The 144,179-nt window shown below is 41.6% G+C and overlaps 2 protein-coding genes across 5 annotated transcripts; both read right to left on the bottom strand.

The window, feature by feature from the left end:
• Positions 1-41,911: 41,911 nt before the first annotated feature.
• BLOC1S5 (biogenesis of lysosomal organelles complex 1 subunit 5) lies at positions 41,912-102,294 on the bottom strand. 3 transcript variants are annotated; one of them, XM_008146128.3, is made up of 5 exons: positions 102,163-102,294; positions 94,218-94,300; positions 78,383-78,512; positions 59,307-59,365; positions 41,912-45,828 (listed from the first exon to the last, which is right to left on the bottom strand). In XM_008146128.3, exons 1-5 carry the CDS (start codon positions 102,275-102,277, stop codon positions 45,649-45,651), a joined length of 567 nt encoding a protein of 188 aa, XP_008144350.1. In that variant the 5' UTR covers positions 102,278-102,294; the 3' UTR covers positions 41,912-45,648. The 3 variants fall into 3 exon arrangements, with proteins under 3 accessions (XP_008144350.1, XP_028008255.1, XP_054577470.1); XM_028152454.2 differs by lacking the exon at positions 78,383-78,512 and having other exon boundaries at positions 45,725-45,828; XM_054721495.1 differs by lacking the exons at positions 41,912-45,828; positions 78,383-78,512 and adding an exon at positions 51,854-52,581.
• A 9,547-nt stretch (positions 102,295-111,841) lies between these two features.
• Positions 111,842-143,620, bottom strand: EEF1E1 (eukaryotic translation elongation factor 1 epsilon 1). Of its 2 annotated transcripts, XM_028152453.2 has the most exons (5): positions 143,493-143,620; positions 136,050-136,250; positions 126,098-126,193; positions 113,548-113,679; positions 111,842-111,970 (listed from the first exon to the last, which is right to left on the bottom strand). In XM_028152453.2, exons 1-5 carry the CDS (start codon positions 143,577-143,579, stop codon positions 111,917-111,919), a joined length of 570 nt encoding a protein of 189 aa, XP_028008254.2. In that variant the 5' UTR covers positions 143,580-143,620; the 3' UTR covers positions 111,842-111,916. The 2 variants fall into 2 exon arrangements, with proteins under 2 accessions (XP_028008254.2, XP_008144349.1); XM_008146127.3 differs by lacking the exons at positions 111,842-111,970; positions 113,548-113,679 and adding an exon at positions 115,720-116,366.
• Between the last annotated feature and the right edge of the window lie 559 nt (positions 143,621-144,179).

Genomic DNA, 144,179 nt, shown 5'->3' with positions numbered 1-144,179 from the left:
TCTACCCTGGTGCCAGACAATCAATCAGTGGAGACCTAGACCCTGAAAGGACACACCTAGAAAGCTGATGAATATTCTATTGAGATCCTCCCCCGGGACCTCCCCTAAGATCTCCACCCTAACCACCCTTAGGAGGGAGGAGGATCCAGCACACTCTCCCCCAAGGAGTACGCTGGGCCTTTCCCCTCCCTTGCTCCCTCCCCCCCAGGTGCATCACCTTGACCTTTCTCACTTCTAAGCTCCAAGTGTCCTTTCTTTGCCTCTGTAACTTGTTTCCTAAGCCCATTTCTTCTACAAATTACTTCTACCTCTGTGACTTTCTAAATAGTCTGAGTCTTGGCTCTGAATTCTTTCCTAGCCAGAACTCAGGTACTGAGGCTATGGTCTGAACCCACAAGTCGAACACACCTGGTGATGTTCTTGCTGCTGCCAACAGAAACACCTGAGGTCTTTAGGTACCGTCCAGTTTGTGAATTACTCAATTTGTACCAATCATTGTTTGTGTATGTGCTTTCTTGGGGTTCGAGATAGTGAGAGGAATCCATAGTCATTAGATTCTCAAAATGGCTGTGACTTCTTTTTTTTTTAATGTAATAAATCTTTATTGTTCAGATTATTACAATTGTTTCTCCTCCCCCCCCCCAATAGCTTCCCTCCACCCGGTTCCCACCCCACCCTCTGCCCTTACCTCCACCCCTCTGTCCTCATCCATAGGTGTACGATTTTTGTCCAGTCTCTTCCTGCACCCCCACACCCCTTTCCCCCTGAGAATTATCAGTCCACTCCCTTTCTATGCCCCTGATTCTGTTATAGTCACCAGTTTATTCTGTTCCTCGGATTTTTAATTCACTTGATTTTTAGATTCACTTGTTGATAGATATGTATTTGTTGGTCATAATTTTTATCTTTACTTTTTTCTTCTTCCTCTTCTTAAAGAATACCTTTCAGCATTTCATAAAATACTGGTTTGGTGGTGATGAACTCCTTTAGCTTTTCTTATCTGTGAAGCTCTTTATCTGACCTTCCATTCTGAATGATAACTTTGCTGGGTAGAGTAATCTTGGTTGTAGGTTCTTGCTATTCATCACTTCGAATATTTCTTGCCACTCCCGTCTGGCCTGCATAGTTTCTGTTGAGAAATCAGCTGACAATCATATGGGTGCTCCCTTGTAGGTAATTAACTGTTTTTCTCTTGCTGCTTTTAAGATCTCTCTTTGTCTTTTGCTCTTGGCATTTTAATTATGATGTGTCTTGGTGTGGTCCTCTTTGGATTCCTCTTGTTTGGGGTTCTGTGCACTTCCTGGACTTGTAAGTCTATTTCTTTCACCAGGTGGGGGAAGTTTTCAGTCATTATTTCTTCAAATATGTTTTCAGTATCTTGCTCTCTCTCTTCTTCTGGAACCCCCATAATTCGAATATTGGTATGCTTGAAGTTGTCCCAGAGGCTCCTTACACTATCTTCAACTTTTTGGATTCTTTTTCTTTTTGCTTTTCTGGTTGAGTGTTTTTTGCTTCTTTGTATTTCAAATCTTTGACTTGATTCTTGCAATCCTCTAGTCTGCTCTTGGGTCTCTGTATAATATTTTTTATTTCAGTCAGTGTATGTTTAATTTCTAGTTGGTCCTTTTTCATATCCTCAAGGGTCTCGCTAAATTTATCGGCCTTTTCTAGGAAATTCTTGAAAAACCTTATAACCGTGGTTTTGAATTTTATATCCAGTCGTTTGTTTTCCTCCATTTCTTTAGTTTGTGATCTATTTCTTTGTCTCCGCATTTATGCTGCTTCCCTGAGTTGGTAGGATAGCTTTGTGTGCTAGGTTTCCTATATGGCCCAGTGGGTCGGCCTCCCCAGTTACCTGAGGTGGACACTCTTAGTGCACCCCTTTGTGGACTGTGTGTACAGCCTTGTTGTAGTTAAGTTTTGATTGTTGTTGGTATCACTGGGAGGAATTGACCTCCAGGCCAATTGGCGGTGAGGATCAGCTATGTCTACGCCGGGAGAACTTCTGTGCTGGAGACAGCCTTATAGGACTAGACTTGCAAAATTGCAAAAGCCTCTGTGCTCAGCTTGGATGGGGCGGAGTCTCAGGGCTGAGCAGACAGTCTTGGCTTCCCGTCAGCCCTGCCCTTGCGCATGTGCCTCCAGACCTCTGCCTTCCGTGGCTCCCATGAGTTTCCGCCTGACAGTCCAGATTCCCCCCGTAAGAGCGTGGGTCCCCAGGGGCTCGCCCAGAACTGGGGTTCAGTGCAGTCGGAACTGGGGTTCAGTGCAGTCAGGAGCTTCCGACTTCCTTCCGCTAGGGAAAGCCTGCGGCAACCTCCGCAGTCAGTCTTCTCTGCGTGCACTTGTGCGCATGCACACCTCCAGACCCCTGCCCACCGCGGCTCCCCTGAGTCTCCGTGTGCCTTTCTCTCTACCTGACAGTCCAGACTCCCCCCGTATGAGCCTGGGTCCACAGGGTTTCGGCCGGAACTGGGGTTCAGTGCAGTCAGGGGCTTCCTTCCCCCTCCCACCAGAGAAAGCCAGCCAGGCACTAAATGGCTGTGACTTCTGCCAAGAGCTAAAAATCAGTGACCTGGATAATAAAAATTAGAGAGAGATAAAACCAAAATTGTGTAAAAATCCAAGTGCCTGGTTTTATGGCTTTAAAGAGATAAACTAAATAACACTGTAAACTTAAACTATTAATACATAAAATAATGAAATCACACTAGAGTTGTGATTTGTCAAAGTTCTATTACATCAACTAGAGGTGTTAACAAAAAAATAACTGTTTTGTCGTCATTTCATAAGAATATGTTAACACCAAAGAGTAAGAAAACTATAACCTTAGAGTAAAAGGCAGTCCTTTAAGTTGAATAAATTTAACTCTATTAAAACTCACTAAACGAGCCCTCATTTCTCATTTCCCCATCTAGCCTGACAATCTGAATGACACAGACCGGAAAACTGTGCTATCATGAAACACTGCATCAGGGACCTGTTCTCAAATTCACGAAAGCCAGAGCTCCTTACCAGCGTCTTGGTTTTGATATGTGCAGCCGAAAAATCTCAGGGAAAGAGCACCAGATTTTGAGTCCTTGATTTGCCATTCATTAACTTTGGTTAAGTTACTTACCACCTCTTTCAACTTCAGTCCTTAATGTCAGATGAGAACACCTTTCCTGCCTACCTCACAGGACTGACAGGTTCAAATGAAATAAATATGTGAGCAAGTTTATTTTTTATAAACTATAATGTATGATACAACTTTAAGTACTAATATTTACTGAGTATTTTTTAAAAATATTTTTTATTTTTATTTTACAGAGCAGAAGGGAAAGGGAGAGAGAAATAGAAATACCAATGATGAGAGAGAATCATTGATCAGTTGCCTCCTGAACTGCCCCCGACCCCCCCCCAACACACACACACACACGCTGGAGACTGAGCCCACAACCCAGGCATATGCCCTGATCAGGAATTGAACTGTGACCTCCTGGTTCATAGGGCAACAATTACTAAGCCACACCAGCCAGGCCTGAGCATTTTATTTTATTTTAATTTTTTAAAATATATTTTATTGATTTTTTACAGAGAGGAAGGGAGAGGGATAGAGAGCTAGAAACATCGATGAGAGAGAAACATCGATCAGCTGCCTCCTGAACACCCCGTATTGGGGATGTGCCCACAACCAAGGTACATGCCCTTGACTGGAATCGAACCTGGGACCCTTCAGTCCGCAGGCCGACGCTCTATCCACTGAGCCAAACCGGTTAGGGCTTGAGCATTTTAAATGTACCAATACTGTATGATACAAATATTATCCAGTCTAGCCCTTGTGGCAACCAAATGAGAAAGCTGAGAGTTAGAGAGGGTAAAGTAACATACTAAGTTTATTTAGCTAGTGAGGAGTAAGGTCAGGACTCAACCCCTAACACCTAACAGAGCAAAACAAACCAGATGAAAAAAACAATATGGGTTACATGAACAAATGAACTGGAACCACTAGAGGTTTCTGGGTACTACCAAATTTGGTTCCATTTCCATATTCTTAATTATGATATACTCTTTCCTAACTTGATATAACTATTACTATTGTTATTACAATTCCTTTATTCCAGTGACTGGTTGAATATAACAATAGTCTGTATATATAAAAGCCTAAGCGACCAAACAACTGAACGACCAAATGACAGGTTGCTATGACACGCACTGACCACCAGGGGGCAGACACTCAATGCAGGAGCTTCCCTCTGGTGATCAGTGCACTCCCATAGCAGGAGCACCGCTCAGCTGACTGACGGGCGCCAGACGCTGGGCTCAGGGCGGGCGAGCACAGCTGTGGTGGCACGAACCTCTCCAGCCTCTGCGGCAGCGCGCCACCACATGGCGGCGATGGCAGGCACAGCAGGGCCAGGATGAGCAGGAGTGGCGCAGCGCCCGGCCCCACTACTACATCCCTTGGGGGATGTTGGCCAGCTGGCAGTCCGACATCCCCTGAGGGGTCCCGGATTGCGAGAGGGATCAGGCCAGGCTGAGGGACCCCACCGGTGCCTGAATTCGTGCACCGGGCCTCTTGTTGTTAATAATTTGCCAGGCTCAGGCTCCTTTGATTAGTTAGCAATACCAATAGATCATAACTGTTAGTTTAATAACCAAAGGCTAGCTCGGGAACCGTTCAGCTAATACATGCCACTTTCTTTTCATCTTCAGATATTAACCTTTGTGGGTAACTATTGGACCTATTAGGTATAACCAGCAGCCTACATTGCAAAGAAGGTCGGGTATTACTGTATTGGAAAATGGGATATACAATCAGAAAAGTCAAGTCTTTGAGTAGTCAGTTTCCTAAATCTTTAGTAAATTACAGGTAGGCATTTAAAAAGTATGTGAGGCTTGCTTAAGCCAAATATTACGCTGTAAGAGACTCTCTGGTACACTACATTTTCTCACTCATTTTATTTTGTGATTTATCTAGAATAAAACATTATTACGTTCTTCTTTTCATGAAGACATAATCATTTTTAGTTAAAGTTTACTGTAAAAAGAGAAAAACTCGTGGACATGGACAGCGGTGTGGTGATAGCCAAGGGGAGGGGTGGCAGGAGGTGGAGGAGGTTTGGGGGTATAAGTGGTGATGGACAGAGACTTGACTTGTGGTGGTGAACACACAATACAGTGTACAGATGATGTGTTGTAGAACTGTGCACCTGAAACCTATATAATTTTGCTAACCAGTGTCACCCCAATTGTAGTTTAAGCTCTACAGTGGAGACACCAGGGCACTGGGCATCAGTCACGGACAGGGTCTGCTAGCAGCTAAGGCAGCTCTGACCACCGGAGGTGGGGCGCCAGTACCAGCCTCCCCCCATGTGTCCTTTCTTTGACTCTTCGTTATTCCCCCCAGCGCGGGACCACATTACCTCACTCTTCACTGGCAGCTTCCCAAGCTGGCTTCCCGCACCCCACCCTTACCCCATACATGCTTAGGGCAGCACTTTCATCTTTCCATCCCCCGTCCACGAACCAGCTGGCTCTCCGGGTCCCTATGGCATCTAGTCTCAAGTCCTCTGCCTGGCTGCTAAGGCCCCACATAATTGACTTCCCTCTGATTTTATCCAATCACTTTTTCATTGCTTCACCCACCCACCCCTACTGCAGCACGAAGAAGGCTTCACCTTTCTTTAGCAGACAAAATGTTTGTTCTTAATTCTGTCTGGAATTTTCCTCCTGCACTCTCTGCAGGGTAATACCATACAAAAAAAGTATAAATTTTGGAGTCAGACAGAATGTAGGTGTGAATCTCAGTCAAATTCTCTCTCAATTTCTGTGTACACACACACACACACACACACATATTATAGATACATTTATTGAATAGCTACAGTATATCAGAAAGAATGGTAGGTTGTTTGTCTCAGGAAGTAGCTTCTTCTTCACACTACACCTATGAGGTAGCTGTTATGATTTCCCCCAGTTTACATGGGAAAAAACTGAGTCACAAAGAAAGTAATCACACCAGTTAGGATAGAAGATGGGATTCAAACCCAAAACTGCCTGGAATTCAGAGTCAGTAGTCTTAACTACGTAATAGCAACTGGCTAGTTGGACAAACTTGAGCAAGCTACTTAATGTCCCCAATCCTTCCTCTTCTCATATAGAAACCGGGACGCACTGGTAGCCGTCTGTTCTGCAGGATTAAAGAGATTATGCACGTGGAGCTACTATCAAAGAATATGGCATTCAAAAGAGGCTCCATAAATGCTTCTGTCTCTTTCCTGTCCAATTACATTCCACTCCTCTCTCCCACCTGCCTCTTCCACGCAGCCTCCTGGGAGAGGGAATAACCTGTTTCAGCCCCCGTGATTTCCTCCTCCTGTGCAGTCCTAGGGTTCTGAACTTTAGTGTTAGATTGTTTGCTAACTATGTCATTTAAATTAGCCTTTGCTTCTTCACCCACAGGTTCTCACAGGCAGTATCCACACATTACACCTCATTTACATCCCCTGTATTTTGCAAAGTACATCATAAGAATCAGGTAAATGCTGACTGGATGTAGCCCCCTGGGTGCAGTCTAAGATAGATCTTGCTTTAGAAAAAAATTCATACTATATTTTAAAAATGCTTACAAATAGGTATTAAGGTAAATACAGATTCATGATGTATCATGTATCCAGCACGGATAACAATGAATTGAAACTGAGGAACAAACTTTAACTTTCCTACTTTATGCGCTTAGCATGTTTGGGTCCCTGGTGCCTGTGACGCACCTCGTTGTTGAAGGCTAACAAACTCTTGGTGTTTGAAAAGGTAGAAGTCTTACTGAACCGCCACATTACCAAGGAAATAATGTTGATACTAGAGAACGTTAATAGTACCCATCCTTAAATATCAATGGCAGCCATTAGGATCTAAGTGCTTCACACATGTGTCGATTACTCAGAGCAGATGATTTCCCCCTGAGGGAGTCATAAAGCCTATTAAGGTAACTGGAATTTATAGAACTGGCTAACTATTGCGTTAAGCCGATCCTGGGAGCAAGCCAAGATAAGAAGCCAAAAATGATTCCACTGATACAAACTAGAGCCAACACGTAATGACAGCTGATGTAAGGTTCCAGTTCATTCTCTCTGAGTTTTAAAGTAGCCCTAAGACCACTGAGCCCTGGCCAGCAGACTCCCCAGGAGGAATAAAGCGCCAGGGCCTTAGGTGTGGCCCTCTCCCATCCCCAAAGACCTCACCCCAGAACCGGCTGGCCTACTTCCTGTCCATTACTTGCAGGGGCACAAGCCCTACTTTCACTTTTAGCTTTTGGCAGGCAGGGACTTTTCTTTAAATGTTCTTAATTTTACCTGTTATCTTTTCACACATGATCTTAGCCAAAAGTCTGAGAAGCGATCTCTTTTTAATGAAACAAATTGATCATTCCCATCTATACATTCTCAATGTATAGACTTAAAATGTCAGTGGGAGTCAAAAGGAGACAGTGCCTCATGGTGAGAAATTCTTTGATGTGGACATGTGGGCATTAGGAGCCAGATGAAGGGTGCCAACCACACTGCTCAGCTAAGTAAGGGCCAGGCTAAATGGAAAGAGGACTTGAGGGGAGAAAAGTTCAATATAGCTATTCCCACTATTCCCCACTGGTCAATTTCTAACAATCAGAAATAGACAATTTTAAATGCAAATTTCAACTACACTTCTAAAAGTCATATATTGCATTAGAGAAAATGCCAAGCAATTTGATTGCGATGTTGCAGAATGAAAAGACACTAAAGCTTTCCGACAGGGGAAAGATTTATGAATACCCAACCAAGCCGGACGGAAAAGTGTATTTCTGTGAAAAAATTCTGCAGACAGCTTAATCAACCTCCCTGAGTAATGGTACAGTGCCTCAAGTTTCTCCTCATTCTGCTAAATGTCACTCCTGTGACAGACACTTAAACACCATGTATTATACCTTCTACTTCATAGAGATGATATGTCAACACAAAGTCAAGTAATAAGATGAAATTCGAGACAGGCAGTCTTCTGGAAGTTTCTATATAGCTTTATAATTGGCATTGTATAGACTCAACATCCAGATGACTGTCCCCAGTTTTTTCTCAGCGCATGAAAAAGAAAACCTGTGTATGCATCCCTGATACTAGAATCTTTTGTGCCAGTTTTCCTCCGGATGAGACTTCCAGAAGGCAATGTCTAGTCTATTAGAAATCTTCCTAATTGCTATTTCTTGCCATGAACATCAGTAAGCCACCTTGGCAATGTCCAGATTGTTCAGGATCACAGAGCAGACAGCTCTTATTAGGAATCCCTCCCAGCCCACAAAACAGCTTGCTCTCTCTTTCCTACTTGAAAACATGTTTTGATGAAATAGGTATTCGGTTTTTTTTTCTAGAAAGGACGTACATTTCTTATCTGCAAAGTCTGAAGCGAAGTCCCAAGTTCCCTTTAGGAGTAAATGGAAAACAAGGCCACCAATAAGCACAGTTCCAGAGCGGCAGGTCGTCTCTGGAATGGTTCCCAGAAGCGCACACAAAGGAACTGCAGGCCTCATGTCACCAGAGGCTAGAAGGCAGGACGGTGCTCCCGAAGCAGACAAACAACTCCCCCGCCAGAGCCTCTCAGGAACGCGAGTGGGCAGTAATTACTTCAGGACTGCTGGTTCCTGGATTCCAGCGAAGGAAACTGGAATGTCATACCTTCATTCACAACACTGTCTCCTGGAATTATTTTTTCCGGATTCCTTGGGAAGTTCAAGTATTTGAGAAGAATATCAGGAACTGTTGTTTCAGTCTGTTTTGTGAGTAGATAATGGCCTTCCAACTCCATTATTTCAGGAAATGACATGCGCGGCATTGTTCCTGGATGGGGGTAGCACTGGTTTAACGAGACCCGTGCATGCCTATTAAACAAAACCAAACAGAAGCACGCAGTCTAAGCCACTTCGCTGAACTCAGACTTTTTGCATCTGGTCTCTAGATAAGAGGCTGGCTCCAGACAACCAACCCACATACCAATAACATTCTTTCAAAAGGGTGAAAGGAAAACATGTTTTGAGAAATGAGAAATTTCACCCAAATTACTAAATGTGGTAATAAATAACTTTGGTAAATTATCAAGTTGGGTTCAGCAGAGACCTATTTGAGAGGCTAGATTTTCCTCCAATTTGGGTCTGACTCAAAGGCCAGCCTGGGAACTAGGAGTAAGACACATTCTATCCTGAGAAGTGCCTTTGGTTCCATGGAATATATTAGCTGGTCTTCCTGAAACATGACGTCATTTGTGGTACCAGCTGGATGGGTGTGCCAGCTAAGGATTTACAAAACTAGTGTTTCCTTGGCTTTACTGTGTATTTTAAGATCATAGAAAGCAGTCTAATCCAGCTACGTGCTCCGAGGGGAACCACTTTGGACTTCATTTCAAGAAGTTTAAACTACTTATGGTCATGACCTGTCAACCTTTTTACGGATGGCTTATAAAGAGTGAATTCCCAAATGCGCACCTAGAATCAATGACGATGGTGATAAAATTCTCATAAAAGCAAACATTAAACATAGCACATATATCAGGCTGTGTTTTAAAATATTACATAAGTTAACTCATTTAATCCTCCAAACAAACTTATAAGGTATGTTTTGTTACTTTGACCACCTTTGTTTTACAGATGAGGAAGCTGAGGCACAGAGAGGTTAAGTAACTTGCCCACCGTCACCCAGTTTACTGGCAGAAGAGGTGGAATTTGAACTCCTCGTGGACACTCTTACTCCCTTAGCTACCCCATTTTTCATGGTCCTCAGATACTTCTGACTCAGTGAGGATACAGTGGTCACATCTCCTCTTATTAGAGACTAGAGGCCTGGTGCACAAGATTTGTGCACTGGAGGAGGGGGTGTCCCTCAGCCCGGCCTGAGCCCTCTCGCAATCTGGGACCGCTCACTTCTAACCACCTGCCTGCTCCCTCCTTAACCACCCGCCTGCTTGCTCCTTACCACTTGGCTCACCGCTCCTTAGCGCTGCTGCAGAGGTGGGAGAGGCTCCTGCCACCACCGCTGCACTCGCCAGCCATGAGCCCAGCTTCTGGCTGAGTGACGCTCCCACTGTGGGAGCACACTGACCACCAGAGGGCAGTTCCTGCATTGAATGTCTACCCCCCGGTGGTCAGTGCACATCATAGCAACCAGTCGTTCCAGTTGCTCCGTCATAACAGTTGCTGGGCTTTTATATATATAGATTATTATTTGGATAGTCTGTCTATAAAATGAAATGTTCCAAAAAATTTTTAAAAAATCATGGTAGAGTCTCTATCATGATTTAAAATTAATTTCCTACAGTTGCTTTAGGGAGGTTTTATTTTTCCCTGAAGAGTACTAGTATGCTGTTACTATATGATCCTATATAATAAAAGGGTAATATGCAAATCGACCGAATGGCAGAACGACCGGTCACTATGACACACACTGACCACTAGGGGGCAGACACTCAATGCAGGAGCTGCCCGCTGGTGGTCAGTGTGCTTCCACAGGGGGAGCGCTGCTCAGCAAAAAGCCCTGAGCCAGGCTTACGGCTGGCGAGCGCAGCGGTGGTGGCGGGAGCCTCTTCCGCCTCCACGATGGTACTAAGGATGTCCAACTGATGGCTTCCAGATTATGAGAGGGCGCAGGCCAGACTGTGGGACCCCCCCCCCCCGCAAGTCATGCACTGGGCCTCTAGTACTTTAATAAAGAGGAAACCGTTTCCATAGAATATCTATGCCTAGTATTGTTATTCAAAAATTTAAGGATGTATTATCTTTAAATGCTTTTTATTTTATTTTTTTGTTAATCCTCATGAGAGGATATTTTTTCCATTGATTTTTAGAGAGAGTGGAAAGAAGGGGGAAAGAGAGGGGGAGGAAGAGGGAGAGAGAGAGAGAGTGAGAGAGAGAGAGAGAGAGAGATACAGTGATGTGAGAGTGTGATCAAACCTATAACCCAGGTACGTGCCCTTGCCTGGGAATTGAACTGCAACCCTTTTGTATGTGGGCCACCACTCTAACCACTGAGTAATACTGGCCAGGGTTTAAATGCTTTAAATAATCCACTACAAAATGTAGATTATAGCTATTTAGAAATACCTCAATTTTTCATATTACAATTTTAGTAAATTAGATGTGACAAAATTCAGATGAAAAGAGTGCTAGACTATAGCACATCCACCCGTCTATCCATCCCTCCATTTGTCCCTCCCTCCATCCAGTCAATCAATGACTCTCACATACTAGGCATTAGGAATACAGAATGGATAAGATAGACAAGGTTCCTTCCCTCATGGAGTTTACATTCTAGTTGGGGGGCATTAGATACAAATGCGAGGGTGCTATTTAGATTGAGAGGTCAGGGAAGGACTCTCTGAGGGGACATTTGAACTGAGAGCTAAAGAAAGTGATGGAGGAGTCCTTGTAAGAGCTGGGGGAGGAACATGTCAGGCAGAGGCTCTGGGTAGAAATGGGCCTGGATATGTTTGAAGATCAGCTAAATGAAACTAAGCAAGGTCCACAGTGGTGGGAGGTAAAATGTGACATAGACAGGACCTCACAGGCCTTGCCAAGGAGTACAGATTTTACCGAGTGGGAGAGGTTGTCATTAGAGGGCTCTAAGCAGGTGAATGACATGCTCTGATTCATGTTTTCTGAAAGAGACATGGCTGCTGCATGGAAAGTGGATCAGGGGCATGTCAAGAATGAAAGCAAGGAGACTGGTTAAGAAGCAGTAATTAGACAAGTTGAAGCAGTGATTAGATTCAGGATATATTACGAAGGCAGCGCCCACTTGGCTAATAGCTGGGCTGGATGTGGGTGTGATGCAAGATCGAGCAGGATGCCTAGAATGTGACCCAAGCAGCTGGAGAAGTAGTAGTGCTGTATACTGAGGTGGGGAAGCCTGAGGCAGGGGCAGGTTTGGGTGGGGCATCAAGAGTTCTGTTTCAACACTGAAGTTACCTTTTTAGACCTATCTAAGTGAGATGCTAATCAAGCAGTTGAAAGTATGGGAAAAAGTCAGGGCTGAAGGTACAGACTGGGGAGCTGACAGTTAAGGTCAGGGACTGGCTGCAGGGAAGAGACTAGGCTGGAGGCCTGACCCTGAAGCACATCAAAATGAGAGGCTGGAAAGAAGAGGAAGACCCAGAGAGGTAGAAGGCAAACCAGGAATATCATATCCAATCAGAAAGTCATATGAAGAAACTACTTCTAGAAGGAGGGAGTAATCAACCGTGTAACTGCTGAGACAGATTAACGTGAACTCAGCATCAATCATGGATTCGGCTCCATGGAGGCTGCTGGTGACTTTGACCAGAGGGGTGTGAGTGGAGGAAAGGGCTCAAGGGAGATACAAGGGAAGGTGAGTGGAGACAGCAGCAGATATCTGTAGCTCTTCCAGGCATTGGGCTATACACGTGAGCAGGTAAACGGAGCAGTAGCTAACGGGTAAATGTGGAGCCTGGGTGGGCATCTTGGGTTTCAGTGGCAGTTCTAACACATTTGTAGAATAAGTTAATGGTCTTGCATAATCTCTACATGTTTATCTTTTCATCCTTGTGCAAAAATGGAAATACATGAACAGCTCCTTCCTTAATTCCTGCCACACAGCTGAGATCGGGTTGGAGCATTTGAACAAGGTTTCACTGAAGATTTGGGGGTTACATCATAGAAATAGCCACAAAATAAAATATAACTAGATGGTCTGGTTTAGAACACATAACTCACTCATCTCTGGTGCAGGCACTCCTCCCTGACTCCCTCCATGTGGCTGAGGTTTTCTGTGACCCTGCCCACTGGGAATGCAATCAAGTGCTCGTAGACTTCAGAAAGTCCCAATGAGAAAGAGGAGGGGAGAGGAGGAGAGAGGCTCTCACATCACACCCACCTGGTCCTCTCTCAGAATCCCCACTTTCTAGGTGATTAATATAGAGTAATGCCCACACATTCCAGGACTCACGTATGGTATGCTCTGTGTCTTTAATGAAATATCTACATGAGATTATGACAATAAACTCAAGATCAGTACAAGAGACACACAGAGGAGAAACCAAGATGGCGGCATAGGTAAACACCTGAACTGCTGCCTTGCACAACAATTTCAAAACTACAACTAAAAGACAAAATGGACATCATCCAGAACCACAGGAAGGCTGGCTGAGTGGAAATTCTACAACTAGAAGGAAAGAGAAAAGCACACTGAGACTCAGAGGAGCTGCAGAAGGCAGAGGTACAGAGGTGCGTGCACGCGGAGAGGGCTGGCAACTGAGTACGCGGCTGGCTTTCTCAATTGGGAGGGAGACAAAAGCTCCTGACTGCTCTGAACTCCAGTTCCGGGCAAGACTCTGAGGACCCAGATTCATTCGGGGAGAAACTGGACTGTCTGGCAGCAGGAGAAACTCAAGGGCGGCTTTCTCTCAGAGGTGCTTGCAGCGATTACCGCGGGACACTGAGAGCCAGGGGCCTCTTAGGGCAGGACTGATGGGAAGCCATTGCTGTCTGTTCCACCCTGAGACTCCGCCCCATCCAAGCTGAGCACAGAGGCTTTTGCAAGTATTGTCTCATAAGGGTGTCTCCAGCACAGAAGTTCTCCCGGCGTAGACACAGCTGATTCTCACAGCCAATTGGCCTGCAGGTCAATTCCTCCCAGTGATACCAACAACAATCAAAGCTTAACTACAACAAGACTGTGAACACAGCCCACAAAGGGGTGCACCAAGAGTGTCCACCTCAGGTAACTGGAAAGGCTGAGCCACTGCACCCTATAGTACACCTAGCACACAAAGCCACTCTATCAACTCAGGGAAGCAGCCAAAATGCAGAGGCAAAGAAACAGGTCACAAACGAAAGAAATGGAGGAAAGCAAATGACTGGATATAAAGTTCAAAACCACGGTTATAAGGTTTTTCAAGAATTTTCTAGAAAAGGCCGATAAATTTAGTGAGACCCTCGAGGATATGAAAAAGGACCAACTAGAAATTAAGCATACACTGACTGAAATAAAAAATAATATACAGAGATCCAACAGCAGACTAGAGGATCGCAAGAATCAAGTCAAAGATTTGAAATACAAAGAAGCAAAAAACACCCAACCAGGAAAGCAAAAAGAAAAAAGAATCCAAAAAGTTGAAGATAGTGTAAGGAGCCTCTGGGACAACTTCAAGTGTACCAACATCTGAATTATGGAGGTGCCAGAAGAAGAGAGAGAGCAAGATACTGAAAACCTATTTGAAGAAATAATGACAGAAAACTTCCCCCACCTCGTGAAAGAAATAGACTTACAAGTCCAGGAAGTGCAGAGAACCCCAAACAAAAGGAATCCAAAGAGGACCACACCAAGACACATCATAATTAAAATGCCAAGAGCAAAAGACAAAGAATATTAAAAGCAGCAAGAGAAAAACAGTTAGTTACCTACAAGGGAGCACCCATATGATTGTCAGCTTATTTCTCAACAGAAACTATGCAGGCCAGAAGGGAGTGGCAAGAAATATTCTAAGTGATGAATAGCAAGAACCTAAAACCAAGATTACTCTACCCAGCAAAGCTATCATCCAGAATTGAAGGTCAGATAAAGAGCTTCACAGATAAGAAAAAGCTAAAGGAGTTCATCACCGCCAAACCAGTATTATATGAAATGCTAAAAGGTATTCTTTAAGAAGAGGAAGAAGAAGAAAAGGTAAAGATAAAAATTATGAACAACAAATACATATCTATCAACAAGTGAATCTAAAAATCAAGTGAATAAAAATCTGATGAACAGAATAAACTGGTGAATATAATAGAATCAGGGGCATAGAAAGGGAGTGGACTGACAATTCTCGGGGGGCAAGGGGTGTGGGGGGTGCAGGAAGAGACTGGACAAAAAGCGTACACCTATGGATGAGGACAGTGGGGCGGGGGTAAAGGCAGAGGGTGGGGTGGGAACCAGGTGGAGGGGAGCTATTGGGGGAAATAGAGGAACAATTGTAATAATCTGAACAATAAAGATTTATTTAACAACAAAAAAAGAGAGACACACATAGAGCAGATTCACGAGAGGAAGGTGAGTTGTTATACTCTTACCCTTGCAGACACCACTGGAACCTGGGAGCTCCACACCACCCTGCCTCACTTCATGGTAACCCAGGGCTGTGATGCAGGATGAGCCTAAGCAAGAAAGAAGGGGGAAAGAAATGGAAAATAAACCCTTGGAGGCTGCTTTCCACCCTCACTTGTCATTTCTCCAGCTCCCGTGTAAGCTTGTGGGCAGCAAGCTCACAGCACCTTAGTCACCTCACAGAATATCCCACACTTAGAGAACCAAGGACAAATGCATGGAAGCTCACCGATTCTGCGAATTGGGGCACCTCTATCCAGTGATGGGTTTAAAGAACTATCACTGTCACCTAAGTACATTTAAAAACAGGTCTGTGTGGGGTAGGGAGGGCTGCTTCTCTCACCTACTTCTTATTCTCAACAAATCCTATTAAAAACTTGAAAATCCGGGTGAGGCCACGCGCCCCTGGGTTCGGGTGAGGCCATGCGCCCCTGGGTCCGGGTGAGGCTGGATCCCGGGTCTGGGTGAGGCCGCGCCCCTGGGTCCGGGCGAGACCAAACCAGAGGGAGTCGGACCTGCATTACCACCATTTGTCCACCATCCAGAACTGAAAAATCAGTGCCGACATGTACACATAAGGAACTGGTGGACATTGAAATTGGGTCTCAAAAGAACTGTTGGTCCAGAAAGAAACTCACTACAGACTGATTCATTTACCTGTCAGCATAACTATTATTGCTTGTCTCACATTCGGTTCTTATAAGTATATTTCTAGTGACACATGATCTCACTCATCTAGGGGAAATGATGAACAACATAGACTGATGAACAAGAACAGACCCAGAAACAAGGATACATGGATCAGACTGTCGGGCCTCAGAGGGAGGGTAGGGGAGGATGGGGGTAGGGGGGAGAGATCAACCAAAGGACTTGTGTGCACGCATACGAGCCTAACCAATGGTTAAGGACAACAGGGGGGTGGGGGCATCCGTGGGGAGGGGTGTGGGATGGGAATGGGGGGATGAGGACAAATATGTGACACCTTAATCAATAAAGAAATTAAAAAAAAAAAAACCTTGAAAATCTCTTCAGCACCAGAGAAGAGAAAAGCTGAGACTTCATTTGGAAGTGAGACGGAGAACTTCGCTTTGAGACAGTAGATGTAACAACAGGAAGGAAGTAGCCTGGGGACAGAGGAGTCAGCCTAAACTGTAGAAGCCTCCTCCCTTCAGAACTAAGTGACTCTGTGACCCCTGTTCCTACCCAGCCACAGGACTGCTGGAGCTTCATCAAGAAGGGTACAGTCCAGGTTTCACAAGTTGAAACTCTGGGCACACACCTCAGAAAAAAATCATTAAATATAGTGGCTGATTACTAGCTTAGAGCATTACACACTGCTGTTCCTACACTGGTGCCACACCATCATGAGACACAACCATCTTTGCAGGCTAAGAGCCTGATCACTGCATACAACACTGCTTTTATCCGGAGATTCACTGCAAGTTCTAACCAGATAACCTAAATTTGTAAGAACAACAAAAAAAGTGTGTTAATTGGGAATAACTGTGTTTTTTTTTTTCCCCAAAGAGATAAGATTTCAAGTTTCTACTTTCACCATATATAGTTTACCTTAAAAGCTTTCCCAAGACAACAAGCAAATATCATAAATTAGCTGGTGATAGATGAACCTAATGCTTTTAGACCAAAAATAATTAAACACCTTCATCTAGTATTTACCTTCATACTCAGTCACTATAAAACAACTGTAAACAGCAAGGACAATTCAAATCTTCCTCAGTCAAACTCGGGACCAGCCTTACAACAGGGAGAGAACTTTCCTTTTTAGATACACAGCACACGTTCGAAGCATGGGATATAAGACACATTCTTTGTTCTTGAACAATTTAGTCTTCTGGGAAAGGAAATGGGAAATCCTTATATAGTTGTAGCTGCTTAATAAAACCCCACAGTATTTTCAAATTATATAAAAACAAAACATTTATCTAGACAAAGATACATTTTTGATATCTTAACATCTTTTTTATTTTCCTAATTTATAGTGCTTAGTGTTCTCAAAAGAAAAAAATTCAGGCACTTGGGATAACAGTTATGAATATTTATGTATATCATATATATAAAGAAAGGCAATAGAGCCGATTACGTAAATCTGCAGCTGTGCTAGTATTTGTCATAATGTAAACAGTACATAGACATATCTATATATGGATGTTAAAAATTCCCACTATCTTAAATTCCAAAACAAGAGCTTCACCTCTAGCCCTACTCTGTCTAGACTAGGAATTGCTATTTTCAGCCACATTCTAACAAATCCATGTGTAGGGTAGTGATTTCCTCTATCAATCACACATCTGAATCTATAGAGTAACTTTCCTGTAACATTTCCATCATGCCACTTACTCTAATAGTCTATTACCTACAGAAAAATGACAACTTATTAAAGCTGGAAATGCTGAGAAAATTGTCTAAGTGATGTGTTTAAATTCCTGTATACATTTAGTGACAGGAACAGCAGTCTGTTACAGCACACAGTGGTAACTGCACCTGTAGCTGCTGGGCACTCAGACACACTGGCCCCAGGGTTCTCAAAGAAGAGCCAAAACTCCTTCCTCTACCTCCATGGAAACATCAATGATGAGAGAGAATCATCAATTGGCTACCTCATACAAGGCCCTACTGGGGATTGAGCCCACAACTCGGACATATGCCCTGACTGGGAATCAAACCGTGACTTCCTGGTTCATAGGTCTATGCTCAACCATGGAGGCACACCAGCCAAGCCCTTGCTCTACCTCTCCAGACCTGTTTTCATACCAGGTGGAAACTAGACCAGTACATGGGGCTGGTTAGAAGTTTGGCTTTAGTGTCAAGTTCTGTTGGACTCTTCTGCTCTACTACATTCTGTGTGATTTTGGTTCAGCCTCTGTGTGTCACAGGTTTCTCACTGCAAAATGGAGATGATAATGATATCAGCTTCATAGAACTGTAATGAAGATGTAATGAGACAATATGTGTAAAGTCTTTGAAACAGTGAATAACTGTCGACCAGGTCAAAGGATATGTATGATAAATATAATTACTTGCATTTGAAATGAGAATCTTAAATCAAGCAAGAAGAGTTAGTACTGTCAACATGTATGACAGAGACTTTAACCAAGACAAGAATCAGAAGGGCCATGGGAGGAGCTCTCATATGGTATGTCATGAGAAAGTCCTATAGCAATAACTCTGTTTAAAACAGCTCTATGGTTATAACAGCCCCTCCCATACACTTCCTTTTCCCATCTGAAAAGGAACTTGCTTCTTTTTTTTCCTTTCATACAATTATTTATTTACTAGTGGCCCTGTGCACGAAATTCATGCACAGGGGGATGGTGGTGAGGGGGACAGGAAGGGACGTTCCCTCAGCCCAGCCTGCACCCTCTCCAATCGGGGACCACTTGGGGGACATCCCTCTCACAATCTGGAACTGCTGGCTCCTAACCACTCATCTGCCTGCCTGCCTGCCTGATGACCCCTAACTACCTCTTCCTGCCTACCTGAATGCCCCTAACCCCTCTGCCTGCCTGCCTGATTGCCCTTAAACTCGGCCCACCTGCCTGATCGCCCTTAACTGCCTCTGCCTGCCAGCCTGCCTGCCTGATCACCCCTAACTGCCCTCCCCTGCCAGCCTGATCTCGCCCCCAACTGCTCTCCCCTGTCGGCCTGATCTTGCCCCCAACTGCCCTCCCCTGCCAGCCTGATCTTGCCCCCAACTGCCCTCCCCTGCTGGCCTGATATCCCCAAACTGCCTCTGCCTCGGCCCCCACCACCATGGTTTTGTCCAGAAGGAAGTCGGACGTCCAGAAGATGGCTGGTAGATCCAGTCTAATTAGCATATTACCCTTTTGTTAGTATAGATAGATTATATAGGATAGGATTGCTTAAATGGGAGGGGAGCCTTTTTCAGCAGGAGGAGATGCTCTTGACAGACAAAAATACCTAATCCCTATATCTGGACTGATAGCCAGCCATATGCACTATACTGCCAAACTGGTCATTAAAAAATTGAACCGCTTTCTTACACCTTAAACCAAACAGCTGTTGCCCTTAAAACCTCTCCTCAGCCCCCACCTTAGGTTCTGCCTTCGCAGTTCACCCAAATTAAGTTCTAATTGGTTGGTTTCTATGCCAGTCAGCGTCAGAAGCTCCGCCTCCTAGGCAGCCATTGGCTCCTCGCAGTTCACCCTGATTTGGTTCTGATTGGTCAGTTTCTATGCCAGTCAGTGTCTCTGGGCCTATCAATGGGGCCTGATCAGAGAGGCGGGGCTGATCAGCAGCCTCCATGGAGGCCCGGAGAGAAAGAGAGGCGCAGCTGCTGGCGAAGCCCGGAGAGAAAGACCTCTTGGCAGTCAGTGCTGGGTCGCAGCTCCTGCAGCGGCAGCAGTCAGTGCTGGGTCACCACGGCAACCCAGCACTGACTGCAGGACTGACTTCCAGTGTTCAGTCGAGCCTTTGGTCATTACGGACCCTGGGTTTTTATATATATATTAGGATTAATTTTAGAGAGAGACAGAAAGGGAAAGAGAGGGAGAGAGATTTGATGACTAGGGATCAAACTTGCAACCTTGACATATCGGGACGATGCTCCAACTAACTGAGCTACCCGGCCAGGGCTGGAACTTCCTTCTTTTTGCTCTCAGGACTCCTGTATGACCCACCATAACTGCAATTAGGAGACTGCAATGCCCTCCATCCCCAAGAAAAAAAACCTTCTTTGCTAATGAAATATCTGCACAACGTCTTGTATACAGGCAATAGTAGGTGTGTTTCAGAACAGCTCTGGTTTAACCTGAGGAAGGAAGAGGGTCTGCTCTGGCAGCGGCAGATCTCAGCATACCTTGGACCTTTTGCTGACCTGCTTCAGACTCAGTACTGGTGGCAGCTGGACACAGTTCAGAACTTGGCCCCTCCCATGGACATTGATGCCCAGCAGAGGCAGCTACTAACTGTGGATCCCTTTGTGGCTTTTAAAAGGTAGCCTGAGGCCAGTCATAGACAGCATCTGACATTGACCCGCACCAGATTCCCTCCTCAAAGTCATAGAGCCAACACATCCAGAGGCTGTCTTCAGACCACCAGAGTACCACCCAATTAGCTCCACAGGTGACACAACACAAAGGGAGATATCAGCAGGTACCTGAGATCAGCTCTTAAACCGTGGTGGGGAGATCTTCATAGTCAACCAGGCTGAGGGTCAACCCCACCCATGAACATGCCAAGAGAAATCAAGGCTGAACTACAACAGGAGGGCACACATAATCCACACAAGGAAAAAAACAACAACTTAGTGACAGAAGCATGATTAAAACCCAGGACTTCTGACTCTCAAACCAATGCACGATACAATATCCAGTCTTATCTACCTCTATTTTCAACATCAAAGAAGTCTATTATTTGATTTTACCAGTATTTCCATCTGTGTTTGTTAGGATCCCTACTATCTGTCCAGGCATATAAAGTGGGAACACAGTTGCCCCATAAATGCTTATTGAACTAAACTGAACCCCTGGCTGGGTAGCTCAGTTGGTTAGAATATCACACCAATACACCGATGTTGTAGGTTCAGTCCCATCAGGGCACATAAAATTATCAACCAATGAGTGCATGGATGGGTGGAATAATAAATATTGATGTTTCTCTCTCTCTAAAATCAATCAATAAAAATTTTTAAATGTGGATCAGACCCTGATTTAACTAAACTAAATCAGGCATTTTGCCATCCTTTTTCATTCTCTAAATCCTACTCAATTAAAGTTTTATTTTTATTTATTTTTATTTATTTATTTATTTATTTATTTATTTATTTATTTATTTTTAAAAATATATTTTATTGATTTTTTTAATGAATCTTTATTGTTCAGATTACAATTGTTTCTCCTTTTCCCCCCATATCTCCCCACCACCCAGTTCCCACCCCCCCTCTGCCCCTACCTCCCCCCCGCTGTCCTTATCCATAGGTGTATGATTTTTGTCCAGTCTCTTCCCATACTCTCCACACAGACACCCCTTTCCCCCTGAGAATTATCAATCCACTCCCATTCTATGCCTCTGATTCTATTAAGTTCACCAGTTTATTCTGTTCCTCAGATTTTTAATTCATTTGACTTTTAGATTCACTTGTTGATAGATATGTATTTGTTGTTCATAATTTTTATCTTTCTTCTTTTTTTTCCTCTTTTTAAAGAATACCTTTCAGCATTTCATATAATACTGGTTTGGTGGTGATGAACTCCTTTAGCTTTTTCTTATCTGTGAAGCTCTTTATCTGCCCTTCAATTCTGAATGATAACTTTGCTGGGTAGAGTAGTCTTGGTTGTAGGTTCCTGCTATTCATCACTTTGAATATTTCTTGCCACTCCTGTCTGGCCTGCATGGTTTCTGTTGAGAAATTAGCTGATAATCGTATGGGAGCTCCCTTGTAGGTAACGAACTGTTTTTCTCTTGCTGCTTGTAAGATTCTCTCTTTGTCTTTTGCTCTTGGCATTTTAATTATGATGTGTCTTGGTGTGGTCCTCTTTGGATTCCTTTTGTTTGGGGTTCTGTGTGCTTCCTGGACTTGTAAGTCTATTTCTTTCATCAGGTGGGGGAAGTTTTCGGTCATTATTTCTTCAAATAGGTTTTCAGCATCTTGCTCTCTCTCTTCTTCTGGTACCCCCATAATTCTGATGTTGGTTCGCTTGAAATTGTCCCAGAGGCTTCTTACACTATCTTCAACTTTCTGGATTCTCTTCTCTTCATGCTTCTCTGGAGGAGTGTCCTTGGCCTCTTTGTATTCCAAATCTTTGAGTTGATTCTTGCAATCCTCTAGTCTGCTTTTGGGTCTCTGTATAATATTTTTTATCTCAGTCAGTGTATGTTTAATTTCTAGTTGGTCCTTTTTCATATCCTCGAGGGTCTCATTGAATTTATCGGCCTTTTCCATGAAATTCTTGAAAAACCTTATAATTGTGGTTTTGAACTCTATGTCCAGTCACTTGTTCTCCTCCATTTCTTTGGTTTGTGATCTGTTTCCTTGCCTTCTCATATTCTCTGCTTCCCTGAGTTGGTAGGGTAGCTTTGTGTACTAGGTGTCCTATTGGTTCAACGGGTCAGCCTCCCAGTTACTTGAGGTGGACACTCTTGGTGTACCCTTGTGTACTGTGTGTCCCCCAGCAGGAGCTACAGCAAGAACTAGTTTTCTCCTCCTTTGCTTGGGTGGTTTTGGAGCAGTCTGACTGGAGCTGCAGTTAATTTGGGTGAGCTGCCACAGAACAGGCCATTTATATGCAAAAGCCGCTGTGTGGAGCCTGGGCGGGGCCTCAGGGCGGGGCGGGGTCTCAGGGCGTCACTAGGCTGGGGCGTGGCCAACGGCAATGGCTGCCGTCAGCCGTCTCTGCCTTTCCCGTTTCCAAGTCCCTGCGCCCCACGCTCCAGCGCAGTAAACAATGATTGCTGGGCGCACCACCGCAAAAAAGTCACTCTCACTTTCCGACCCGATGGCCGAGAGTCCAGCCTCTCCCCGTAGGTGTCCGGGTCCCCCGAGTGTCCCCAGAAACTGGATTTCACAGTGATCGGGAGCTTGTCTCCCTACGGGTTGAAGAAAAACCGTGCACCCAGTCGCCCGCTGCCAGCCCAATTTGCGTGCCTCCGTACCTCAGCTCCCCAGCGTTTGTGCTCCTTTCTCTTCCTAGTTGTAAATCTTCCACTCAGCCAGCTTTCCCGTGGTTCTGGGTGGTAGACGCTCTGTCCCTTAGTTGTACCCTCGAAATTGTTGTGTGAGGCAGCAGATTAGCTGCTTAGCTCTGCCGCCATCTTGGTTCCTCTCCCTATTTTATTGATTTTTTACAGAGAGGAAGAGAGAGGGATAGAGAGTTAGAAACATTGATGAGAGATAAACATCGATCAGCTGCCTCTTGCACACCCCCTACTGGGGATGTGCCCGCAACCAAGGTACATGCCCTTGATCGGAATCGAACCTGGGACCCTTGAGTCCGCAGGCCGACGCTCTATCCACTGAGCCAAACCGGTTTCGGCAAAGTTTTATTTTTATTACTAGAGGCCTGGTGCACAAAATTTGTGCACAGGGGGTGGGGGTCCCCCAGCCCAGCCTGCGCCCTCTTGTAGTCCAGGACCCCTCTCTCCTTACTGCCCGCCTGCTTGCTGATCCTTACTGCTTGGCTCACTGCTCCTTAGCGCTGCTGTGGAGGTGGGAGAGGGTCCTGCCACCACCACTGTGCTCACCAGCTGTGAGCCCAGCTTCTGGTTGAGCGGCACTCCCCGTGTTGAGCGTCTGCCCCCTGGTGGTCAGTGTGCATCATAGCGACTGGTCATTCTGGTAGTTCCACTGTTATGGTAGCTTAGGCTTTTATTATATAGATAATTCTTTGATTATAATTCAAAGATAGTTCCTACTGGAATTCACTTAATCATAATCTGCTTGCTTTGTATATCATGGCTTTTAATATCTTAATATCATAATCTTGGTTTTTCTATTTTATTATTATATGTGCATAACTCAATTATAAATTTCTTTAAGGTGGAGTGCTATTGTTTCTCTCAGAATAGAATCTAAAGATAGCACAATGTTCCAATGAATGAACGTTTTATTAAGTTTTACTTTGGTTTCCATATCTGACAACTAGCTCTTTAATTCCTATTATTATTTTTTTACCAGTTACCGTATTTTTGTCTCTAAAGAGTAATTTAGAAATTATAACTCTACCTTAATTTGGAGGAAAGGATCAAAAGTTTTTAAAAATCCATTTTAAAATTTACTGAAAATGCTGTTTTTTAATTTAATTTTGGCTATACAGTTGTAACCCAGTGAATTGTACACTATTCTCTACTTCAGTATAAAGTCCAAAACATCAGCAGGGGGATTTTACTGTACTTTTACTGTTAATAAAACTTTGAGATGTGAAGAACTTTAAGAAAAAAATACAATTCTCTTAAGTACGTCTAACCCTCTAGGCATACTATATGTGCTTTCCTTCATTTTGGTATTTTTGTTCAGTGATACAACTTAAGTTCATTGTCTCTTAATACATCTTCGTTCATAGATGTTATGTAGCCATCTATACAGAACTGCTTAGAGGGAAAAAAAAAAATCTGTTATCACAGTGACACCTGCTGGTTTTTAACTATACATTTTAGATTCCAAGTGAAAAACAGATTTAGTGTCAAAGTTTTTCTTAGTAAAATTAAATATTTATAAAATATTTTAATAAATTATGTATTTGATGTATAATTAATTTTAAAACAAATTTAATACACAACTGACCACATAAAACATTTTTGGTGACAATGATCTCAATGTAATTTTGTGATTTTTTTCTTAAAAAAAAAAATTCCAAAAAAGCTGCTTAAGCATTTCAGAGTACATGAATATTTTTTATTTTAAATGTTTTATCTTGTGGTTTTCTTTTAAAATTCTTTACAAATTCTATTTTAAGGGAATGCACTGTATTAAATTTTAAAAACATTTTCCAAAAGAAGAATTGTAATTTTAGCAATATGGGTAATTCCATATAAGTCAAGAATGAGATATGTAGTAATAGGGAAACTTTTAAACATAATCTAGCTGACCTCATACACTTTTATCTCCCCATTTTATTGAGATATATTTGACATAAACATTATATCAGTTTCAGGTATACAGCATGATGGTTTGATATATGTATATAGTGAAATGATCACACAATAAGTTAGCATCAATCACCTCACAGTTATAATATTTTTCTTGTAATGAGGACTTTTAAGATCTACTGTCTTAACAACATTCATATATACAATACAGTATTATTAACTACTAGAGGGCCTTGGCCCCGGCCCCTGCCTGCCGCTGCCATGGCCGGGGGCCTCTGTCACCTCTGCCTTGGCCCCTGCCTGCTGCGGCTTAGTCCAGAAGGACGTCCAGAAGAACGTCTGGTCTAATTAGTATATTACCCTTTTATTATTATAGATAATCTCCATGATGGTCACTACAACTCCAGAATTTATTAATCTTTAAGTGTGGAAGTTTGTATCTTTTGACTCCCTTCACTCATTTCGCCCACCCCCTATCTCTGGCAATCATCAATCTGTTTTCTGTTTCTATGAGTTGGTTATTTTTGTTGCTGTTTTAAGATTCTACATATGAGATTGTGCAGTATTTCTTTCTCTATTTTATCCTTTCTTATGGTTAAGTAGTATTCCACTGTATACATCTATTACATGTTCTTTATCCAATCATCCATCAAAGGACACCAAGGTTGTTTTGGCAGCATGTATAATGCTGCAATGAAAACAGGAGTCTATATCCTATATAATAAAAGGGTAATATGCAAATTGACCCTAACAGCAGAACGACTGGTAGCTATGATGCGTACTGACCACCAGGGGGCAGACACTCAATGCAGGAGCTGCCCCCTGATGGTCAGTGTGCTTCCACAGGGGGAGCGCCACTCAGCCAGAAGCCGGCTCATGGCTGGCCAGTGCAGCGGCAGTGGCGGGAGCTTCTTCTGCCTCCACGGCAGCGCTAAGGATGCCCAACTGCTGGCTTAGGCCCGCTCCCCTAAGCTGTCAGTTGGACATCCCCCGAGGGCTCCTGGACTGCAAGAGGGTGCAGGCCGGCTTGAGGGGAGGGAATGAGAGGTGGTCAATGCACCTCCTAGTGACTGGTCGAGTGGTCGTTCTGCCGTTATGGTCACTGGGCTTTTATTATATAGGATGGCCATTCCAACAGGTATGAGGTAGTATCTAATTGTGGTTTTGATTTTCTTTTCCCTTATGGCTAGTTAAGTTGAACATCTTTTCATACATCTATTGGGCATTTGTATATATTCTTGGAAAGGTCCTGTGCTCATTTTTTAATTTGATGGTTTTATTGGGTTTTTTTATGAGTTCTTTATAGTTTTTGGATATTAGCCCCTTATCACATGTATTGTTTGCAAATATCTTCTTCCGTTTGGTTGGTTGCCTTTTTGTTTGTTGATGGTTTATTTTGCTATGCAGCTTTTTTGTTTGGTGTAGTCCCATTCATTTATTTTTGCTTTGACTTCCCCAAGGTTCAAGTTCAGAAAATCCTCTGAAACCAAGGTCCATAAGTTTAGTGTTTTCTTCTTGTATTTTATTATTTCAGGTCTTATATTTAAACTAGGGTCCCGGTGCACGAAATTCATGCACTGAGGAGGGGGTCCCTCAGCCCAGCCTGCCCCCTCTCACATACTGGGAGCCCTCAGGGGATGTCCTACTGATGGCTTAGGCCCGCTCCCCAGTGGGAGCGGACCTAAGCCACAGGCTGGCCTCCCTTTGCAGGAGGCGACCGGGCTGATCAGGGGAAGGCACCAGCCCCATCACCCTGCTGCTGCAGCCACTGCCAGTCACCGCAGCTACCAAGGTATTTTCATCAACACGGACTCCAGTCCCTTCACCATGAAAAAATGCCAACTTTCTTTAGGTATTTTCAAGATGTGTCTTTCATAGGATATGACATTTCTTTATTTATTTTTCTTTTTATCCTCACCTGAGGATATGTTTCCATTGATTTTTTTCCCCTTCCCTCCGATCGCAGGCTCGGCCCCTTCCCAAGCCTAAAGCCTCTGCCTGAAGCTTTAGGCTTGGAAAGGGGGACCCCTGCCCCTCCGATGGCCGGCTGGGTGCCAAGGAGGTTCCCAGGACTCAGGTATGTATGCAAATTAACCTCCATCTTTGTTGAGTTAATTTGCATACTCACTCTGATTAGCTGTGGGTGTAGCGGAGGTACGGTCAATTTACATGTTTCTCTATTATTAGGTAAGATATTTAATCCATTTTGAGTTAATTTTTGTATATGGTGTCAAATAGCAGTCTAGTTTCATTCTTCTGCATGTGGGTTTCCAATTTTCCTAGCACCATTTATTGAAGAGGCTTTCTTTTCTCCATTGTATGTTTTTGGCTTCTTTGTAAAAAATTAGTTGCCCATATACATGGGGTTTATTTCTGGGCTCTCACTCTCCTGTTCCTTTAGTCTGTGTGTCTGTTTTTCTGCCCAAATCATACTGTTTTGATTATTGTAACTTTGTAGTATAATTTGAAGTCAGAGAATGTAATACCTCTGGTTTTGTTTTTTTCTCAGGATTGCTTTGGCTATTCAATGTCTTTTGTGATTCCATAAAAATTTGATGATCTTTTTTTTTATTTCTTTGAACAATGCCATTGGGATTTTGATGAGAATTGTATTTAATCTTTATATGGCTTTAGCTAATATGGCCATTTTAAGTAGATTATTCTTCTAATTGATGAACACAGTATCTTTCCATTTATTTGTGTTTTCTTCAATTTCTTTTAAGTATGCCTTGCAGTTTTCAGTGTATAGGTCCTTTATATCTTTTGTTAAGTTTATTCCTACATACCACATTCCATATTTTCTTTATCTATTCATCTATCCATGGTTACTTAGTTATTTCCATGTCTTGGCTATTGTAAATAATGCTGCAATGAACGTGGTACAGATAACTCCTCTAGATAGTGATTTTTTCCTTTTGGATATATACCCAGAAATAAAATTGCTGGATTATATGGTAGTTATATTTCAATTTTTTGAGAAATCTCCATATTTTCCATAGTGGTTATACAAATTTGCATTCCCACCAACAGTGCACAAGGGTTTCCTTTTCTTCACATCCTTGCCAACATGTATCTCTTTTTTGATAATAGCCATTCTTACAGGTATAAAGAGATATCTCACTGTGGTGTTGATTTGCATTTCCCTGATTATTAGTAACTAGAGGCCTGGTGCACGAAATTCATGCAAGGGGCTCAGCCCTCATAGCCCCAGCTGCCTCGGCCCTCACGGCCCTGGCTACCTCGCAGCCTCGCCCCCTGGTCGTTCCAGAAGGTCATTCCAGAAAGTCATTCTGCTGTCCAGTCTAATTAGCATATTAGCTCTTTATTATATTATATTTATTTATTAGTACCTGTTGCCCATTTTGTATGCCTTCTTTGGAAAAACGTCTATTCAGTTCCTTTGCCCATTTTTTAATCACATTGGTTTTTTTTTATTGAGTTATATGATTCTTTACATATTTTTTATTCTAACACCTTCTTAGATATATGATTTGCAAATATTTTCTCTCATTCCATAAATTGCCTTTTCAATTTTGTTGGTTTCCTTTGCTGCACAGCTTTTTAGTTTGATGTAGTGCCACTTGTTTTTTGCTCTTGTCGCCTTGGCAACAACAACAAAAAATCATTGTCAAGAACAATGACAAAGAGCTTTCCCCCTAAGTTTTCCTCTGGGTGGTTTATGGTTTCAATTCTCACACTCAAGTCTTTAATCTATTTTGAGGTGCTTTTGTGTATGGTGTAAGATGGTCCAGTTTTGCCAACACAATTTATTGAAGAAACTGTCCTTTCTCCATTGTATATTCTTGGTTCCTTTGTTGTAAATTAATTAATCATATATGGGTGGATTTATTTCTGGACTCTGTTCAATTGGTCTATATGTGTTTCTATGCCAATACCACAGTATTTTGATTACTATAGCTTTGTAATATTGTTTGAAATCAGGAAGTGTGATGCTTCTAGCTTTGTTCTTCTTTCTCACAGGAATGTTTTAGCTATTCTGGGTCTTTTGTGGTTCTGTACAAATTTTAGGACTGTTCTAAGAAAACACTGAAATCCTGATAGGGATTGCATTGAATCTTAGATTGCTTCAGATAGTATGGACATTTTATTTTTATTAAAAAATTTTTTAAATATATTTTATTGATTTTTTACAGAGAGGAAGAGAGAGGGATAGAGAGTTAGAAACATCGATGAGAGAGAAACATCGATCAGCTGCCTCTTGCACACCCCCTACTGGGGATGTGCCCGCAACCAAGGTACATGCCCTTGACCAGAATCGAACCTGGGACCCTTGAGTCCGCAGGCCAACGCTCTATCCACTGAGCCAAACAGGTTTCGGCTATTTTTATTTTTTAAATAAATCTTTATTGTTCAGATTATTACAGGTGTTCCTCTCTTTTTTCCCCCCATAGCTCCCCTCCACCCAATTCCCCACCCCACCCCATGCCCTTACCCCCCACTACTGTCTTCATCCATAGGTTAAGACTTTTGTCCAATCTCTTCCCACACCCCTCAGACCTCCTTCCCCCTGAGAATTGTCAGTCTACTCCCTTTCTATGTCCCTGATTCCATTATATTCACCAGTCCATTCTGTTCTTCAGACTTTTTATTCACTTGATTTTTAGATTCACTTGTTGGTAGGTATTTATTTGATGTCTTTTTGTTGTTTATAATTTTTATCTTTACCTTTTTCTTCTTCTTCCTCTTCTTAAAGAATACCCTTTAGCATTTCATGTAATCCTGGTTTGGTGGTGATGAACTCCTTTAGCCTTTTCTTGTCTGTGAAGCTCTTTATCTGACCTTCAATTCTGAATGATAGCTTTGCTGGGTAGAGCAATCTTGGTTGTAGGTTCTTGCTATTCATCACTTCGAATATTTCTTGCCACTCCCTTCTGGCCTGCATAGTTTCTGTTGAGAAATCAGCTGACATTCGTATGGGTACTCCCTTGTAGGTAACTGTTTTTCTCTTGCTGCTTTCAAGATTCTCTTTTTGTCTTTTGCCCTTGGCATTTTAATTATGATGTGTCTTGGTGTGGTCCTCTTTGGATTCCTCTTGTTTGGGGTTCTGTGTGCTTCCTGAACTTGTAAATCTATTTCTTTCACCAGGTGGGGAAAGTTTTCTGTCATTATTTCTTCTAATGGGTTTTCAATATTTTGCTCTCTCTCTTCTTCTGGCACCCCAAAAATTCGGATGTTGGTACGCTTAAAGTTGTCCCAGAGGCTCCTTACATTATCTTCATATTTTTGGATCCTTTTTTTCTTTTTGTTTTTCTGGTTGGGTGTTTTTTGTTTCCTCGTATTTCAGATCTTTGGTTTGATTCTTGGGGTACGTTGATCTACAGTTGAGTTTTTGTATATCTTTATTTCAGACAGTGTATGCTTAATTTCTGACTGGTCCTTTTCCTTTTTTTTTTTTTTTGGCATCTCATTAAGGTCCTTGTAGGTCTCATCAAGTTTCTCAGCAGTTTTTAGAAGATTCTTGAGTAACCTTATAAATGTGGTCCTGAACTCCATGTCGTCCCGTAGTTTGCTTTCCTCCATTGCCCCCTTTCGTGACATGCCTCTGTGTCTCCGCATTTTGGCTGCTTCCCTGTGTTGATGGAGCAGCTTTGTGTGGTAGGTGACCCACAGGGGCCAGTAGCTCAGCCTCCCCAATCACCCAAGGTGGACAGTCTTGGTACACCCCTTTGTGGGCTGAGTGCAAAGTCTTGGTGTAGTTAACCTTTTGCACTTGGATGCCGAGTGTGACTCGACATGGTTAGCATTGGTAGCAGCTCGAGAAAAAAAGCGAGTGCAAAGGGTTAAGCCTTGATTGCTGTTGGTACCCTGGGAGGAATTGTCCTCCAGGCCAATTGGCTGTGGGTACCCGCTGTGTTTATAATGGAAGAACTGCTGCACTGGAGACACGCTTATGGTGCAGGACTTGTTTCAGTGGGGCTTTGGTGCTCACTGAGTCTGCCTCTTCAATGTGTCACTTATGGATGTGAGGAGTTGAAATCTGTGTCTCACACTGACCAATAGGTACACTGGCTTCTGGATCTCCAATGGGGTGCAGGTCAGCTACTGTCTGAGGCCACCCTGCAGGAGCTACAGCAAGAACCACAGTCCTCTCCTCCCTGCTTGGGATTTGTAGATTATGGAGCTGTCTGAACCAGTTTGCAAGTTAGCAGCGATAGTGAAGGCCATTCATATGCAAAAGCCGCTGCTTGGAGCTTGGGTGAGTTTGTAGTTTGTGTGGGGTGGGGTCTCAGGGTGTCACCAGGCTAGGGCATGGCAAACAGCAATGGCTGGCAGCCAGCCATCCTGTGCCTCCGACCGCATCCCCGCGTCTCGCGCCCCAGCGCAGCAAACAATTATTCCTCCGCGCAGCTCTGCAAGCAAGTCACCCTCACTTTCCGACCCGATGGCAGACAGTCCAGCTTCTCCCCGTAGGAGTTTGGGTCTCGCGCGTCTCCCCTTCTGGTTGAAGAAAGCAACGCCCACCGCCAGCCAGGATCCGCCGCTAGCCCATATCGCGCGCGCCCCCGTACCTCAGCTTTTCAGCATTTGTGCACTGAATGCTCCCCTCTCTTTCCGTCTGGTTGTAGAACTTCCACTCAGTCAGCCCTCCCGTGGCTCTGGGTGATAGACGTTTTGTCTTTTAGTTGTAGTTTTGAAATTGTTGTGCACGGCCACAGTTTAGGTGTGTTTACCTATGCCGCCATCTTGGGTTCTTCAGTATGGACATTTTAACAAAATTATTTCTTCTAATCCATGAGCATGAATTATCTTCTATTTATTTGTTTTTTCTTCAGTTTCTTCCACCAATGTCTTGTATTTCTCAGTGTACAAGTCTTTCATCTCTTTGGTTAAATTTATTCCTAGTATTTTATTCTTTGTGATGCAATTGTAAGTTGAGTTGTTCTCTTATTGTTATAGTGTATTGACACACCACTGATTTTTGTATATTAATTTTGCATTTGCAACTTTACTAAGTTTATTAGTTCTAACAGCCCTTTGGGTAAAGTCTTTAGGGTTTTCTATACATAATATAATAGAAGTAAAACTGTCTTTATTTGCAGATGACATTAACTTCTCTTACAATCAAATTTTTCACTCATAAATAGTGATAATATTTCTATAGAGGCTAAGTTTTCTATGCCCACCTGGTCTCAACCAAACTTTATTTTCTTTTTTAAGTTTAACGGGGAAAAACAATTACCCCAAAGAATGATGGAATTCTGCATCCAATTCAATTTTTAAAAAGTCTAGTACTGCCTGGGTTGTCTATGGAGTGGATTCATATATAATAGAGGCCCAATGCATTGGAAGGGGCTGGATCTTCTTCACGCTCTCCACCTTGCTTTAAAAATTCAAAAACGCTGGACAACTTGAACCTGGTGCGTGTTGATTGTTCTCAGTGACCTTGAATTGCACTGGTCTCTATCCTGTGGCACAGCCTGACCACCTAGTAAATTGTGAAACAGTAAGAGATACCTTTAATAATTCAGAATATTTAATAAGACTGAAATTTCACATATTGACTTACTAATGTTTATAGTACATGAAGCATTCTTTATATAAAAAAAAACATATAATTGTAAAGAAAAATATGGGGATACATCTATACTATAGATTTTCATGATATCATTGATGGAATTTTTTTAAAACATGGAAGTATCATTTATTCTATTTATCTAATGTGTTGTTGCTGACCCAACATTAAGTAAGCAGAACACTAAAGTCCATGTATTTCTACCATTGTACTCTTTCTCTAAAAGAATAAAGTGAGCACATCTTGGTTTTAAGGATAAAGTAAGATTAAATCTATATTAATAAAAGCCTATGTGGTAGCCACGCCCTCCCACCGTGACGCCCTCATGCCTTAACAATCCATCACCAGGAGGCTGTGTGCACAACAGGCACGCGTGGGTGGGCGGGGACTTGATGCTATGTGCGCAGCACGAAGGGGGTTCCTGCGGCTTTGCACGGCGATGCCGGGAGCAGGACCCCAGCCCTGGCCTACCTCTTTGGGATAATCCATCAAGGAGCCTCAGATGGGTGGGCGGGGCCTACCTCTTTGGGGAGATCAATCGCGGGGCTCCTGCACTGTGAGAGGGTATAGGCCAGGCTGGGGACCACCACCCCCCCAAGTGGACAAATTTCATGCACCAGGCCTCTAGTTATATATAAAGCTCTTACAAGTATACTGTAAACTGCAAGCTGCAAGCTGTGTTATGCAAATAGAAGTATTGTGTTTACTTACCTTAAATTGATTTTGACTATTTCTTCAGAGATTATTTGAATCTTGAATTTTTGTGAGGATCAAATGTTAGTGTATTTATTTACTAGAAGTCCGGTGCACAAATTTGTGCATGGGTGGGGTACCTCGGGGTGGCCTGTGGAGATCGGGCTCCAGCTTGTGCCCCCAGCCTCACAGCCCCATCTGGCACCTTGCCTTGGCCTGGTGCCAACCCCTCACCTGCTCCACCATCCCGCCTGCGGAGTGATGGATGGAGCGAGATGGCAGCCCCACCACCCGCTGCCACCGCTGGTCGCCGTCTGTGGGGTAATCAGGCCCCCAATCGCACCCGCCTTGGCCTGGCGCTGCCCGCTCACCTGCTCCACCATCCCGCCATGGTCCCACTCTCGTCAGGGCCCATTGGGGCCAGCAGCGCCTCCACTGCCAGCACCATGTCACCGATGCCCTCCATGTTCCACACCGCCCCCTGGTGGTCAGCACATGTCATAGCAAGCGGTCAAACTCCTGGTCAAACTCCCAGTCTCCTGGTAGAAATCCTGGCCGAACAACTGCCCCAGGGGACAATTTGCATATTAGGCTTTTATTATATAGGATTGCTCTGTGGAGTTTATCACATTTGAAAATCTACATTACTTTTTTCTTGTTTATAGAACAAAATATAAATATATCAGAGAAAATATTGTTTTGCTAATGTTCACAATCAAGGCACATAAAGGTACTATTTTCTGCAATTAAAATTAAAAAATGAAAATAACAAGATCAGGGTGCAAGTGAGATAACTAATTTTGACCCTCTTTTCATTTTATGACCATTCGTCAATATAATATTAAGATTCACATTTATTGGAGTTAAAAATGAATGAAATAATTATAAAGCCTTTGGGGAATATTAAGAATAATCTATTATAAAATATATTTTCTATATTGGTAACTTCAAATATTTTGGCTGAATTAATGTTTAAAATATTTTTCTGATATTTTTTTTTCCCCTGAGATAAAGACTTACAGTTCCACATGGCAAAAAAGAGCCCCTAGGGTAAAATTTAAGGAAAAGCAGTCATTATGCTAAATTCCAAAGCTATAAAGCCCTTTTAATTTGCAATGCCAACCAGAGTCCAATGTATTAAAACACATATACAGGATGTGGCAAAAGTAGACTTACAGTTATTCATATTGGTAATTAAGACAATTAATACAAAAATAAACTCCGTGTTGTGCATGCTTACAACTGTAAACCTAATTTTGCTCCACCCTGTATATTAGAAAATTGTTTAAAAGTAAATGGAAGTGTTCAGATAGATAGTTTACGTGTTAAAGGAATAAAGTAGAGAATTCCCGATGTGGCTGGGAGGCATTTGTGACTCCTCCGTATTTTCATGTACTTTGGGTTTAATACCTAGTACTCCTACCTACACATCAATAATAAATATCTGGGCATTTTCATAAACCACAATAATGTTCTAAAAAGAAGAAAACAAAAGGAAACCAAAATGAACTATTCAGATAAGAGTTATGCAGGTTTAGAAAACTACAGTAATCTTATTTGCTTTCTTTCTTTTAAAAAATATTTTTTAATTGATTTCAGAGAGAGGAAGGGAAGAGGGACAGAAACATTAATGATAGAATCATTAATCGGCTGCCTCTTGCACAACCCCTACTTGGGATTGAGCTCGCAAACCAGTCACATGCCCTGACCAGGAATTGAACTGTGACCTCCTGGTTCATGGGTCAACACTCAACTACTGAGCCACACCAGCCACAACAGTTTTTGTTGTTGTTAATCCTCACCCAAAGATATTTTTTCCATTGATTTTTTTAGACAGAGTGGAAAGGAGGGGGAGAGACAGACAGTGAGAAACATCAAGGTAACACATCCATTGGTTGCCTCCTGTACACGCCCCGACCAGGGCGGGGATCTGAGTCTGCAACTGAGGTATGTGCCCTTGACCTGAATTGAACCCAGGATCCTTTAGTCCATGGGCCGACACTTCAACCACTGAGCCAAACTGGCTAGGGCTTGGGCAATCTTATTTGCTTTCATTAGCTCACAAGTAGTAAAAAGTATCCATAGAAGATATAGAAACAATCAAATTAGTTCACAGGTAGTAATAAGAAACAACCAAATAGAAAATATCTAGCACAATATTTGAAAGAAAAGGTATCATCTTTTATACTAGAACTAGTGGTCCGGTGCACGAAATTCGTGCACATTAAAAGGGAATTAGAGGAAATATTTTAATATTGCTATTTGCCCTTTCTCTATAATAGAAGTGTGAGAGATAAAAGGAAATGAGTACAATGTATATGAAAATAATACATAATTTTATTAATAAATAACAAAATGATATAACAATAACAAACTCATAATATAAAAACAACATTGATGCAAATAATGACTGATAAAGTGATTAAACTTATTCTAATATCTCCCTGTATACCACATTAAGAGTGAAAACACTTTCAGAGTGCTTGACTAATTTCCCTTGAGATAAAGTATTTACAACTTTAACTTTAATGTCACATGCTCTTCGAACTCGAGAGAAAGCAACATATAACTGACCATATGCAAAAACGGGTTCAGGTAGGAATATTCCTACTCTGTCTAGAGTTTGTCCTTGTGATTTATTAATAGTCATCGCAAATGCTGGCATCACGGGAAACTGTCGTCGAATCAATTTAAATGGGAGGCCAGTGTCAGATGGGGACAAATCAATTCTTGGAATCAGAACAACCTCTCCCTCTGCAGATCCTGTTAATACTTCAGCTTTGATAATGTTAGGTCGTAATCTTTTGATAATAAATCTGGTACCATTACAAAGACCCCATTTACTATTAAGATTTCTCAATAGCATGATGATTGCACACACTTTCAATTTTAATTTATGGCACGGCATTCCTGAAGGAGTAATACTATTAAGAAATTCAATGGGAAAATTTTCCTTTTCAGCATCATCAGTGGAGTCAATGGAATCATCACTCAAATATGTGGGAAAATCTCCATCAGGTATATCCAAAATTTCTTCATATAATTTTGAACGTGCTCATTTTTTGGACAAAGAATTGCACATTTAGATATATTTTTAATATTATCTATAGATATACTATTTCCAAAGGTGGCTTCAATAATAGATCCATTACAAATCATTTCATGGGGAGAATTTCAATAATATCCATTCCTAAATGAAAACTGCTATCAAGTTTGCCATCTCCAAGTTTTACTAACCATTCACTATAAGCAGAATCCTCTGATCTCATATTTGTTGTAAGAGACAACTTTCTGAAACATCCCCAAACATCACAGTACTTTAAACTCGTTTGTACTATGGCTGATCGCATAGCATGCGGTACAATACTGAGACATTGTCGAAAATCCCTTCCAAGAAGAACTTTCCCACCAAATGCAACATTCAAATTCATAATTTCTCTTAGTAATCTATCTATGGCGTTTATAGCATGACTGGATGCCATGGTGCATTCATCAATAATAAGTTGGGCCTTTTTAATGGTTTTAGCAACTTCGCTCTTTATATCGAGTCTAGAAATTAAAGTTTCATTTAATGGAATTGGTAATTTATATTGGGAATGAAAGGTTCTTCCACCGTGAAGTAAATTTGCAGCAATTCTTGTAGATGCTGTGGGTAAAACAGTACCACCACGACCTCTAATATAATGTATTAAAACTTTATACAGATATGTTTTTCCACTACCATCCAAGAAAAAGCATTTGGGGTGTACAGTTTGATCTTCTATGGCTGAAGTTATAGTCTGAAAGGCTACCAACTGTTCATCATTCAGAGAATTTATCAAAACTTCTGCCTCGCCAAAACCGGTTTGGCTCAGTGGATAGAGCGTCGGCCTGCGGACTGGAAGGTCCCAGGTTTGATTCCCGTCAAGGGCATGTATCTTGGTTGCGGGCACATCCCCAGTAGGGGGTGTGCAGGAGGCAGCTGGTCGATGTTTCTCTCTCATCGACGTTTCTAGCTCTCTATCCTTCTCCCTTCCTCCCTGTAAAAATCAATAAAATATATTTAAAAAAAAAAAAAAAACTTCTGCCTGTTGTCGTTCGTATGATTCATCACATGTATTTGCATTCATTAATAAAGGATAGTCCGGAAGTTTGAAATGTGAACATTTCATTCCATGCAATGTGAATACCTCCTGAATTTCATTAAGGGCATGCATTTCACAGTTCACACAGGCACCTTCTCTTCGGTGCAATTTCCAACAGAAATCTTCAATAAAATGAGATTTATTCTCATCCCATAATTTCTCTGCAGCAGCAGGACATCCAAACACACATATGTATGCAAAAAGTTGCCGCAGTTGTTTGGGCATATTAAGGACGATTGCATCGTCAATCGTACCTTTCCAGATAGTGTCGTCAAGTAATAATCCTCGGTGTTTAGCAGCTTCATGAAATGTATCATAAGTTACACCTCCTACAGTTCGCAGATCCTCAAAACTTATCGCACCTTTTACATGCAGAAGCAAAAGTCTAAGGTATTATCGTTCTGGTTCTCTGAAGCTCACAGTGAACAGTCTACCTAATACTTTATTCCCACCCTTTCGGCGTTTTGTCCACAAAGAATTATTAAACACATAATGCTGTGGAATCTCCCAATAATAATAATTACGTGCATCAGAGTCTTCTCTATTCAATAAGAACCAAGACATCAAAGTTGAGTTATGTCTTTTAGCCCTATCTAAAACTTCAGCAAAATCATCGGCATGAAAATACAAATTCTGATCATTTGGCAAATGAATAGCTAATCTTATGATTGCATGAGATTGGTCATGCATTCGCATTCCAAAAAGTCTCCAAACAGCCTCAGGAGCGCTCACATACCTGGAGTCAATGAAGTCCTGTACTTCGTCATGATTGATAATATTTTTTTCAGAAATTTGAATATTTGCACAATCATGACCTTTATAGATGTATTTAAATAGATATTTGACACTTCTAATTGATGCACAGACTTCAACATTTATATGACAGTTATATTTGAGGCACAAATACGGGTTATAAGGGACAATACAAGTATTATCGACAATTTTATTTCCAATAGAAATGGTACTACCAGATCTTCGTTTGTATTTGGGATATCCATCAATATTTCCAATGGTCACATTTTGAAATTCTTTTGGATATCCCTTTGAACATTTTCCATTTTCCATACATGGACTATTTGGATTTTGTATTCCACATGGTCCATGTACCATATTTGATTTTACAATTTGAAAAAGTTGAGGACACTGGTCCTCATCTAGAATTTCTGCCTTAACTATACGGTCAATGTCATTTTCTGAACGTAATTTGGATTCACTATCTAATATCAATAATATGTGAGCGTGAGGCAGTCCTCGTTTCTGAAATTCAATGACATGAATCTTAGCTATTACTTTGCCAAACAAATGGAATTTGCATACATCATTTAAAAGAGCGTTCAGCTTAATATTAAAAATTCTGGCTAACAAGTCAGGTCTGTTTTCAACTTTTTGCCAGCGTTGTAGATTGTTTGTAATATCTGCCCATTTAGGGTTGCATGTCATGGTTATAAATAAATCGGGCTTGCCATACTTTGTTACAATTGCCATAGCATCCGGATATCGCTGTTGCGTATTTCTGGGACTACCCTCAAAAGATGATGGGAGTATTATCATTTTACCAATCGGTACATTGTCATTTTCAGATCTAGATTTGAGATAATCTATCAAACCACTATATTTTTCAACTCTCAACTTAGATTGGTTTGCTTTAATGAAATTTATTCGATTTGCCTCCATTTTTGAATATGAATCCACAATAAACTATTGAGTTAATTTTCCTGCATTTAAAATAGGATTGAACGTGTCCCTCACAGAGAGATGAAATCCATAATACTGCATTTGTGTGAGTCGTGTCCTTACATTTTGTCTAGTATTATTGTTGAGTACACTGTTGTCTTTGAGTCTTAATGCAATATCTGTTCCCCAGCCTTTTTCACCATGTGGAAAAAGAATAGGATATGTCATTGCATCTAATGTAGGAAACAGGATACTGATTTGTTTCATTTTAGTGGCACTTGGTTTACAATGAATGAGCAAGTCCCTTTCAAAAGGAGGTTCTCCATCTTCGTTTCTGAATATGACAGCAACCTCGGTTACACAGGGAGAATTATATCTACCTGGGTCACTGTTACGATCATATTTAATTGCCATAGTTACTTCTGTGGGAGCTATACCTTTTGCTGCTGCTTCAGATTGGGCTTCCTTTTCTACCTCATGTAGCATTTTGTACGATTTTGTTAATTCATTTATTTCATGCATGAGGTTATTGATGTTGATCATGAGTCTTTCTGAGCAGCCCTGGTTCTCTGGCATTGCTAATCGTTTACTTGTAGCTTCGGCTGTATCCAAAATATAGAGTTGAGCAAACTTCCGAGAAACACCATCCGAAGGATGTAAAGTTCCAGTACGGTGATAAACTTGTCCGTGTATTCTAAAACAGTATGACCCATATCCTGATGGCGATGCAATATTTGCACCCATGGAAGCAAAAGCAAAAGAACTATTTATGGATCGAATATTTTCCATGAAATTTTTACTGTCAGAATCTTCGTTTGTCATTAATCTTTTTAAATATGCTGGGTATTCTGGAAAATGTATATCATTTGGACAGACTTTCCCTTTGCTACAACATCGAGTAAATTCCCCATCGGATGCTTTTTCATCAGAGAAATTTATTGATAGGCAAAATTCACATCTAACAGCCATTCCACCACAACTATGTTCGAGAATTGCATCCTCATGTACTCCATTTTCGCTGAGAAGGCAGTTCCTACAGTATTGCTAGTACTTGTTGATGACTGTTCTCTAGACTTCTGTCTTCGCCACCGCCTTCTTTCAACTTCATAGGCACGTTGGTCTTTAGACATTTTCTGTCGAAGATGCCGGTGTTTTTCGGCTTCAGAGCGACATTTTTCCAATAGCTGCTCTTCAGATACATTCTGTCGTAGGCGTCGCCTTCTTTCAAGATCAGGTGCCCTTTGCTCTTCAGACATTTTCTGTCGATAACGTCGGCATCTTTCTGCTGCAGAGCTACGTTGTATCAACAGTTTTCCTTTGGACATAGTCCCACCTCTCTACGGCCACGGTCTGAGATACAGGTGAATGAGTCTTAACTGTCAGGCCTTGAGCTGTGTGACCAATGGCTGGTTCTGGCCGTTTCTGTGGGGGTGGGACTTCCTCCTACCGGTTGTCAGTTTCCACAGCTGGGATGCGGAAGCTGGGGCTCCAGAGGGAGCAATGCCCTCTAAGCTGCCTGCTTTCTCCCTCTGCTCGAGCCCACAGGCGGGCCTTGGCAGAAGTTGCCCAGGTCCCATCGGCTTGGACCTCACCAGCAGTGTGTGGCACTGCCTCACGCCGCCAGCCTGGGTCCGCGATCCGGGCAAGCACCGGCCTAGGGCTTTGCCCCCCGCTGCTTGCCCGGGCCCCCATTGTAGCTTGGAACAGGCAGGCAGTGTGATGGCGGCTTGGATCAGGCCAGTGGCTAGGGCGCTGACCCACGCCGCCTGCCCTGGTCCATGATTGGGGCATGGCTTGGGTCCCGCCTGAGGCGGCGGGCACTGCGGAGCTTGGCTTGAGTCAGCAGGTCCGCGAACGGGCTGTAGCTTGGGTCCCGCCTGTGGCGGTGGGTGCTACGGAGCTTGGCTTGAGTCAGCGCCTGCCAGTCCCGGTCCGTGATCGGGCCTTGGCATGGGTCCCGCTGGCGGCAGCAGGCGCTGCCTCCTCGCCCCGCCTGCCATCTTTGCTGTGCTAATTTGCATAGCACCCCTGATTGGCTGTGGGCATAGCGAAGGTATGGTCAATTTGCATATTTGTCTATTATTAGATATGATATGGTCATATTCTTGGGAGAAATATTAATATAATAAAATCAACATATACTTGTCTAACATGCCATTTCTATAAAGAGAAATCTCACTAGCTGCTGAATACCAAAAAGGCTAGAATAAAATTTAAAACCAAATAAAGATAAGGAAAAAGTGAAATTCTATAGGGTAATTTAGCTCCGGAACTTGTAATTGTCCTAAAGGCATCTCTGTCTCCCTGCAGCCAGAAGGACCCCAGTCTTAAGGAGCTATGCCTGTATGGGGGACAAGAATCATGGTCTGGGGCTGTATTAGTCTGCTCTGGCTGCCATAGTAAAATATCACAGATGGAATAGCATAAACATTTATTTTCTCTAGTTCTGGAGGAAAGAAGTCCAACAATCAAGCTGTCAGAAAATTCCATTTCTGGTGAGGCCTCTCTTCCTGGTTTGCAGATGGCCACCTTTTTGCTGTGTCATGCAACCTTTCCCCTGAGTGTGTGTAGAGTGTGCTCTGTTGTCTCTTCCTCTCATAAGGACACCAGTACTAACAGATTAGGGCCCCACCCTTATTACCTCATTTAACCTAATTACAACCTTAAAGGCCCTATCTCCAAATGTAGTCACATTGGGGTTAGGGCTTTGACATATACATCTGGAGGGACAGAATTCAGTTCATAACAGGGACTGAGGTGGATGAGCAAAGGGATTGGGGAATCTCCATAGGGAACCACTTTCAGTGAGTGAACTACGAAACCACCTAAAGTTTCTCTTCTTTCCTTAAGTAGAGCTTTGAAGGGGGAAACAGTGTCCTCTAGGAATGCCATTCACGGCCCAACACTATGTTTAAGGATGAAATTCACACTACCTCTAAGTGTGTGTGAGAGTGCATGTGCATGTGCTAAAGAACAGGGGAGGGGGAGGCGGGAACCCAAGGTGAACATTGACTTTGAAGTGGCCCAGGGTTAGCAGTGTCACAAGAAACAAACCAGTGGTTCTAGAAAGAGAAATCTTCTCTGTAGAAGCATACTTTAAACAAAAGATTCTCTAAAATCAAGTAAAGAGGAATATGAACTCACAGTCAAAATCACTGATCACATTAGAAAACAAATCACCATAAACTTGTTGCGGAAAAAACAGCAAACGACAAATTGTAGAGTCAGATCCACAAAAAAAGTACATTTAATATGTTTAAGGAAAAGAAAAAGAGTGAATAATGGAACTATCCCAAATGATCAGGAAAGTCTGAGGAAGAACCAAACAACACTCTGGAAATGAAAGAAAAAACACACAACCATAATTTAAAAAATGATAGGTTAAGTAGGTTAGAAACAGTGAGAAGACAGAATGAGTGAAGTGAGCAACAGAGTTAAAGAAACTATCCAGAATTTACATGCATGGTCAAAATTCCACACAGAGACAGAGACAGAAAATATGAATCAGAGATACAGAGAACAGAGTGAGACAGTAAAACATAAGTCTAATTTGATACCCAAAAGGAGAGAATAGACAGAATGAAGGAAGTACAATATTCAAAGAGATAAAAGTTGAGAATTTTTAGAATTTATGAAAGATACAAATTCGTAGATTCAAGAAGCTCAATGAATCTGAACAGGATAATTTTAAATACTGAGAAAAAATGACTGTCAACCCAGCTAACTTTCAGGGATAATGAAATGATAAACTTGTAGGTAAGTCTAAATAAATATTGACTGCATAATTATTTTTGGAGTTAAACTGAGATAAAATAAACTTTAGATGCTAATTTATAAGTTGAGGGTGGGGGGAATCAGACTTTATTCAAAAGTCTCTTATGTTTAGAAAGAAAAGATTTTATGCTAACTATGCAAATTAAATTGGTAAGCACTAAAAGATAAAAATTGAGTTTTTTTACCTTCTAAAATAGTAGAGAAAAAGTAAATGGAAAAACAAAACACAACTTAACCTGAAAGAAGGCAAAAAACCCCAAAACACCCCACAAGGGCAGTAAGGTAACAGAAAAAAGTGTTACAAAAATTATAATAAGATGATATAAGTAAACCCTAATATAGTAGTAAGTTCAATAAATATAGATTGATTAAACTCTCCAGGTAAAAGATAACCAGATAAAAAGAAAGAAAAATTACAGTTTTTAAGAGGCACATCTAAAACATAATAGAAAGGTTCAATAGAAGCATAAAGAAATATATACCATACAAATACTAACCAGCTGGTGTGGCCTATATATTTGTTAAAGCACAGATTTTTAAAGCAATGTAGAATGAAATAAAAACATTATTAGGAATAGAGGTCATGACTATAAATATAAGACTAGATTCTAAACTTGGAAGATAATTCTAAATTTGTATGTACTTAATAACTAAGCTTCAAAATATACAAAACAAAAACTGACAAAATTACAGGAAGAAATGAAAAAAAAATTTCAATACATCTTACAATCTGAGTGATCAAATAGGAGGAAAAACAACAGTGAAATGAAGACAATTTGAACAACACAATTAACAAGTTTGGTCTAACAGACACCCAACAACTGGAAAATATGCAGACTTTCAAGCACTAAGAAAACATTTACAAAACTAACCAGATTTAGGTCCTAAGGAAAATAACAAATTTTGCCATATCAACTTTATAGAGACCAATCTCTGACCACAATCCAATTAAAGCAGATATCAGTAATGAGAACAGAATTTAAAAATCTATAAGTTAGGAAATGAAACAAAAGTAACACATATGTAAGTAAAAAAAGAATCATTATGAAAAATAGAAAACACTTAGAACTTTAAAAAGTAAGTATTTCTATAGCACTTAAGCATTATTCAAAAGAAAATCGTGTGAGCTATACAGAACCCCTTTTATCTCTGCTCAACGGCATAGACAGCAAAAATGTTGTAAATTATGTAATTACCATATAAAAGTTAATATATATGTATAATACATATAAAAAGTGATTTGGAGATCAAGAAATATAAATGAAAGTGCTCACTACCAGAGTATTAAAAGGGAGGCAAACCAACCATCATTTTTAGAAGTTATACTGAATAGCTAAAGAAAGAAGTTAGTATCTTAAATGTTTAAAGATCAAAAAGCCAATTATTTCATTTTGGTTTAAGAAGTCCCTTAGATCCTTACATAATATATACAAACTCATATGGTAAAGTATTTATTATTCCTATGAGATGGACATATACTATCAGAAATCCTTATTGCACCAGTTGAGTAACCACAGTTAAGAGTACATTCCTGCTCACACACAGTCCTGATCTCTTGGTTATAGCGTCTGTTCAATGGTGCACTGGCAATTAATAGCATTCCAAAAACTGCCTACAGTACAAAGGGAATTTTCATTTAAGGCTCCCCTTGCTTTTCATGTGTGGGATATTTTTGAAAAGTATGTGTTTTTTTCCATCCACTGAAAGAGAATTAAGAAAATTCCAACATGCCTCTGTGTCAGCAAGAGCCCTCTGAGTCCAGGTACCAGAGGATGATTGATGAACCTGTCAAGCCTACAGTAGCAGACAGAGAAAGTTGGCAGAAGTTCAGTGTTATTGAAAGAAATCTCAAATACTTATTTCATCTCCTCTATTAACTTTAATCACATTTTCAACATGCAGCCAAGAATGCAGCTTTGACAGTATGCCATACATTTACACAAGCCAGCATTGTCACTTTCTGCACTGGTAAGACTGAGATACATGAGAGAGTTAGATATGTTCTTTCTGTGCCTTTCTTTATTGAAGGGCAATAAAAAACATTTGAAAGATTTATCCATTCCTCAAATTCATTTGCTATAAACCTCTTGAAATATTGCATTTAATTTTGCTTTGTTTATGGCAAATAAAAAATAACTTAGTTCCTCAATTACACTGTTATATGCAGATTTTTAAAGTTCACAGTGATGACTGAGTTGGTACATGTTTCATCATATTACACCTGCTTATGAGAACAGACGCTAAACACTAAAAAGGATTTACATTTAACATGGATTATTTGCCATGAGGGCAAATACTTCTGGCATATTCAGAGCCAGAATAATTGTATGGTTCCAGAGGAACTCCTTGCAGATTTTGCTGATTACTCATTACACAGTTGAAACATATTTAGAGATTATTTGTCTTACAAAGCTCACCCACAGCAAAAGAGACACAAAAATGAGGTAAATACTATGGGCAAGATTATGGTTCTTGGAAAGGCTAAAAGTCAAACTATATTTTTGGTAAGCTTTTCCTTCAAAGCATGTTTTAAAAGCTGAAAGTATGAAGTGCTGGAAGGCCACAAAACTTAATAAGTGTGTCTTGTCAGCAGTGAAACACATGGCATTATGCTGCACTGCAGACTCTGTAACCTTTCAGCAGTTCAATGACCAACATGACCACCTTTGCTACAGTAGAGAGTGTTTTACTCTCACCTCTCTTAAAGGTGATCTCTGTTCCAAGGACCATTGTTTTTGTCTACATTACTCATGGAATAACACTCTACACATTCTTCTAATAGCCAAGGAGGCTAAAGCAGGCAACTATTATATCTGCTTCCTAAGCCACAATAATAAACTAATATTAACCCCGTATAAGAATGAATTATTTTTCTAAGAGGTCTATACTTACAGTTCTCTGAGATAATCAATAAAACAGAAGACCAATTCTGATTAACAAAAAGTAAATTTATCCAATTTTTCTTCCTACTCTTGCCCAAATAATCATATATAGGCACTTAAACAGGAAAGATATAGCACTCTTCTTCCACTAAACATTTAATTAGTACTCCAGTAGAAGTTTCTTTCTCCTGATATGAGTGCCACTAAATATATTGCTAAGCTTGAAGCAGAGGCTAAATGGTTTGATGAGAATAGTTAGTTCTTTGGGGGAAGTCAATGCTTTCACACTGTTGTGGTTCAGGTTCTTAAAAGGTTGAAAATTTTCCTAGGTCCTTCTCCATCTCAGCATATTGTTCTTTAAGCCTCTCCACAGCTCTTCTGTGCTCTTCATCCACTTCAGCCTGTTTGCTGTGTTGTTCTTTCATGAAATCTTCCCACTGGATTATATGCTGGTTTTCACTAGCTATTAAATGGTCATTATAAATCTGAGGAAAGAAAATTTGAAAGTCTTGTGACATTTTCCAGACAATTATTTTTCTATGCAGAAGAGACAAACATAACTTTAACTCTTGATATGTGGTTACTATAGCAACCACAGCTTGAAAATCACAATGATAAAACTGCATTATAGTTTTAATGTCCAACAAGAACATGACATATTAGAAACTTACTATGACTGAACATGGATATCCACATTGCCGAAATTTCAAAAATGTCTAGTATTGTTAAATGACAAAATCAAATACAATTCAAGTAAATTTTCATACTTCTATTTCTCCTCAAATCCCATTTAACTGCATATAACTTCTAAATCAAGCTTAAAGAATATATGCCAAAAATGATTATTATAAGATATTAAAATGTATGTCTTACACAAAATATTTTTTTAGATGCATTAAAAATAATTATGCATTGTTAGCCACTCAAGAAATCTCTTCTGGTTCAGTTCCATTCCTTAAAGCAAACAAACTCCAAAAGCATCTGTTGTCAAATATCTGGAGATGCTCCTTAATATTTCTATATGAGAATAAAACTTTTGCTTTTGAGTACCACAACAATAGAGATAAAACAATGAATAAGTAAAAAAGGCATAAATTTAGTATAATTTCAATTATTATCTTTGAATATGGACAACAATGAGCTAAAGAGAAAAAGAGAGCATGAAAAATAACTATATCTCTGCCTCAAATATTCTACACACATCTTTAGCAGTTAAGTTTTGAGACAAGCTAAGTCCTATTCAACAAACAAGCAAAATGTGATGATGCAAACCACAGAGACCTAGAAAACACCTAAAGCCATTACTAATTCCAGCAGGCTAATGTAGACACCTGGTGTACTTACGTACTGGTAGCTCAGCTGCTGGAAGAGAGCTATGGGAAAAGATAAAACCAGGTTTTCATGTGGCCCATAAAGTCCTTGCTGCCTTACTTTCTCTCTTATCTGGGACATGATGAGAAGCAGGAAGAAGAGCTGGATAAGCCATCATGCTCTAAGTACTTATGAAATGCATATTTCTGTTAGCTGTTTTGTGTATCTTATCTACTTCTATAAACCTCTCTTACAAGGTTACATTATTCTTATTTTACACACGAAGAAATAAAGGCTTAAGGACACTAAATTTACTTCCCCATGGTCACTCAGCTATGAAGTTGCAGAGTCTAACTTAAGTCTTTTTAACACCTATGTCTTTTCTATCACAAAATGCAAATCAGATCTTTCCAGAGGAAATTCTACATAGGTAGCTAAAAGTCTCTTTCACTAGACCAAATGAAAAAGGCTATTGCAAGAGCTTTTTCTGCCAATCCTATGTGAAGTTCCTCAGCACAGAGGCTTCTCAAGTAAAAAGAGAGTGAGGGCCTGAAGTTTGAGTTATAGTAAAACATTAGCCTAAAATATGTCCCATAGACTTTTGGAATTTAAATAGGTATTACAGTGGTGAGGAGAAAAGGTTAAGGAGGGTTTTACAGATCCAATAAAGTTGGGAAGCAGGTTAAACAAAATTCAAAACATTACTTTTTAACTTTTTAGCCTCATGGATTGTAATTGTCCAAAAGATGTATAAAATAAATTATTTTCATAGAACTTTTGCACAAACTATTAAATGAGAAAAGCCATTAGACTAAAAAGAAAAGACAAACACAAATTTTCTCAAAAGGGTATCTTGTTTTAGCTGTAAATTAATTTTTAATAAATATAGAGAACATCAACATCCAAGCTCAGATGTTATTTAAAAGTTTATTATTTTATTTTTAATCGAAACACCATAATTGGCTCATCTGACCCTGTGATTTGGACCTGGTTCCACTTCCCACCAGGCAGCTCAATGGAGAAAGATGAAGATTTGGGAGGCAATAAACCTTGCTTCAAATTCTGGTTCACTTATTACCAGTTTTATGATGCTGAGCAAGTTAAAAAGTTTCTTTAACTTTAAAATGAGGAAAACAACACTTTATATCCATAAATAATATTTGTAAAAATCAGAGGTAATACATGTCAAGTTCCTAGCTCAGTGCCTGTGGTGCTTAATAAAAGGTCAATATTATTATTATACAAAATCACAAGCACTCTGGCCAGTGTGATTCAGTTGGCTGGATGTTGTCCCATGCACCAAAAGGTCGCTGGTTTGATTCCAGGTCAGGGCACATGCCTGGGTTGCAGGCTCACTCCCCAGTAGGGGGTGTGCAGGAGGCAGCCCAATAGATGTTCCACTCTCATATCAATGTTTCTCTTTCTCTCTCCCTCTCCCTTCCCCTCTCTCTCTCTAAATACTCAATACATTTTTTAAAAACTCACAAGCAAAGAATCTGGAAGGCATGTCACACTACTTTTTATCCTCTCCAAATTAAGGTGTTTTTTTTTTGCTCTTTAACTGTAGTCATTTTATTTTAGTAATACTTTCTTGTAATAATTCGAACAATAGAAGTAACTCAAATAAAAGTAAGTTTCCTCTTTCATTCCCATGTTCACTTCAATCCCCTTTGATGATTCCACTATATACTATTTTGCTATGTTGCCATAGTTATATTCAAACAAATTCACATTAAGTCTTATAGAAAGTGATAGTCCTCCCTCCCCCAACACATACACACTAAATCTTTTCCAAGTATTATCTTTTTTCCCTAGAATTATTAATAGTTTGATGGGTATTCAAAAGATTTTCTCCTATATTTATACAACCATATTTTTTTTAACAACAAAATGAAGTCATATTACATATGGCGGTCTGCAGCTTCCTTTTTCCCCAGTAATGATATAATCGGTACTGGTGGCAGACCAACAACAGCAGGAGGGTGGGTGAGCTCTGCCCTGGGTGCAAGCAATCAGGGGGTGCAATGTCTGTACAGAATTTAAATCAATTACACAAAGAGCTGAAAGACTGTCTTTTATTACCATCAGGCACTGGCAATACTGAATAATGTCAGTAATGAAATACCACTCCTAAACCCAAAATCTTTCTTTGGTCAGTCCTAAACAATTGCTGAGGTTGTTGAATTTTAACAATAGTATATGTTACAAATTAACACATTTTTATAGTTTAATCTTTAATAAATGTTGTAATCTACACTGGAGTTAATTTAGAGGACTCCCAGTTTAAATAGCCAGTCCTGGACAAAGGTAAAGTCAGCTATACATGTTCATTTCAAATGTAAATTCCCAGTAGCTAAGAGTCATTTCAGTTTCTCTGGATGTTCAGCTCCTCCAACCTCTGGGCAAGTAAATATTCTTGCATTTAACCAATGATGGCAGAGCAATTGCTGAAATAAAACCCGAATTTAGTTCAAATCTATCATCTTACATTACCATACCATTTTTTGTACTTAAATTTGCATATGTTTTTATTTGTATTTACAATTTTTATAATGCAAAGATATTGGGAGCCATTAGAATAATTTCCAAAGAAACAAAGACAGAATTGCAATTTCTGGATTTATTGTAAAATGTGATTTTTATGAATCTCTTCTAGACTTCATATGAAAAACTTTTTGAAATTTATAATAAACGTATTTTCAATCAACTATCAGTCAAGACAGATTGATAAATCTGATATACTATTTTAAATTGAATATGCAAAGATCAAATTTGATGAAGTCATTAATAAATCTGCTTAAGAATCAAAAGCAAACTATAACATTATCATTACTGTAACAGACCAATATGTAGGTAGATATGTTTTTTCCTCCTTTTTTCAAAAACTATATTAATGTACTTAAAATGATTACTCTCTTACTTTTTCCTTTTGCTGTTATAGCACTTTTTAAATTGTTTAGGTTTTTCAATGGTATAATTATGTACATTAAGTTAAAAAATACTATCTGCATTATTTTCTTATTATTCTTTAACATCAGGATTATTATTACAAATAATTTGTCGGGGAGGGGCTTAAAGATGATCTATTCTAGTGTCAAATATGATAGGGTACACTACTCCTATGGACATCTTCCCAAGGTCACACAGTGAGAAAGGGGTAGAATCAATAGTAAAAATCTAGTTTTCTGCTCTTTTTTGCTATATAATGCTGTTCAAACCAAACATTATGAGTCTTGAGGATTGGCTATGTTTTTAAAATGGCAAAAACAAATATGTATTTCACATTCCCATATCAAAAATAATTAAGAGATTTAAAAAAACACAATGTGAACCACTTAAGAGATATATATATATGGGACTGTAAAAATAAAAGTGGAACTAACTTTGGTCTAGTTTTTCTTTGTTTCTTCTAGCAAGTGATCATATAAAATCATGTGGTATTAAAAATCAAATCACACAAGGAGTAGATGACTTTATTAGTGAATTCTACCAAACATTTCAAGTATTAACACAAATCCTTTTCAAACGATTCCCAAATAAATTAAAAAGGATAGAAGATTTAACTCATTCTATGAGTCCAGCACTGTGCTAATACTAACTGATACAACATATACCTCAACAAAAAACTAGCAAACTAAATTCAACAGTATATCAAAAGGATCAGATGTTATAATCAAGTAGGATTTGTTCCTGGAATGCAAGGATGGTTCAACACACGAGAATCAACTGATAAAATACACTACATCAACAGAATGAAGAAAAAACACATAATCATCTCAATTGATATTGAAAACACATTTGACAAAATTCAATACCCTGACATGATAAAAACAACCCACAATCTAGTAATAGTAGGAAACTATCTCAACATAATAAAGGCAATATGTGAAAAACTGAAAGCTTTCCCTCCAATATCAGGAACAAGTATTCTGCTTTTTCAACTTCTATTCAACATAGTATTTGAAGTCCTAACCAGAGCTATTAGGCAAGAAAATAAAAGGCATCCAAAATGGAAAGGAAGAAACAAAATTATCTGTATTCACAAACAACATGATTTATATGTCAAAAATTGTAAGATTCCACAAAAAACTGCTAGAAATACTAAACAAATTGAGCAAATTTACAGGATACAAAATCAACATGGAAAGTTAGTTGCATTTCTATACCCTAACAAAGAACAATCCAAAAAAATTAAGAAAACAATTCCATTTATAATAGCATTGAAAAAGAATAAAATACTTAGAATAAATTTAATCAAGGAGGCAAAAGACTTGTATGCTAAAAACTACAAAACATTGTTGAAAGAAATTTAAGACACAAATCAATGGAAAGGCAACTCATGCTCATGGACTGGAAGATTTTATTTTGTTAAGATGTCAATACTATCCAAAGTGATCTATAGATTTGATAAAATCCTTATTAAAATCCCAATGATGTTTTTTACAGAAACAGAAAAATCCATTCTAAAATGTATATGAAGTGACACCAAATAGTCAAAACAAAAACAATTCTTGGAAAAGAAGAACAAAATTGATGTCTCATACTGTGTTAACCATGTGTTCATGATGTTTTTGTATCTGGGGTCTTGCTGACCCTGGAGAGACTGTCCCTTCCAGAGCTAACTTATTCCTAGAGACAGTAAACAACCACCCTGTGAGCACACCTTTTATATGCAAGCCAACCAATACAAAGCCCATACCCTAACTACGTTCTTTATTGGACTCGCACATTCTAGGCCACTATCTACCTACCCCAGGCCAGGTACCAGACAACTATGCTCTTATGCCCCAGAGCTTGATAAAATTATTCAAACTAGACAATCCTAAGCCTGATTAGCCTGCTTCACATGTCACTTCCTTTGGAAACCACATTAAAGCTCTTGCCCATGTTTTCCCCCCTTTCATTCTGCCTGACAAACCCTAGTGCTTTGCTACATGGTCCTGTGTGCACAGCATGCCCCCTCCTTTTGAGAACTATGAGTAACAAATTATCTTTATTGGAGATGGCAATCATCTCCAATCTGTTGACTTCACCAAATCTAAATAATAAAACCTACATTAAAAAACACATTTCCTAATTTCAAAACATACTGCAAAGCTACTGTAATCAGTGTGGAACTAGCATAAAGATAGACATTTAGACCAATGGAAAAGCCCTTTGTCCATTTTTTAAATCAAATTGTTTTATTATTATTGTTGTTATTGAGCTATATAGTTTTTAAAATGTATTTTTAATATTAACTCCTTATTAGATACATGATTTGCAAATATTTCTCATTTTCTGGGGATTGCCTTTTCAGTCTGTTCATAATGTCGTTTGATGCACAAATGTTTTTAATTTTGATGAAGTAAAAACAAAAATTTATTTTTACTTTTGTTGCCTGTGCTTTTGGTGTCACAGCCAAGGAATCATTGCCAAATCCAACGTCATGAGGTTTCCCTGTTTTCTTCTAAGAATTTTATAGTTTTAGGTCTTTGTTCCATGTTGAAATAATTTTTGTATATGATACAAGGTAAGGGTCCAGTATCATTTTTTTGCATGTGGATATATAGTTTTCCCAGCACTACTTGTTGAAAAGATTGTCCTTTCGCTATTGAATGGTCTTGGCATATAAAGATTTAATACAATTCTCATCAAAATCCCAAAGGACATTTCTACAAAGAAGATATACAAATGTCCAAAAATCATAAGAAAAGATGTTCAACATCACTAATCATCAGGGAAATGCAAATCAAAACCACAATGAGATAGCCATCAGAATGGCTACTATGAAAAAACACACCAGAAAATAACAAGGATGTGGAGAAAATGGAACCCTTGCACACTGTGCTGGTCAGGAGATAAAATGGTGCAACTTCTGTGGTTCCTCAGAAAATTAAAAATAGAATTATCATATGATACAGTAAGTCTACTTCTGGTTATATATCCTAAAGAAAGAAAAGGAGGAATTTGAACTAATATCTGTTCACCCAAATTAATAGCAGTATTATTCACAACAGTCAAAAGGTAGAAGCAACCCAGTACCCATGGATAGATGAATGGATACACAAAATATATTCATCTTTAAAAAGGAATGAAATCCTGATACATGACACAACACAAATGAACCATGAAGACACTATATAACAGAAGCCAATCACAAAAAGATAAATGCTATATGATTCCATTTAGAAGGAAACCTAGAGTAGTCAAATTTTGGCGACAGAAAGTGGAACGGCGGTTACCAGGGGTGAGGAGGGGAGAATGGGGCATTAGTGTTTAATGGGTACAGAGTCTCAGCTGGGAAAGATGAAAAAGTTCTGGAAATGGATGGTGGTGATTGTTGCAGAACAACGTGAATGTATTTTATGCTACAGAACTGCATGCTTAAACTGGTAAATTTTATGTTTGGTATATTTTATCACAATAAAAAAAATTCAAATCAGGTTTCAGAGGATTCTTCATAAATGAAACCAACTACATTCTTTATAAAGTGGATGCAACTGATTTTCTGAAGATACATTTAGAAAATGCCAAAAAGAAAATTAAGAGAAAGTTTGTTAATGAGCTACAACTGTGTACTAGGAGTAATTAGCTTTAATGGTTTTGTCTCTTTCTACAACAAAGTAAAAAATAGTAATAATAAACTGTCTTACATATATATTTCAATAGACGTAAATTTAAAGAGAAGCCAATCTTGAAGCCAAACCATTCTAGGACCAGGTCTAGAAATGAACTCTGGGACACATAATACATTTCTGCATGCTTTAGTCGAAGTCAGTGGTTCTCAACTGGGAATGGATTTTGATGCTTCTGTATCCCAGATTTCTGGTTATCATAGCATGGGTTAGGGGGAGGTGTTCCTGGCATATAATGGGTAAAGGCCAAGGATGCTGCAAACACCTTACAAAGCACAGGCCAGCCCCCCTCCCCCCAAACAAAGAATTATCTGGTCCAAAATGTCAATAGTGCAGAGGTTGAGAAACCCTGGTCTCAGAGAAAACTCAGTCTAAAAGGCCCTATGGAACATCTGTCAGTAACACACATGCCATTAATTTTACATACGCCCGACACAAACAAATGAAAAAGTATTTACTTTGGTAAGAAGTGTCAGAATAACAACTGTCAGTAATGATTTTAAATAGAATATTACTTATTGATCTATTAACTCTGCATTTTCACACTCTATCAAGAACAATGTATAATCTATGCTATCTCACTGATCTCATAAAAATCATACTGGGATATAACTAAATCTAATAAATATTTGTGGACAAGATGAATCAAAGGATTCATGTTTACTTCATTACTATCTCTAGTTTGGTTGACTGTGGCTTCAAAAGTTGATACTTGTATATGGAAACCAAGTTTAAACTATTCACACATATTAACAAGCTCACTTCCCTTGATGGCATATTTTTAATGGCCAGTGAATTTTATAGGCTACTTGTATTTTCTTTATTTTTTTGCTACTTGTATTTTCATTGCACTACTCTTATTGCTAGCATCCAAAATGCAACTTTGTATTAGTGAGTCGTTTTCAAGACATTTATTGTTCTTATAAATGTACTTTTAGATATCAATTGTGGGAAATGTGATTTGGATGAATGACGTTTATCATAATTTACTTCCCACAGAATTCCACAAATTGTCTTGACATAAAAGAATTAATGATTAATGGCAAGAGTCTATTTTATTCCATTACTACTCCCATCTTTCTTTGTTCTGAGAGCCATTCAAATACACAAAATGTAGCCAACAGTATAACTAAGGGCAACAATTAACATTAGATTACAAAATGCAGCTAGACGTCAATTTTGCTTTGTACATATTTGCTAGATGAGAAATTAAACTTTACCTCTATGTCTTTTATATATTTGTAGTGTTGAAAGCTCTGTCATGTCAAAGTTTTGGCAAAAGCCAGATGACAGAAAAAAAAAAATTCTTAAAGATACATATTTCAAATGTTTTGCTAACTACATAAACACTGAAAAAGAAATAAAGACTAAAGGTTCATTGCCTTGGAAGAGTATAAAGAATTTTTATTCTTCTAGGAAAAGCACATCTTTGTGTGACTTATAGCTGGTTAATTTTATTACGTTATCTTGAGAAAAGAAAATACTCAGGGTGGCTGATTATGCAAGTAGGTTTCACAGACTCCATATCAGTCCTTAGTGAAACACAACATTTCAGTACATTCTAAAATAGTAACTTTAATGTGTACTCTATAGATAGCTCAGTAACGTTCTCTAACATAATACCTACCGAAATACATTTAAGACTAAAATATTCTTAAATGTTTTATTATTTCTTGAGGGTTTTATTATTTCTTGAGGCTACTTTAAGAAAAAAAACCATGAGATAGTATTTTTCAATTCAGAAAATCATGAATGGGTAGGATTTTCAAGGGCTTTGCCAACTCTAATAAACCATAACAGGGCTCTTATGCACAAAGTGATTGCCTGCATCTTAAACAAATGATTGAACTGGCAGGGAAAATGTGCCACCTTACATATGAACAGTGATATACAATTTGAAAAACCATTTCACATAAAACAAAAAATACAATCTATCAGGTAAGTAAAATATCCATCAAGTTAAGTAAAATAGGTATTTATTTTGCAGATGAAGCGCTTGAAGCTCAAGGCATTGTCCAAGAACATACAGCTAGCTAATAAAGAAAACAGCTAGAAATAGAAGACACCATATTTTCTTTTTTAACCAAATCTGGTCATTTCCCTACTAACATATAGTTAATACGCCAAATGTGAAAAAAGTTCAAAGTGCCAAGAAGAACCATTCCAATTACAATTTAATTTTAGGTTAGTTCTGCTCAAGGATGAAAAGAATCGTCATTTTATCAGAATCGTAACTACTGTGACGAAATCTTAGGAAGACCAATAACGCGTGAGAGCATTTTCACATGAATCTGCTTAAATCACGCAGCAACATGTTCAACATGCAGAGGACACCCTTTTTTAATTTTCATTGTGAAAGCCAAGAGAACTGCACATGTTACACCCAGGAAGAGCCAGTGTTCTTACAGAAAAAGTCTTTTTGCTTCTCAAACACAGAAATGCTCCTGGTGCCTTCAGTAACAACTTGTTTAGTAGAGCAATCAAGGTTCTCCACAATCATCCTCAGATATAACCCTTTAGATCAGGGTGGGGAATGTGCGGCCCACAGGCCATATGAGACCTGCAAAATCATTTGGTCTGGCCCTGCCAAGGCATTAGGGGTGAGTTAATTCAACGTTTGACCAAATATAGTAGGCTAATTTTAAAAATATATATTTGTATTGATTTCAGAGAGAAAGGGAGAGGGAGAGAAACATCAATGCTGAGAGAGAATCATTGATCTGCTGCCTTCAGCACGCCCCCCACTGGGGATCAAGCATGCAACCTGGGCATGTGCCCTTGACAGGAATTGAACTGGGGACCTTTCAGTCTGCAGGCCGACACTCTATCCACTGAGCCAAACCGGCTAGGGCAAGCAGGCTAATTTTTAAGTTGATAACTTTGTATGGTCCGCAAGTTATGTTATAAATATCCAAATGGCACTTGGCAGAAAAAAGTTCCCCACCACGCTTTAGATAGTCCACATCCCAGCTCCGCAGACTACTGAATTCTAACATCTTTTGTCTTTTCTCACACGATATCTGTCACCTTATCATATTTTTCTTCCCATCTCCTGTCAAATGAATCCCAACTCATTGAGCAAGGTTGGCACGAATGCTAGCATCCTCCTAATAAATTACTCTTTTGCCAGATCCTACAAAGTTCCTTGTGACTGGACCACAGCTTTTACTTTATCCTACATTATATTAGTACTAGAGGCCTGGTGCACGAAAATTTCGTGCACAGCGTGTGTGTGTGTGTGTGTGTGTGTGTGTGTGTGTGTGTGTGTCCCACAGCCAAGACTTCACCATCTTCAAACTGGGACATCCCTCTCACAATACAGGACTGTTGGCTCCCAACTGCTCGCCTGCCTGCCTGCCTGATTGCCCCAAACTGCTTCTGCCTGCCAGACTGATCACCCCCTAACGACTTCCTTGCCAACCTGATTGACGCCTAACTGCTCCCCTGCCGGCCCGATTGCCCCTAACTGCCCTCCCCTGCTGGCCTGGTCACCCCTAACTGCCCTCCCCTGCAGGGCTAGTCCTCCAAACAGCCCTCCCCTGCAGGCCCGGTTACCCCTAACTGCCCTCCCCTGCAGGCCCAGTTGCCCCCAACTGCCCTTCCCTGCAGGCCTTGTCCCTCCCAACTGCCCTACCCTGCTGGTCCGGTCGCCCCCAACTGCCCTCACCTGCAGGCTTGGTTGCCTCCAACTGCCCTCCCCTGCAGGCCTGGTCCCCCCAATGGCCCTCACCTGCAGGCCTGGGTCCCCCAACTGTCCTCCCCTGCAGGCCTGGTCCCCCCCCAACTGTCCTCCCCTGCAGGCCTGGTCACCCCCAACTGCCCTCCCCTGCAGGCCTGATCAACTGCAACTGCCCTCCCTTGCAGGTCTGGTCCCTCCCAACTGCCCTCCCCTGCAGTCCTGGTCCCCCCAATGGCCCTCCCCTGCAGGCCTGGGTCCCCCCCAACTGTCCTCCCCTGAAGGCCTGGTCCCCCCCAACTGTCCTCCCCTGCAGGTCTGGTCACCCCCAACTGCCCTCCCCTGTAGGCCTGGTCCCCCAATGGCCCTCCCCTGCAGGCCTGGGTCCCCCCAACTGCCCTCCCCTGCAGGCCTTGTCCCCCCCAACTGCCCTCCCCTGAAGGCCTGGGTCCCCCCAATAGTCCTCCCCTGCAGGCCTGATCACTCCCAACTACCCTCCCCTGCAGGCCTGGTCCCCCCCAACTGCCCTCTCCTGAAGGGCTGGGTCCCCCCAACTGCCCTCCCCTGCAGGCCTGGTCCCCCCAACTGCCCTCCCCTGAAGGCCTGGATCCCCCCAACAGTCCTCCCCTGCAGGCCTGATCACCCCTAACTACCCTCCCCTGCAGGCCTGATCACCCCCAACTACCCTCCCCTGCAGGCCTGGTCCCACCCCAACTGTCCTCCCCTGCAGGCCTGGTCCCCCCCCCAACTGTTCACCCCTGCAGGCCTGGTTACCCCAAACTGCCCTCACCTGCTGGCCTGGTACCCCCTAACTGCCCTCCCCTGCTGGCCTGATCGCCCACAACTGCCCTCCCCTGCCGGCCATCTTGTGGCAGCCATCTTGTGTCCACATGGGGGTGGCCATCTTTGACCACATGGGGGCGGACATCTTGTGTGTTGGAGTGACAGTCAATTTGCATATTACCTTTTTATTATATAGGACTAGAGGCTCGATGCACGAAATTCGTGCAAGAGTAGAAAAAAAAGTAGGCCTTCCTTTCCCCAGGTGCTGGCACTGGCTTCCCTTTGGCACCCGTGACCCAGGCTTCCCTCTGGCCCCGGCTTCATCCGGAATGACATCCGTCTAATTAGCATATTATCCTCTTATTATTATAGACTAGTGGTTTGTGACCCCTAGACTTTTACCTCCTGAGTATACAAACTGCTTCAAACTTAACAAAGTAAAATTTTTCCCCTAGCAAAGTAGAGGATTAAAAAAAAAAAAATCTGTCCAGCCAGGAAAAGCCCACTGAAGCCACTGTTCCTGCCTATACAGTGCTCTTTAGACACAGTGCAAACACTCCACCCAACCCAGTCTTTCCTGCCTATGGTTTTGCCTTGCCCTTTTATCAAGGTGCTCTGCAATGGCCCTGTTTCCTGACCTGGCCTGCTAGAAACAATCCTACTCTTCTTGGGCAGCCTTCCCACCTGGCTTGAATGTCAAGTTCTTTCAGTAGGCTTGATTCATCAAACTGTTCAATGTTTAAACTTTATATCAATATTTAAAGTTGAGCAGAGGGTGAAGACATTCAAACTGGGGCAAGGTTCATTCCATTATATTTTTATACAATGCCAAATCTGAACCATTATTGTAGATTAAGCACAACACCTTCCAGAAAAATGGAGATAGTAACACTTGTTGATACACGCACATACAAAAAGGTGTGTATTTCAAAATGACTTAGTATTTTCAACATTTCTTAAGTGTATCTTTATTAGTTTAAAGCAATAAATAAGCTATATAAATACTTCATGAAAACTATATGTGAAAACACCAAATTATAACAGGAACTTAAGTCCTTAAGCTATTTTTCCACATCTGAATTTAGTTAAGATATAATTAAAATAAGCAAAGCACTACCTGGCAAGTGATTCACACACACTTACGACTATTCATTAAATAACCCATCCACAGGCATGAATGCTTCCTTCTCTAGAAGAAATATACATACTATACTCAATGCTTCAGGCGCGAAGGAAGATTTATATTTCCAATCTGGTGGGTATTTTTTTTCCATGTAAAAGTCCTATTCTCTCTCCTCCATAGACAAATACCACTTTCAAGGAAAAGATGGAAATGTTGAAAAGGTGGGGAAAAAAAGGTCAAGGTCTGTAATTTAAATTATAAACATATGGATGGTGCAACCATGTACCCATACTTCTTCAAAACATCATGAATGAATTAGCCATTTTAAAATCTTTTAAAATCATTGCATAAAAAAACAAATTCAGATAATTTCTTTTAATCAAAAGCTATTAATATGATTATAATAAAAGCCCTGAAGTTAGAGGCTCCAATACCCAAATGATCTACTTTTACCTTTTTTCGTTCCTGTTCCCTCTGTTGGAGTCTACAGACTGAGTCAGTAGCTGCTTGCACTGAAATAAAAGAGAATGGGTTTTCAATTAGCAGCCCTTGATCAACAAAAGAATGACCTGGGAAAACAAATACTTGGATTGTTTTAGATCTCAAAAAACTATGCAAAAAAACCTGATATTATTTTGGTTGTGGTGGGATAGCAAAAGAGAGAGAGAGAGAGAGAGAGAGAGAGAGAGAGAGAGAGAGAGAGAGAGAGAGAGAGAAGTTCTACCAATATATTCAGTATGTCATAATCAGAACTACCATCATTCTTGAGCTTTGAGTTGCAAGCCAAAGGCATTTAAGTACTAATTCCAATGACAAATTGTCAACAATAACCTTAGAATTCTCTAAAAAGATATAAACTTAGCATTACATTTTGATTGTGCCTTTACAGTGTCTTTCCCATTCACTAGGCCCCTTTCCCTTCGTCTCATGCACGCTATTGCTCTCTTGCAGGCATTACTGGAATGCTTCAACAACTTTCTACTATTCTTCTCGCCTCTGCTCTTGTCTTCAAATTCATCCTGACTGCCACTGCCAGATTCAGATTTCTCCAGTTTGTTTTCATTGAGTTGTTTTCCTTTCTAATGGACCAAAACTGTTAGTAATAATTACTATAGTTATTTATTATTATTATGTGCCAAGACCTGTACTAAGTACTTTCCATGCATTACTCCTTTTAATCCCACTTTTCTATTTAGAAGAGGATCACTGTCACACTTTACAGAATATTGGCATCTGTAAAAAACAGGGGTAAAGAGGTGAATGTCACTCAAGGAGGTAAGCTGACTAATAAGTACAAAAAGTAGGATTAAAATCAGATCTCTGACTCTAAAGACTCTTATCCTCAACACTTCATTCCTCTTACAATTTCATCAATGAAGCTGGTTTTAATCCATCAGTTATTTAAACCTCTTCATTTACTGGATCCACTGTATTTACGTAGATAAATGTCATCACTTACTTCACTGTTTAGTGTGCAGGCTAAGACTCAGACTTTGTTAAATCTAGAGCTGAGCACTTATTAGTTGTCTCACTGATCTTGGGCATCTTTGTTTACTTATTCTTTCATTCATTTGCCAAATATTTATTGCCAGGTGCTGTTATTGCTACTGTTGCTAATTTTGTAGCATCTTAGTTCCCCATTTGTAAAACAAACTACTAATAAGAGGACTTCAGAATTGACACAAGAATTACGATAGCACATATTTAAATACCAATAAAAGTCACTTAGCGCAGTTCTTCACACGTAGTAAGCAGAGTAATAGATCAGTACATAATATCCTATTTAAAATTACTTCTGACTGCTGTTATTTACTTCTTACCAAAGTAAATACTTTTTCATTTGTCTCTATAAGGCATGTGTAGAATTAATGGCATGTGTAATACTGACAGATGTAAGCAATCAAGATATGCTACTGTTCTATTATTAGAACTACTAGAGGCCCGGTGCACAAAATTCGTGCACTGGGGTGGGGTGGGGGCGTCCCTCAGCCTAGCCTGCACTCTCTCGCAGTCCAGGACCTCTCAGGGGATGTCCGCCTGCCGGCTTAGGCCCGTTCCCCGTGGGGAGTGGGCCTAAGCTGACAGTTGGAAATCCCTCTCCCAGTCCGGGACCCCTCGCTCCTTACCACCCACCTGCTTGCTGCTCCTTACCACTCGGCTCGCTGATCCTTATCACTGCTACAGAGGCAGGAGAGGCTCCCGCCACCGCCACTGTGCTCGCCAGCCGTGAGCCCTATCTTTCTGTGTAGTTGTCTGTGGGCCAACTGCTCTCTTCCTTCTCACTTAGGGCGAGCAGCCTGTGAGGGCAGAGCATGCTGTCATGGAACACAGAGGGCTGCCTGGAGCTGTGGGCAGTGGCTGGGCACACAGAGTGAGAGGTGGACACAGAGGATGATATCTCACCCAATTGTGGGGCGGGCTGGCCGGCCTTCATCTGCCTGACCCCACCTAGGGAAGGACCGAGCAGGGTGTCCGCCTCTCCATTCTCCATCCTTCCATTGTGACACCTGTCACCCTTGCCAGGCCTCCCCCAAAGTGAGTTCAGCTCAATCCCTGAATGTAAAAGGGCATGGAGTGGGGGTAGCTCCACTCCAGTGCCCCCTGATTCCCAGCAACAGGACCTGCTCGACAGGACCTGGTCTCAGGACGGTGGCCACAGCTGCAGAACATAGATCTGTTTCAAGAAAAGTTGGGAATGCAGACTTTCGTATGAGCCCCTATTCCAAAAGGTGGCAGCTTATTCACATTGTGGCAAAGACACCTTCAAGAGTAACATAAGTGGGTAAAGTCAGAGCCAAGCCAGGGAATTTCCTCACCCAATCTCTCTGAGGCGCTTGGACAAAACCAAGTCTCACCTCTTGCAGGACACTTCTGGGTGTTTTTTTTTTTTAAGCCTAAAGGACAGTAGTCTGTCTCCATTCTTGTTCTTTGGGACTTTTTTTCACCATCGGATAAAAGGATACATACATTGGGACAATCCTCTCGAGATACAATATTCCAGTTGCACCCATGTGAGGACGACAGCGCCCCTCAGAGGGAGGGAGCCGACAGATGGGGAGCAGGGAATTCTGAACACCAAAGCGATGACAGAGATGCTAAGCCTTTCCTTCATGCATCTGACACCCCTCCTCAGGCAGCCTGTAGGCTGAGCATCTACTGGACCTTTACCACTTAATGTCCCGCCCCGTGTGCCCTGCCTCAGCCTGGAGCACAGGGAGCATCTGGGTGCACCCCTCCCCCAGCTGGGAGGGTCCCCACTGTGCTTCCACCTCCTTGGGAAACTTTGCTTTTCCAGCTCTGTCCCCACGGGAGAGCCACAGGGGTGCCAGATCCCTTTCATTCCTTCAAAAGTGCCCTGAAAAGGGCGAAGACCGCTATGCAGGGAAGGGGTCGCTCAAGTTCAGCAAGAGTTTGCGATTCACTGAAGGCACATTGAACGGTTTTCTCTTACCCCGTTTGTGGGAGTGTAATCTGATTTAAAACCAATGGACTAAACAAACAGAAGCACTTTCTGAAAAGGAACCAAGATGGCGGCAAAGTTAAACAACTAAACTGCCGCCGCGCACAACAATTTCAAAAATACAACTAAAAGACAAAGCGGCTACCACCCAGAACCACAGGAAAGCTGGCTGAATGGTAGATTTACGACTAAGAAGGAAAAAGAACAAACGCGGAAGGACTGAGGTACGGAGGCGTGTGAATCGGGCTGGTGGCGGGCAACGGGACGCGCGGCTTTTTTCCAACCCGAAGGGAGATAAGCTCCCGATCACTCTGAAATCCAGTTTCTGGGGACGCGCGGGGGACCCAGACACCTACGGGGAGAAGCTGGACTCTCGGCCATCGTGTCGGAAAGTGAGAGTGACTTTCTTGCAGAGGTGTGCCCAGCAATCAGTGTTTACTGCGCTGGAGCACGGGACGCAGGGACTTGGAAACGGGAAAGGCAGAAAAGACAGACTAGCAGCCATTGCTGTTTGCCACGCCCTAGCCTAGTGACGCCCTGAGACCTCACCCCGCACACTCTACAAACCCGCCCAGGCTCCAAACAGCAGCTTTTGCATATAAATGGCCTGCCCTGTGGCAGCTTAACCAAATAAACTGCAGCTCCAGTCAGACTGCTCCAAAACCACTCAAGCAAAGAGGAGAAAACTGCAGTTTTTGCTGTAACTCCTGCTGAGTGGCCTCAGACAGGAGCTGACCTGCACCCCATTGGAGATCCAGACACTAGGGTATCTAGTGGTTGGTGTGAGACGACACCAGATTTCAACCACTCGCATAAGGGACACATTCAAGAGGCAGACTCAGTGAGCGCCAAAGCCCTACTGGAACAAGTCCCGGCCCATAAATGTGTCTCCAGCACAGCAATTCTTCCTTTATAGACACAGCGGGTCCTCACAGCCAATTGGCCCGGAGGTAAATTCCTCCCAGTGACACCAACAACAATCAAGAATTAACTACAACAAGGCTGTACACACTGTCTAAAAAGGGGTGCACCAAGAGCGTCCGCCTCAGGTAACTGGGAGGCTGACCCGTTGAACCAATAGGACACAATAGGACGCAAAGCTACCCTACCAACTCAGGGAAGCAGCAAAAATGAAAATGAGGAGGCAAGGAAACAGATCCCAAACAAAAGAAATGGAGGAGAACAAACGATTGGACATAGAGTTCAAAACCACGGTTATAAGGTTTTTCAAGAATTTCATGGAAAAGGCCGATAAATTTAATGAGACCCTCGAGGATATGAAAAAGGTCCAACTAGAAATGAAACATACACTGACTGAAATAAAAAATATTATACAGAGACCCAGCAGCAGACTAGAGGAACGCAAGAATCAAGTCAATGATTTGGAATACAAAGAGGCAAAGGACACGCCTCCAGAAAAGCAAGAAGAGAAGAGAATTCAGAAAGTAGAAGATAGTGTAAGAAGCCTCTGGGACAACTTCAAGCATACCAGCATCTGAATTTTTGGGGTGCCAGAAGAAGAGAGAGAGCAAGATGCTGAAAACCTATTTGAAGAAATAATGACTGAAAACTTCCCCCACCTGGCAAAAGAAATAGACTTACAAGTCCAGGAAGGACACAGAACCCCAAACAAAAGGAATCCAAAGAGGACCACACCAAGACACATCATAATTAAAATGCCAAGGGCAAAAGACAAAGAGAGAATCTTACAAGCAGCAAGAGAAAAACAGTTAGTTACTTACAAGAGAACACCCATAAGATTATCAGCTGATTTCTCAACAGAAACTATGCAGGCCAGACGGGAATGGCAAGAAATATTCAAAGTGATGAATAGCAAGAACCTACAACCAAGACTACTCTACCCAGCAAAGTTATCATTCAGATTTGAAAGGCAGATAAAGAGCTTCACAGATAAGAAAAAGCTAAAGGAATTCATCACCACCAAACCAGTATTACATGAAATGCTGAAAGGTATTATTTAAAAGGAGGAAAAAGAAGAAAAAAGTAAAGATAAAAATTATGAACAACAAATACATACCTATCAACAAGTGAATCTAAAAGTCAAGTGAATTAAAAATCTGAAGAACAGAATAGACTGATGAACATAATAGAATCAGGGGCATAGAATGGGAGTGGATTGATAATTCTCAGGGGGAGGGGGTGTCTGTGTAGGGGGTACGGGAAGAGACTGGACAATATCATACATCTATGGATAAGGATAGCGAGGGGGGAGGTAAGGGCAGAGGGAAGGGTGGGAACGGGGAGGGGGGAGATATGAGGGGGGAAGGAGAAACAATTGTAATAATATGAACAATAAAGATTTATTTAAAAATAAAAATAAATTAAAAAAAACAAACAGAAGCACTTTCTGCAGGGAGCTCTGGGCCCCAGGTTTGAAGGCCGACCACGCCCCCATCTCGGGAGACCCAGAGTTCCGCGGGGCCCAGACCTCCCTTCGGCCGCCATGCCACAGCCAGAGGGAATTCTGAGCCCCGGCTCACAGTTCCGCAGAGTCCTGGCCAGGGCCCAGAGCTCCCTTCAGCCGCCAGCCCCGGCCAGGGCCTAGGGCCTAGTCGTTTGGTCGTCCCTCACTGCCTCCCCTGTCGGCCTGGTTGCCCCACGCAGCTTCCTGTTTGGTCGTCTGTTCCGGTCGTTTAGGATATGACGACCCTTGGGTTTTCATATATTAGGATTATTCTATTTACTGTACTATCCCTACTTAAAGTGCTTTCCTTATTCCTTTCCTATAATTAAAATGTTTTACTTGTTTCAAAAGCTCAGTTCAAGGTTTACTGCCTTCATAAAATCCCCCCAGATTAATCCTTTCCCTATAAGAATTTCCCCTTATTTGGTATGTAACACCCTACCACTTTAGTTTGCATTTGCTTAAACCGAGGTTTGCCTAGCTGTTTTACAATTATGCCTTCCTATATCACCTCAATCTGGCCCCAACTAGGTCACAAGTTCCACAACAGGGCAGGGACTGTGATTCTCTTTCAGAAGAATTTTAGGACCCACCCTGTGAAAATATGGTTAAGAGGAGGATTCTGCTTTTAAAAGTCAGGTTTTCATCAGTAACCATTCGCTTTAGTCATATCAAAGATAGTATTTTAGTACTGAAAATTAGGTTCCCTATCATTGTTTGTTCTAACAGAAAAGACGAAAATAAACCAAAATAGGAGCTGATTAAATCTGCCTTCTTTCTGTGGTATATTAATATTACATCATCTTTCCTGAGCAGTGGTTTTTATCATTTCCTGGTTGGTTTTCTTTCTTTCTTCTTCTATTTTTTTTTTTTTTTGGAGGGGGGTGATGGAAGGAAGGCTATAAACGTTAACTTAAAATTATCCATTTTGTGGTCTTTGTTTCATTATTTTCAGGTCTTTCTTGGTTTAATCTGACAAGAGTTATAGAACATGACATTTATTTTGTCATTTGTTATATCCTTTAAAATTAATTAGAACAGATCGACAAAGTCATACTTTTGTTTCTTACTAGAACTGTCTTGGTGCTTAGACAAAAATATACATTTCTAGAAAATTCCTTTGAAGTAATTTACTTTTTAATTCTTTAGCCACACAATAAAAAAAGGTTGACATTCTGAGTATAATAAAATCTGCTTTTCTAAAGTCTAGGAAAATCACCTGACTACAGCAAACATTCCCTTTCTTCACAATTAGAGACTCAAAGAGGAAAAGGTCCATTTATCCAAACCTTCCTATCATTTCCACAGGACTTACTGGTCAATAAGTAAGTATTATGGCAAGTGCAATAAGTATTCCTTTGCACTTGCTACTCCCTCTGGAATACTCTTTTCTCAGCTTTCTATACATTCTCATTTCCTATTTGTCTCTGCTCAGATGTCAGCAGTGAGACCTAATTCAGCACTCTAACATTCATCTCCCCTCACTTTGGCATTCTCTGGCCTCCCTACCTTGCTTTGTTTTTCTCCATCACTTCCTGATATGCTAAATATTTATATATATGCTCTGTCTCCCCAACTATAATAAGTTTCATGAACTCAGGGACTCTGTTTTCCGCAGTATCCCTGGCACCTAGAACAGCAGTGGCTGGCACATTATAGCCACTTATTATTTGTTTATTGAAATGAATGAATGAGAATTCAGCCAACATCTCCTCATACCAAACCAGAATTATTTTCTTATGTATGTATTTGAGGTTTACACATACCTACCATGACAGGATGAATTTGTTTCTTTTATGTGAAGACAGTTGGGACATGGTTAACTACTATATGCAGCACAATTATTGTATGTGATACTAATTTCCTTGAATAATCTTTCAGTTGAGAGAAAATAATTTGATAAATTCTTGACTTTTTAAAGTCAGTATAGTCTCCTAAAACACTGAGACAACAGGGGCAACTGCTTCTTATTTTCGTTGCTACTTCATAACTGTAATTTTGCTACTGTTAATGAATTGTAATGTAAATATCTGTGTTTTCCGATGGTCTTAAGCGACCCTGCTAGTGGTTTTCAACCTGTGGGTCGTGACCCACAGGTTGAGAACCGCTGCTGTAGAGCCTAAGACCATCAGAAAACACAGATATTTACATTACGATTCATAACAGTAGCAAAATTACAATTATGAAGTAGCAACGAAAATAATTTTATGGTTGGGGGTCACCACAACATGAGGAACTGTATTAAAGGGTCGCGGCATTAGAAAGGTTGAGAACCACTGATCTAGGGAATGGTAATGTCATTCATGAAATGGTATAAAATGAGGTAAAAGCAGAACTGAGGAAAGAATTCAAGTCTGGTTCTGGATATGTTATACTGAGATGCTTATTAGACATCTAAGTAGACTAAGCAGGTGGATATAAAAAGTCTAGCAATCCAGAGAGGAGCCTAGGGTTAAAACATTAATGTAGAATTGATGAATGGCACACAGATAATATTTAAAACTGTGATTCTACATGAGACCACCAAGCAAGGTAGTATAGACAGAAAAGATATCCCAGACCCAAGCCTTAGGACATTCCAATGTTAAAAGTGAAGAAAAGCTGTGAACTAATGAAGTAGAATGGAAGGAGGAGTCTGTGTTGTATGAGAAAATCCAAGAGAAAGTGATGTCTCAGAAGAAAAGGTGGACTTTGCTTATTACCTTCTCAAAGATGCACAGAAGCAATATTCTGAAGTTGAAAGAACTTGAGCTTTGGAGCAGAACTAGGTTTGCATGGTAATTCCTCTGATTATTATTGGAGAACCATGGATGTTAAACCACTATAAAGTTCAGTTTCTATAAAGTGGGGAGGGAAATAAATATTTATTTTACAGAGTTATGATAGTTAACGAAGAAAATACAGGTAAAAATTCTAACTAATAAAGTGCTATAAAAATAGTATTTTAAATCATGAGTTCTTAATAATTTCTAGGTAAAGAGGCAGAGTGTAGCAAAAACAGACAAAGTTAGCCCCTTAAGTACCTCATAAAATACATAAAAAACTATAAAAGAGTAAGAGGGGGGAAAAAACCTCCATTCTTTACTGAAAAAGGAAATATTATAATTGCATACTATAAACTTTGAAAAGTGGTGGCCAAGAATAGGAACACAGATTCTAATAAAGAACTGAGATTCCTAACCTCACCATAACTATTCCTCCCCCAAAAGTCAGAGAAAGAAAACGAGTAGACAAAACTCTGAGAACTCTGATATGCTTTCATTTATCATTTATGAAGAAACAGATATGGGTGGGGGAGGGAGAAGGAACATAATATGTGAGAGGCAGATAAGACAGACAAAGTATCCATTCTGAAAGAAAACCTAATAAAATTCTCCACTGGTACTTTGTAATACAAAACAAACAAACAAAACCCACCTCAGTTCAACCTATTAACCTTTTGCACTCGGATGTCGAGTGTGACTCGACACGGTTAGCATTAGGATAAAGGAATCAAGAAAAAAGCAAGCGAGTGCAAAGGGTTAAAAGCGCTCAAACATACAGCATGAAATGAAAATGTGACTGTAAAGCTAAGGAAACAAACTGAGAACTATAACAACATCATTACAGATCTAATAAACAAACCAGAAACAGAAAGAAGTTGAATTGTGTACAACTAAATGAGCAACTGGCAGCATTATAACTGCAGAACAGAAACAAATACTATAAACCCTACCAAACCTAAAATTCACAAGTGAAAGGTTGGGGAAGAGATGCAAGAGAAAAGGTTAAAAGTCTTAACCCCTCCACTTCTCAAGGCATTAACTAATCTACACTAATAAAAGAGAAACATGCAAATTAACCATCACTCCGCTATGCCAAGCCACGCCCACCAGCCAATCAGATCGAATATGCAAATTAACCCATCAAAGATGGTGGGTAAATTTGCAAACGCAGGCGGGGCGTGCAGCACCATGGCCCGCCCCTGGGGGTCCAGGTCCATCGGGGGCCAGGGAGGCCTGGCGGGCAGCACCAGACACCGCTGGCAAAGTACCAGTCCATCAGGGTCCTGGGAGGTGGGTTGGGCAGTGCCAGACGCCACCCGTGGGGTCCGGGTCCATCGCAGGCCCCGGGAGGGGCATCGGCCTGCCTAGCCACGCCTGCAGGGCCCTTGTAACATCGCCACCCCGGGGAGGAGCAGCTGGGCCTGCTTAACCACTCCCGTGGGGCCCGTGAACATCGCAGGCATGGGGTTGCTGAGACCCAGACAGGGCCTCTGGCCACAGATTCACAGCTTCGTGGAGACCGACTCTACCAGGCCGCCCGGTGGCCATGTGGCTGGGCCACAGGGTGCCCGTTCAAGATGTGACCCAGAGAGGAGGTGCGGGAGGAAATCCAGAGAATGGGATGTGGGGGTTCAAGACTCACTTCCTTTGGGCTTTGTCCTTCTTGGTCTTGGTTCTTTTCTTTCGGGCCTGGAGCCCAAGCACTGCAGGAGAGAGGGATGGATGAAGGCCGAATGTGGAAGAAGAGGCACGAGGCCCGACTGCGGGGCTGCCTGAGGGGCGGCTCCAGGGTGAGTGCCACAGCTTTGGCAAAGCGGCTGGCCAGAAGGCGGGCGTTCCAAGGGGCACCTTGTAATGCCTCGCCATCCCTCTATGAGGACACCCCACACAGGCAATGCCTTAGCCAGCAGGCTCTGGGCGACATCTGCAAATGCTACTGCAACCTCTAACATTCTGGGCAAAGAACGGACCCTGTGCCCCTCTGGGTACCAGGCTTGCTAGGAGTGTGCTGTCACCAGTGCCATAGATCAAAGGCAAAACCTGGCGAGGCGGGGTGCACCAGAGGGGGCTCGGGCTGGGGCAGGGGTCCGGAGGGCAGTGATCTGCCTCGCCTGCAGAGAGAGAGGTTCTGCAGTGGCCCCAAGACGCGGGTAGGCCTGGCCAGGGATCAAGGGGCATGGAAGGACACTGGGGAGGAGGGGCAAGGACTTGCAGCCCTGAGGCGGGGGTTGAGGGGCGGTGCCACCTCAGTGGAGGGGTGCCGCACTGCAGGGTACCGGACTGACTGACGTGATTCAGAGAAGCTCCCAGTGCTAACCGGCGTGTCCCAGTGCCTTCACTGAGCTTTGATGGCCAATTGAGATACTATATAAGGAAAATGAGGAAAGAAGTGAGAAAGAAAAGGAAAGGCAAACAACACAAAAGAAAGACTGGAAGGAATCTGTAAACCCATTGTCACTTAAATAGGGAATATAGTCAGTAGTGTTGTAATGACAGTATGATGCCAGGTGGGTACTGGAAATATCAGGGAACACTTTGTAAAGTATATGATTGTCTAACCACTATTCTGTAACTAATATAAAACCTGAAACCAATACAAAATAATATTGAATGTAAAGAAATGAAAATTGGAGTAAAATTTTTATAAATTTCAAAGTTTAAATAAAGGCTGTAAAGGAAGGAAGGGTGAGAATAAAAATAGTGTTTTTCATTTTACCACTTTATTGTCTTTTCAGTTCATGAAAAAGACAGTTGTCTTTATATGGTGCTTTTATACTTTTCTAAGTCATTATCTCATTTTAATTTCAGGGCAACTTAAAGACAAGATAATTATTCCCTCCACTATTCAAAGAAAGGAAATCTTGGTGTCTGGTCCCAATGATTCAATCGTTAAGCCCTTATTGTAAAGTAGGGTTAGTAAAATTTTCTGTGAAGGGTCATATCTATACTTATAAAAGCCTTGGAGATGATCAGGCCAGTAGGGGAGGGTAGTTAGGGACAATCAGGCCGGCAGAGGAACAGTTAGGTGTCAATCAGGCCAGCAAGGGAGCAGTTAGGGGGCAATCAGGCAGGCAGGCGAGCGGTTAGGAGCCAGTGGTCCCGGATTGTGAAAGGGATGTCCCAGATTGGAGGGTGCAGGCTGGACTGAGGGACACCCACCCCAGTGCACGAATTTCGTGCACCAGGCCTCTAGTCCTATCTAATAAAAGTGATATGCAAATTGACCGTCACTCCAAGACACAAGATGGCCGCCCCCATGTGGTCAAAGATGGCTGTCCCCATGTGGACACAATATGGCCTGCAGGGGAGGGCAGTTGTGGGCAGTTAGGGGTGAACAGGCCAGCAGAGGAGGGCAGTTGGGGTGACCAGGCCAGCAGATGAGGGCAGTTGGGGGAGACCAGGCCAGCAAGGGAGGGCAGTTGCGGGGGGACCCAGGCCTGCAGGGGAGGGCATTTGGTGGGGACCAGGCCTGCAGGGGAGGGCAGTTGGGGGGGATCAGGCCTGCAGGGGAGGGCAGTGGGTGATCAGGCAAGCAGGGAGGGCAGTTAGGGGTGACCGAGCCGACAGAGGAGGGCAGTTGTGGGGGACCAGGCCTGCAGTGGAGGGCAGTTGGGGGGGACCCAGGCCTGCAGGAAGGGCAGTTGTGGGCAATCAGGCCAGCAGGGAGGGCAGTTAGGGTTGACCGGGCCGGCAGAGGAGGGAAGTTGGGGGAGACCAGGTCTGCAGGGGAGGACAGTTGTGAGCAATCAGGCCTGCAGAGGAGGGCAGATAGGGGTGACCAGGCCGGCAGGGGAGGGCAGTTAGGGGCAATCGGGCCGACCGGGGAGCAGTTAGGCATCGATCAGGCTGGCAGGGGAGTGGTTAGGGGGGATCAGGCTGGCAGGCAGAAGTGGTTAGGGGCAATCAGGCAGAGGCAGGTGAGTGGTTGGGAGCCAGCAGTCCTGGATTGTGAGAGGGATGTCCGACCGCCTGTTTAGGCCTGATCCCACTCGCCTGGTCACCAGCTGGCCCAGTCACCCCTAACTGCCCACCGGTGGGATCAGGCCTAAACGGGCAGTTGGACATCCCTTGAGGGGTCCCAAATTGGAGAGGGTGCAGGCTGGGCTGAGGGACACCCCCCACCCCTGTGCTAACTTCAGAATGTCTTTTACTACTTTTCTTTGAGTGATCTTTTAGTAACTACTACCTCTTATAGTAAAGAAACACATATTTTAAGGTATTTCTTTCAGCTTTAAGTTTTTGTTCTGGTAAATTAAAATAAAATTAACTCTTTAATTTAAAAAGACAATAGTGTGGTGAAGACAGGGGGTGGTGGTGGTGGTGGCAGGTGGGACTGGGTGGAGGTGGGCAAGGGGGGTGAAAATGAAGGACATCTGCACTAGTGTAAATAAAAAATTTATATTAAAAAAACTAGAGGCCCAGTGCATGAATTCGTGCAAAGGTGGGGTCCCTCTGGGTGGCCTGCAGGGATCAGGCCGAAACCCACAGTCCAACACAGCCTGCAGCTCCTACCTGCTGCTCCCGCTCATCCCGCTCCCACTCATCCCGACCCCACTGTGCCTGTTGCAGGCTTGCGCCCAACCAGTCCCGATTGGGAGAGGCTCGCACTGCCACAGCAGCACTCACCAGCCATGAGCCCTGCGTCTGGCACCCTCCCAAGGGGAGTGGCCTGTGGGATCGGGCTGAAACCAGCTCTCCAACATCCCCCAAGGGGTCCTAGATTGCGAGAGGGTGCAGGCCAGGCTGAGGGATCCCACCAGTGCACGACTGGGCCGGGGAGGGACTGGGGGAGGGCTCCAGGGTGTGTCCGGCCCATCTCGCTCAGTCCAGATCGGCTGGACCCCAGCAGCAAGCTAACCTACCGGTCGGAGCATCTGCCCCCTGGTGGTCAGTGCATGTCATAGTGAGCGGTTGAGCAGCCTTAGCATATCATTAGCATATTACCCTTTGATTGGTTGTTCGAGTGTTCTGCTGTTGGGTCTATTTGCATATTACCCTTTTATTATATAGGTCTAGAGGCCCGGTGCACGAAATTCGTGCATGGAGGGGGGTTGTCCCTCAGCCCAGCCTGTACCCTCTCCAATCTGGGACCCCTCGAGGGCAGTCGGACATCCCTCTCACAATCCAGGACTGTTGGTTCCCAACTGCTTGCCTGCCTGCCTTCCTGATTGCCCCTAACCGCTTCTGCCTGCCAGCCTGATCACCCCCTAACCACTCCGCTGCCAGCCTGTTTGCCCCCAACTTCCCTCCTCTGCCGGCCTGGTCACTCCTAACTGCCCTCTCCTGCAGGGTTGATCACCTCCAACTGCCCTCCCTTGCAGGCCTGGTCCTTCTCAACTGCCCTCCCTTGCAGGCCTGGTGCCAACCAACTGCCCTCTCCTGCTGGCCATCTGTGGTGGCCATCTTGTGTCCACATGGGGGCAGGATCTTTGATTACATGGGGGCAGCTATATTGTGTGTTGCAGTGATGATCAATCTGCATATTACTCTTTTATTAGATAGGATAGAGGCCTGGTACAGGGGTGGGGGCCAGCTGGTTTGCCCTGAAGGGTGTCCCTGATCAGGGTGGGGTTCCCTTGAGGCGTGGGGCGGCCTGAGTGAGGGGCCTGTGGTGCTTTGCAGGCCGGCCACGCCCCCTGGCAACCCAAGTGGAGGCCCTGGTATTTGGAATTTATTTTCCTTCTACAATTGAAACTTTGTAGCCTGGAGTGGAGCCAAGCCTGGGCCCTCCGAGGCTGGCAGCCATTTGTGTTGGGGTTATAATTGAAACTTTGTTGCCTTAAGTGGGTGAGCCTGGCCAGGGTGTTCGGAAAGCTTTGCTTCCCTGTTGCCGGCGGCAACCCTGGCCTGCTCTCTCAAGCTCCATTCTGCCTCCATTTGTTTGAATTTGTTTACCTTCTATAATTGAAACTTTGTAGCTTGAGTGGAGGCTTAGGCCTGGCAAGGGCAGGTGGAAAGCTTGGCTTCCTCTGTTACCTAGGAAACCTTGCTCTCTGTGGCTGTAGCCATCTTGGTTTGGGTTAATTTGCATGCTCGCTCTGATTGGCTGGTGGGCGTGGCTTGTGGGTGTGGCTTGTGGGTGTGTCGGGGGTATGGTCAATTTGCATATTTGTCTATTATTAGATAGGATTATATGATCGCATTCTTATCAGAAGTTCTCTCCCCCCCTCATACTTGCCCATCAGTTCATTCAGCAGTCATCCCACTATCCATCCTTCTATTTGGATATATACAAAGATGTCTGGAATGATGTTCTCCAAAGTTAAAAAGCAATGGTTATCTTTTATGTAATTATTAAGGTGATTTATTGCTTTCTCCTTTTTCATCCTAATTTCTTAACTTCTTTTTCTTAGTGCTTTACATTTATCTTTTGCTTAAATAATACAAAAATAGTTACTGCTCTTAAAAAGAGAGAGAGGCAAGAAGAGAGAGAAAATTTATTTTACTATGGCTGTATTAGTTATGTTGAATTAGGAATAACCTAAAGGCTTTCTGTCCTTACTCTCTAAAATCAAGGACAAGAACTCTAGATAACAAACTTGGTGAAGTGTATTAAATAATTAATGAGTTGAACACAGACACTACTGGTATGTTCAGGATGAGAAAAATGTAAAGGCTGCATCTTGAAGACAAGTTACTTTATAGGTTGCTTTTATGTATCTTCTTAGAGCAGCAATTTTCAATTGGAGTGCTGCAAGAATTTTTAAAACATGCAATACCTGACTAGTTAGTCAGGAGTACCCACCTCTTTTCCTTTAGATAGCCAAATTATTCATAGCCGTCTGGTGTGAATGAGTCAAAATTATACCTATTTCTTTTGTCAAGTATATTTTTTGGGTTGCCTCAGAATTTTAGCAATTGGTTTATGTGTGCCATAAGATGAAAAAGATTGAAAATTGCTGTCCTAGAGCTCTTGTTTACTTTTTGTGGTATTAAGGATCCACAGGGCAGTGTTAGTTCTAAAGGCTCTGCTCACACAAAGACACTTTGCAAGATAGGTGGCGCTACACAGCCAAAAAGCAGAAACAATTCTGAGCTGCAGATTCTGTAATAGGTCTCATTCAAATAATTCGAGATGTCCCCATTTTACTGTTGCACAATTATTTAGTTTTGTGCACCATGTTAGACCACGATCCACAACAGCAGAGTTCTGAGATGCAGCTGATGACACTGCCAGCACAGCTCTCAAACATGTATAGAAGAGACCAATGTGGCAGTTCTAACAGGCACACAACAAAACTCAACTCATCACTAGTCTTGTCAAGTATAACTTAGATAAAAAAAAAAAAGTATAACTTAGATCAGAATATATTCTATATATAAATTCACTTGCATGATCTTGCACAACTCCCTGATCAGTTAGTAGTGAAAATAAACAAGCCAGCACTATGACTTAAAATGTCAAGTCTTTAAACATGTAATTCCCCAAGAACAACAGCTGGGCCCAGGTGAATTTTTAAACTACATCAGCTTAAAAAGCAGGTAATTATCTCTATTATACCTGTGCTGTTCAGGATAATTACTACATGAAAATACTTATATTGGAGCCTACTGAGCTCCAAAAGTCATTGATTAGTTTCTAAAGCTAACAATGAGACCCAAAGCAGTCTATATATGTCAAAACCTTAATTATTAACTTTGCATTTTGTGTGTTTTAATTCTTCCTTTCAGGAGAATACATTTAAATTTCAGATAATACTTTTTTAATGCATTGTGAAGACTCTAGTTTTTAAAAATATCCTATATAATAATAAAGGAATATTCAAATAGTCTGTTACATGGTAACGTCACGACTGATTGCAGGAGGCTGCCTGTGCGTGCACGGCGTGGTGTTGCTCCAGAGACAGGGTGGAAGCGGGGAGGCGCCTGGAGGAGGCGGGACCATCCCGTGGTGGGGAGGGCAGGGGTGAGAGCCCGTAGCGCCCCCTCACCAGTCTTTCACCACCCACTGCTCGCACTCAGAGCGCCCTGCCACCCACCTGCCAGGGGAAGGAGCATAGCACAGCAGGTGGGAGGCTTCCACTCTCTCCTCCAGCACCATGACGGGGCGGAGCCACCACGTTGCTCCAGAGATGCGGGGGGAGGTGGGGAGGTGCCCAGAGAAGGCGGGACCAGCCTGAGGCGACTTGAGGGACTGAGGGCGGGGCTTGAAGTGGCCAGAGAAGGCCAGAGGGATTGGGGGCTGGGCCAGGCATGCTGGGGCTTTGTATGGAAAGGTTTGGTGTCAAGGCAGGGTGGCAGGTGGGTGGGGCCACACAATTTCGCACGCTTGGCTCCTAGTATACATATATTTATTGATTTCAGAGAGGAAGGGAGAGGGAGAGAGAGATAGAAACATCAATGATGAGAATCATTGATTGGCTGCCTCCAGCAGGCCCCCTACTGGGGATCGAGCTTGCAACCAGGCAAGTTCCCTGACAGGGAATTGAACCGTGACCTCCTGGTTCATAGGTCTATGCTCAACCACTGAGCCACAGTGACTGGGCTGAAGACTACTTTTAAGAGGCCAGTCCTCATATGAGAAATAACTTTAGCCCAAGAATGAAGCAAGTCAAAATAACTGTTTATAGATTTTTACCAAGTTTTATCCAATTTATTTTTATATACTCAAAATGTGGAAAAGGCAAGTTACAGGCAGAGTTCAAATGCATACATAAGCATTCTTATTAATAACTAGTGGCCCGGTGCACAAAATTCGTACACGGGCGGAGGGGGGGTGTCCCTCAGCCCAGCCTGCACCCTCTCCAATCTGGGATCCCTCTCGCAATCCAGGATTGCTGGCTCCTAACCGCTCACCTGCCTGCCTGCCTGATTGCCCCTAACCACTCTGCATGCCGGCCTGATCACCCCCAACTGCCCCCCCCCCGCCAGCCTGCTCGCCCCCAACTGCCCCCCCCTGCCGGCCTGCTCGCCCCACTTGCCCTCCCTGCTGGCCTGCTCACCCCCAACTTCCCCCCTGCCAGCCTGCTCACCCCAACGGCCCCCCTCGCCAGCCTGATCACCCATAACTGCCCTCCCCTCTTAGCCCCTAACCGCCTCTATCTTGGCCCCGCCACCATGGCTTTGTCCAGAAGAACATCTGGAAGGTCTCCTGGAAGGTCTCCCAATCTAATTAGCATATTACCCTTTTATTAGCATAGAGACGGGTGGGGGCCGGCTGGTTTGCCCTCAAGGGTGTCCCAGATCAGGGTGGGGGTTCCCTTGGGGGGCAGGGCTGCCTGAGCGAGGGGCCTGTGGTGGTTTTCAGGCCGGCCACACCCCCATTGTGATGGGGGTCCCCACTGGGGACGGTGCTGGCCTGGTCGAGGGGCTGGGGCAGTATGCAGGCCAGCCACACCCCCATGGGGTGAGGTTCCTTGCTGGAGGTGGGCGTGGCCAGCCTGGGTGAGGGGCTGAGGGCCATTTTCAGGCTGGCCAAACCCCCTTCAGGGTGGAGGTCCCACTGGGGTGCCTGGCCAGCCTGGGTGAGGGGCTGATGGCTGTTTGCAGACTGGCCACGCCCCCCAGTGGGCATCCTCACCCCATGGGAACGTGGCCAGCCTGGGTAAGGGGCTGAGGGCCGTTTGCAGGCCCCTCCCTCGGTGGCCGGCCCGGGGGACACAAGCCTTCCACATTCAGGCCTGCCCCATGGCCACTGCCCACAGGCCCCTCCTTCAGCGGCTGGTCAGGGTGGGCTGAAGCTTGGGTCGCCCCTGGTGACCCAAGCCTCCCACGTGCCCAGGCTGGCTCCGTGGCCAGCGCCCACAGGCTCCTCCTTCGGTGGCCAGCCCAGGCAGGTGGGAAGCTTGGCTTCCTCCATCGCCGGGGTGACCCAAGCCTCCCGCCCTCTCTGGTTGGCTCCATGGCTACTGCCATATTTGTCCCACTAATTTGCATACTCACTTCTGATTGGCTGGTGGGTGTTGCACAGTCATGGTCAATTTACATATTTCTCTTTTATTAGTATAGATAATTTTAGTTTTATTTTTAGCATAATGTCTAGAATGTTTGTCAAGGTTAAGGAAGTGACAGTGTGAACAAACAAGGGCAAGTTTGTAGTAAAATGCAAAAGCCTGAGGTTAATTTTAGACTTCTTGTTGCTCCACTCAAAGAAACCAAAGGTAACCTTAGGAGATTTTTCCTCTCCAAACTCCTTTTAACATCAGAGTACACAAGACTAACTTGGACTTGTACATAAAGACTTAACTCAATTACTAGCCAAGATCTCTCAGCTGCTTTCCTTCACTGGCCAATTTTCTCTCACTCCTCCCTGCCCAAAAGACATTTTTTTATTTTGCACTTCAGTAATCCATCATTATTTACCAGCATTATCCTTGGACAAGCTGAATAGTGTCAATATAGATGCAAGGAGCAGCCTTGTATTTTTGATATACTTCTAATTTTAAAATCAATTATTAATAAAACTCCTTTTATGCTATGATTTGACATGTTTAATATTCTTTTTGATTAACTATGTCTTCAAAGTAAAATATTTTGCTTAATGAAAATAAGTAATAAAATACTAATATTATAACAGGATTTTTTTTTAAAAATTTAAAAAAACACTCTAATATCCTATCTATCTGAAGACATTTTATTTCAGATCCTAAATCTTGGTTATCAAACTTTTTCTAATGGATAAATTTTTTAAGGTAAAAAAGGTTTCAATTTTCTCAGATCCTAAAAGGATAAATAATCTTGTGCACTGCAGATGCACACATCTCACTTTGGATATTAAGGCTCTCAACATCAATGGCAATACACATTAATCACTAGATAAGCACTTCCTCTGAGACAGGGCATCCATCTCTATCCTCTCTTACTCCCACCAAATACTCAAGATACATTTTGGCATAGAACTCATGTGAAATAAAGCAATATAAAAAAATAGCTGGCTCACATCTCTGGAGAACTTGGTTTAAGTTGTCGTGCATTGTTTCTCGACATTTGGGAAGAGCATGTTCATTTGTTTCATGGATCATATTCTTCAAATTCTCAAGAACTCGCATTTCTCGAAGACCACGTTTTTCCTATTAAAAGAAAATAAGTGACTAGTACATATTGTGTCTTAAATCTTAGTAATTACTTTCTGGGATTTCCACCCAGGTTTTGGTTGTTATGTTATTATTTATTACTAAAATTTACAAGGCCTTCTTCTAATTATTGGCAATAAATGAGATGACACACAATCTGGAGACTTTTTTTTTAATTATTATGAAATGCTTCAAAAGTTGAAAAGTTATAATATGAGTAATAATTTTTATAACAATATTTTAAAATGGACATGAGAGGCTAGCTGGCGTAGCTCAGTGGTTGAGCATCGACCTATGAACCAGGAGGTCACGGTTTGATTCTAGATCAGGGCATATGCCTGAGTTGTGGGCTTGATCCCCAGTGTGGGGTGTTCAGGAGGCAGCTAATCAATGATTCTCTCTCATCATTAAAGTTTCTATCTTCTTCTCCCTCTCTGAAATCAATAAAGACATATATTTTTTTAAATTGGCATGAGAAATACTTAAAGAACAAAAAAAGAGGCCTAAATTATGACATATTTCATCCTGTACAGCAAAAGAAGATATTAGATGCCCTTGATTTGACTAAAATTTTTTTTTCATTCTTACCATCTTATTTATACTCTATATTTTTTACCTGATTCCATTTTTCTTAAGTAAAAAGTATGAAGTAAAGGTAATATGAGGATACTTCCCTGTGCAGAAAAGAGCTAACACTGAAGGCCTAAGATTACTATCCTTAGAAAGGCCTGCTTGCAAGATTGGCCTTTGGCTGTGGGCTGGGAACTTGACCAGTAAATAGTTCCTTTCACTGGTATAAAACTTTCTATAAATGATAAGACACCACTTTCGTTCCAGGAATCTGGAATTTGGATACATGCTAGGCAGAGATTGCCTACCTGACCAGTCCCCAATAAAAACCCTGGACTCCTAGGCTAAGGCAAGTTTTCCTGACGGATAACATTCCACATGTGTTGTCACAGCTCACTAAGGAATGAAGAACATACCGTGTGACCACTAGAAGAGGACTCACCCAGACTCCTCCCCGTGCACTTGTTCACTTTGATGACTTTGCTCTGTATTCCTTTGCCATAATAACACTGAGCTACCAGAACAACCATATGCTATGTCCTTGAGTTCTAGTGAGTCACTGCACTGTGGGGAGGGTCTTAATATCCCCCACTTGAGGTTGGGCTAGACTTAGTGACCTGCTTCTAAAGAATAGAGCAGGGAAAGCGAAAAATAGTAACTTGACAGTGGAAACAATGACAGTTGATATCATCAGTGATGTCATGGTGATAGCATCCCCTGATGTAATGTGATGACAAGAGCTATTTACTTCTGTGGTACTCTTCCCAAAATTCACAACCCTAGTCTAATCTTAAAAAAAATAATCAGACAAACCCAGATTGGGGGACATTTTACAGGATACTGGCCAGTACTCAAGACTATCAAGATTATGAAAAACAAGGAAAGACTAAGTAACTGTCACAAACCAAAGAAGACTAGAGACACGACAATTAAATGCTAATGTGGTACCCCGGATTAGATCCTGGACAGAAAGAGGACTGTAATGGAAAAACTGGTGAAATCTATCTGGTGCTTAGTTAATAGTAACGTACCAATGTTGGTTTCTTAGGTTTTACCAATGTAGCATGTTGATATAAGACATCAATAGAGAGAAAATGGGGGAAAAGTAAACAAGAACTCTCTGTACTATCTTAACAATTTTACTCTAAATCTAAAATCAATACAAAATAAACATTTATCTTTAAAAAGAAAGGTGGTAAACTTGATCATAAGAAAATAAAAAGTTATGTTACCCCAGGTTTTTGTTTTGTTTTGAGTCATTATTATGGAGCAGCTGTGGTCAGATATTTATTGTTCTTAATTTTCCCATAGTAAAAAATTTAAAACTTATACAAAAGTTGGGAAAATAAAACAATGAATTCTCATATTCCTATCATCAAGCTTCAAAAATTCTCAACTCATGGCTGAGTTTGTTCCTTCTATAGCACTCCATACATCTCCCTACACAATCCTGTATTCTTTTGAAGCAGATCCCAGACAATGTATCATTTCAACTATAAATATTTCAACATCTACCTTTAAAAGACAAAAACTCATCTTAAAAAACAGATACAATAAGACCACCTCTCTCACACTCAACAAATCTTTAATATTATTAAAAATCAAGGTAGTGCCCAGCCGGCATGTGTCAGTGGTTGAGCATCGACCTATGAATCAGGAGGTCACGGTTCAATTCTCGGTCAGGGCATATGCCCGGGGTTGGGGGCTCAATCCCCAGTAGGGGGTGTGCAGGAGGCAGCTGATCAATGATTCTCTCTCATCATTGATGTTTCTCTCTCTCTACCTCCCTCTCTCTCTGAAATCAATAAAAATATATTTTTAAAAAACCAAACAAATCAAGGTAGCGTTCCCTCAAATAACCCATAAATGTTCTTTTTATCCTCCAGTTTGTTTAAAATGAAATTGAAGTAAGATTCTTACATTGCAATTGGTTAATATGTTCTTAAATCTTTTTTAATCTATAGATTTGTCCTCCATCATTTTTTTTCCCTTTGCAATTTGTTGGGGAAAAAAGTGAGTCATTTATTCTGCAGTTTCCCACAGTCTGTTTTTCTGCTGAATGAATCCCCATGGTGTAATTTAACATGTTCCTTTGTCTCTTCTCTTTCCTGTAAATTAGTTGTTAGAACTAGAGGCTTGATCAGATTCAGGGTTTTATATTTTGTTTATAAAGAACATTTCAAAGGTTGGTTGTGTACTTTTGAGAGGACATTGCTAGCATTCTGTCTTCATTTATCAGCAGGAATACCTCCAAAATGAAAAATTTCCCCTCATCAACTATTTGGCTACTCTGAAGATTGCTCATTATACGAAAGGCAAAATAAAACACCTGATCATTTCCCTAAAACAATTATTTGGTTCCCTAGTATTCTCTAAAGGTTTTTGTTTGTTTGTTTTTACATATTCCTGTAACTCAAAAATTTAAAAATGTTTGAAGTTTTTCATCCATTATAGTATTTCTCCTTCTTGGTGGTTAAATTGTCCTTTGTCCAGTGGGAGCCTATTCCAGTTGGTTCTGGAATGCTTTAGACCAGGGGTGGGGAACCTTTTTTCTGCCAAGGGCTATTTGGATATTTAGAACATCATTCATGGGCCATACAAAGTTATCAACTTAAAAATTATCATGCTATATTTGATCAAACATTTAATTAACTCACCCCTAATGCCTTGGCAGGGCTGGACCAAATGATTTCACGGGTCTTACACAGCCCATGGGCTGGACAGGCCCCAACCCTGCTTTAGACAAAACTCGAATGTTCTTTAGTAGTTTCTTTTCTTCTGGTATGGCCTGATGCTCCAGGCTCATCTGTACATTTCCCGACTCAGACTTGGAATCAGTAGGTCTCTAAATATCACTAGTATTTACAAATAGTATTTGGAGACTGAGCACTAGGGGTGTTCACTCTACTGGCTTGGTCATTATTTCTAGAACTTTCAGTAGACAAGGCTAGGAGATAACTATTTTTAAAAAGAAAGGATACTTTTTAAGTTCTCACTCATTAGTCAAACTTAAATTCAGGACTACAGGGTTTTAATTACCCTTCTCTGCCTCATCTCTTTCCAGTTCTCAAACCACCAATATAATTACTCATTTACTTTATTACCAATTTAAACAAATAATACCAATACTAGCTTCAATAAAATGATTACTGAAAACTATTTTTTCATTTTGGGGTTATTTTTGTTGTTGTTCTGAAGGGGATATTCCTCTAGGAATGTAGTCACATTACTGTGTTTTAAAGTTACTTGGGATAATTTCTCTCTGCATGGCAATACCAACATCTACAAACATAGGTTTGCTTTTTTACATTTTTTACTTGATTTGGAGAGAACTGCTCATTAAAATTTAACTTTCTTTTAATTATGTAAAATATTTATATGGCTTCAAAATTCTCTCTTCAAAAAAGTCTAGCTTCTATCCCTATCCTTTACATTCTATTCCTTCTATCACTCTCTCTTTAGGTAATTCTTTAAATTTTTTTATTCCACCATTGTTTTAAGTATAAGGATATACATCCACACACATCCATCAACATATACTGTATATGTGTGTGTATACACACATGCATATATAAAATGTATATAAACATATAAATGTGTACATATGTATATTTTAAATTCTTTCCTTCCTAAACAGAATGAATAACGGAATTTTCTCATCTCATTTTATGAGTCATTCATAAACACACACATAATATATATAATCTTTATGTGGTCTATTTGTTTTAGTGTTTAGAAAAGCTGGCATTTTTGTTCTCATGATTTTGTTTATAGAAAAGAATGGTATCTCAATTCAAACAGAAAGGCAACAATGAACAGAGAGGGAACTCTTCAGCTCCATTCAGAGTATAAGTCTTATCCTGGGGTCCACAGTTGGGATTGGGGTTCTAGAACCCCCTTGAAATTGCACTCAAATTGAATGTATATGTCCTCTTTGTATTCTTCTGGGAGGGAAAATTCTCCAAGGAGTCCATGACCTCCTATAGTTAAGAACCACTTTATTTAAAGAGTTATTTCTGGAGGAACCAAGATGGCGGCAAAGTTAAACAACTAAACTGCCGCCTCGCACAACAATTTCAAAAATACAACTAAAAGACAAAACATCTACCACCCAGAACCACAGGAAAGCTGGCTGAGTGGAAAATTTACAACTAAGAAGAGAAAGGAGCACAAACGCTAAAAAGCTGAGGTACGGAGGCACGCGAATCGGGCTGGTGGCGGGCAACTGGGCGCACGGCTTTTCTTCAACCCGAAGGTAGATAAGCTCCCGATCACTCTGAAATCCAGTTTCTGGGGACACGCGGGGGACCCAGACGCCTACGGGGAGAAGCTGGACTCTCGGCCATCGGGTCGGAAAGTGAGAGTAACTTTTTTGCAGAGGTGTGCCCAGCAATCAGTGTTTACTGCGCTGGAGCACGGGATGCGGGGACTTGGAAACGCAGAAAGGCAGAGACGGCTGACAGCAGCCATCGCCGTTTGCCACGCCCTAGCGTAGTGACACCCTGAGACCCCACCCCGCACACTCTACAAACCCGCCCAGGCTCCACACAGCAGCTTTTGCATATAAATGGCCTGTTCTGTGGCAGCTTAACCAAATAAACTGCAGCTCCAGTCAGATTGCTCCAAAACCGCCCAAGCAAAGAGGAGAAAACTGTAGCTCTTGCTGTAGCTCCTGCTGGGTGGCCTCAGACAGGAGCTGACCTGCACCCCATTGGAGATCCAGACACTAGTGTATCTAGTGGTAGGTGTGAGACGACACCAGATTTCAACCACTCGCATAAGGGACACATTCAAGAGGCAGACTCAGTGAGCACCAAAGCCCTACTGGAACAAGTCCTGCCCCATAAACGTGTCTCCAGCACAGCAATTCTTCCATTATAGACACAGCGGGTCCTCACAGCCAATTGGCCCGGAGGTAAATTCCTCCCAGTGACACCAACAACAATCAAGACTTAACTACAACAAGGCTGTACACACAGTCCACAAAGGGGTGCACCAAGAGCGTCCACCTCAGGTAACTGGGAGGCTGACCCATTGAACCATATAGGACACCTAGAACACAAAGCTACCCTACCAACTCAGGGAAGCAGCAAAAATGAAGAGGCAAGGAAACAGATCCCAAACAAAAGAAATGGAGGAGAACAAACAATTGGACATAGAGTTCAAAACCACGGTTATAAGGTTTTTCAAGAATTTCATGGAAAAGGCCGATAAATTTAATGAGACCCTCAAGGATATGAAAAAGGACCAACTAGAAATGAAACATACACTGACTGAAATAAAAAATATTATACAGAGACCCAACAGCAGACTAGAGGAACGCAAGAATCAAGTCAATGATTTGGAATACAAAGAGGCAAAGGACACTCCTCCAGAGAAGCAAGAAGAGAAGATAATTCAGAAAGTTGAAGATAGTGTAAGAAGCCTCTGGGACAACTTCAAGTGTACCAACATCTGAATTATGGAGGTGCCAGAAGAGAATGAGCAAGACGCTGAAAACCTATTTGAAGAAATAATGACCGAAAACTTCCCCCACCTGATGAAAGAAATAGACTTACAAGTCCAGGAAGCACACAGAACCCCAAACAAAAGGAATCCAAAGAGGACCACACCAAGACACATTATAATTAAAATGCCAAGGGCAAAAGACAAAGAGAGAATATTACAAGCAGCAAGAGAAAAACAGTTACCTACAAGGGAGTACCCATACGATTATCAGCTGATTTCTCAACAGAAACTATGCAGGCCAGATGGGAATGGCAAGAAATATTCAAAGTGATGAATAGCAGGAACCTACAACCAAGACTACTCTACCCAGCAAAGCTATCATTCAGAATTGAAGGTCTGATAAAGAGCTTCACAGATAAGAAAAAGCTAAAGGAGTTCATCACCACCAAACCAGTATTATATGAAAAGCTGAAAGGTATTCTTTAAGAAGAGGAAGAAGAAGAAAAAGGTAAAGATAAAAATTATGAACAACAAATACATATCTATCAACAAGTGAATCTAAAAGTCAAGTGAATTAAAAATCTGAGGAACAGAATAAACTGGTGAACATAATAGAATCAGAGGCATAGAATGGGAGTGGTTTGATAATTCTCAGGGGTAAAGGTGTGTCTGTGTGGGGGGTATGGGAAGAGACTGGACAAAAATCATACACCTATGGATAAGGACAGCAGGGGGGGAGGTAAGGGCAGAGGGGGGATGGGAACCGGGTGGTGGAAAGATATGGGGGGAAAAAAGAGAAACAAATGTAATAATCTGAACAATAAAGATTTATTAAATTAAAAAAATAAATAAATAAAAGAGTTATTTCTGGTAGCAGACAACCTGGCAGTCACACACTGTAGCAAGTGAATTTGTAGTCTCACCTTTCTAATAGCTTATTAATGACAATAATTAAATTATACAACAAATAGACCCAATGATAATGTTACACGAAACAGGGTGTCAGAAATAGTCTCTGCCCTTAAACTTACCATCTGGTATGTGCCTTTTTATATTGATACTACTGACACCTATTACAAAAGGAAAACTATAACATCCTTTTATTTATATATTCATTTTATTTCTGGGGCAAAAATTCTCAAAACAAAGCTCAGCACCTGGTTTCCAATGTAAAATACCCTGAAAATTTTCATATACAGGCAAGTCCTCGGGTTAGGTCGGACTCAACGTACGTCGTTTCATGGTTACGTCGCCATCTCCCATTTACAGTATTTATTTTAAAAGTTCCATCATGCCCTGACCGGTTTGGCTCAGTGGATAGAGCGTCAGCCTGCAGAATCAAGGGTCCCAGGTTCGATTCCGGTCAAGGGCATGTACCTTGGTTGCAGGCACATCCCCAGTGGGGAGTGTGCAGGAGGCAGCTGATCGATGTTTCTCATCAATGTTTCTAACTCTCTATCCCTCTCCCTTCCTATCTGTAAAAAAAATCAATAAAATATATATTTTTTAAAAAAAGTTCCATCATTTCAACGTATGTACATATGTGCTTTCGTTTTTTTATTATTTATTTACCACAAGTGAAGGTCAGGAATTATCTTTTAAATTTTTTTTACTGTTTCGCTTCATTACTGCTGTGTATGTGCTCCATGTGAGTGACGTAGGTGCTTATGTAGGTGGGTTGCGACTTATGGAGAAAATCGCGTTACATCGCACCATAGGAGCAGATCTCCGATGTAACCCGAGGACCTACTGTACAGTTAATTTTTCTCATGTTGAAAGTAATAGTAAGTGCTCATGTAATGTGCTTCAAACAATGCCTGGCACACGGATTCGTGCACCGGTGTGGTCCCTTGGTGTGGCCTGCGGGGATCGAGCTGAAACGGGAATCTAACATCCCCTAAGGTCGTGATCGGCAAACTGCGGCTCGCGAGCCACATGCGGCTCTTTGGCCCCTTGAGTGTGGCTCTTCCACAAAATACCATGGCTTGGGCGAGTCTATTTTGAAGAAGTGGCGTTAGAAGAAGTTTAAGTTTAAAAAATTTGACTCTCAAAAGAAATTTCAATCGTTGTACTGTTGATATTTTGCTCTGACCACTGACCTAAGGGATGTAGTAGTGCAAGTAGCGACAGGCGGCCGCTCCCGCTCATCCTGGCCCCACTCATCTCAGTCAGCTGGGCATCTGCCCCCGTCTTCCACCACCGCCCTTCGCATTCCCTGGTCTGCTACACCCAGCTATGGAGAAGTGGGTCCCTAGGGAAGAGCTCCCACGGCCTTGCTAGGGGTTCAGACTGAGGCTCGGAGAAGTGGGGTGAGTGCCTGAGGGGTACCCAGGGCGGACTGGGGAGTCACCATAGCTGCATGGCAAGGCCGCCCACTTCATGCACCCTTCTGCAAGTCCTGGGTTGGCTCTGGTCTGATAGGAGGAGGCGGGCGCTAGGGATGGGGTTTGTGGTCTCTTTTTTCCCTCCCTCCGTCCCACAGTCCCAGCTGCCTGGGGAGGACACGGCCAGCCAGAGAGGTTGACAGGGGTCAGGGGAGCCACACCTCTAGAGTGGTGCCTGGGGAACAGCGGAATTTGGAGCAATGGCCCAGCCTCCCAATGCGAACTGCAGCTCAGCCCCACCTGCTTGCAATCTTTCAGAGACTCAATCGCCTGTTTCTCTTTTCATCGGTCCAAGTTGACTGCCCCCTGGTGGTCAGTGCGTGTCATAGCGACTGTTCGGTCATTCGGTCACTTAGGCTTTTATATATATATAGACTAGAGGCCCGGTGCATGAAAATTCATGTACTGGAGGGCGGGGGGTCCCTCAGTCCAGCCTGCCCCCTCTCACAGTCCGGGAGCCCTCAGAAGTTGGAGGCAACCTGGCGATCAGGAGAAGGCAATGCCCCATCACACCTCTGCTGCTGCCACTGCTGGCAGTGCAAGCCTCAGCTGGCTCTGGTTTCCTGAGCCTCAGGTGGCCCTGGGCAGCTGGGCAGCCGCCATCCAAGGCTTGCCTGTGCCTCAGGCCAGGCCTGGGCAGCTGGGGGGCTGAGGGGACTGGGGGACTCTGGAGGCAGGTGTGTGGCGGGGCTGAGGGGAATGGGCGCCGCCATCTTGTGCCTGTGGGTGCCGCCATCTTTGAGGGTGTGGCAGTCAATTAGCATATTCCCTCCTTATTGGCTGAGGATGCTGCCATCTTTGAGGGCGGGGCAGTCAATTAGCATATTCCCTCCTTATTGGCTGTGGGCGCCGCCATCTTTTCAATGGCATGAGGGTCAATTAGCATATTCCCTCTTTATTAGATAGGATTAGTACAGTTACTATCCTAGCGAATAAAAGTGTAATATGCAAATTGACTCACTCCAACACACAAGATGGCCGCCCCGATGTGGACACAAGATGGCCGGCAGGGGAGGGCAGTTGTGGGTGATCAGGCCAGCAGGAGAGGGCAGTTGGGAGGAACCAGCCCTGCAGGGGAGGGCAGTTGGGGGTGATCAGGCCTGCAGGGGAGGGCAGTTGGGAGGAACCAACTCTGCAGAGGATGGCAGCTGGGGTGACCAGGCCGGCAGGGGAGGACAGTTGGGGGGGCAACCCAGGCCTGCAGGGGAGGACAGTTGGGGGGGGCCAGGCCTGCAGGGGAGGGAAATTGGGGGGGGGACCAGGCCTGCAGAGGAGGGCAGTTGGGAGGGACCAGGCCTGCAGGGGAGGGCAGTTAGGGGCAATTGGGCCGGCAAGGGAGCAGTTAGGCATTGATCAGGCTGGCGGTGGAGTGGTTAGGGGGGATCAGGCTGGCAGGCAGAAGCAGTTAGGGGCAATCAGGCAGGCATGCAGGAGAGCAGTTGGGAGCCAGTAGTCCTGGATTGTGAGAGGGATGTCCGATTGCCCGTTTAAGCCCGATCCCGGTGGCCTAAATGGGCAGTCGACATCCCTCAAGGGTTCCCAAATTGGAGAGGGTGCAGGCTGGGCTGAGGGACACCCCCCACCCCCGTGCACGAATTTCATGCACCGGGCCTCCAGCAATATATATATTAACAACTTAATTTGATAATATTATAGAGGAAATGAGAAACCAATAATTTAAAATTTTCTTTCAATTACAAAATTGGTTAGTCTTTAAGATTCAAAACCATATTGTGTACACATATACTTGTTACATGGTATATGGGACAGACTGCATACTGATATTTCATAATATGACAGTTACTCTAATAATCTAACTAAAAATGAGAGCTTAGGATGTCAAGTGAAATTCTAGCCTGTGCTGCCTTTCAAGGGATTTTCTCTTGATCAATTCAATCCATATTCAAACTCATCAACACAATCCCTCCCAAATCCATAATAACTATACTTATTTGAAATTCTTTTTTGCCTCTAATTTTAATCATCCATTTTTTTCCTATCAGGATAATATCTGTTTTTCTTTCTCAGCTCAAACATCACCCCCTTTATGAAAAGTTTCCTCCCAGCTCTCTTGGGAGTTGTTTCCTCCTTGGTGATCCCAAGTACTTTGTGCCTGTTTTATCATCATACTTCCACCATTAAATCTCTTTGTTTATATGTCTTTCTTGTCCCTAGACTGTAAACTTCTGCAGGTAGAGACTGTTTCTTATTTTTACATATCCAGTGTGACAGATAGTCCTGGGTCCATTCTCCTCTCCTTTCTTTCTAGCAACATCGAATATTATTTGGAGTGGCAAATGTGCCTATAACAGAGACTGCTAGATGTTTCCCACCTGCCTTCCTTTTTGCTACATGAAATGCAGATGTCAAGGTTGGAGCTCCACAGCCACCTTGTAAACATAAGCATAAGAGCAACACCTCAGGGAGATAGAAGGAAAAAAATCAGAAAGAGAGCTGACATCACAGAGCCACCATAACAGCCCTAGGTTCTGGGTAGTGTGAGAGAAAAATAAGCACTTCTTTAAGCTACTATTTTTCAGGTGCCTGTTACTAGTAACTAAATACATCCCTTACCGCTATACCTAGGTATTCAATAACTATCCAATAAAGCATTCAAAAAATGAAGTTTGCTAAAAATAAGAAACTTGTACAGGACTACACACCCCATAGCAAGCACTTCATAAGTATTGACTAACATGGATCTCTCCTCTGTTCTATGTGAGAGAGGCCATGACATCTCCTTGTGGCTAGAAAGACAAAGGTGCAGATGATAATGTCTCTATCCACAGACACTATCAAAATGATGCTCACTGAGAGGGCCCCACTGGGATCTCTGTTCAAATGCTCACTGGAATCAAGGGAAGAAAAGATTTGTATAAAGTTGGGAGAAAGAGAGTCAATTGCCCAGAAATACTAGCAAACACAAAAAGAAAGCATAAAATATTATAATAGAACTTCAATAATTTAAGTAATGCTGCCACCATGTGGCACTTATTCCCTTCTTTTAGAAATAAAATTTTATAAAGAAAAAGATGATTGTTGCCATGTGCCTTAACTTCTTTAAATATATAAACTATAAACAACTTCAGTTTTAAATACTAGGCAGTTTTTCTTAAAGTGAACTACATTTAAATGGTATAAAAGCAGATGAAACTTCTAGGAAGTACTGACAGCTAGCTCTGCCTCACCTTTCCTCTGTTGAGCCATGCAATCTGGGTGAAGACCACATGGACTAATTAGAGGATGTTATTGTTTGAACCAAGATAGAAGAGAACTGTAAACAATGCAGATATCCTTTTAACTCTAAAGTCTTTACAGTGTTTTTAGCTTTTCTTTTCTAATTTGAGGAAAATGCTAGGAATATAATATACATAAAAGGTAGCAGAGCCTGATATGTAAAGTTTCCATACTACACTACACCTCAGGAAGACCAACTGGGGAGGTCACTGTGTGAAAAGATTGGATCAGGTACGCTTCAAGAAAATATATTTAGCTGAAGATAATGGCTCAAACTTAGCTGACAAAATATTTTTGAGCCCTCCAGAGACCATTCTTCAAGGACAATATATGAATGCCTTGCTCCCTAGCCAGTGTGGCTCAGTTGGTTGGGTATCAACCCATGCACTGAAAGGTTGCTGGTTTGATTCCTCGGTCAGGGCACATGCCTGGGTTGCAGGCTCAATCCCTGGTGTAGGGTGCATGCAGGAGGCAGCTGACTGATATTTTGCTCTCATGTCGATGTTTCTCTTTCTCCTTCTCCTTCTCCTTCTCCCTTCCTCTCTCTCTAAAATTCAACAAAAATATTTTAAAAAGAAAAAAAGAATGCCTTGCTTCATGAAGGATGAGTCTGTGTCTGTCTCATTTACCAATATAGTATTAGTTTCTGACATTCTGTCTCTCACAAAATAAGGGCTTTAAGACATTTCTATAGCCTTGTATCTATCATACCCAGGGTGAAATTTTATTTTTTAGTAAACATATTCCTTAGGTAATGAAGTATTCCATGGTGTACATGTACCACAGCTTTTTATCTACTCATCTACTGATGAGCACTTGGGCTGTTTCCACATCTTAGCTATGTCAAGCTCCAAGGCCCATGTTTTTCCTACTCTTTAACACAGGTTCTTCTCCAAAAAGATCTTAGAGGGCTTAACAATGCAGAGTGTAGATAGAGCTGTGCCTTGGTATAATGAAGGACTGGTTCCAGGAACTCCTGCAGATACCCAAATCCAAGAACACTCAAGTCCCTTCCATGAAATGGCATAGTATTTGCATGTAACCTGATAACCTAAGCACATCCTCCCGTAAGCTTTATACCACCTCTAGATTACTTATAATAAATACATAACACAATGTAAGTGTTTTATAAACAGTTGTTATATTGCATTGTTTAGGGAATAATGACAAGAAAAAAAGTCTGTACATGTTCAATATAGACACAACCATCATAGGCCTAACTATATAATACACACCAACAACTTAACTTTTTTCCTGAATATTTTCAATGTGCAGGTGTAGAACCCATGGATACAGAGGACTGACTATAATTCCTCTCCTTTCAAACATGCTCCTAGCAACTATGTTCCATCCTAGTTAAAAGAGATATTCGCTTCAACAGGAAGTGAGCTCTTGAATAGAGCATACTCAGCAGCATAAATGTAACACTTCTTTCATCGCCATTCAAGACTCATTTCATAGAAAACATCTACATTATTTAAAGTATGACACCTGTATTCTAGGGATAATTCAGCCAGTGAGAGAATTGAATTAGAGAACTCACCATTATGCCAAAACTCTATGCTTCTTTTAGTATAAAGTAGATCTCCCTGGCTGGATAGCTCAGTCGGTTACCGATACACTAAGGTGTCAGGTTCGATCACCAGTCAGGGAACATACAAGAAGCAACCAATGAATGCACAAATAAGTGGAACAACAAATAGATATTTCTCTCTCCCTTCCTCTCTCTAAAATCAACAAATAATATTAAAAATATATATATATATAAAGTAGATCTTTAAAAGTATATCTAAAATTTTTTAAATAATAACTATTTAGTATTTAACCATACTGGCAAAAAAGGATGACTTATGAAAAAGATGATTTATGATATCACTGAATGTTGAAAATCCAAGTTTTAGTCCAAGTTCTGCTACTTATTCTTTTGAATCATAGGAAGCATCTACAATGCAGCAGGCATTATTTTAGGCATTTTGAATACAACAGAAAATAAAAACAATAGGTCCTTATTCTCATGGTGCCTATATTCTAATGAAGGAAGTCAGGTAATAAGCAAGTAGATAACAAGAAAACTATCAGGTATTTATGAGCTTATGGTAGGCAGAATTCTAAGATGGCCCCCGAGACCCCACCCCTAGTGTACACACACATTCTCTGTTAGGCAATCAAGCCCTAGTCTAGGTGCTGCTCTGAAGATACTCTGCAGATATATTTTAGGTCCCAAATCAGTTGACTTTAAAAAAGGGAAGTTATCCTCAATGGGCCTGACTTAAATCAGGCGAGTCTTTAATAAGGACTGGACTCCTCTTGGCAAGCACAACAGGGATTCCATGTGACGAAGACTCCATTGACAGCTTTGAAGATGGAGGGGGCCATGTGGCAAGGAATGTGAGTGGCTTCTAGTAGCTCAGAGGGGCCCCTGGCTGACAGCAAGCAGGGAAACCTTATTCCACCATAGCAGAGAAGTGAGTCCTGCCACAATCACGTGAATTAGGAAGAGAACCCAGAGCCCCAAATAAGAACAAAGTCTGGCCAACACCTTGATCACAGCTTTGAGAGACTGAGCAGAGAACACAGCCCGGGTTTACTCTCACTACTTTATTCTACTTTAATCTCACTAAAGAATTGGTAATAATCTTTATATAGTATGATTAGGGAATAGTCTCTGGGTAATTTTCTGAGTTTTCCACATTATTGTTATCCCACAACAATAATAATGATGAAGATAGCTAACAGCTATTCCTAGGTACCAGATAGTATTCCAAAACATACACATACAGACATGTGCATGCTTGCACATACACACCCCTTTAATCTTCACAACTCTTGGAGGTAGATATATGCAGATTTTGAGTAACAGAGTCTGTTGAACTCAGAAATGGTATCTAATGCTGCAGTGCTGTCTCTCAATTGTTATTGCTCTGTACCACAGGCTTTTTTGTAGTGATAAGTGGTTTATGAAAAGGTTTTGTCCTTTGGCAGTTTTCGACTTCCTACTTGTTTGGAGTCTCATTTGAAAATAAACCCCAACTTACCCAGAATCACAAAATTGTTTGTGTAACATCATTTATCATCTATCCAAAAGTAGCTTGAGATGTTAGTTTAATGCACAATGAACCAATTATATATGTACAAACCAACAGTAATATGAAATAGGATGGCGGGTTGGTGTATCAGTATTGCTGGAACATAGCACACAAGGTGGGGTGGCAGATGGTTAAGCCAGAAAAGTAGGGAACAGGTCACAGAATGATGCTTGGACTTTATCCTATTGATGACAAACATTATAAAAGGGTTATGTCAGAGCACTCTGGCAAGGGGGTAAAGATTGGATTTTACTGAGTTGATAAAGCAGGCACACAAGTCAGAAGGATTAGAGATTTATGAGGCAGCATCCAGAAGACATGGTCACTAAATATGGGCCCTAAAGGTGAGAGAATAGCTAAGCATAATTCTCATGTTTTAACTTGAGTGCTTTGGGTGGGTGCTGATGCCCCAACTGAGAAAAAAATATAAAAAATGGGTCTGGAAAACCTAGACCAATCAGTCTTTAAAACCTTTTTTTTTTTTTTGCCCTAACTGATTTGGCTCAGTGGATAGAGCATCGGCCTGCGGACTGAAGGGTCCCAGGTTTGATTCCGGTCAAGGGCATGTACCTTGGTTGCGGGCACAAACCCAGTAGGGAGTGTGCAGGAGGCAGCTGATCGATGTTTCTCTCTCATCGTCTATCTCTCTCCCTTCCTCTCTGTAAGAAATCAATAAAATATATTAAAACAACAACAAAAACCACCTTTTTTTTCACTATATGTCACTGCATAGATGAAAAAAACTGAGGTTAGCAGACATTAAATATGCCAGAGTAGGACACAGAACTTGAGCCCAAGTCACCTACCGCCTAGTCTTGTGCTCCTTAAGAGTTATTACTATTATTATTAAAGCTTTGTAGGTTTTATGAACCATGAACAGAAATCAGAAATTTTAAAACTAGAGAATGTCCCTTCTATATATGAAAATCACTAATAATTAGGGCAGTATTTTTACAAAATAAATTTTAAATACTCACTTCAAATTCTTTCACAAAATAACGGGTTTCACCCTGAATAACTGGTCTGTGATCTAACAGCCTTGAATGAATTTCTCCAAGATCTATAAAGACAAAATAAAATTCAAGGTTAATCCATGTTAAGTGGCACAATCTCTAGCTTGTTTTTACTCTTTCTATTTCCCATAAATATATGAAGGTTAAAATCTAGTTTAGACAATGGATTAAGAGGAAATCGTATCCACTGCCAGTAAATTGATACAAGTACTTTTGAGAGCAATTTTGCAGTGTCTAATAAAGCTGAAGACATGTATACCTAGCAATTTCATGCCTACCTATGTGCTCTAGAAAAACTCTTACCCAAATGAAAGAGACTCTTATAAATGAGTGTGATGTCAAAAGAAAAAAGGGAACAACCTAAACATATTCATGACAAAACTAGAGGCCCAGTGCATGATTAAATCATGCACGTGTAGGGTCCCCTAGGCCTAACCTGCCATCCAGGCCATATCCACTGCCCGCAAAGCCTAGCACGCTCTGCGGACACTGCTAGCAGCCTGCTCCCCGCTTTTGATGGCAGGGGGTCCGCTGGTGCCAGAGTGGAAACACAGCTCCCTGGCGCAGCGGAGGCTTCTGAAAGGCCTGGCGCTGGAGCGGACAGGCACCCAGCTCCCACGCTTTTGATGGTCCGCGGCGAGACGTGGGCTCGCTGCCCCAGAGGCCCCATCTGTGCCGCAGCACAGCCATGGTGCAGACGCTGAGCTTGCGCCGGCCCAATCGGCCACCCTGGCCACCTCGAGTCCCGCCCCTCCGCGCCTCCTGGCCAATCGTGGGCATAGCGAAGGTATGGTCAATTTGCATATTTGTCTATTATTAGGTAGGATAGTATACATCAGCAAGTAAAATGAATACACTAGAGTTACATTTATGAACATGGATAAATTCTACAAATATAATGTTGTACACAAAAAAGGTCAGTAGGATAAAGCTATTTATATAAACTTAAAAAATATGCAAAATGATACTTCCTTTTGGGATACATACAGAAGAAATAAAACTACAAAGAAATGTATGAGAACAATAAATACCAAATTCAAGGCAGTGGTTACCTTTAGAGGAGGGAGAAGAATGCAATTTGAGTAAGATACACAGTGGTCCCCCTTTTTAAAAATTTAATCAATAAGCTTATTTTTTTTTATAGCAGCTTTGGGCTCGTAGCAAAATTAAGCAGAAATCACAGAGTTCCATTATACCTCTCATCCCCACATACCCACAATTTCCGTTCTATCAACATACCTGCACCACAGTGGTACATTAGTTACAATCAATTAACCTATATTGACACATTATTATCACTCAAAGTAAATAGTTTACATTAGGATTCACTCTCGGTGTTGAAAAATGTATAATGACATGTATTCAACACTGGTATATAGAATAGTTTCACGCTCTAAAAAACCTCTGTGCTCTATTCATCCCACACAGTGGTCTTTTAATGTTTACTTAGTAAGATGGTGGGTCAGTGTTCATTGTAAGTCTCTGAACTTTTTAATGGGTCTGAAAAAGACATAATTAAAGAAAAAAGTTCTGAATTTTAACTGTTTTGGGTGAGTCATTCTATTCATTCTACTTAGTAACAACTACATAGTTTAAAGGGTAAACCTCAAAATTCCTGGAGGAGTTAAATCTCCAAATAAGAACATGTACCATTCATATTCACTCATTGGTATAATCTGTTCCTCAAGTTTCTTATTTTACAGACATGCAACAGGGTAAATTTCAATTCTCTATTTTAATGAGTTTTATTGGGATACATTGTGGGAAGTATGCTAAGTAAAAATAAATAAATAAAAGTACTACTTTTGCTTAAATCATTCAATAGTTCATTACCTAAAACAGTTCTCTGGGAAGATACTAGGAATTAATTTTTTTAAAAAATTCTACTTAGTTAAGTTTGAGAAACAGAGAAAATCAAATTAGACAGATTCCTTTACCTTCAATCTTCTGGGAGTCTATAGCATACAGACATGAACTGTGAATGCCCAAGGGAGGACTATGCTATGCAGAAATTTATGGACCTTATTTGACAATTGAACTTATTCACATCTCAATAAGCTTCCAAGCTGCTTAGAAGGCCTCCATGGTCTGGCTCCAGCCTCATCACCTCACCTGTCAGCAATTCTGAACTACCTGTAGTTTTCCAAACACACCATGCTGCGTCATGCATCCTTTCCACAGTTCAGACTATTGTCATCACCTGGAACCATTCCCCAATTCCCTAATCCCTGTGCTCTTCCTTCAAAACTGCTCCAACATCGAACTTCTTTAAAATTTTCACTAATTCTATCTAGCTTCCTTTAAGTTTCAAGGAATGTCCCTATTGTATGTTCCCAAAGCACCCAGTGCATATGTTTCCATCATATCACTTACTAAAATTATCTCTCTCCTCCAGCAAGCATCTTCGAGACCAAATTATTTACGTGTCCAGAGTGCATAAATGAATTAACATTTTTCTATGTGACTAAGAAGTCATTAAGCTTTGTTGATTTTGGGAGATCTATTTCTGTGGCCTGATATAATGGGAATTTACTTAACCTTTTGGTGAGATAATTAAATTGTTTGGAAGTAGCTAATGATCACTTCTAAAACCATGAATTTAAGATAGTAAAGATTTAGGGGGGAGTAGAGGGAGGAGATTCTGAAACACACATTACTATAGAAATTAAGCCACTAACTAGTTTTGTTATAACATTACTAGAGGTCCAGTGCCACCCAGGGGGGTGGGTAGTCCCACAGCCTGGCCTGCGCCCTCTCACAATCCAGAAGCCCTCGGGGGATGTCCGACTGACGGCTTAGGCCTGCTCCCCACAGGGAACGGGCCTAAGCCCACAGTCAGACATCCTTAGCACTGCTGTGGAGGTGGGAGAGGCTCCCACCACTGCCACTGCACTCACCAGCTATGAGCCCAGCTTCTGGCTGAGCAGCGCTACCCCTGTGGGAACGCACTGACCACCAGGGGGCAGCTCCTGCATTGTGCGGGATATGGCCAAAACCGGCTCTCCAACATCCCCCGAGGGGTCTCAGATTGTGAGAGGGCGCTGGCCAGGCCGAGGGACCCCACCAGTGCACAATCGGGGCTGGGGAGGGATGTGGGAGGTTGGCCAGCAGGGAAGGGACCACGGGAGGGCTCCAGGGCATGTCCGACCAGTCTCGCTCAGTCCTGATCAGCTGGACCCCAGCAGCAAGCTAACCTACTGGTTGTAGCGTCTGCCCCCTGGTGGTCAGTGCATGTCATAGAGACTGGTCGACCGGTCAACTGCCTGCCCCCTGGTGGTCAAATGTATGTCATAGCGAGCAATTGAGCAGCCTTAGCATATCATTAGCATATTACGTTTTGATTGGCTGAACGGACAACTGGACACTTAGCATATTAGGCTCTTATTATATAGGATAGGATAATAAAACAAGCGCATTATAATAATTCAGAGTTTGCTGGAGTCCCAAGGATTACAAATACATAAAGTCTCTAAAAATAATGTAAACAAATGTAAGCTACAGATTTTCACACAGCTACGTGGGAAGCATTCTTTTGCTGCTTGATATCTATATCTATATATATATAAAAGCCTAAGCTACCGTTACGACAGAACAACTGGAATGACCGGTCACTATGATGCACACGGACCACCAGGGGCAGACGCTCAATGCAGGAGCTGCCCCCTGGTGGTCAGTGCACTCCCACAGCCAACCCCCCCTGGCCGGCCAACCTCCAATGGCTCCTCCCCCGAGGCCAGCCAACCTCCTGTGTTCCCCCCCCATCACCCGATCGGGGCCAGGCCCCAGGCTGGGATGGGGAACTGGGGATGGGTGGCGGCGGACATGGCCCCTTTCCCAAGTGGACCAAGGGCCGGCTCCCTCCTTGGGGCTGACGGCCAACCTCCCATGCCCTGTCCCTCCCCCTGGCCAACAGACACCAATCAGCCCACCTGCCGCAATGGCGGCACAGCTGCGAGGGAAGGAAGGGGGGAGGCGGGGAACCGCGCGGTGGCGGGGCACTAACGATGGCAGCATCGGCATCCAGCATCCATTCCTTCTGTGCCCGGCCCAGCGACTATTGCCTCCTCTCCCAACCCTGCCAGGGCCTCAGGGCCCCAATCGGCCTGGCCCCAATCTGCCCTGATCACTGGCCAGGCCTAGGGACCCCACCCATGCACAAATTTTGTGCACCAGGCCTCTAGTACAAGATAAAATATACCATCTTCTGTTCTCCAAAAGTTCATACTCTACTGTGGGAGTTAGACAAATATCCCTTCAAACAAAAGATAGGATAATCACTTTAATGGAAGATCAGTATGCTATGGGATTACGGAACAAGGAGGAATATAGTAAACTGCAGATCTCTCATTAAATAAGTTTTTTACTCTGGCCTTAAATTTGGAGGCCTTCAATGTAATATGTGAAGCTTTGTATATCCTAAGGAACAATTTACTGCATTGCAATTTTTCCTGTTTATACCTTTGGTGTCAACATTTAGATGTTATTCTTCCTCACAACTTACCAAATCATCCCCTTTTCCATCCCTCCTTGTCTCACTTGGACTACATCAACAGTTGGTCGCACCTCTCTATAACCCACTCCATACAGAGTCAATTCTCATTATTTGCAGTAGTTATGTTTGTAAAGTTGCCATGAACACTGAACTATAGAATACTGAACTATTGCTTTTAAAAGAAATGTGAGGTTATGTTCCTGCAAACCTCTTGTCATATTTTTGTTAACCAAAATGCTATCTGTGTCATATAGGTTTGTTTGCCAAGATCCTTGTAAAACACACCAGCCTTGGTGTTGGAGATCTGCTCTTCCAATAACACTTTTTCCCGTATAACACTTAGCAGGTGTTTTTAAAGTTCTACAGCCTCCTGATCTGCAGAACCTGCTTCATCAGCAAGTCTAACATTTTTTCACACTGAACCACCTCTGAGAATGCCAGCCAGCACTAGCCCAGAAGGGTTTAACATTTCCCTGACCCTTGGTAACTAAACTATAGATTTCTTTGGCTTTCAACTTTACACAGTGCTGTCCACTACACTTTCTCTATGGGTCATCATCTCATCAATCCACAAATTTAGCTGCTTTTCCATTGCTTCATCACACTACCATAAATGTTACCTTGGCACTTTCTGAAGTGGCCTCAGATACAGACGGATGAATTTTCTTCTTTTTGTCTAGATGGCTGATTAACAGAGAACTCACAGCAAACAGCACTGCAGCTCATACCTGAAAGAAACTTCTCCAATACATGTATTGTCTCTCTAAGGCACACCACAGCCTTCTTGTGTTTAGGGCCACTTCTGCACTATACCTGGAAACCACTTTAAACAGCAAAACCAACAACAAAAGTTACATAAAAGTGAAAAACATGGCACTAAATAGAGCAATAAGGACACTTGTTTAAGAAAGAAAAAGCAGTGGCGTGTTGTTCAAACTCAGCTATGGCAGCTAAATGTTTTTCTCTACTCTGCCTATGTGGGAATGACTATGAAAGCACCACCAACATTGATTTTGGAGTTATGAATTTATCTTAGCAAACAGGCAAACTCACAAATATGCAATCCGTAAGATGAGGACCAACTACTACCTGCCCAAGTGCTTTACTTAAAATACAAATCTAATCACATGATTCTCATACTTATTATTGGACAGTTTCCTGCCATTGAAGAGAAAGTCTTCCATGGTCTGATTTCCACGGAACTCCACCTCATTTCCCAGACACTCCTGCTGCTGTAGGCCGCATGCCTTTGCTCATGGTGTTCGAAAGTCCAAAATACCTTGCCCTCTTTTGTTAACTGCCAATACTTTATTCCTCAAGACTCAGATCAGACACTCCATCCTCCAGGAAGATGCTCCTGTCTCCCAGTCCCCACCCCTAACACCCACCCATGGGCCAGAAACCCTCAAAGACCCAGGGCATAAGTATTGAAATCATTTATTTATATGCTTCCCTTTCACTAGACTCTAGCAACAAAATTAAGTATCTGTTCACAATTGACAGTCTTCAAAGAAGATGAACTAAAAATAGATTTTTTAGAATGAAAAGAATGAATGGTTCCACTGAAAAAGCCAAGGCTATTCAGACATATTTTCAATTGCAACTCAATTCTGGATTAACCTGAAAAACTTCCCTTGAATTATCTTTTTTTTTTAAGTAAATTAAAATAAAAAAGTTCTGTACATCAAAGGATGCAATCAACAGAGTGAAAAGGCAACCCATGGAATAGGAGAAAATATACGCAAATCATGTATCTGAAAAGGGGTTAATATCCAGAATAAAGAACTCCTACAACTAAAACAACAACAACAAAAAAACACACAAATTGTTTGATTTAAAAATGGGCAAAGGACTCAAATGGACATTTCTCCAAAGAAGCTATACAAATAGCCACTAAGAACATAAAGATGATGAACATCACTATATATTAGGGAAATGAAAACCAGAACTACAAGATACTACCTCATACACATTAGGAGGGACTAGCAAGGAAACAGAAAATGACAAGTCTTGGTGAGGATGTGAAGAAACTGGAATGCTTGTGCAGTTAGTGAGACTGTAATATCATACAACCTCTATGGAAAAAAACATGGTGATTGTTCAAAAAATTAAAAAACAGAATTATCGTTGACCCAGCAATTCCAGTTTTGGGTATATACTCAAAAAAAAATGTGAAAGCAGGGACTCAAACATAATGTGCATACCCATATTCACAATAATCAAAAGGTGGAAGCAACTGGAGTGTTCACCCACAGATAAATGGATACACAAAGTGTGGTGTGTATGCATACATCCATACATACAAACAAACAACAGAATATTACTTAGCTTTAAAAAGGAAATTCTGACACATGCTACAGTATGGGTGAAACTTGAGGATGGTAAGTCAAATAAGCCAGTCACAAAATGACAAACAGTAGTCCTCAGAATTGAATGGTGGTTGCTAGAAGCTGCAGGGAGTTAGTGTTGAACGAGTACAGACTTTGGGAAGATATGTGATGGAGACGGATGGCAGTGACAGCTGCACAATGTGAATGTACTAACGCCACTGAACTGTACACTTAAAAATGGTTAAGAAAATTTGTTACGATGTATTTTACTACAACGAAAAAAAATATTAAGTGGTAGTTCACTACGATTACACATACAAACAATTATAATGTAGCCCTAACACCTATGCCCCACCCCTGCACTCTACAATCGTAACAGCTAAGGTTCAAATGAAATAGGCGGCATCCGAGGGGCTGCCCTCGGCGGCGCTGAAGCGCTCGGGGATCCCAGGAGGGCTTCTTCAGCCTTGCAATGTGGTGGGGCTGACAGGGTAGGGACGGGGTGGAGAAAGACTGGCGATGAGAAACTGGCAAAGATCTCGTTGCAGGAAACAGGGCTGTGAGCTTTGGACTCTAAATCCAGGTTCTGTGAGAATCCAGGTTGATACTAGGTGGTCAGCTCCCAGCTCGAAGCACACGGGACCAAACGGACCTCTGTACACGTGTCTGGAGCTTTCCTGCTGGAAGACGCTTTCACTGGTGACCTCATTAACTCCTGCCTGACCAGGAGCAGACAGAGGAGCAGGCAGAGCTCCAGTGGGTAAAGCCAACAACCTCGTCGCACCACCGCTCCGCAGCCCTGCCCACTCCGGCTCCGAGTTCCCTGCATCGCAGGAGCGCCGCGCGGCCGCGAACACGGAGGCCCTGCGCCCGGGGGTCGCGGGCTCGGGGAGGGGAGGAGGCCCACGTCTAGGTTTTTCCCCTTGAGGAAGTGAGAGAGACTGGGCTGGTCCTTACTAGGAGAGCAGAGAACTAGGGGGCGCGGCCACGACCCCGCTCGCCTCGCCACCCCCCGGGTCAGAGGGCGCCGCCTGGGCGGTGAGGCTGCCCAGGCATCCACCAGGGCGACATCCCCTTCACTCCGTACCCTTGATAATGAGGTGCGCTGGCGAGCCCGCGGTTCCCAGGGAGTCCTTCTTTTTGTTGCCGCCCGCCGCGGGGGCCTCACAACCCACAGCGGCCTCCGGGCCGCCGCCACTCATCCCGCCAGCTCCGCCCACCGCGGCCGCGCTGCGCCTGCGCAGACTTGCTCTGCCCGCTTCCCCGGCGCGGGTGCGGCGTCATCAAAGCGCGTCGGGCAGCGGAGTCTCCCAGCCCTGGCTCCTTTAAGGCCCGGCAGTGTAACTGGGGACGTGCCCTGGGAGAAGCCGATGCCGCCATGCTAGATTGGGGCAGGTGCTGCCCCGATGGGAAGGTGCCCTAAGTAAGTTGTTCAAATCACTTATCAGGCTCATTCGTGCCCACGTGAAGGAGAAAAAAAATAATATGTTCTTGTCTTGTATTTACAAAATTTCAACCAGCTGTTATATGGGCTAAGTTAATTATTGAAGGGACGCGTTTTCTAGGCTGCTTTTAATTGCCCTGGTCATGAAGAGACATCCGTGGGGCTGCCCTGTATCTAACTGCTCCGTTTGGTAAACTCCATAAAGTTCATCTTCTAGTCTCAGCAAGTCTTCACGCCTGTTCAAAGTACAAACACTGTGCAACTTTGCAGTGGCTTTTTCACCTCCTGTTCATCCAGTGGTTCTTTCTAAGAACCAGCTCTTACTAGGTGTACCAGTTAATAATGCAGATTTTTTTCAATAGATGGAGTTACACATATGTTGATATATATGCAATTTGATATGTGTGCTATTTTGTTGTATTGACAGCAAGCTTCAAAACTTCATGTCAAATTTGCTGAAGGTGTTAACATCATAGATATTTTTACGTTTAAAAAATGTTGAAATTTGTGCCAAAAAAAAAAAAAGAGCATTTGCGGGAAGTTTTAATTCAATATTTTGAAGAAAAATGGTGCTGAAAGTTATCGTATACTTCGGGAAGCTTATGGTGAACATGCTCCATCTCAAGATACTTGTGAACGCTGGTTTAAATGCTTTAAAAGTGATTATTTTGATGTGAAAGACAAAGAACGTCCAGGTCAACTGAAAAAGTTTGGAGACCAACAATTACAAGCATTATTGGATGAAGATGCATGTCAAACTCAAAAACAACTTGCAGAAAGATTAAACGTTGCTCAGCAAACAATTTCCGATCATTTACAAGCAATGGGAAAGATTTTAAAGGAAGGAAAATGGGTGCCATATCAACTGAACGAAAGACAAATAGAAAACCGAAAAGTCATCAGTAAAATGTTGCTTCAATGGCATGAAAGAAAGTCTTTTTTGCATCGAACTGTGACTGGCGATGAAAAGTGGATTTATTTTGAGAATCATGGGTTGATCCAGGTCAACCATCAACTTCGACTGCAAGGCCAAATCACTTCGGAAAGACAATGCTCTGCGTTTGGTGGGATCAGGAAGGTGTGGTATATTATGAGCTTCTAAAACCAGGTGAAACCGTTACTACTGATCGGTACTGACAACAAATAATCACGCTTTGATTGTGAAATTACCAGAATGTGCCAGAAGACACGGCAAAGTAATTTTGCTTCATGATAACGCAACATCACACACTTCAAAACCAGTTAAAGACACATTAAAAGTTCTTGCCTGGGAAGTATTAACCCACCTGCCATATTCACCAGACCTTGCTCCTTCAGATTAACACTTGTTCTGATCGATGGCACATGCACTTTCTGAGCAGCACTTCAAAACGTATGATGAAGTGGAAAATTGGGTCTCTGAATAACCAAAAATAAGCCTCAAAACAAGAAAAGTTCTATTGGGACGGTATCCACAAATTACCTGAAAGATGGGGGAAGTGTGTAGCTAGCGATGGACATTACTTTGAATAAAGCACTTTTGATGTTTCTCTTGAAATTATCGTGTTTTCTTTGATCACAAAATCCACATTATTAACCAGTACACCTAGTAATCTCTCCTTTTCTCCCCCCTCTCTTCCTACACAAGGTTCTCCTGTTTAGTGCTGAAGAAGGCACACAAACCAACATTTAGGGCCTAAATGATAGGATGGAGGAAGGCACAGCACACATGTGGGACCTCTGGGGGTGAGAGATGGCCAGAAAGAACTTCCCAGGGAAGGCACACATCTCTCATCAGACCCCAAATGAATAAATGTTAGCCATGTTGGGTGGGGTAAAAGAACTTGGGGTTTTCTAGCACAGGAAATAATAAGCCCAAAGGCAAAAAAAATTGATGAATTAATAAATAAATATAAATTTGGTTATTTGCAAGTTGTTGGGTCTGACTTTTAACTTTTCTAGTCTTACTTTCATTTACCAGCTTTAGCATCAACCTCTAGAAAACATAATTATTCTCCCAATAGCTAGACACTTTTCTTATTTGTTTTCTTCTGCACCTGCAATCCTACATTTCCTCTGAGCTGGTCTTCTTAGTGTACAGTGAGGTTGAATGTTTCTCCCACATTAACTAGCTGTTAAAAATGCAGATTATGGGTTCTGCCTCCAAAAAATTTGTTTCAGTAGTTCTGGGTAGCTGCTACCTCCCCTTACCCAATTGCAGATTGATTAGATAAAAGTGATCAAAGAACTCTGGGTACAGTAGTTAAGACTTTGGAACCAAACAGAATTGGGTTCCAATTCTGGCTCTGCCACTCACTTGAAATTCCTTTCCTGTAAAATAAAATGAAATACCCATCTTTTAAGGTTTGCTGTGGTGATTTTTTTTTAAAATAAATTTTATTGATTTTTCACAGAGAGGAAGAGAGAGGGATAGAGAGTTAGAAACATTGATGAGAGAGAAACATCGATCAGCTGCCTCCCGCACACCCCCCACCGGGGACGCGCCCGCAACCCAGGTACATGCCCTTGACCGGAATCGAACCTGGGACCCTTGAGTCCGCAGGCCGACGCTCTACCCACTGAGCCAAACCGGTTTCGGCTGCTGTGGTGATTTAAAGAAGATACTTGTAAGACACTTAGTACAATGCCTGGCATATGGTATATACTCAATAAATGTTATTACAATCTATCTCCTTTTATAATCTGCTCTCATTCTTCCAATCTGCCTTTATCACCCACCACTATAATATATTGTACTTATTTAGCACTTTACAATTTATAAAATGCTGTCACTTATATATCATGTGTCTTAATCTCATTAATCTAGTTGAAGTAGATAATACACATTTTCAGATGAGTAAGCTGGGAATCAGAGAATATGGTAGAGTCTCTGAAGACAGCTGTGATGATTCCTTCCCTCACTGTACACACATGGAACATGCTGCTCCTCCCATCAGAATATGGAATTTGTTCCCCCTCCCCTTGAATTTGGACTGGTCTTGTGACTTGCTATGACCAAAAGAACATGGTGGAAAAAGTGGTGTGCCTTAACACAACTGGCAGTTTCTGCTTTTGCTCTCTTGTCAAGAAGTCAGACTGTCCTGCTGTAGTGAGGCCATTGTGTAGAGAAGCACTAGAAGTTGAGACATTGCCTGTAGAGAGACATTCTGTAGGCACCCTAGCTGTTAGCACCAAGGCACCGCATGTGTGAAGGAGGCCTTCTTGGAGTTTCAGTCCAGCCATCAGCCAGCTGATGCAGACACATGAATTGCAATGAAGCCAGGAAACTGCCCAATCAACCCACAGTATTGTGAGAGATAATATATTTTTGTTGTTTTAATCGACTAAGTTGTGTGTGTACCTATTTAAATTATGTCCCCCTCTCAGAGAAAGGATTTAAGTTGGCTTACAATGATCCCTATACTCCCACAAGATGGCACCATAGTTATCGAATAGCAGACCCATGGACAAAGCCCTGGTCTTTCAACTTCAAGGCTGGCACATTCCAATATAGCAAAGCTAATCAGCTAAGAGGTCTTTCTACTGTGCCATGACTATATCACACTTATTTCTGCCTCTTTATTTTTAGACACCCCCCCCTTCCTGAAATGCCTTTTTTGTCCCCCCTTCTGCCTACTCAATTTACTAATTTCCATAGGTTGTATAATAAAGAATTTGGCTGATCTTTGTCCCTGGTTTCTGAGAGATAACCTCTAAATCCTTGAAATTTCCCAAGTAGGAAAGAGAGGGAGGCCGGAGCCAATGATTCAATCATCCATGTCTGTGTACTGAAACCCTGATAAAAACCTCCTGGACACTGAAGCTGCAGTAAGCTTCCTGGTTGGTACTCATATATTGATATGCTGCCAGGTAAGGAGTACTGAGGACAAAGAAGCTTCGTGTTTGGGGCCCTCCCAGACCTCGCCCTGTGCATCTAATCATTTACCTGGTTCTGATTTGTATCCTTTACAATAAATCTCTAATCCTAAGTACATCACTTTCCCAAGGTCAATGAGTCAACCTAGTGACTAACTGAATCCAAGGGGAAGTGGGAACCCCCCAAATTTGTAGACAGTATGTCGGTAGCATAGGTGGCCTGGGAACCCCAGAGCTTGTGGAGGAGGATGGTGCCCTTCACCTGCCAGGTCTGAGCTAACTCCTAATCTGTGTCAGAATTAGGTGGCAGTTGAACAAACACCAACATGGCACTTACAATCTGCCAAATACTGTGGTAAGTGCTGGCACACATTAATTTTTTAAATTCTTATGGCAGTCCTCTGAAGCAGGTACTATTGTTATCCTTGTCTCACAGGTGAGCAGGGCGGAGGCACAGACAGGTTAAAGGACTGCCCAGCCTCGATCCCTGTGTATGTGTTTAAGTGTAGGTGGTGGGTGAGGAGAAAATGAAGGAGATATGTAGGGAAGGAAAAGCCATCTATAATAATAAAAGCATAATATGTTAATTAGACCAGATGACCTTCCAGACGAAGCCGGAGCTGCGAGGGAAGCCCGGGTCCTGGGTGCCAGAGGGAAGACAGTGCTGGCAGCCGGGGGAAAGAAGGCTTAACTCTTGCATGAATTTCATGCATCGGGTCTCTAGTCTATACTAATAAAAGGGTAATATGCTAATTAGACTGGAGTGACCTGATATCTTCCAGATGTCCAAATTCCTTCCAGACAAAGCCACGGTGGCAGAGGCTGAGGCCGAGGCAGTTAGGGGTGATCAGGCCACCGTGGGGGAGCAAGCAGTTAGGGGCGAGATCAGGCTGGCCCGGGGGAGCAAGAAGTTAGGGGGCTATCAGGCCAGCAGGGGAGGGCAGTTGGGGGTGATCAGGTTGGCAGGGGAGGGCAGTTAGGCGGCGATCAGGCAGGCAGGCAGGCGAGTGGTTAGGAGCCAGTGGTCCCGGGTTGTGAGAGGGATGTCTGACTGCCAATTTTGGACATCCCCTGAGGAGTCCCAGACTGGAGAGGGTGCAGACCGGGCTGAGGGACACCCCCCTCCCGTGCACAAATTTCGTGCACCGGGCCTATCCTATCTAATAAAAGAGTAATATGCAAATTGATCATCACTCCAACACACAAGATGGTGCCCCCATGTGGTCAAAGATGACTGACCCCATGTGGACACAAGATGGCCATCACAAGATGGCCAGCAGGGGAGGGCAGTTGGGAAAGACCAGGCCTGCAAGGGAGGGCAGTTGTGGGCGATTGGGCCAGCAGGGGAGGGCAGTTGGGAGGGACCAGGCCTGCAAGGGAGGGCAATTGGGGGTGATCAAGCCTGTAGGGGAGGGCAGTTAGGGGTGACCAGGCCAGCAGAGAAGGGAAGTTGGGGGTGACCGGGCCTGCAGGGAAGGGCAGTTGGGGGGGTGGGGGGACCCAAGCCTGCAGGGGAGAGCAGTTGGGGGTGACCAGGCCTGCAGGGGAGGGCAGTTAGGGGCAAACAGGCTGGCAGGGGAGCAGTTAGGTACCAATCAGGCTGGCAGGGGAGTGGTTAGGGGGTGATCAGGCTGGCAGGCAGAAGTGGTTAGGGGAAATCAGGATGGCAGGCAGGCGAGCAGTTGGGAGCCAGCAGCCCTGGATTGTGAGAGGGATGTCTGACTGTCCGTTTAGGCCCAATCCTACCTGGATCGGGCCTAAACGGGCAATCGACATCCCTCAAGGGGTCCCAGATTGGAGAGGGTGCAGGCTGGGCTGAGGGACACACACATCCATGCACGAATTTCATGCACTGGGCCTCTAGTTACTATATAACAGGCCATATGGGCTTTTCAATTTTTTCATCCAAACACAGTGAACATGTATTGAGCATTTTCTATGTGTCAAATGCAGTGCTAGGGGCTGAGATATAACAGTGAGCATGACTGCTCATGCCTCTACTTCCTGGTGGAGTGTACAGTCCACCAGAGGGGATAATATGAAATCACTCACTACACAATTACTTTTCTGCAATTCTATTGCTGATAGCCTGTAGATACATGTTTTAGCCGTTTGCATTGCTCTGTACACTGTTGGGTTGTGTTGTTTTCTGGGGTGATCAGGTCCAGTGTATGCCTCTATTTCGTTCCCTCCCTTCCCAGAAATCTTTCAACTAACTGTAGCTCAGATAGCGAGGAGAGTCAGAGAAGAGCCACTTTGGTAGCACTGTTCTGCTTGCACCTTCGGTTGGGGTGGGGGCAGCTCTGAGTGTGTCCTTGGTTTCCGAGGCTAAAAAGGTCTTGTATGTTATCTCTTATTGTTTCTGGATTGATGAGACTTTTTTGCATTTTTTAAAATAAAACTTTGAGATCATACAATTGTATACAGAGAGATTTCTTGTACATTTTGCCTAGTTTCCCTCCAATTGTAACATTTTGCAAATGTCAATATGACAACCAGGATATTAATATTGATACAATCTACCAATCTTATTCAGATTTTCGGTTTTACTTGTGTTCGTTGTGTGTGTGTATTTAGTGCCGAACAATGTAATCACACATGTACGTTTATATGTTCATCATCACAGTCAAGATATTGAACAGTTTCAAGGATCCCCCATAGTGCCTTTTTGTAACCACACCTAACTTCCTCTCTGCCCCCTCCCAACCCCTGGCAACCTATATTGTATCCTCCATTCCCAAAATTTTGTCATTTCAAAGATATTACATAAATGTAATCACACACTAAATACTTCTATGGTTTTAAGATTTGCTGTTCTCATCTTCATAGCACTCTATACAACATCATTTTACAGAGATTCTCAATACCAGATCCTTTAAACCATGAAATTGTAAAGGGATTTTTTTTCAATTATTACACTTGTGAGAATTAAGACACCTAAGTCATGGAAATAATGTGAATTTAGTAGTTCTGACTTCAGGGTTAAATTATTTGCTATTTCTCTATTAAATCTTATGAAAATTAGAAAATAAAAATGAGTATTCAATTACATGCATATTGAGAACTAAATTTGAATTCATTATAGTATAAGCCCATCAAGGATAAGCATAATTGAGGGAGTGGACTCCTAAATTTATTTATTTTTATTAAATGCATTTCATGAGATTTTTTTCTAGAACATTTTCTGTATTACTGTTTGTCCTTTTTTTGTAACATATTTTTGAAGTGGGTTAAAAATTATAAATGGAAGAAACTGATGAAAGCGAAAGGAGGGGGAAGATTAGAGGGTCTTTGGGGGTAAAATAGTCAATATTACTGCATATTAATCCCATGAAGTTTTGGAAATGCATCTGGCACTCTAGGCCTGAGAGGTTGTTCGGTGTGCAGTGGAGGCTGTGCATCTCATCAGTGATTTTCTAGGCCAAAGCAACTTCAAAGTCCTGTGCGAAACCTTCCTGCACTGAATTCTGCTGGTCCCCCTAGAGATGCTTCAGGTGCAGCTACATCACTTGGAGAACGGGTGGTGTTTTACTGAGAGAGCTACCATGGAGACAAACTGCTCCGTGACAGGGCCAACCAACAGAATGCAGAGTGCTCCACCACACTGGTCATTCCTTCAGAAAATCTGACTCAACTGCGCAAAAAGACAAAAACACGAGTTCTTTGATGAATGGCACCTAAGATTCAGACAGATGTAGTACAGCGGTTCTCATGGTGTGGTCTCCGCACCAGATCTCTTCCATCAGGAACTCAAACTGTGCCCAGTAACCTGTGTTTTGAGAAGCTCCGTGCATGATTACCATGCGTGCTAACGTCTGAGAAGTGCTGCATTCGTTAGTGCAATGCCTGTTACCTACTCCCCAAACTTCTGACAATGATAGTTAACTCCAGAGTTCTTTCATCCAAGCAACAAGGGCTTGCGTCAAATGCTGAAAACAGGCAGGAACTGCAAGGCTGGTGAAGCCAACCAGAGGGTTAAAAACCTCTAAGGCCCATTAAAATAAGGATGAAGGTGTGTGTGTTTGTGTATTTTGCAGGTCAGGAGAATGGGGCAGTGGAGGAAGGATAACTTAAAATTACCCAAAGACGCTAGTTCATGGACTGCACCAAAGAAACTTCGGAATTTGTAATCAAATGGCTGGAAGTTTGTGGTATTGGTCAAAGCAAGCCTGTGGCCTTATTGTTTAGAGCTATGTCTTGTCCAATTAGTTGTGTGGCTACTTTATTTCAAGCTTAACTTGGACAGACAGGCCTGCCAGGCACAAATTTCTCAGATGATGTTAGAGAGGACAAAAATTATCCACTGCAAGACTGTGAGGACAGATGACACCCAGCAGGAATGGAAAGCCAAATCTGCAGAATCCATAATACAATTGGCTAGCCCTAGGGGCCCAGCCTCTTTGAAGCGGAAGCGACAGCATGAATAAGCCATCAAATCAACTCACCAAGTTGGAAAAGATGCAAAGCTTTTATTCTTCCCACAAAGAAATGAAAGTTTAAAAGATTAAAACATTCCTAAAAGAACTGTGCTAATAGGAACATAGATATCCTTGAGACACAATAGTAAAAACTGCCAACATCTCAAAATCTCCTGACTTCCTGTCTACCTTTTTTTTTTTGCCTCAGAAGTGAAAGATGAGTTTCACTAGATTAGGTAGCAGTTGGAATGAGTTTTATTCACCAGCAGTATGGGGAATAAAGGCAGAGCCTGCAGGAATGTGGACTCCAGCAACAAGTAATCATTATTGCAAAATCAAATTCCCCATCTCATCTCTGATATGCCCGTATGTAACCCTAGAGCTGGGCTTCACAGTGTTATAAATCCAGCATACAAGGCATGGAGCAGTGGGATATAGAGCCCCTCGTGTATCTAAAAGCTCTGCCCAGGCAAGAGAGATATATGATGGCAACTTTTTCCCCACTGCTTTTGCAATAAACTTCACCTGGAGCTCCAGGAAGAGTTGGGAATGTAATTCAGCTCCCATAAATCAAGACTAAAATTAAGATGGCCAGATATGTAGCAGCCTGCTCGGGTGTATGGAGAATTTGAAATTTAGTGGCCTGGTAATGGGTAGGAGCAGATTATCTAATTAGGGAGAGAAAGAAGAAACACTGCTCTCTGGGGTAAAAAGCTAAATGCTTTAATCCATTAAACCACTACATCTCTCCCAAAACTAGATTAATATTAAAGTTCATGTAACACCTAATTTTTTTCAAAGAAATAATGTAAAATGTTAGCAAACTACATAAATGAAAAAGCTGTACTTAACAATAACTCTAATTTGCCTACTTACCACTTATACAATTACAATTTTAACACAATTTACAATTCTAAATTGTCTACTTGTCAATAAACAAATTACTTGTGTAATTAACCTTTGGTGTGATGTACATGAACAGATGTACCTGATTATAAGAGTTTTATTCTTTCCTAACAACACAACTTGAAGCTATTCTGGAAGGCCTTTCAGCAGGGCTCTCGATGATGCGCCAGCCATGGTGTTCTTCCCATTTATTCTGTTACTGCTTCCCTGCAGGAGACCTAACACGCCTCTTTACTAGCTTCAGGTATGACTGGGTGGAGCCAATGGAGGACCTATATTTAACAGGAAGTAAAAGTGAGAATGTTCACATGACTGTTAAAAATCTCAGTGCCATGGCCTTAGGCTGAATCTGCATGGAGATAGGGCAGTTTAAACTGGGAAATCAGGTCATTAGGGATGATTATGTCATTTTTGAAGTTATGTCACTTTTTTTTACTGTACTGTGGCAGCAGCTACTTGAGATTTACAACCACAGAATTCCACAAAATACTTCATGACATCTTAGATGCTTTGGGTATAACTGTGCCTAAAGACACATGGCCTTTTGATATTGCTTGCAGTTCTATTATTTCTATTTGTTTTACAACCAGTATTTAAGTAAGAAAAATTATGATCTTTTTTTATTTGGGATCTTTTGTCTGTGGAAGAGGGAGGTAAGGCCAAGTGTCTAGTCAGGGGAGTCAAATCAACTCCAGGGCATAACATGGTGGCAGATTATGAGCTCTAACTCTGAAATTGCATGATTCTCATTCACTCCAGCCATGGCCTGAGATGTTAGTTAGCATGTGGGTTAGTCCCCCCCGCCCCCCAATTTCCTAAACTAACATGAGATAATAAGATTGTTGTCAAGTGTCTGGTATAGAGCCCATAACATAGAACACACTCAGTAAATGGCACTTGGTTATATTTATTTACTTTCAAAGAATGTTGAGTGGCTGGTAATGTTGCAAAGAATGCTTCACATTTCAGGAATCTGCTCACAGACCACTGGATTGTAAACTCTCTGAAGGCAAAGATGTAATAGTGTTATTCCCAGGGCCTCGCACAGTGTCTGATACATAGTAGATGCTAAATAAATATCTGAGGTATTACTGAATGACCACTGCCACAGGCTTTTGGGAATTATAGAAAGAAAATGCTTAGAAAAGGGCATCTACTTTGTAGAAGGATAACATGGACAAAGATGGCCCCACTTTGTTTCAGAGGAGTGTCATTGATATTTTAGAAAAGACGAAAAACAATATGGTCCATTTTTCAACAGCTTGAAAGATGTGAGGACCAGAGACTTTAAAACTGGTCAGCAAATTGACCAATTAATGCTTTAGTAAAATTCGCAAGATACTCGGCTAAGTTATCTTATCTCAGATAGGCTTACACTGAGCAGGTGCCTCAGGGATGATAGGTGGGGAAAAAACTAGAGAATTAGTTTAAGAATTTGACCTTAAAAAATCGATCTTTTATCGATCACTTTCTGTGTGCTAGGCATGGCGCTAGGTAATGCTTATATGGCCATTGCAAATTTAAAAAAACCATAAAATCAGTCATCTTTATTTCTTTTTCTTAAGAGGAATTTCATGTGCACTGACTCATCCAACGTCTCATAATACATGGTGTGGTTGAAGTATTTGACTCCACTCCTTTTTAAAAACACTGTTTTTGTGCTATAATTCCCATATTATAAACATTCACCCATTTAAAGTGTACAAGTCAGTAGGTTTTAGTACATTCAGAGTTGTGTAACCATCGCATTTATTCCTGAAGATACACACACACACACACACTCACACACACACACACACACTTTATTCAGTGTCTAGGCAGCTTTTTTCTAAAGTTGGTTAAAAACTACCTTCACAAATTGATTAAGCAGAACTTTACTGGTACACCAATAAAGTGGATTACAGGTTAAGTTTGAGCCAGACACTTGTCTGAATCCCAGCCCCTTGACACTGGTTGTGTGACCGTAGGCAATTTTCATTATCTGCAAAAAGGGGATAAAATTAGTGAATTCACTTAAAATGCTGCCTGATACATACTACATGCCAATAAGTTAGCTATTATTGTTGTTGTTACTAAAAGTGCACATTAACAGATGTTCCTGATAACTGAATATTGTGGGATCCTGAAATAACTTCTGAATCATGAAAATTATAGTCAGTGAAAAGTATTTATTGTATTCTAATTCTTTGCAAATTAGTAATCCATGGAATGTTAACAATGTACTAATAAAAATTATTTTAAAAGTTGATTTGGCATTCAGAGGCATTTTCCCAAACACTATTTACTGGGACAGAGCCAGCTAGTCGCCTACTCAGTGTCCCTTTTCCCCTTCTTCCTTATTGGCAGGGCATAGGCTTGATCTGGATGGCCGTGTAGGGGGTAAAGGACTATATTTCTAGACTCTGTCCCAGCAGGGATGCCAGATATAAGTAGATATTGCTGAATAGGACTTCCAGGACTTAGTTTTGAAAGGAGTCTTTTTGTCCTTCTTCTCTTCCTCTTTCTCTGGGTCTTGATTATGGACTTGTCTGGAGCTCTGATAGCCATCTTGGTCCATAAGTTAAACTTGAGAAAGAACACTACTTGTTCAGTATGAAGAAAGATGGGAGCTGGGGGTGGAATGCCAACTGTGGACTGTCTCATGCTCATTTACATGAGAGAAAAACAACCTGCTTTAGTTATTTGGGTTTTGTGCTCTACACAGCTGTCTCTAATTTCAATTCACACTTTCACTTTTCTTGTCAGCTCAAAATGGACTTTAAAGAATACTACATTCTTTCAACAAGCACGCATTGAGCATCTGCTGTTGTGTGCCAGTCACTGTTTTGAGGGCTGGATATGCAAAGAAAAAAGGGATCTCTGCTTTCAGGGAATTAACAGTTTGGTGGAAGAGACATATAATAAAAAATAGTACAATGCCATTGGTGCCAGAAACAAGGGCAGGGAGAGATGGGTCGACGGGTCTTAACAGACTTGACTTTCAGGAAAACATGAGCAAGCTGAATACTGATGAGGCCTTCAAGTGAAGGGCAAAGGGCATTTCAGGCAGAGAGGTACATGACAGAAATGACCATGATGCACAGCAGCATTTCTATGAGAAATGAATTGTTTCGATTTAGACACTGAGAGCAATATCTAACCTTTGCAGGAGCCAGGCCTTCATATTTATGCCATCTCCTTATTCAGTAAGATCTAAGTTGCTAGAGGGAAGTCTTGGCCCATAGTAACACTGGGTAACATCTGTTGAAACAATGCTGTGCACTTCAATAAAGAACTGGTTAACAGATGTAAGGATTCAGAGGGTTAAGACTCACAAGGTAGAAGTGGGAAGAAGGGACAGTTGGCAAAGAAATTAGGTGTCTTCTACCCTTTCCTCACAGCAGACCTAAACTGAAGGGAAAAAAAATGAAATGGTTGGGATGGGAAGGCTGGGTAGCCCATCTCTTGTCTACCCTGTCTGTCCTGCTGACCTGCAGGCCAGGGGGAGAAGAGCAGTGTGAGGACAGGAATAATTCATAGCAGTGAGGCATAATGTGAATGCTATTTCCTATCCTGCTTTCTACCTGACCTTTGATTCGTATACTAGTACTTAGATTCAGCATCAAAACCAAAATATTAACTAGCATTAAACAGTCAAGTGCTAGAAGACTTCATTTTTCTTATTTGGAAATATAAGTTCTTTAGTTCTCAATAAATGATTATTTAATCAGCCAATAAGAGTTATACATTGTATAGATTTGTTAAAGTGTCTCTTTGTTCTTTACATATTGCTTCAACAGCAGCCTTTCTATGAAAGCTGGCTTTTAATTTTAATCTAGTAGTTATCTAGCCCCAAATTAGTGGGATAGTAGGAATTTCCCATCTCTTTTTATCTACTGCATATTCCACTAAGTTCAACAACAACAAAAGAACCATTAACTCAAGAGAATGAATCTTATTCTAGTTCCCTCTAGGGCAGTTCAGTAGTTAGTTTCACTTCAATGAATAATGACTACAGAAAAGAAATAAGCAAACAAAACAAGACTTTTTCAACCACATTTACTGGTTCACATAAATATTTGAAAACAAACACATCTGTCTTCCCTTTCTCTATCCTTGGCACAATTTATTATAGACCTTAATAAACAAACAAAGGATAAATATTCATAGGGGGAAAATGCATTTTAAAATATGATAGGTTAATAAGTAGCCAAATAGGTCAATCATTAAAAGGACTAATGTTTTTTTTTTTAAATTAAGCCACTGATTTGCAACTTTTATTAAAATAAATATCATCTATATAAACAAATTGATTTATAACTTGATCTTAACTCAAGTTTTGATAGCAGTTGAATTTTTACATTAAAAATTGCAAAATTTCAACTAAAGAAAAAAATAATACATTCAGACATGTTTATACTTTAAAAATTCTATCAACTTCAGCAAATAAAAAATGACTGCATATCAATTTACATTAGCCCTCTGGTCCAGAATACACTTTCCATTTAAAATATTTTTAATATCTCTTCTGCACGGCATGGGTAGCTTCTAGTGGGAATTTGTATACAGTCTGTTCTTGATGAAGACAACACTAGACAGATGTTGCCTGATGCCTGGATAATGCTGAATGTGACAAAACCAGCGAGACACATTAAGATATTTCTCCTTTTCTTGAACTGTCAGGTCAACCTAAATAGAGATTAAAAACACATACACAACACAGGCATTACATAAGCACAACTATTAATATCATCTGAATAGGAGATAGAAACTGGGGGGGGAAACCCAGTTCTCAAACCAACGTGTCCAGATAGGAGTGAAAACTTTTAGCCACTTAGAAGAATTATCCATTTGTTTAATGCTTTTATGTTCAATTCAAAACTAGATATGCTTTCTAAGGAGATCTGGAGTTTTCAACAAATGCCAATTTTACATTAACTCAGGATCTGGAAGCCCAAAGAGTTTGTTTTTTACTTTATTAGAAAGGAAAACAGGAGAAAAAAGAGAATTGCTTCCAAGAGACTAAGATATGGTTCTCTTTCTCTAATATTTTTCAGCACACCACTCAAAAAAAAAAAAAAAAAAAAAGGTTTATTGGCATTTAACAACTTAACAAGGGAATACTAAGTAAACTCATTAGATAGATGATAGATAATAGATAGATTAGATAGATGATAGATAATAGATAGATAGATAGATAGCTGGCTATAGATGGTTGGTGTATACATATGTGGACTACTGGTTCTTTTTATTGAACTCTGGGGGAAAAAATTCACTAAAGAAGACAATGACCCATTTAATTTTAAGTGATCACTGCTTACTACAAAGAAGGAAGAGCTATTTCCAGTGGCAAGTGCCTCAGATGGACAATAGACCTTCTAAATTCTGTTTGCAATAAAACTAAACTCTATCTTCAGTGGATGTAACACAACAGTTCACTGAATTTACTTTCAAGCTATAAGAATGCCCAGAGATTTGGCTGGAGAAAGATGCAATAATAACAGTTCATGACAATCATTTCACTGGGCTCAAAATCCAAAGTAGGGGACTTACAGTCTTTTCTCTAAGACAAATCTTAGATTGGAATCATGAAGAGTTGTCAGGTAAAGAGAAAGCCAATAGGGCAATAACTCACAGCCATGACCCATGTAAAAGTAGTGCAGTTCCATCTGCTGTTGTAAATTCAGCATTCAGTTAACAGATATTGTACGTCTCTGTAAAACTGACATGCATGCTTAAACAAAGAAAAACACCTCAGTCACCCTTCTGGGTTCAAACCCATTAGCAGTGTGCTTATTGGAAGGTACTTTAAGTGAGATGGACGTCCCATGTCTGCTCAGAATTTAGCATATACATACTTGTGCTTATAGGAAAATATTCTGTTAAGTTACTGGGTCAAAATAACGGAAGGATAAATCACTCTAGTATGCAATTATTAATACAGAACACAAATAATATTAGCAATAAAAGGACAGACACACAGTATTTTCTCAATAAGTGTTTCAGTGAAATCCTATTTCCATTTTATGTTTACTACAAGGCAAATAAGAAAAACTGATGCAAGTTATCCTGCCTTCCTTTTTGCCGTTATGACATCAGGATACTATTGTAACATTATCTTTGGTGGTCTCAACTATCTCTGTTGGCCCAGTTTACTTAAATTATTAGCAGTGAGAGTCTCACTGCTTTTGTTACATAAGAATTTAAGTTTGGGTTTAAGTCCCACATACAAGCTGCTATAGCAAATTATAAAAATACTAGAGGCCCAATGCATGAAATTCGTGCACTGGGCGGCCTGTGCCCTCTCGCAGTCCGGGAGCCCTAGGGGGATGTCTGACTGCCAGCTTCCCGCCACCGCTGCTGCACTTGCCAGCCATGAGCCTGGCTTCTGGCTGAGCGGCACTCCCCCTGTGGGAGTGCACTGACCACCAGGGAGCAGCTCCTGCATTGGGTGTCTGCCCCCTGGTGGTCAGTGTGCGTCATAGTGACTGGTCGTTCTGCCATTCGGTCGATTTGCATATTAGCCTTTTATTATATAGGATACTCATCTTGTTTCAGGGGGTGTAAGGTTGCATCTAGTTATCAGACATATGCTACTATAACTGTTTCACCTACAATTTAGTTAATCCATGGCACAGAGATTAAAAAAAATTAACACGTGTCAAAAAAATTGGTCAAGAATGTCTTTTTTATGCAAAAGGTACTTTTTGTTAAACGAGATGTCATGGTTTCACATGTAGGAATTATGTTATTCTTGTCTGGTGTGCTGTGCACAGGAGGCGCTTAAACACACATTGTGGAATAAACTAAATATCCATCTATATTTCAAAAGGTAAAGCATTTTATAAAAGAACTTTTTGGTTCTTTTTCTAACTCTTTTTAAAAAAATATATTTTATTGATTTTTTATAGAGAGGGAGAGGGATAGAAAATCAGAAACATCTATGAGAGAGAAACATCAATTAGCTGCCTCCTGCACACTCCCCACTGGGTATGTGCCCGCAACCAAGGTACATGCCCTTGACTGGAATTGAACCCGGGACCCTTGAGTCCGCAGGCCGACGCTCTATCCACTGAGCCAAACCGGCTAGGGCTTTTTTCTAACTCTTTACCATATGTAAACTTCACCACTGATTTAGAAAGAAAATATAAGATTTTTTTTAGAAGCTCAATCACTAGTAAACATAGCTGCAAATCTAGTAAGAAACGGGGGTGAATTTTCTTAAATAAATAAATAAAATTCAAAATCAACTCCAGCAAACCTCTTTACCGATAGTTAAAGTAAACAGAAAAACAAGTTATACTCCGGGTTGGTTTCATGATCATTCAAATCTGAACACTTTCTTGCAATTTAGTCTCTCCAGAACTCTTTCTTGTAAAAAATCTCCACTCGGCCATTTTGTGAGATGTTATTTTTCAAAATGAATTAAACTGCACTAAGAAGAAAGCAATCCCAAACAATTATGTACAACTGCTTGTTGATCTATATTCAAGTTGCTCTTGCAGACTTTGAAACGGTAAAGAGGGCAATGTATTTTCACTATTTACATTTCAGAACAGCAGCGTCTGCTCTCAGAGGACTAGCATATGCTGCTACCAGGCTCATTATTTAAAACAATAACAAGCCATAACACAGCAAATCAATATTCTTCAACTTAAAACTTTCATATTTAGAGTCTCTAGTGTAAGGATTATAACAGACCCACAGTATAAAACTGTTTTTATTCCAAGACCTTAAACTTTGTCTAACATTTTATTCTAATGATTTTAAACCAGATGATCTATTTTAGAGAATGCAAATGTGTTCATTTTCCCTCAGAAAACTTTGCTAGAAATACACAGAGCTTTCCTAAAATGATCAAGTCACCACTTAACCTCCTTTTGGTTTAAACTTTGGAGCTTGTCCCTTGAGTCTGAGAAAATTATGACTGACCTCAATGTGCTTCCTTTGCTACCTTTTCAGTGGCCTATCTACTTTTGAACTTACAGTAAATAAACAGATTCTCTGCACGAAACTTTAATTAGAACATTTTGGATGGGATCCCCATCAACTATTTTACTTATAACACTGATTTTCCCTCATCCCCTCCTAGTGGACTAGTTTGGGTCCCCACCCCCACTTTGTACAACAGGAAACACAATGCAATTGTTCTAGTTACTACTTCCTGCCTCTTATTGGTCTACATGCCAGTGTGTCTACAGTGATGCTTGGCTCTCCCTTCTTAGCCATTCCTTTTTTATTTCTATTGGCACTCTATAACTAGTTTTAACTTTAAAGCCAAACAGATAATATTCTTAGTCATTAATTTTCCATGAAGACATGTGAGAAACACTTGAAGGAACTCATTCCAGATCAGGGAGAAATGCTGGTTTGCTACCTTTCCAACTGGCACCCTGCTGCCTTTGAGACATGCTTTATGGCCAGCAGTCCTGGACTGCTTTGCAGCTATTTCTTTTACTTTTCCTTTCTTTCTAAAAGAACAGCATATCTCCATCGGTGTTCCGAACTTCAAAACAAATGGATTTTAGCAGATAATAATCTTATACTCAAGCAGCACATAATGTTACAAAGGATTATAATAATCTTGAGAAACAGTCTGCTCATAGGGACTGCTATCTACTAGTGAAATCAGTTTAAGAAAGCAATGAGTCACTGATGTGATAATAAACAGCCACACTAACTGGCAGTTTAACAAAGGAAGAACAACGTATTATTCCTCAAAGAGAATTTAGATAGATCAGATCTTAGAATTAGAGTAAGTCGGCCACAACTAAAATTGGGCTCACAATGAAACAAAATACAGTAAGATTATTTGAAGACTTTCCTGACTGCTGTTTTGTACACAGCACTGATTATATTTTAAGTATTCAATAACATGAACAAACAAATGAAAGAATGAGGGCAAAACTAAGTATACTGCCAAAACAGAGCACGGGAAACTGTCTGATGAATTTGAGCAGGTAGCCAATCTGAACTTTACATCTACTCTGCCTGAATTTAATATCTAGTAATTATTTTTTTCCTCATGTGGGTATATTTACACCTAACTCAACAAGATGTCAGTTAACACAACAGTGCAATTCTGTCACAGTACAGGTTTTAGTCTGTGAGGCCTGTTGCTTGAGAAAGTATTTATTTCTCCCATGTACTTTGTCTGTACTTGGACCAGGGTGGGAGAGATGGTTTGGTTATGAACTCATTTTATGAACACAAAAGGATGGTTAACTTATATATTATTCCACTCAATTATGTTTTTAAAAAGTAAGCATAATATCCTTAATTGCAATATGCTAGTCACTACATATAAAGTGGATATACATTTCAAATAGGAACTATAAATAGGTCCAGATCATTAAGTATTGTCAATGTAACCCTAGTTTTAACATGCAGCATTGAATGAAACACTACTCTGCTTAAAAACCAAATGCTCTGGCCCTAGCCGGTTTGGCTCAGTGGATAGAGCGTCGGCCTGCGGACTCAAGGGTCCCAGGTTCGATTCCGGTCAAGGGCATGTACCTTGGTTGCGGGCACATCCCCAGTGGGGGGTGTGCAGGAGGCAGCTGATCGATGTTTCTCCCTCATCGATGTTTCTAACTCTCTATCCCTCTCGCTTCCTCTCTGTAAAAAAATCAATAAAATATATATTAAAAAACAAAAAACAAAAAACAAAAAAAAAAACCAAATGCTCTGGAAGGCACCTAGATCCATAATTAAATAATTCTGCAGCTGGTGCTATGAATATTTTGCATTATGAAATTATGACCTTGTTCACTCTGCTGGCAAAGAAATTCCACACAAGCTCCCTCCTTCTCAGAGTATTCCTTTCCCTATTGCATGACCTGCGTAAGCCAGAAGAGAGAAAAATGTAAATATACACTTGGTTTGCAAGAGTTATACTTCATTATCTTTTTTTTTTTTAAATTACATGGAAGAAACACTGTCCTTCTGAACAAAAGCTTGATGCTAACAAAGCCAGATCTCACGAGGGTCCTGACAGGCCTTTGTTAGCCTGTTGAGAAGCATCACATAGAATTAGAGATGGCACCTCTATAATATTAACTTTAAAATTAAGTAATGCCACATTTAAATATGTATTTAAAATGACAGTATGTTGTTATTGTTTTATATAAATCATTCTTGGTCCTTTCTATAAGGTAGCTTTGCTCACAGCAGCATAGTCTAATTCAAATCAAGTTATGCACTTCCCCAGGTTGAAAGACTCCTGGGTTTACACCAGGAGATAGATACCTTAATAGCAAGCTCTCTTTACCTGGAGGCTTTTTACACTTCAAAATGAGATAAAAAACAAAAAAACAAAAACTACTAACATATTTTGAATCAGAATGGAATAGAAAGAGGCTGGTATGATCAAAGTATTTCATCTCTACTTAAACTGCCTTCACATTTAAATACTTTAGATTTAATTATATTGAAGTACTAGAGGCCCGGTGCATGAATTCTTGCATGGGTGGGGTCCCTCGGCCTGGCCGGCAATTGGGGCCGTTTGGGGTTGGCGGGCTGCGGGTAAGGACCACGGGAGGTTGGCAGGCCTTGGGCGGTTGGCGGTGGGAGCACACTGACCACCAGGGGGCAGCTCCTTCATTGAGCGGGGTGGCCCCTGGTGATCAGTGCACATCATAGCGACCAGTCGACCGGTCATTCAGTCACTTAGGCTTTTATATATATAGATACAATTAAAGCTTATACTTTCACTATAAAGTTATGCAACCTAAAACAGGAAATATAAAGAGATTGCTAAATACTGCTAATGTCAACTAGCATTTAGCTGCACAAGGCATTGTGCTAAGAGCTGAAGAGGTCAAAGAGAAATATGACACGATTCTCTTCAATCTCATTTTGCTTTAAAATGAATCTTACTCCTTTTAAGTGTGGGGAACATTCAATCCACTTATTCCTGTTGTACCAGTATAATTACTAATAGCCCCAATGTCACTGACAAAATTGGTGGTTTGGATAATAAATTATATGGTCATCCTACTTACAAGCAATATTTAGTCAAACTTATCGTAAGTTTTCTAAAACAATAAATATTTCCTCGGAGAGCCAAAGCTATTCAAAGTCAACATATTTTTCTGATAATTTCATGATTCTACATTCTACTTTTCTTTAAATGTCTTTTTAATTGGTCACTTAATATTCTGATCAGAAATAAGCACTAGATTCCATTTTCTCTTATTCACTAATTGTTTTCAAGTAAAAGAGTCTTGCCCAGCTGGTGTGACTCAGTAGCTGGTCTTCAACCCATGAACCAAGAGGTCATTGGTTCAATTCCTAGTCAGGGCACAAGCCCGGTTGTGGGCTCAATCCCCAGTAAGGGGTAAGGGGTGCGCAGGAGGAAGCCCATCAATGTTTCTCTCTGATCCATCTTTCTCTCTCTCCCTCTATATTCCTAAAAATCTATAAAAAAGTCTTATCTCTTCAATGAGATTAAAAATTGCTTGAAAATAGTTTTACACTTCTTTTATGTCTCTCCAGTATAGAATAATGGCCACACATAGTAAGCTCTTATTAAGTAAACTTATAATAATTAAGAGTACTATGCTGAATTAAGGATCAGACCAGGCCATTACAATAATAATGTTATAGAACTTAACACAATCACTTAGGTATCTTAGCGAAATAGTGCTTCATAAGTCATGTAAACCCAAATGGAGGAATTACAGCTCTGCCAGAATACGGAGTTTTCCTTGGCCCTTCCAAAACCTGAGCTATATCTTTTTGTATAAAGTACTCGATATTCCTAAGCATTCGTTTCCTTCTCTGTAACAGGAGGACAATTCAACTAGTCTTCTCTCTTTCAGAGCTATGAGATACAATGAGAAAATATACATAAAACTCTGAAAAACATGAGATATGTGAATTATGTTCTTCAATGTTTATGGAGGAGAGGACAGACTACATACACATATCAGGAGTTATGTCACATAGTGGTGCTACAAATATGAATTGCTACATCTAACTCAAGCAGTTTATAATATAAAAGACAGAGAAATTTTTCACGAAGAGTTAACAGTAAAAAATAAAACAAGCCAGAACTGAGATAGCCTTCGAAGTACAAAAAGAAACAGAGGAAAGAGTACTTGAATATGCTTTAGGAGCCCAAGAAGACTTCATCAGGAAATTAGTGCTAGAACTGAGTGATTCTTGATGAAATACAAATCAATTTGGGAGGAAGATAAAGGCTAGGCCAAGTAGCAAAAGAGAGGAGCAGTGCAAGGACACTGAGCAGACAGAGCAAAGACTGAGGAGACCTCAGGGAGTACATTATGGCTCAGAGAGGCGTGTGGGGAGAATGATGACAATGAGGTTAGCAAGGGAGGCAGGGCCACATGAAGAAGGGTCTCCTGTCCTAGGGAGTGAAAGAAAGAAAAAGGGCCCCAGCCGGTTTGGCTCAGTGGATAGAGCATCAGCCTGTGGGCTGAAAGGTCCCAGGTTCAATTCTGGTCAAGGGCACATGCCTGGGTTGTGGGCTTGATCCCCAGTACGGGGCATGCAGGAGACAGCCAATCAATGATTCTCTCTCATCATTGATGTTTCTATCTCTCTTTCCCTCTCCCTTCCTCTCTGAAATCAATAAAAATATATGTTAAAAAAAAAGAAAGAAAGAAAAAGGTATGTTCGTGAAAAAAAAAAAAAAAGCCTCAGTAGCAATAAAGATGGACTGTAAAAGATGTGATTGGTTGCAGGAGGCCATTTCAATAGCTCAGACAGAACATAATGAATTCTAGAATTAGGGCAATGTCATCTAGAATTACAGAAATAGACACATGGCAGAGGCATCCGAGAGGTAGAAACAAGACCTCACTGATTGAATGCATGAGGTAAAGAATACAGAAAAACATATGAGTTCTTTTTCCACAGGGGAAAGATGGATGTTGGGAGGAGGTTTTAGACAGAGATGTAAGAACGTACAAACTCTGAACCTAACTGCCTGGTTTCCACATCTGGTTTTGCCATTCACTTGGGTGATCTCAAAGAAGACACCAGACCTCTCTATGCCTCAGTTACTTCATCTGTAAAATGGAAATGATAATAGTACCTATATCACAGAGCTGTTATATGGATTAAATGAGTTAACATCTACAAAGCATACGAAACAGTCCCTATATAGTTAATGACATATAATTGTTTGTAAATGGGAAACAATTTAAGATGAGAAACAATTTAAAGTAAAGAGATTGACCAGATAGAGGAAAAAATTGAAGATATGAGAAAGAAAGGATATAAAATTTGGGACAAGATCCAGAAAAGGGGCAGAAGGTAGAGAGGGAATTGAGGTAAGAGGCCAGATGAGTGGATTAGCCTAGGACAATAGCAAGGTGATTCTTTCTTAGTCCAGAAAGAGAAGACAAGATGAATAAGGATGTACACATAGAAAAGGCTGAAAGGTGAGTATAGTCAAAGGCTAGCCTCTATTTTCTATCTGAGTAAGGGAGGAAGGCTCTGTGATAATGACTGAAGATAAACGGGGGAGGCAAAAATAAAGGTCTGAAATTGTGCCTGGGAGGAATAAAAGAGCTGATCAGTATTACAGCCTGGCTGAAATTGAATAGTATAAATTTATAGTGGTACCAATCTTAGTGTAATTTCTCCAACATAACTTGGCCTGGATATAGTACTGAAGGCATCTATTTAGATTAACCAAGAGTTGGGGATTGACAGGGAAAGGGTGGTGAGTGTACAGTGGAACAAAGAAGCTGAAGATATTGTAATAAAAGGATAGATGTAGTTGGAAGTTACACAAAAGGGGCTCTAGTTTGGATGGGGAAGAAAGTATATAGGTTAGAAAAAGGAAAGGGGTGACTTCCGATGATGGAATTTAGGGAGTAAGAGATTAAGAGCTAAGTATAGGAGGTTGCACAGAACATGGGGTACTGGAATTAAGATGGAGAGGTGGGGTCCAGGTGATGATGGCGATCAAGTCCAAAAGGTGGCAAGAGAAGTAGTTGCAACGAGGAGCAGAAGCAAGTACAAGAAACAAGCAGATCAAGAAACAGGAAACAATTGTTTGATGGATGTACGGAAGAAGTATTTGCATAAGGTACCTTGTATAAAAATTATTCTTTTCATTTTAAAAAAAAATATTTTTATTAATTTCAGAGAGGAAGAGAGAGGGAGAGATAGAAACATCAATGAGAGAGAATCATTGATCAGGCTGCCTCCTGCACGCCCCCTACTGGGGATCAAGCCTGCAACCTAGGCATGTGCCCTTGACTGGAATCGAACCTGGGACCCTTCTGTCCGCAGGCCGACACTCTATCCACTGAGCCAAACCAGCCAGGGCTATTCCTTTCATTTTCATTTGATAAACTGAAAATTGAAATGACTCAATTCAAGACAAATAAATATAATCATCTGAACATTATAGGAAAAAAACCAATAACTATTCAAATACTCACTATGAAGCGATGGAGTCCATAGTATAAAACAATATCTGCTAAGGTAAAGTTATATCCTGTAAGATAGACTTTATCTTCAAGATATGAATTAAGATCCTAGAAAGAAAACAAAATGTTTATTTAAAACAGTAATACTAAAGTTAACTACTGTATCATTTGATTTTAAAACATTTAGAAGGCTATTAGAAAACACAGTAATGACATTTTAGTTTAATAAATTATCTTTGACATTAAAGAGTCAAATTTATTCAAAATCACAAATCATAATCACCTCATTTTTTAAAAAATAGGACAAACATTGTTAGTCTTATTTTAAAGAAATAAGAAAACATTAAAAAATGATATTCAAACTGATGATTTCACATGCCTAAATTTTTTTTGGGGGGAATGGGGGTGGATATGGAGAGGAACATTTTGTAAATCATGCTCATGTTAGATATATTTTTTTCATTAAAATAGAAAAAGCTCTTCAATTTCTAACTCTTTAGAGAATTATAATTTGTTGGTGTGTTGCATTTTTATATATTTAAAAAATTTTAAATGTGGTAGAATACATGTAACATAAGATTTGCCATCTTGGAGAAACCAAGATGGCGGCATAGGTAAACACCTGAACTGCTGCCTCGCACAACAATTTCAAAACTACAACTAAAAGACAAAATGGACATCATCCAGAACCACAGGAAGGCTGGCTGAGTGGAAATTCTAAAACTAGAAGGAAAGAGAAACTCACAGGAGCTGTGAAAGGCAGAGGTACAGAGGCGCGCGCGGAGAGGGCTGTCAACTGAGTACTCGGCTGGCTTTCTCAATCGGGAGGGAGACACAAGCTCCCGACTGCCCTGAACTACAGTTCCAGGCGAGACTCTGGGGACCCAGACTCATACGGGGAGAAACTAGACTGTCTGGCAGCGGGCGAAACTCGAGGGCGGCTTTCTCTCAGAGGTGCTTGCAGTGATTACCACGGGACAGAGACCCAGGGCCACTTAGGGCAGGGCTGACGGGAAGCCATTGCAGTTTGCTCCACCCTGAGATCCTGCCCCACGAAGCCATTGCTGCTTGTTCCGCCCCATCCAAGCTGAGCGCAGAGGCTTTTGCATATGAATGGCCTGGTCCTTTGAATTCTAAACTTACCTAACAAACTGCAGCTAAGTCAGTGAGACCCAGAACATCCAAAAGAAGGCCCAAGGCCCCACAGCAGCTTGCATTGCTTCACAGCTGGGCCTATTCTGGGCACTTCCAAACTCCAAAGAAGAGGAATCTGCAGATCTCCCCATAGCTCCTGCTGGGTGGCCTCAGGCAAAGGCTATATTAGCACCTCCTTGGAGATCCAAGAGCCAGTGTACCCTGGGGTCAGAGTGGGACCATCCAGATTACAACTCCTCAAATCCATAAGGGACACACTCAGGGGGCAGACTCAGTGAGCACCAAAGCCCCACTGAAGCAAGTCTTGCCTCATAAGGTGTCTCCAGCACAGAAGTTCTCCCATCGTACACACCTGATCCTCACAGCCAATTGGCCTGGAGGTCAATTCCTTTCAGTGATACCAACAACAATCAAGGCTTAACTACAACAAGATTGCGCACACAGCCCACAAAGGGGTGCACCAAGAGTGTCCACCTCAGGTAACTGGGGAGGCTGAGCCACTGGGCCCTATAGGACACCTAGCACACAAAGCCACTCTATCAACACAGGGAAGCAGCATAAATGCGGAGACAAAGAAACAGGTCACAAATGAAAGAAACGGAGGAAAGCAAACTACTGGATATAGAGTTCAAAACCATGGTTATAAGGTTTTTCAAGAATTTTCTAAAAAAGACCGATAAATTTAGTGAGACCCTCGAGGATATAAAAAAAGGACCAACTAGAAATTAATCACACACTGACTGAAATAAAAAACAATATACAGAGATCCAACAGCAGACTAGAGGATCGCAAGAATCAAGTGAAAGGTTTGAAATACAAAGAAGCAAAAAACACGCAACCAGAAAAGCAGAAAGAAAAAAGAATCCAAAAATATGAAGATAGTGTAAGGAGCCTCTGGGACAACTTCAAGCGTACCAACATCTGAATTATGAGGGTGCCAGAAGAAGAGAGAGAGCAAGATATTGAAAACCTATTTGAAGAAATAATGACTAAAAACTTCCCCCACCTGGTGAAAGAAATAGACTTACAAGCCCAGGAAGTGCAAAGAACCCCAAACAAAAGGAATCCAAAGAGGACCACACCAAGACACATCATAATTAAAATTCCAAGGGCAAAAGATAAAGAGAGAATCTTAAAAGCAGCAAGAGAAAAACAGTTAGTTACCTACAAGGGAGCACCCATACGATTGTCAGCTAATTTCTCAACAGAAACCATGCAGGCCAGAAGGGAGTGGCAAGAAATATTCAAAGTGATGAATAGCAAGAACTTACAACCAAGATTACTCTATCCAGCAAAGCTATCATTCAGAATTGAAGGGCAGATAAAGAGCTTCACAGATAAGAAAAAGCTAAAGGAGTTCATCACCACCAAACCAGTATTATATGAAATGCTGAAAGGTATTCTTTAAGAAGAGGAAGAACAAAAAGGTAAAGATAAAAGTTATGTACAACAAATACATATCTATCAACAAGTGAATCTAAAAATCAAGTGAATAAAAAATCTGATGAACAGAATAAACTGGTGAATATAATAGAACCAGGGTCATAGAAAGGGAGTGGACTGACAATTCTCGGGGGGAAAGGGTTGTGGGGGGTGTGGGAAGAGAATGGACAAAAATCATACACCTATGGATGAGGACAGTGGGGGGTGGGGTAAGGGCAGAGGGTGGGGTGGGGTGGGAACCGAGTGGAGGGGAGCTATGAGGGGAAAAAAGAGGAACAATTGTAATAATCTGAACAATAAAGATTTATTTTTTTAAAAAAAGATTTGCCATCTTAACCATTTTTAGCTGTATAATTCAGTAAGTGTTAAGGGTATTCACACTATTTTGCAACCAATCTTCAGAATTTTTTCATCCTGCCAAACTAAAACTCTACTAAACAACTCCCCATTTCCCTCTCACTCCAGGCTGTGACAACTACCATTAGGCTGTTTCTATGAATTTGACTACTTTAGATACTGCATATATGTGGAATCATATAATTTTTGTCATATGCAACTAGATTATTTCATTTGGCATAATGTATTCAAGGTTGTAGCATACATCAGAACTCCCTTACTTGTAAAGGTTGAATATTCCAGTGTGTGTGTGTGTGTGTGTGTGTATGTATGTAACACTTTGTTTATCTATTCATCTATCAATGGACATGGGTTGTTCCACTGCTCAGCTATTGTGAATAAAATTGCTATGACATGGGTGTATCTATATCTGAGACCCAGTTTGGGTATCCTATCTAATAATAGACAAATATGCAAATTGACCACACCTCCGACACACCCACCAGCCACGCCCACCAGCCACGCCCACCATCCAATCAGAGCGAGTATGCAAATTAACCCAAACCAAGATGGCTACAGCCACAGAGAGCAAGGTTTCCTAGGTAACAGAGAATGCCAAGCTTTCTGCCTGCCCTTGCAGGCCTAAGCCTCCACTCAAGCTACAAAGTTTCAATTATAGAAGGTAAACAAATTCAAACAAATGGCGGCAGAATGGAGCTTGAGAGAGAAGGCCAGGGTTGCCGCCGGCAACAGGGGAAGCAAAGCTTTCCACACACCCTGGCCGGGCCCACCCGCTTAAGGCAACAAAGTTTCAATTATAACCCCAACACAATGGCTGCCGGCCAGCCTCAGAGGGAGCCCCAGGCTTGGCTCCGCTCCAGGCTACAAAGTTTCAATTGTAGAAGGAAAATAAATTCCAGATACAAGGGCCTCCACTTGCATTGCCAGGGAGCGTGGCCAGCCTGCAAACCACCACAGGCCCCTCACTCAGGCTGCCCCACGCCCCAAGGGAACCCCACCCTGATCAGGGACACCCTTCAGGGCAAACCAGCTGACCCCCACCCCTGTACCAGGCCTCTATCCTATCTAATAAAAGAGTACTATGCAGATTGATCATCACTGCAACACACAATATAGCTGCCCCATGTGGTCAAAGATCCTGCCCCCATGTGGACACAAGATGGCCACCACAAGATGGCCAGCAGGAGAGGGCAGTTGGGAGGCACCCGGCCTGCAAGGGAGGGCAGTTGAGAGGGACCAGGCCTGCAAGGGAGGGCAGTTGGAGGTGATCAACCCTGCAGGAGAGGGCAGCTAGGGGTAACCAGGCCGGCAGAGGAGGGAAGTTGGGGGCAAACAGGCTGGCAGCAGAGTGGTTAGGGGGTGATCAGGCTGGCAGGCAGAAGCGGTTAGGGGCAATCAGGAAGGCAGGCAGGCAAGCAGTTGGGAGCCAGCAGTCCTGGATTGTGAGAGGGATGTCCGACTGCCCGTTTAGGCCCCATCCCAGATCGGGCCTAAACGGGCAGTCGGACATCCCTTGAGAGGTCCCAGATTGGAGAGGGTACAGGCTGGGCTGAGGGACAACCCCCCTCCGTGTACGAATTTCGTGCACTGGGCCTCTAGTATATCTATAAGTGGAATTACTGGATCATAGGGTAATTCTATTTTTAATCGTTTGAGGAATCACTATACTTGTACTATTTTACATTCCCAACAATGTACAATGTTTCTAATTTCCATACACACTCAATAACCTTGTTATTTTCTGTTTCTTTGGTAGTAGCCAAGCTAATGAAGGTGAGAGGATATTATCTTGTGGTTTTGATTTACATTTCACTAGTGATTATTATTGTTAAGCATCTTTTCATATGCTTATTAGTTTTATGTATCTTCTCTAAAGAAATGTCTCTCAGGTCCTTTTTCATTTTTTATTTGGGTTCTTAGTTTTTTCTTGGTTGGGTTATAGGAGTTCTTTCTATATACTGGATATTAACCCTTTACCAGATATATAATTTGCAAATACTTTCTCCCATCCCATGGGTTGCCTCTTTACTCTGTTGATTATGTCTGTTGATGAACAAACTTTTTACTTTTGTTGCCTGTGCTTTTGGTATCATACCCAAGTAATCATTGTTAAATGACGTTTTCTTCTAAGAGTTTAATAGTTTTAGATCTACATTTAGGACTTTCCATTTTGAGTTAATTTTTATATATCATGTAAGGTAAAGGGTCCAACTTCATTCTTTTGCAATTGGATATCTAGTTTTTCTAACACCTTAAAGACTACAATTTTAAACACAATTTAAAGCAAAAAACTTATCTGTCATTTGTTCTCCAGACAATCATCATCAATTTTTAAAAGATTATGTTAAGTATATACAAAAAATTAGTTCATTTAAAATCACTACCTCCCTCCCCAAATACTAATAAGTATTGAGCTCCCTAAATAGCCAATAGGTACTTTTGAAGGAAAAAATATTAAGTACATGTTAAAAAAATGATTTTTAAAAATCTTAAAAGGTTCTAATCCAAATTTGAAATATTGTCTGACAGACCAGCACAAATAAATCAATTTCCTGAGAAAAGAAAATTTTAGATAAAAAAGTTATAAATACTTTTAGTCCTTCTCAAATTTAACAGCACAGAAATTTACACTAACTTACCTTTAAATTAAATAAGACAAAACATTCATATAACTTTAGAGAAAGGTTTACAAATAGATTATATGAAGTACTAACAGGATATTCTCACAGGCTCCTCTAAAGACTAGTTATAAAACACTGTCCAGTAGTCAATAGCATTTATTTGGGAAATTTCTATAAGCTGTAGAGAGAACATTTTGTTTTCTTAAATCACATTCCAAAAGCCTGGCACATAAGTAGTTCAGTAATCAGTAAATGTTGCTGAATTAAACTTAACCTCTTTAAACACCTTCAATTAAGGTAGTAATTTTCAAAATGGTATAAGAATATGTACTGCCAAGGATGATATAGATGAGGGCATAAAGGAATGTGGACATAAATAAGAAAATAAATTCTGAAGAATCAAGGTAAAATTTGGATGGGAAGGATAAAATATATTAGGAGCTACCATTTATATTCTATAGTAATCTTGTTGATTGGAAATAGTTTCTCTCCAAATATCTTCAAATGAAAAGTTGATAAAGTATTAAAATAAAATAAATATATCTTCATTTAATTTTAAGAAGCATTTTAAAATAAGGTCTGAAACAATAATTTAACACTCCTTAATATAGTGTACATATTCTTAGAATCTACATCTATGTTTTAGTTATACAAACTCATAAGGTTATAATCTTATAACCAAGGACAAAAAACTATGATTAGGTAATATTTCTCTGATTAGTGACATTAATATCTTATGTTTATTTCCTTTTTAAAAGATTTTTAAAAAATGTTTTTATTGATTTTTTTTAGAGAGAGAGGAAGGGAAAGGGAGAGAAACATCAATTGGTTGCCTCCCACAAGCACCCTGACCAAGCATCGGGCCTGCAACCTGGGCATGTGCCCTGACCAATAATCCAACCAGCGACCTTTCAGTGCACAGGATGACATACAACCAACTGAGCCACACAGGCCAGGGCTGTTTATTTCCTTTTTTTAACAAGTCTTTCCAATGCTATCGACAAACTTTAAAAAAATATTTCCCCCTACAGAGTTCCACCTCATTTTTTTCTTCCTAACCACTAATAACACTGATAAAGCAGTATAATAAGCAACTATATATTCTCTATCTAGATTCAGCAAATGTTAGTGTTCTATAATGCCTGCTTTTTGAAATTACATATTTATCTTAATTATGAGCCATTTATACTTAGAATCATGGTTTTAGCAATGAAATGCAACTTTAGAGAGTAGGAATCAACCCCTTTCATAATGCCCTAGTAGCAAGAATTTTAGAAATAATCTTACCTAATAAAAGAGAAACATGCAAATTAACCAACACTTCGCTACACCCACCAGCCAATCAGGAGTGATACGCAATTAACCCAACGAAGATGGCGGTTAATTTGCATACACAAGAGCAGAGCGACAGGGTTGGGCAGGATGCTTACACGTCATCATCATGGCAATGACGCAGGCATTCTGCCCCACCCCTGGTCTCTCAGGGCCTCTGGGCAGGGCCGGAGCGGAAAGAGGTGGCTCTGGGGCTGGGCTGGAGTGGAAAGGTGGTGCCAGCAGCCAGGGAAAGGAAGGCCCATTCTAGCACAAATCTTCGTGCATCGGGCTTCTAGTAAAAAGATAAATATCTAGTCTAAATGGGCAAAGAATACATATAAGCACATTTTAAAAAATAATAAAAATGCTTATAAACATTATGAAAAAAAATGCCATATCATTAATAATTTTAAGAAGAAAAACAAAGTAAACAAAGAAATCACTTTTTGGTTTACTTGTTTTGGTAATGAAATTGGGGTGGTGAAGGAAAAAAAGGTAATATCCATGTCAGCAAGGGTTTTGTGGAAGAGGTTACTCTTACATACCACCAAAACTGCAATAATACACTTTTCTGGAGGGCAAATGAGCTACACGGCCTTAAAAATGTACATAGTTTTGGCTCAGCAATTTCCCCTGTAAGAATTAGCTTAAGGAAACTAATGAAAATATGGTAAGATATTTAGCAATAACCTAGTAACTGCATGGGGACAGACTATTTAAATTCTGGTACAAATATATGATGAAATACTAACAGGTTATCAAAAAGATAATTTAAGTGAATATTTATGAACATGTAAATATATTCACAACACACTGTCAGTAAAGAAAATAAAACACACGACTATATGCAAAGAGAAAGCTTGGAAGGAACACAAAAAGTGTTCAATAAATATCTGATGACTGAACATAAATGTTATTAACAATTCTCTCTTCATGGAACTACAAATGTTTGAAATTTCTTTTATTTGCTTATTTATATTTCCTAATTTCTATAATACATATCTATTACCTTTAAAATAAAAACAATGTCGTAAAACAGCAAAAAGCAAAGCAAAACAAAACAGAATATAACCCTTCTCATCTGTGCTCATATGGCCAAAACCACATTGCAGTCCATTATCTATATATTTGTCTCCCACTGGTCCAACTTCTGTGAGGGCAGGGACTGTGTCTGATGGGTCACTGCCATATCTGTTAGGTACAGACACTGTGGAAGAGCCAGGACCATAACCCAAATCACCCAGATCCTCATATATTTTGAAAATGGCAGTCAGATTGTCCCAATTGAAACTTACATATCTCAGATACAACATTTTGGTGGAATTACTTTTTATGCTCCTAATAGCAAATCTATTTTTGAACTTAAAAAGCCAATTCAATGAAATCCTGCTTATCTTTCAGAATCAAGTACTTTATTACTGTCCCTTTTCTGGGAAACTATAAGAGATAGTTATATTTTTTGTTTTTTTTACTTGCCTGAAATATCACATTCACTTAGGGAAGACAGGCTTGCTCCCATCTGGAAATGCTGCCGAGCATGGCAGGGGGCAGAGGAAAGGGTCAGTGTGGATAATAAGAATGAAAGATCACCAGGACAGGCCTACAAAGGAACAAGGCCTGAAATTTATTTTCTATCAGTTCTATTGACGGTATCTATCAAGAACTAGTTTAACACTAGCTGGTTTGATCATGGTCAAAGGCACAAACCTTGTGCAGGCTCGATCCCCAACCCTGGTCAGGGCGTATGCAGCAGGCAACCAATCAATGTGACTGTCTCATATCAAAGTTTCTCTCTCTCTCTGTCTCTCCCCCTCCCTTCCACTCTCTCTAAAATTCAATGGGAAAATATCCTCAGGTGAGGATTAACAACAACAACAACAACAACAACAACAACAACAAACAACCAACCAACAAACAAACAAAAAACAGTTTAAGCCATTTTCCTCAGAATGATAAATGAAAAACTTTCAGTACCATAACATCTTCTTGCACAACTTACTGGTATATGATTGATTTATATAATAATGGAAACAAAATTAGGAAGGAGTCCCTGCAATGATATATGATTGTCTGGATCAGCGGTCGCCAACCTTTCGGACCTCACGGACCACCAGCGGTCTGCGGACCACCGGTTGGCAACCGCTGGTCTGGATGATCTCTAGGTTCCTTTAACTTTTAAGCTTTCACAATTTTTAAAAATTTGCTTTATTTTTATTTATTTACTTAAATATGTTTTTATTGATTTCAGAGAGCAGAAGGGAGAGGGAGAGATAGAAACATTGATGAGAATCATTTATCAGCTGCCTCCTGCATGCTCCCTACTGGGGATCGAGCCCACAACCCAGGCATGTGTCCTGACCGAAAATAGAATCCTGACCTCCTGGTTCACGGGTCGATGCTCAACTGCCGGGACATATAAGCTGAGCAATTTGCTTTATTTTTACAAACATAATTAAGAAAAATAATTTCAGCTGGAATGTTTTTCATTCTTGGTGACTCTGGAGCCATATTTAGTTTATATTTTATCTCAATAGATACTTTTATTCTAATGTGACTTCTTCAGAAAGAAAATAGAAAATATGAGCTTTCTCATATCAATCTGACAATTTTTTTTAAACTACAATCCCCAAAGATTCTAATTATCTTTGTCTTTGCAAAAGTTACTTTACTGATTAAGGAATCAGGATTTCCTAGTGGAAAAATAAACATTAAGCCATCACATTAAAAAAGAAAAAAAAAAAAAGAAATCTTACAAAGTTATAATTACTAACTATGGTAAGTGATATGGAGGAAAAGTACAGGGTGTGGTATTATGAAGGAAAAGCATATAGGACAAGGAATGGCATCTGTTTGAGAGAGAAGTACGCAAGGATGTTTCTGAGGAAGGGGTATCTAAGCTGAGATCTGAACAGGGAAGGCTGGCAGAGTCAGTTCAGGTAAAAGTAATACCAGGTACAAACCCTGAGGCAGAAGGAAATAAGGAGGACAAAGTTTCAGCTACTGACAGTCAGGGAAGAAAGATTCCTGCTATTAATAGGTCGTTCATGTCAGCCTATAAAGAGAAGTCACAATACCTTCAACAGAATGCGGACATCATCTTTATTGGAGTTTCCATCTACTCGAGTTACTCTGTATTCTAACCATTGTTGAACTATTGCTTTTTCTTCTGCAGTGCTTCCAAGCAAATATTCTTTGTTGGCTTCCTTGACTAGATGAGCTGCTATAGTAGCCAATCCTGTTAGACATGGACCACTGTTTGTCTGAAGAACTGGAATCTTAAAAAGAAAAAAAAGAGTTCTTCATGTAAATTTTTAAAACAAATACTAACAGCACTGCAATTCTAAGTAATTGTTAAATCCCTCAACTACTTTTCAAATGCTCTAAGATTTCACTTTAAGGGTTTTTTTTCAAGATGGCAGCAGAGTAAGTGGATTCTTCTTGCACCTCCTCCCAAAACCAAACTGAAAATAAAACTAAATTGGGGAACATTCACCCTGAATTACCAAATAAAAACTAGCCAATGAGGAGACTTTTAACAAGGAAGGGCAGAAACCATCTAGAGACTTATAGGAAGGGCAGGGTCACAAGAGCAGCTGGCCCAGCTCCTACAGGCACCAGGCTGAAGGTGAGGAGATATATCTTGGCTGCAGGGGTTGGGGGTGGGTGGGGGGGTAGGAGGGCCCCTAAGAGGAGTAAGGCCCAGGGCTCCCCAAGGTCGGAGAACTGTGGCCCGTGAAAGCCAAAGAGAGAGGAAGCCTGTCAGAAATAAAACCACTTAAAAAAAATAACATAACACACCCACCATCTTCCCTGAAATCAGAATGGCACCTCCCCCTCACAGGAGACTCAGAGGTCTCATCCTCCCAATTCTGCCAAAAGCCCTTTCAGAAAAAGCCTTTTTATGACCAAGTCTGACAGCTGGTCGGCAGGCAGAAGCAAGCAGAGGCAGAGCCCAAGGTGCCTGTGGACATTTGCTGGCATGGCCCTGTCAAGCTAACAAGCCGGCCCTAGAGCACAGCTTGGCCTCTCCCTAGCACAGCCAAGCTCTGTGGAGGCAGCCATAAACTGTGGATCGCTTGAAGCTTTGAAAAGGTTGCAGAAGAGCAAAACATGGTTGGCTTTGGACAGCAATTAGCACCAAATTACCTCCCAAGAGCCCCGTAAATGGCATACAAAACAGTCAGCTTCAGTCAACATAAAGCAGGATCCAAAGGGAGCTCCCATAATGCATTTAACTCTGCTGAGACAAAATCCGCTTCAATTTTTTTTGCATTTTTTTTATTGCATTGTAATTATTTTTGACTCTTTTTTCTTCCATATCTCTTTTCTCTTTCCTTTTCTTATTCTATTTTTCTCTTTCTCCTTCTTTCTCTTCTTACCCCCTTTATTTTTTTCCTTTTCATAATTTTTTACCTTCTTTCACTTATACTGTTTTCCTTTTCCTATTCTTTATTTTTGTAATTGCTCTCCCTTCTTTCCTTTCATATTCTCTTTTCTTCCCACTTTTTTCATCTTTTGTAATTTTTTTCCCTTTCTTTTATAATTCTTGCTCTCTTCTTTTTTCTAATTCTCCTTTGTTTTGAAGTTGCTTTTGTTGTTGTTGTGGGGATCTTTTGTATATTTTGTTTACTTTCTAGTTTTATTTCGTTTGTTCTATCAATACCTGCATAACAGCTCACACAATATGGTGAGGAGGGAGAGTTGAGCCTCACAGTCAGCCAGCCTGAGGGAAGATTCCACCCATGAATGGGACAGATATAATCAAGAACCAAATGCAACAGGAGAACCCAAATAACCCACACAAGGGACATCCCTAGAGCATCCAGCTCAGGAGATCAAAGAAACTGCACTGCTGGGTCCCACAGGACACTTACTACATAAAGAAACCCCACAAAGACTGGGAGTCATGGCAGTTCTATCCAATACATAGAAACAAACACAAAGAGACAGCTAAAATGGTCTCCATATGAAAGACAGCTACATATGAAAGAAAAGGAGAAATCTCCAGATAAAGAGCTAAATGAAATGGAGGTAAGCAATGATCAGAACTACTGTTCAAAATAATGGTTATAAAGATGCTCAAGGAACTTAAGTGAGAATTATAAGGAACTTAGTGTGAAATACAACAGCACGAAAAAGGAAATAGAAACCATGAACAAGAACCAGTCAGGAATTGAAGAAGACAATATCTGACATCAAGATTATATTGGGAGGAATTAATAGTAGACTGAATGCAGCAGAGGACTATATCATCGATTTGAAAGACAAGGTAGAGCATATAAGCCTAACCAATGGACACAGACAACAGGGGAGTGAGGGCATGAGTGGGGGAGTTGGGGGATAATGGGGGGATAAGGACACATATGTAATACCTTAATAAAGAAATTAAAAAAAAGAAAGATAAGGTACAAAAAAAAACACCCATTTAGAGCAGCAAAAATAAAAAAATAATTTAAAAAAAAAGAGAGAATAATTTAAGGGAACTTTGGGACAACATGAAATCACCACCACAGAGGTCCCAGAAGGAGAAGAATGTGAGCAAGGAACAAAGAATCTGCTGGAAGAAATAATGACAGAAAACTTCCCTAACTGGGTGAAGGAAAAAAATCACACAAGTTCAGGAAGCACAGAGTCCCAATCAATATGAACCTACACTAAGACACAACATAATTAAAATGGCAAAGGTTAAAGATAAAGAGAGAATCTTAAAGACAGCAAGCATGAACAAAAGTTAACTACAAGGGAGTTCCCATTAGACTGTCACCTGATTTCTCAACAGAAACATTTCAAGCCAGAAGGGATTGGCAAGAAGTATTCAAAGCAATGAGAAGCAAGGACTGAATCAAAGACTATATGAATGAAACCTATCATTTAAAATTGAAGGCGAAATAACGACTTTCCCAAACAAAAAAAGGGCTAACGGAGTACATTACCACCAAACCAGCATTGCAAGAAACATTAAAGGAAGTGCTGTAAGAAGAAAAAACCGAGAGAGAGAAGAACATGGGTATAAAGAAAACAATGGCAATAAATAAGTATCCTACCCAATAATAGACAAATATGCAAATTGACCGTACCTTCGCTATGCCCGCGATTGGCCAGGAGGCGCGGGGGGGCAGTACTCAGGTGGCCAATTGGGCCGGCAGGATGCTGAGCTCGCGTCGCCAGCGGCGGCTCGAGCTCAGCGTCTGCGCCATGGCTGTGCTGTGGCACAGAAGGGGCCTCTGGGGCAGCGAGCTCACGTCCCACCGACCATCAAAAGCGGGGGAGCTGGGTGCCTGTCTGCTGGTGCACCAGGCCTTTCAGAAGCCTTCGCCGCACTGGAGGCTTCTGAAAGGCGTGGTGCACCAGCAATCAAAAGCAAAAGTGTGGGAGCTGGGTGCCTGTCCACTCAGGCACCAGGCCTTTCAGAAGCTTTCGCGTGCCTGAGGCTTCTGAAAGGCCTGGTGCACCAGCGGACAGGCACCCAGCTCCCCCGTGATCAAAAGCGAAAGCGTGTAGGGGACCCTACACGTGCATGATTCAATCATGCACTGGGCCTCTAGTCTATCAATAACCTTAAATGTAAATGGATTAAATGCCCCAAAGACATAGGTAGCTGAATGGATAAGAAAACACAACACAGATATATGCTCTCTACAAGAGACCTGCCTCAGAACAAAAGACTCACACATGATGAAAGTGAAGGGATGGAAAAAAATTCTCCATGTACATGGAAACAAAAAATGCTGGGTAGAAATACCCATATCTGACAAAATAAACTTCAAAACAAAGGGCATAAAAAGATAAAGAATTATTAAAAGGATTGATCCAACAAGAAAATATAACCCTTGTAAAGATATATGCACCCACTATAGGAACATTTTATCTATCTATCTATCTATCTATCTATCTATCTATCTATCTATCTATCTATACCGTATACACACACCACTCTTGGTAAACTACTTCAATGGAAAATCGACAGCAATGCAGTCATAATAGGGTACTTTAACAACCCACTGACATCAATGGATAGATCTTCCAGGCAAAAAAATCAACAAGGAAACAGTAACCTTAAATGACACACTAGATGGAATGGACATTTCATCCCAAAGCTGCAGGGTATACATTCTTCTCAAGTGCACAGAGAATACTCAAAGACAGACCACCAGTTAGGACAAGAAACAAGTCTTAACAAATTTAAGAAGACTGAAATCATATCAAGCATCTTCTTGGATCACAATGGCATGAAACTAGAAATCAACTACAGTAAAAAAACAAAATTATTCAAACACATGCAGGCTAAATAGCATGTTATTAAACAATGAATTGGTTACTAATGAGATAAAGGAAGAAATCAAAAACTCCCTGGAAACAAACAAAAATAAACACACAACAACCAAAAATCTATGGGAAATAGTGGAAACAGTTCTAAGAGGGAAGTTCACAGCATTACAGGCCTACCTCGAGAAACAAGAAATGAACAATATAACCCAACAAGTAAAAGAAATAGAGAGCAAGAAGAAAAGCCCACAATAAGTAAAAAAGAAATAATAAAGATCAGAGAGGAAGTAAATGAATAGAGACTAAAAATAGTAATACAAAAGATCAATGAAACCAAGAGCTGGTTCTTTGAAAAGATAAATAAGGTTGATGAACCATTAGCCAGACTCATCAAGAAACAAAGAGGACCCAAATAAATCAAATCAGAAACAAAAATGATTAAGTAACAACTGACATCTCAGAAATAAAAAGGATTTTAAGAAAATACTATGAACTATATGTCAACAAACTGAACAACCTAGGAGAAATGGACAAATTCCTAGAATCATACAATCTTCCAAAATTCAATCAGGAAGAATCAGAAAACCTGAATAGACCAATAAAATATAATGAAATTAAAACAGTAATAAAAAAACTCCCAGCAAACAAAAGTCCTGGACCAGACAGCTTTACAGGAGAGTTCTACCAAACTTGCAAAGAAGAACTAACACCTACCTTCTCAAACTATTCCAAAAAATTTAAGCTCTTTTTACAAAGTCACCATTATCCTAATTTCAAACTAGATAAAGATACTACAAGAAAAGAAAATTACATTATGGGCCAATGTCCTTGATGAACATAGATGCTAAAATCCTCACCAAAATTGGATCCAGCAGTACATTAAAAAGATCATACACCATTACCAAGTGGGATTTATCCCAGAGATGCAAGGCTGGTACAATATTCGCAAACCAATAAATGTGATGTAGCACATAAACAAAATGAAGGTTAAAAAATCACATGATCATAAGGGGAAATTAGCATTTCATAGCTAGAGTCAAAGGTTACCCTGAAAGTTAAAGGAAGTAACTCTCCACTTTCCACTTCCTCACCCACTACTAGTTAAGTTTTTTGGGAATCAAAAGTTATACATGGATTTTCAACTCCATGAGGGGTTGGTGCCCTAAACCTCCATATTGTTCAAAGGTCAACTGTATTTCCCATTCACTACTTACTTCTTGAATTCTCACTTTTGCCTTCACACTCAAATAAAACTACTACTTCGAAGATAACCCATATGTCCCTTAAAAATGTATTAAAAGAAAATATGGAATCCTCTGAAGGTGCTGGTAATGTTCCATTATTTGACTATGTGGTTACTTGGGTATGTTCACTGTGTGGTAACTCACTGAGAATTGTATACTTTTTCTGAATATACTAGAGGCCCGGTGCACGAAATTCGTGCACGGGGGTCCCTCAGCCCAACCTGCACCCTCTACAATCCAGGAGCTCTCAGGGGATGTCCTACTGATGGCTTAGGCCCACTCCCCGTGGTTCTCTGCTCTCTGTGGGCCTGGAGGTTTCGCTGCAGCCATGGAGATGAAGCCCCCATGCCCTGCTCTCCGCTTTCTGCCGGCCTCCCCATGCGCCATGTGAAAGAAGCCCCAATGCCCTGCAGTGTGCTCTGTCTGCCAGGCCTGGGGGCTTTGAGGACACTGACACACTAAGGAAGCCTCCATGCCCTGCTGTCCAGGCTCTGTTTGCAGGGCCTGGGGCTTCCCCGCTGCCGCAGAAGCCGCCATGCCCTGCTGTCTGGGCTCTGTCTGCAGGGCCTGGGGCTTCCCCGCTGCCACCGAAGCCTCCATGTCCTGGCTCTGACTGCCGTGTCTGGGGGCAGATCAAAAACCCCTCCAGAGGCGGATCCAGCTTCGCTGCTCCTGCTGACAGGCTGGACACTCCAGCAGCGGAGCTGAGTGGACTGGGCGCCGCTATCTTGTGGCTATTGGGGCTGCCATTTTTGTCGTGGAGTGATGGTTAATTTGCATATTACTCTATTATTAGATAGGATGTTGGGCAGGGGAGGGGAGAAACCAAAGAACTTGCAAATGTTGAGTGTGTGTGTGGTGAGGGCGGGGGGGGAGGGGCAGATGACGATTTTAGAGAGAATTATTAGTAAAAATAAATTATGCAGAACCCCAGCATACTAACTCAAAAAAATCCCAGTTAGCTTGTCATCTAATCATCATCTTCCAAGACAGGTATGTAATCTTGTCCTCATTTTACAGATTAAAAACCAAGGTCACCAGGTTAGTAATGTCAGAGTCAGGGTTTGAATAAAATACAATTGGCTCCAAAGTCCATTCTCTTTAGTACAGAAATCTTACTTGCAATCAAGGCACACCTACTATTTTCACATTCATCTGAATGGTCTTCAATTAATCACTTTTAACGGCTACATAAGTAATATGATGAACCATTCCCCTAGAGCTGGATCTCTGAATTGTTTTCAGTATTCAATTATTATTGTTAATTCGGTTTTTAATTATTATTGATCATTATTATTATTATGTTTCAGAGAACGACTTGTTGGCTTACGCTGTCAACTGTCTTAAAAACAAACCCCAGACTGAATCTTATCACAAACCCTCATCCCTTCCCCAAACACATAAATAGAAACTTTCAATAGCTGTCTTCTGCTAAAAGAAAGAAAGAAACCAGATTGAACCAAGACCCACTGTATCCGCTTCAACGTAGCACTATTCAGTACCGCGAGGAAAAGAGCGGCAACGCTGGCGCTCAGCTAACAAAGCCCGCTTTCTGGGAGGGGGTGTCAGCTTTACCGATCACGCTGCACCCCCAGGCCCCGCACAGGGCTCGGCGCCGGGCACGCGGTCAGCTCTCCGCGGTGGCTGCCTAACGATGAATGAAAGCTACTCTTCCAGCAACTGCTGTCACTGAGCGCAACCGCTGAGCCTCCAGGCCGGTGTATCTATGGGCTCCGGGGATTCTCTTCGCTTGGCCACAACCGGGTCACAACAATCTGCCAGAAGGAAGAGTTCGGGCCGAGCCCACAGGGGGCGGGTCCCTCGCCCGTTCCGGGAGCTCGGGCGGCAGGAAGGGACCCGAGGCGCCAGCCAGCCCCGCGCGCGCACACGTGGGAGCTGAGGGCCGCATCCTCCCTCCGCCGCCTCCGCCGGCCGGCCTGTCCTCCCTGGCTCCGCAGGCCCCGCTCCCGGCCAGCTCTTCCCTTCCGCGCCGCCTCCGCTCCTCACCTGGCGCTCGCCCTGAGCGCTGTACTTGTTCCCTTTACTCAGCCCCAGGGACTTCTCCAGCAGCGTCAACTCCGCGGCCGCCGCCATCTTTCAGTCTGAGCTCCCGGCAGGGGCGGGGCAGCAAGATCGCCGGCGTCGCAGGGAAGGCGCTGCACCAAACTCTCCGGCTATTGGCTGAACGCAGGGGGCGGAAGGCGCGCCTGCGCGCGGGAGGCGGGGCCAAGAGAGGGGAGTGGGCGTGGTGTGAGACAGGTGGAGCGGGGCGGAGTCTCCGGGCCTCGGAGCTCTGCGGGAGAACGGGAGCCAGCCTTTGGTTGCCGCCGGAGGCTGCACCTGCCAACTTCCAAATGGCAGGCTGTTTGACTGCAGAGTTAACTGGTTAACTGACACTTTTTATACATAGTTGAAACCGAAATTTACCTTAGTCTGGCTCAGGAATCTGAATTTAAAGGATCAAGTTGAAGAGCAAAGAGTTCACAGTCTGTTAGGGGTTTCCAACATAAAGCGTTAATTATGGGGATTTTAATTGTTTAAATTAAATTATTTTAATTTTTCTTATGTAAATCTACAGCTCAATAGTAGCAGTAGAATATAGATTTAAAGATAATTTATAGAGCACTGGGTAGTTAGTATCAAGGGATTCCTATAGCTCCCCCCCCCCCCCAAATCAGCCATTAGTAGTTTTAA

The sequence above is a fragment of the Eptesicus fuscus genome, chromosome 9 (assembly GCF_027574615.1).
Source record: "Eptesicus fuscus isolate TK198812 chromosome 9, DD_ASM_mEF_20220401, whole genome shotgun sequence".
In the NCBI taxonomy this organism is placed as follows: Eukaryota; Metazoa; Chordata; class Mammalia; order Chiroptera; family Vespertilionidae; genus Eptesicus; species Eptesicus fuscus.
Note: the sequence above shows the minus strand (reverse complement) of the source record. Positions and strands in the feature narration are given on the sequence as shown.

Excerpts from the sequence above, each read along its gene's own strand:
- EEF1E1 (XM_028152453.2), bottom strand. The coding sequence starts at position 143,579 with ATGGCGGCGGCCGCGGAGTTGACGCTGCTGGAGAAGTCCCTGGGGCTG. Across the intron at positions 126,194-136,049 it reads ATGTCCGCATTCTGTTGAAG|GATCTTAATTCATATCTTGA; the intron begins GTATTGTGACTT and ends TTTTCTTTCTAG. Across the intron at positions 111,971-113,547 it reads TGCTTAATCAATTTGTGAAG|GTCCTCCATTGGCTCCACCC; the intron begins GTAGTTTTTAAC and ends TGTTAAATATAG.
- BLOC1S5 (XM_008146128.3), bottom strand. The coding sequence starts at position 102,277 with ATGAGTGGCGGCGGCCCGGAGGCCGCTGTGGGTTGTGAGGCCCCCGCG. Across the intron at positions 59,366-78,382 it reads AAACCAAGTTCTCCAGAGAT|TGCAAGCAGCTACTGACTCA; the intron begins GTGAGCCAGCTA and ends CTTTTATTTCAG. Across the intron at positions 45,829-59,306 it reads GGGAACAGGAACGAAAAAAG|ATTTATAATGACCATTTAAT; the intron begins GTAAAAGTAGAT and ends TTCTTTCCTCAG.